Raw genomic sequence first — 142,635 nt, 5'->3', positions numbered from 1 at the left:
TTAGCTACGGACAAAGAACACAAATGCATTTTATCGATGGCAATTTGAATGCACAGAGATATTGTGACGAGATCCAGAGGCCCATTGTTGTGCCATTCATCCGCCACCATCACCTCATGTTTCAGCATGATAATACACAGCCCCATGTCGCAAGGATCTGTACACAATTCCTGGAAGCTGAAAATGTCCCAGTTCTTCCATGGACTGAATACATGCCAGACATGTCACCCATTGAGTATGTTTGGGATGCTCTGTATCGATGTGTATGACAGCATGTTACAGTTCAAGCCAATATCCAGCAACTTTGCACAGCCATTGAAGAGGAGTGGGACAACATTCCACAGGCCACAATTAACAGCTTGATCAACTCTGTGTCGTGCAGCATGAGGGAAATGGTGGACACCAGATACTGACTGGTTTTCTGACCCACGCCCATACTTTAAAAAAAAGGTATCTGTGACCAACAGATGCATACAACAGATCATATCTTCTTATATAAACTGTTACTCAGTAAAAAAATTGAAATTGTTGCATGTTATATTTATGTTTAGTGTACAGTACCAGTCAAAGGTTTGGACACACCTACTCATTCCAGGGTTTTTCTTTATTTGTACTATTTTCTACTTTGTAGAATAATAGTGAAGACATCAAAACTATGAAATTACACATCATGAATAATGAAGTACCCCAAAAAAGTGTTAAACAATAAAAAATATATTTGAGATTTGAGATTCTTCAAAGTAGCCATACTTTGCCTTGATGACAGCTTTGCACATTCTTGGCATTCTCTCAACCAGCTTAATGGGGTAGTCACCTGGAATGCATTTCAATTAACAGGTGTGCCTTGTTAAAAGTTAATTTGTGGAATTTATTTCCTTCTTAATGCATTTGAGCCAATCAGTTGTTTGTGACAAGGTAGTGGTGGTATACAGAAGATAGCCCTATTTAAGTCCATATTATGGCAAGAACAGCTCAAATAAGCAAAGAGAAACAACATCATTACTTTAAGAGATGAAGGTCAGTCAATCCGGAAAATTTCAAGAACTTTGAAAGTTTCTTCAAGTGCAGTCGCAAAAACCATCAAGCGCTATTATGAAACTGGCTCTCACGAGGACTGCCACAGGAAAGGAAGACCCGGAGTTACCTCTGCTGTAGAGGATAAGTTCATTAGAGTTACCAGGCTCAGAAATTGCAGCCCAAATAAATGCTTCACAGAGTTCAAGTAACAGACACATCTCAACATCAACTGTTCAGAGGAGACTGCGTGAATCAGGTCTACTTGGTTGAATTTCTACAAAGAAACCACAGCTCGGGACTGAGGGGCAGTTCGGGACTGAGGCAGCTCGGGACTGAGGGGAAGCTCGGGGCTGAGGGGCAGCTCGGGACTGAGGGGCAGCTCGGGACTGAGGGGCAGCCCGGAACTGAGGGGAAGCCCAGTACTGAGAGAAAGCCCAGTACTGAGAGGAAGCCCAGTACTGAGATGAAGCTCAGGCAGGTAGTAGGCTCCGGTAGATCCTGGCTGGCTGGCAGATCTGGAAGATTCAGGTTGTCTAGCAGATCTGGAAGATTCAGGTTGACTAGCAGATCTGGAAGATTCTGGTTGACTGGCAGATCTAGAAGATCATGGCTGACTGGCAGATCTAGCTGCTCTATGCAGGCTGACAGCTCCTTGCAGACTGACAGCTCTTTGCAGACTGGCAGCTCTGGCTGCTTTATGCAGGTTGACAGCTCTGACTGCTCCATGCAGGCTGACAACTCTGACTGCTCCATGCAGGCTGACAGCACCCTGCAGACTGGCAGCTCTTTGCAGACTGACAGCTCTTTGCAGACTGACAGCTCTGGCTCCTTCATGCAGACTGACAGCTCCCTGCAGACTGGCAGCTCCGGCTGCTCCGAACAGGCAGGAGGCTCCGGCAGCGCTGTAGAGAATGAAGGCTCTGATAGCGCTGAACAGGCGGGAGACTCCGACAGAGCAGGAGGGAAGGAAGGCTCTGATAGCGCTGAACAGACAGGAGACTCCAGTAGCGCAGGAGGGAAGGAAGGCTCTGGCTGTGCTGAACAGGCGAGAGACTCCGACCGCGCAGGAGGGAAGGAAGGCTCTGGCTGTGCTGAACAGGCGAGGCGCACAGAAGGCCTGGTGCGTGGTGCTGGAACTGGTGCTACAGGATTGAGGACACGCACAGGAAGCCTGGTGCGGGGAGCTGCTACCGGAGGACTGGTGTGTGGAGGTGGCTCTGGATAGACCGGACCGTGCAGGCGCACTGGAGCTCTTGGGGCTATGCACCCGCACTGGAAACACAGTGCGCTCCATAGCATAACACGGTGTCTGCCCGGTCTCTCTAGTCCACCGGTGAGCACAGGGAGTTTGCGCAGGTCTCCTACCTGGCATAGCCATACTCCCATTAAGCCTCCCCCCAATAATTTTTTTGGGCTGCTATTCGGGCTTCCAACCGCGTCGCCGTGCTGCCTCCTCATACCAGCGCCTCTCCGCTTTAGCCGCCTGTATTTCTTCCTTGGGACGGCAATATTCTCCAGGCTGAGCCCAGGGTCCTTTTCCGTCTAATTCCTCCTCCCATGTCCAATTCTCCAAGTGGTGCAGCTTCTCCCACTGCAACTGCTCTTCACGATTAACAGGGAGAGTAGGCTCAGGTCTGACTCCTGACTCAGCCACTCTCTCTCTGAGCCCTCCCCCAATAAATATTTGGGGGTTACTTTCGGTTTTCGCTCTGCGCCGCCGTGTCTTTTTTTTCGACTCCATTCGCCTATAGCCCTCTTCGCACTGTTCCAGCGAATCCCAGGCGGGCTCCTGCACTCTCTCTGGGTCGGCCGCCCACCTGTCGATTTTTTCCCACGTCGTATATTCCATGCCTCTGCTGTCCATAACGTCCTCCTTTTTCTGCTCCAACTGTCGCTGCCTGTTAACACGCTGCTCGGTCCGTGTGTGGTGGGTGATTCTGTAACGGCGTTCTTCGTTTGTCGAAAGAGAGTCGGACCGAAATGCAGCGTGGTTGTTACTCATGTTCTTTAATGAATGAAATGACGATACATGAAATAACTATACAATACAAAACAACAAACGGAACGTGAAACCTATTACAACAATCACCCACGAAATACAAAGCGAAACCAGGCTACCTAAATACGGTTCCCAATCAGAGACAACGAGAATCACCTGACTCTGATTGAGAACCGCCTCAGGCAGCCAAGCCTATACAACACCCCTAATCAGCCGCGATCCCAAATACTAAAAACCCCAATACGAAAATACAATAACATAAACCCATGTCACACCCTGGCCAAACCAAATATATAACGAAAACACAAAATACCATGACCAAGGCGTGACAGATGCAGAGTAGATGAACGGAGGATCTCTGCATGTGTGGTTCCCACCGTGAAGCACGGAGGAAGAGGTGTGATGGTGTGGGGCTGCTTTGCTGGTGACACTGTTAGTGATTTATTTAGAATTCAAGGTACACTTAACCAGCATGGCTACCACAGTATTCTGCAGCGATATGCCATCCAATCTGGTTTGCACTTAGTGGGACTATTATTTGTTTTTCAACAGGACAATGACCCAACACACCTCCAGGCTGTGTTATGGCTATTTGACAAAGAAGGAGAGTGATGGAGTGCTGCATCGGATGACCTGGCCTCCACAATCACCCGACTTCAGCCCAATTCAAATCAAATCAAATCAAATTTATTTATATAGCCCTTCGTACATCAGCTGATATCTCAAAGTGCTGTACAGAAACCCAGCCTAAAACCCCAAACAGCAAACAATGCAGGTGTAAAAGCACGGTGGCTTTAGAAAGGCCAAAACCTAGGAAGAAACCTAGAGAGGAACCGGGCTATGTGGGGTGGCAGTCCTCTTCTGGCTGTGCCGGGTAGAGATTATAACAGAACATGACCAAGATGTTCAAATGTTCATAAATGACCAGCATGGTCAGAACAGTTGAAACTGGAGCAGCAGCACAGTCAGGTGGACTGGGGACAGCAAGAGCCTTCATGTCAGGTAGTCCTGGGGCACGGTCCTAGGGCTCAGGTCAGTTGAAACTGGAGCAGGAGCATGGCCAGGTGGACTGGGGACAGCAAGGAGTCCTCATGTCAGGTAGTCCTGGGACATGGTCCTAGGGCTCAGGTCCTCCGAGAGAGAGAAAGAAAGAGAGAAGGAGAGAATTAGAGAACGCACACTTAGATTCACACAGGACACCGAATAGGACAGGAGAAGTACTCCAGATATAACAAACTGACCCTAGCCCCCCGACACATGCAGCATAAATACTGGAGGCTGAGACAGGAGGGGTTTGGACACCCCGGATAGAAACAGGAGGATATAACCCCACCCACTTTGCCAAAGCACATCCCCCACACCACTAGAGGGATATCTTCAACCACCAACTTACCATCCTGAGACAAGGCCGATATAGCCCACAAAGATCTCCGCGACGGTTGATCACAGGCCGATGAATCAACCCACCCAGGTGACGCCCCCCCAGGGCCCCACAAGCCAGTGACTCAGCCCCGTAACATTTGACTTCAACCCAGAAGGGTGATGAGTCTGCCCCTGCCTCCACAGGGATGAATTAGAGGCAGAGAATCCCAGTGGAAAGAGGGAACCGGCCAGGCAGAGACAGCAAGGGCGGTTGTTGCTCCAGAGCCTTTCCGTTCACCTTCCCACTCCTGGGCCAGACTACACTCAATCATATGACCCACTGGAGATGAGTCTTCAGTAAAGACTTAAAGGTTGAGACCGAGTTTGCGTCTCTGACATGGGTAGGCAGACCGTTCCATAAAAATGGTGCTCTATAGGAGAAAGCCCTGCCTCCAGCTGTTTGCTTAGAAATTCTAGGGACAATTAGGAGGCCTGCGTCTTGTGACCGTAGCGTTTGTAGGTAGGTTAGCAGTAAAACCTTGAAATCAGCCCTTGCTTTGACAGGAAGCCAGTGTAGGGAGGCTAGCACTGGAGTAATATGATCAAATTTTTTGGTTCTAGTCAGGATTCTAGCAGCCGTATTTAGCACTAACTGAAGTTTATTTAGTGCTTTATCCGGGTAGCCGGAAAGTAGAGCATTGCAGTAGTCTAACCTAGAAGTGACAAAAGCATGGATTAATTTTTCTGCATCATTTTTGGACAGAAAGTTTCTGATTTTTGCAATGTTACCAATTGGTTTGGGATGAGTTGCACTGCAGATTGAAGGAAAAGCAGCCAACAAGTGCTCAGCATATGTGGGAACTCCTTCCAGATTGTTGGAAAAGCATTCCAGGTGAAGCTGTTTGAGAGAATGCCAAGAGTGTGCAAAGCTGTCATCAAGGAAAAAGCTACTTTGAAGATATAAATATAAAATATATTTTGATTTGTTTAACATTTTGTTGGATACTACAAGATTCCAAATGTGTTATTTCATAGTTTAGATGTCTTCACTACAATGTAGAAAATTGTAAAAATAAAGAAAAACCCTGGAATGAATAGGTGTGTCCAAACTTTTGAATGGTACTGTATAGATATATATATATAATTCCATTGTTGTAATTGGCGGAGTGGGGATCTGAACTTACACTTGAGAGTTAGTCAAATAGAATACACTAGGTGCATTTTCAAAATTTGCAGCAGCAGTTTGTTTCTTGTTATGTCAGTCACTGACACACTCAATTAGCCCATGTCAGATAAACATTTTTAGATTGGTAAATTGGTCTAGCCAGCTCTCTAAACCTTGTAGTAATCATGGCCAAATTACAGACCGTTAGTCACTCACTCAGATATCATATTAACATGGCATGAGTCATGGCAAAACGTGTAAAATTGCAGGTAAGTTGCTGTAAAATTGCTATTCTTTCTCTTTCCACCGCATGGCAAAATTACTAGAATAGCATGAAGTTATTTATAAAATTGCTAAATATTTTCTCCACCACAAAACTGCCTTTTAAAAGTGCAACATTTTCTCTATGCACCATGGCAAAATGTGTAGAATTGCAGGAATCACCATGATTGCACAATCACATGTGCACCTTTCACTGTGGTTGACAATGTACATTTACTTCAATGCATATTTCATCAGTGTGTTTAATGCTGTTTCATGTCATCAATGTCATGACCTTCTGATATTTACGCATTGTGGTTGTATTGAAGACAGCTGCAAGTGTTCTAGTTTCATGGAGAGCAGTGTGTGTCAGAGATATACCTGTGCTCAACCGGACTCTCCACACAGACACACCCATTCCTTGAGCTCCAGATAAGATAAGACAAGTCGGGATTTTTTATTTATTTTTAAGAAAGATGAGTTCTCTTTATTCGTGAGTTGTAAACTGAAAGTCCCATTGCTGCTCAGCTTTTGCTTTTAGCTTAAAAAACGACACTCAGGGATAAAGCCCAGTGAAATAACACAGGCTTTTGTAACATGTCAAGTGTCTAATAAAACATGAATGACAACGTTTGTCACCTGATTGTTGATAGACGGCAATGAGGAAAAATGAGAAAGGGTCAAGAGTTTAGGCGCAAAGGGAACAAAATGGAAAACATTGTTCCAACTGATGTACAGTACTTGACTATGAGACCTCATAGGGTGGAGGAAGGCATGTTTTAGTTTGGCAAAACCTATTGGAGGGGGTCTTGTATGAAGAGTTGTACTCAGCGATGGGTTGGACTTTCCCCGAACATTAACACTTTGTATTCAGGACGTAAAGTTCATTTCTTTGCCACATTTGTTTTGCATCTGTAATTTAGTGCCTTGTTGCGAACAAGATGCTTGTTTTGGAACATTCGTATTTGGTACAGGCTTCCTTTTTTTCACTCTGTCATTTAGGTTAGTGTTGTGGAGTAACTACAATGTTGATCCATTCTCAGTTTTCTTCTATCACAGCCATTAATAAACTCGGTAACTGTTGGACTGAGTCAACATTGGCCTTATTTAGTCCATGCATCTTATTATGTGACTTGTTAGGCTTGCCATAACAAAGGGCTTGAATACTAATTGACTCTCAAGACATTTCAGGTTTGATTCATTTGTAAACATTTCTAAAAACATAATTCCACTCTGACATCATGGGGTATTGTGTGTAGGCCAGTGACACAACATCTTAAGTGAATCCATTTTAAATTCAGGCTGTAACACTACAGAATGTGGAAAAAGTCAAGGGTTGTGAATACTTCCTGAAGGGACCGTATATTTCGTCTCCAATGTTATTGAAAACATAAATACATTTGCACAATGAGCACTTGTGTCTCAAACACATTGTTACAGTTGCTAGTTAGTGGATTTTAGCCATATTAGCATAGACATGACATCAGTCAAAGCACTCAAAACAAGACATGGTATCAAAATCCTCTGCCAAGTCCCCAACAACCGGATGTTCCGGTTTTCAGGGGAAATGGAAGGAGAGCCTGTGACCCGACTTCCGCTTTTGGACAATAACAAGACAAAACTCCATCTTGACACCTCCTCCAAATTTACTGGATTGGTTGAACAGTGCAGAAGATTTTTCTCGTCAAGACCAGTATGTAGGGGATTTAGTTCCAGGTGTATTATTTACGCCTACTGGGTTAGGTTATGGTATCAATAACAAGATAGAATGAGCCACATACTATTCCCCACATGGTAGCTTCTTGTCATTGTTGCTAGCTATCTGACCATCCAGAATCACAACACAAGGACTTCTGACCTACTGAAGTGAGTGCATTGTTTTCCTGACATTTCTATGCTCTTAGAAATGAAATAATATATATGATTTACTTGAGATATGTTTTATATCTCCACACTGATTAAAACATGTACCCTTTAACCCTGTTTTTAATCAATCATTAACACACTCTTCAAAGGCATTTGTATCATGCCTTTTTTTATTATTCTGTTTTCCTTGGTCAGTGTTTAGAGTCCAGAGTCTTGTGCTTGCTCCTGCACCTCATAATCTCATTGAGTTTCATCTTTCCTTTCCAGTAATCAAGAGCCAGTGACTGATTGTGTGTGTGTGTGTGTGTGTGTGTGTGTGTGTGTGTGTGTGTGTGTGTGTGTGTGTGTGTGTGTGTGTGTGTGTGTGTGTGTGTGTGTGTGTGTGTGTGTGTGTGTGTGTGTGTGTGTGTGTGTGTGTGTGTGTGTGTGTGTGTGTGTGTATTTTTTTACTACTAGCACTGACTTTGCTGATAGCTACTTTATTGAGGAAAAATGTACTTACTATGATTGAGATGTGATTGTCCCAACTAGCTATCTTAAGATGTATGCACTAACTGTAAGTCGTTCTGGATAAGAGCGTCTGCTAAATGACTAAAATGCATGTGTGTGTGTGTTTGTTTGGTTTTACTATCTTTGTGGGGGCATGAAGTCCTCACCAGGATATTAAAACAAGGAAAATTCAGACAAGTGAGGATATTTCTCAGCTCACCACAAGGAAAAAGGCTACATTAGGCTTAAAGGTTAGGATTACGCTTTGAGGTTAAGGTCAGGTTAAGGGTTAGGGGAAATATGATTTTCAATGGGAATCAGTTATTGGTCCCCACAAGGATAGTAAAACGAACATGTGTGTGTATGAATTTGTTTCACCCCCTTTTCCTTTCTTTCACAGTATGCATCAATTAACTGACAAAAAAGCCACCGGCTGTCGCCCACTATGTAGTTTGTGATGTTTTTTTGTACTCCAAATTCCATGTTTAAAAAACTAAAGACAAACGTATATTAATTATCCAGTCTATGTGCCCAATCCAACCACACAATCCCTGCCAACTTTAGCCAGCTATACTAGTGGTTTTAATTTAAACATTCATATTTTCACTTAGAGCAATGTTTCAGTTGGTGGAGAAATCTGATATGGATAAAGGTGCAGCACCTACTCACTATATTTTTTAGTATGACCTACATCAGTGCTGGCACATAACATGGAGATCACACCGATGAGCCAATGAGGTCAAGTGCATTCATGGGAAGTCATGTTGAGGTAAAAATCATCATACAATTAGTGGTGATGAAAAATGGAGTGGTGGATTTACAAATGCATTTTACAATGTGTGCTATGCTGTCATTGGCACTTTCGGCTGTTGGTGTGTGTTGACTGTGTGTTTGTGAGTGGAACAAAGGAAAATTAAGATCGTGTTTCACTGTAGCCCTACCTTGAGTGTGAGTCTCTGTGGAATCAGGATGTTGGATTGAGGGGCAGGACGTCAAGCCTGTTAAATATTGACTGGGAGTGTAATAATTAACCTGGCTTCAACTCCTGATCTTTATTAAACTGGGCACTCTCGCTGCCATTGCATTGCTGACAAATGCACCCTTAACTTCTTCTCCTTTGTTCGTCTCCTCTCACTGAGTCTGCCTTTGTCTTCACTCATCGCTGTTCTGTTTTTTAACTTTTCAGAATTTTCTGCTACATCTGACCGGTCTTCCATTATTTCTGTCTTTCTATCCTCGCACTCCCAAACCTTTGGCCTCGTCCTATGAAGGCCACTGGGCTGGCTGCAGGTGAGTAGGCGAGAATGGGGTAAGTTGAGAATTTTATTACATTCAGCATCATGATGTCAAGGGAAATATAGTATGCTTTCTATCAAAGATATCTACATATATTTAAGGTGTAGCCCTGGAAATAATCAGATTTCATGTAAACAATACGGAATGGGATAAGTAGAGCCCGGGACAGGGTAAGTTAACCCGCCTACAAATGTCTGTACTGAATGTGATACAACCACTAACTTATTAAAACCATTTCTATCTTTATTCCCCAAACACTTTTTTGTGTTTTAATAATTTGAAGCGTCTTTTAACACAAGCCTAACACCTAACAAACAATTTGTACTTTAAAAAAAAAAAACTATTTTAACATAGGCCTGGCCCTGTTGTTACCTCATATTCTAGCGGTAATCCCTTGGTAAGAAAACACTTACATTTGCTCAACTTGCCATTGGCTCAATTTATGATGACTTCTTCCTAAATATTTACTGAAATGATACATTTTGTGTTTCCTAGAAACGAGGTTGGCTCAACTTACCCATTTACCTCAACTTACTCACTCTCCTCTACTGCTCTGTGGTATGTTTGTCTGTCTGAATGTGTTTGCGCATATTCAAGACAAACTTCCTACGCTGTACATTCATAAGACCTGTTATTTAGGGAGAATAATCTTAAAAACATGTACGGTGGCGATCCATTAGCCCCGTGCCATGTCAACCATTGTTCCCAAGATAAACTCTCAGCATCAGTGGGGCTAAAGACTATCGCTTTGCCTTAAAAGGGAAAACATAACATTATCTTACAAACCTCAGTACTAGATTTTTCTAGTTCCAATTTCAAAGGCATGTTTCAACTGCTGTCCTAACAAGAGCCTGTTTAAATAAGGGGACAAGTTTCGCCACATAAGCCTACAAACATAATCAAAAGGATATGACATTTCACTGTTCTATGCAGTGACAGCTGGAGTAGATCAGCGTTTTAGGGAACACATTTGGCTTAAAATCCGCTCCTTACAAAGATAGTATTTTGAGACATATAATTAACAGATTTAATTACATTTCCATCATTCAATGTCTGTATGTGTGTGTGAGAGAGGGCAGGAGAATGGCATGCAATACATTCTAAATTATGTATTTCAAAAAATTTGAACTAACCCTAACTCAAGCATGTTTGGCTTTTGCTCAGAGTTTTTGTTAACCAAGGTAAAAAAAAAAGTAGGTGAGCAGTGTTTGAATTCAAATAAGCGTGCTTGGGTACTTTGCAAACCTTCACATATCATTTAAATGATTAATTATTAGGGAAACTTGTATTATTTAGCATAACAAGAACAGGCTCATTGTGTTTGTCACTGTTGATACAGTCTGCTGTTTCATACTGGCCAGAGTTAAAACATGAAGACCACCTGCCAAAGTTGTTAATATGAAATTATAATACACCGTTTATTAGACACTTTTATCCAAAGTGACCCAGGGTCATGCGTGCATACATTTTACGTGAGTGTCCTCAGAGGGAATCAAACCCATGACCTTTGGCATTGTAAGCACCATGTTCTACCAACTGAGTCACACAGCCAAAACACGACAATTAAATTCAACAGAGATAGAAAATATGAAAAGGGCAATGTTTGAGAGTGTGCCTGACAACAAGGGTGACTGAGTCAGACACGGGGCAACAGGGTCAGTGCCACCCATTTTTAATTGCTTTATTGTTTTGTTTTTCCCAAGATAGAGGTTTACTGTGAGGCAAAGTCTACAGAGATATCAGAGGAGAGGGACTGCTAAGCATGATAGGGGTCAGAAATAAAAGAAAAGAAATGAGTAACAATCTTTCATCTGGGATAAATTACCAGTATACCAAACACTAGATACATTTTATGGTGAAATAGTATGAGAAAACGGGAACATAGTTGAGAAGGAAGACACCCATTATGGTCAGCTTATGTTCACAATCCACAATCCACCCTTATATTGAGAGCCACCATAAAAAACCCTGTTATCTAGACAGAATGGCCAAAGGGCCAAGGTCTATTAGAGCATTGTGTGCTATGATGGCGTGTATAGCCGGTCATAAAGGTGGGGGGTTAAAGTCAGTTGCTATCGAAGGCTCCTCACATGTAACTTAACCCCACCATTCCCTGTCATTTATCTTACATTTACTTCTGTTTCAGGTGTTTCCAAGTGAGACATCATACACAAACCAGAAACAATGGAAGGTGTGACCTCAATCTATGAGCCTAGCTACATTAGCTTTGTAGCAATGAAGTATTATCTCTATCCTGTAGGAGGCGGTGTGCTACGGACAGCTTGTGGACAAAACTGGTGCTTGCTGGCTGTAACAGCAACTCCATGTGGAAGTTGCCTGGGTTCCAGTGGAGATGCTGTTACCTGCAGAGAGTTACCCCCATCCAGCTCTGACATAAAAATCAATGTGAAGAATATCCCTGTCCTTGTTAATGGCCATTTCATTCCAGTTATGATGTTTCTCCCCTTTTGGTTGAACTCACTCACATTTGCTCTACCCACATTGTGATGTGTTTTGTAATGAGATTCATTGTTAAGAACAGTCTCTTGATCATTCGACAGATAGCAGCTCCTTGTTCTCTATAACAACATCAGGTGAAGGTATTTATGCACTCCAAACGTTGGTTAGAATGCAGAGTCAGGCTAAAAGAAGAATGGGACGCATGTTGATGACCTATGAATTGACAGCCATTGTTTGCAACACGACTGCCTGTCAGTTATGTAGGCCACTGCCGTGTCTGTCCTACTGAGCACACACAGGTTAAGATAGAGAAAATTAGCTCATTGATATGTTTGATAAATTATCAGGAAACTATTATGTATTTATGAGACCACTGATAATATCCTGTATAGTATACATTTGTAAGTTATTTGAAGCCAATAAGTTTTTGTTTGTTGCAAACCTTGGAAATAAATATTGAAAACATCACTCTCTAATTATTATTTCAATTGAGTGCTACCACAGGGTGGAGGTGTTTCAACATATCTGCCAGGGAGGGGCTAAGGTTAATGCAAAAAGAGTCCCAGATTTACTGTCATTAGACTCTCCCCCTCACACACCCCTTTATCCACTCTTATCCAATGTCTTAGTTCCACTAATGTTCCTATGGTTTATAAGAAATTCCTGGTGTACTAGGAAAACACCCAAGAACTCAATGAACTTACTTTCATTTTCACAATCCAGTCCCAAGATGAGTCACCTTCATGAATCAGTCACCTTCATGAATCAGCCCCCTCCTTTTTATTGCAGGAAACTCAGTGATATTACCAGTCAGAGGAGTTTCACAGTGTACTTGATAAGAAACATATATTTTCATGTCAGCTGTCAGATTTTCCACCTCAAATAGTAAGTATTAATAGTTTATCACTGTCTGCTAGTGTGTGTGTGTGTGTGTGTGTGTGTGTGTGTGTGTGTGTGTGTGTGTGTGTGTGTGTGTGTGTGTGTGTGTGTGTGTGTGTGTGTGTGTGTGTGTGTGAGAGAGAGGGAACAATGTCAATATTTTGACCTCAACAGTAAACTCCATGAAGAAAGATGACTGACTGAGAATGCAGACACACAAGAACATAAGTGGGTAATGCAAAAAAAGTACACTTTCTCCTTGGGAAAATGAAACAAAAAAAAATCCCTAAATAATTCCATAACTGTTTTTCCCAGGAGGAAAAAAACATTGTTAGGCGACATTGCTTCAATGTACTTTGCTCAAATCAAGGTTGTAATAAATGTGAACGATAACAGTTTATTAACTGTCACTAACAGGTCAGACCAGAATGGTTGGGGTTTCCCTTTCGAATTCATAAAGCATGTGCTCATCATACTTGTAGAAAGGGGGCTTTTAATTTGAAACCAACCCCTCTTGCATTTCCCCCATAAATTGACTAGCCTTCTGACGTTCCACTAGGAAAGCGCGACACCGGATTTGTGATTGTAGAAGCACAGAGGAGTGGGTGTCTTCAAGGGAGTTTCTTGGTCTGCTGTTAGCGAGCCTTGTAGTTTCAGTTCGAGTGTTAGTTAGCTAAACAAGGGTAGAAGGCTAACTAACACATTTACTCATTCAAACGTATTACCGCGCCCGGGACAGCCACAGAGTCGTTAGCCAGCGATATCATCAACTTTACTACATTGAACAACTAGATTGAGACGACAAGTAAATATACAATAGTTCTGAATTCGGGCACCATGTTCAAAAGGAGTGGCAAGAAGGACCCAGAACTAATCCAAAATGTGTCGGAGGGGCTGAAAAAACTGTACAAGACCAAACTCTTTCCCTTGGAAGACACCTACCACTTCCACGATTTCCATTCACCGGCTTTGGAAGATGCCGACTTTGACAACAAGCCTATGGTGCTCTTGGTTGGCCAATACTCCACGGGTAAAACCACATTTATCCGGCATCTTATGGAGCAAGATTTTCCCGGGATGCGCATAGGGCCCGAACCGACCACCGACTCCTTCATAGCGGTCATGCATGGAGAGCAGGAAGGGCTGATCCCAGGCAACGCTCTAGTAGTTGACCCCAAAAAACCCTTCAGAAAACTCAACGCTTTTGGTAACGCCTTTCTTAACAGGTGAGTCCCAGGTCCCGTGTAACCAGCTAGATGGCAAGCTATCTAACTAGGATAACTGGGAATGTTTTCAATGAATCCTCCAGGGAATTAAAAGGATGGGCTGAGTTAGCCCATTCATTGTCGCTAACGTTTAGCGCCTATTTAGGATAGTCTCTTCTGGCCTGTCATGTTTTGTTAAGAACCCCGGCGCTCGCTCTAAAAGTTCAAACGCATCGCTTTCGGTAGTGTTTTGGAAACATAAGGAACATATCTTTCATATCAGCAAAAAAATACAAATAATAACATTTTAGGATTCCCAGGCGGCCTTATAGACTGTCGACTACCTGTGCTAATTAGCTGTAACACCTGTGTAAACCGAAGACAGAAGCCACATGTGTTCACTGAAAAATACTGTTGACTGCAACTGTTAACCTGACCATTTACACTAAGTGTTTTTATTTTGCATTTGTGATATGAAGTAGAGCGCTTTGTTTCTAGAACATACTGCAATTGAGAATCGATTCACGTTTTAGGTGGTGTAGTTGGTGGTTTTGGCTGGCAGAGCAAGTTCGCCACTGAACAGAATGTCTAAGTTTATTGGACTGTAACATGCTAACCACACCGTCGCGTGCATGAGCGTTGCCAAATAAATGTACATTGTTATTCAATCATTGCACCCACACTGCTGGTGTGTGTCTACGTAGCCAGGCATTAATATAGTTATTGGTTCTATTTGTGACGGCTTGATGCAATCCAAGTCCCGCCTCTCCCATCTCCTCATTGGTTTTTAGAAGCATATACCCACGGTGGGTGATTGAAAGATGAACTGAGGACCACACCACACTCTAGTTCAGTTGGTGGAAATGCACCTTAAAGTTGGTTACCAACTGCCCTATAAAGTCAGTAGAAGCCTGATGGAGGAGAGATTGCTAGAAATGAGTTTACCCTCTTTATCTGTGGATTAATTGTCAGAGTAGAGGACCTTGTGTAGTTCAGATAAACATCAGGCTGTTATTTTATATCTCAGGACAAATTAGCTAGCAACAGCAAGCTAATTTGCCATGTATTTTTAATGCTTTTCAACTTGTCCTCAAATTAATATAGTTGGTTCAGAGTTCGTTTTGATATTTCAACCTGTGTGTCCTGATCGTGTCTGGTGTGGGTGGTCAGCATGTAAGGAGTAACGTTAGGTTAATTTTGTCCATTACTGAGCAAGCACTGTTATAGGATAGCTAGCTATCTTAGTTAGCAAGCTCCTCTGTAATAAAGGTCAAGTAGAGGTGTGAAAAACATTGGAATCATTAACTCTTAATTAAATATTATTTTTTACATAATTTAACAAAATTAAAATGACAGTGCAGTTATCACAACTACCACTAACTGGCCATCATAAAAGGAAACATTTTAAATTAAACAAGAACCTAATGCAACAATGTTTTAATGTTTGTATGAGGAGATATGCTTCTTTCAAATGATTTTCCACGGATATAAAGCGCTCCACACGTCATCCTTGTTAACAGTTGGAAAAATTGTAGTGCGGGTGGGGCGTCCATGCAGAAATCAATGGGATGCTCAAGGAGGTTTGTTCATGCAGATTCAGGAATACCCACATGCAGGAACGCCCCGAATTGCGAGCTGCAATCACACATTATTGCGATCATTCGGGGGGTGTTCATAAATTCTATCTATTCTGATTTCCAGAGCACTCTCGTCTGGGTGTGCCAGAGTGCTGAGTAACTGATGAATTTACGAATGTGCAACACCCGTTGAATATGACCGTTGTCAGTAAACATCATTCAATTGTTGCCATCAGCACAGTTAGTCAGCAACGCTTTAGATAACAGCCTAACCATCTCTGCTTGGTCAAGTTAAACAGTCAGTGAGGTATTCTCTTATGTCTGGAAGCTTGGGTGCTTGACTGCTGTTGAGGTCAGAACACTTGGATCAACGCTACACCTGGCCAGAGCATCCAGTGTGCTCTCTGAATGCTCCAAGAGTGAAACGCTCTCTCTTCATAAATTCGAACTGACAACGTTCCGAATTTACAAACGCCCAGAACCCTCACACTGAGTGTACTGTGGCACTCCACAGTGAATGAACACACCCTAGGAGAGTCACACATTTTCAGCTGGCCCTTTAAAGGATGGGCTGTTACCGGGGTAACTGGGCACTCCCTTTTCTGTGATGAAAGAAATCTCATTGTGGATGTCTTCCTAGCAGCAGATGGTTGCAGAAACTCAAACTAACATTGAAACACAACTTGGCATGTAAACAAAAAGATGTAACTGACCAAGAAATATGAGGACAGTCACACTATTAGCCTTTCTTGTCAATTTGACCAACTTCTACATGTGGACTTTGGATTAAAATTTTAAAAACAGTATATACATTCTGACCCGCCAATGACAATCTACCTGTATTTGGCCTGCGTTAATTTCCAACCCTGATGTTGTCTTCACTGCCCTGATGTCATATCTAGAACCAGACTACAAGATGCCATGTTGAGAAAAAAATAAAAACATGATGCCTGGATGGAGAAATTGTACAATGATTGTTTTGCGAGTACAACGTGTGAGCCCTGAAACACCATACGTGGCGATAACAGATTGTTGGATGTATCAACACGCATCACTGCAGTAAGCCATCACATTGATGAGAGGTGGGACATGATGTCCCATGTACTGAGAACATGGAGAGGGACACCGCAGAGAACCTAAAACGGCATTAACTACCATTGTTGCTGAGTGGGTGAAGGACAGCAGTAAGGTGAGCACTGACTGATAAGTAGCCAGGACTTTGAACTGCACTGCCCCCTAGCGGTTATATGCCGGAACATATCTGAATTGTGAATTCATGTCATTTTATTTTTATCGTTAAAAGATAACAAATGGCAGTTTAAACGTTAAGAACAATTGTGCACATCCCTAGTCCAAGGATAATCCTATCTTATTTGTCAGAGGATCATCAGTGATTCATGAATTATTATTATTAATTTTTTTTTTTCCTCTATTTTTTTTATTAATTGTTTGTCTTCGGATCAGATGTTCAGTGTGTGACAGTATGGGAGGGAGGGGAGTGGCTGTCAGTTTGTGTTGAACTTTGAAAAGCCCCCTCTGGTCTGCCCATGTCCTTTGACTGAGACTGTTCATGCAGTAAACTTGTTAGCTTGACCAAACACACTTTTCTATCACCTCTGCTTTTATAATGCTCCCATACAGACCTATGTATGAACGAACAGTCTAGTCTGAACCTTGCGCTCACCCTCAGAATATGTAATCTATTCATTACACTGTATGTAAGTAGGGGACTTTTATTGTAGAATGTCTCCTCTCCTCAGAGGTCCCATAGAAACCAAGGAGCAGTGCATCCTCTCTCCTGGTACAAACTGCCTTAGTGGCTGTCTGGTTCAATTATTAACTGACATTGCTCTCATAGCTACATTGATTCCCACATTAATGGAGAATACCTGGACAGAGATTCTACAGTGTTTCCTGACCAACTATTGGGGTTTATATCATGTTTAACTGATGCCAGAAACATAACCACTACAGACTTATGAGTGTATGTTTCTGGCATCAGTTAAACATGATATAAACCCCAATAGTTGGTCAGGAAACACTGTAGAATCTCTGTCCAGGTATTCTCCATTAATGTGGGAGTCAATGTAGCTATGAGAGCAATGTCAGTTAATAATTGATTGAACCAGACAGCCACTAGACTTGTGAGTGTGTCTGTGGTATGAACCTTTGCTTCACCAAAACTGTTTGCTCATAACTATTGCTCTGCTGAATCATTTTTACTTGCATCAGTCTACAATTTGACAGTGCAATGTTCTCCATCTTTCAGTATTAAATTCCAGCCTTCTCCCCTGCTCTGACAAACACCACACCAAGCTGTTTTATAGTAACTGTTCAGGATTTATTTCCTACACTTTGAACAAGTAAAACTAGTTCCACATTGAGCTGTGCTACTGTAGCTACATTTTGTGACTACCCAGACTGTGTGCAATCACTTTATCCTGCATTCCAGTAGTGCATATGGAAAATAAAGTGTTTTGGTGTCGGATGAAAAGCGGATGCTGTATTTGTTATAATGCTGATTTTGTGTGAAATGGTATGACTTTTCTACTCAAAATTGTGGGTGTGTTACACCTGCTTTTGTAGCACTGTTCTGCACACCTACTTTCAATCAATTGTGCGTTTCCTTTTGGTGTGAACTAAGCTGACATTAGCCTGCATTTTTGAAGGGGTCAATTTGACAGCTACTCCAGGAATGGGATCCTCTGTATTGAAAGTCATCCGTCATGACTGACTTAGTGTGGAGGGAGTGGTAATGCTCTCCTGTTGAAGCAATGATGAAATGCTACAATAGTTCTGACCAGCTGTGTTTATACTTGGCTGTGTGAGGCTGTTACCACCCTGCCTGAAACGGTTCACCCTGTTAATTCACTATTTCAGTGTATAGGCTAACTCACTGCTTTTGGGCTGTTCAGATTTTGTTTTCTAAATCATGAAAATTAAAGGTTAGGACAATACCCAGTAAATATTGTCTTGCCAATACAGCATAAGTTGTAATGTATAAATGTGTGTTTGTGGTAGATTGTACAGAGCTGACTGGTTAACCAATAGTGTTTCAGGTTTTTTTCCTGGATCAAAAGGGGGTGTAGGTGATGGGTGCGGTAGGGGGCGTTGCAGAGGTCGTGGCAAGTTGGCTCCTGAGTGGCGCAGCGGTCTAAGGCACTGCCTTAGGGCTAGAGGCGTCACTACAGACCTTGGTTAATTTCCAGGCTGTATCACAACTGGCCGTGATCGGGAGTCCTATAGGGCAGCATACAATTGGCCCAGCGTCGTTAGGGTTTGGATGGGATAGGTCATCATTGTAAATGAGGTTTTTCTTAACTGACTTGCCTAGTTAAATAATATTTAAAAAATTGACACTGTCAGCCTGTTGGCACGGCTACATTTTAGAGAATTTGAGTCCCCCATCTTGGCAGTGTAGAGACTCTTTAAAACATTTAAAAAACATTTTTTTTATCCAATTTCCTGACTCTACAAATTTCTCCATTGAGCTGAGACATTTTTGCAGTTTAAAGCGAATGTCTTGTAATTCTACAGATTGGCATGCAGCTGAGAGAAAATGTTGCAATTTTAAAGCTAATTTCCTGCAATTATATGCCTTTTGCCATGGCTAATGAACTTTTGCTCAAACATGAAGTCAATAATGCTAAGATCATGGTTTTTGGAATTTTACATTTTCCTGAATGTCTAGCTGATGTTTAATTCTCAGACTATATTTAAAAATGAAGGTCCATTATCTTTTTAACATACTTGATATCAGGTTTAAGCTGTTTTAAATTTACACCTAAAAGCATTTTTCCATCATTACCAAAGATTACAAAGGCATAAAAATCCCTGCCATTTTGTTCTGAGGTGGGTCGACTGGTCAGGCTTTCAGAGCGGAAAGACCTGAGTCAGTTCTGTGCTCTGCCTTGGCAGAAAGAACTCATACTGACTCAGCTGTTTCTCTCTCTGTCCTTCAAACAGCTGCCTGCTCATTGTGACCATAACGTGTTTCCTTTCACTCTTGGCAATCATGCACTGTCATCCATAACCTTCCATTTTATCCAGCCCCACTCTGCATCTCTAACCTTTAACCTCCTAACCTTACTCCAGATGCATGATGAACCTTTCAGGGTGGTGTATGTCTGTGCCTACCCCGAGTCCATTTCTCGGTTTTGAGTTTGCAGCTCACGATTAGAACGCGTTGGCAACTGGACCAAGGGAATGCCAGGAATTCTGGATGAGAGTAGATGTGGTAAAAAGAGGAGGGAGTGGAGACTCAGATGAGACTCAATATAGATGGGGCTGGGGAGAATCGGAGGGAAACATCCAAGAAGGGTGTGCCTCGGGCTGCCTGGCTGGGTGATATGTGGCGGTTTGAAATTGCGGCGTTAATATGTTTTTGTATGACTACAACTGGCAAGTATGTTTCAGGATTGGGGAATGATAGCTGTGTGACACGGAGTGGTTTAGTCAAGTATGTTTCAGGATTGGGGAATGATGGCTGTGTGACACCGAGTGGTTTAGTCATGAGTTATGCACATGCATCCAGATACGATGAGGGAATCAGATCATTGGAAAGGTGAGTTAAGGAGTTAGAAAGATAAGAGCTCTGCCAAAAAACAAGGACATTCCTGCTCCTCAGTCACATTGAGTGAGGGGAGAGGGAAGGAAAAACAAATTGAACAGAGGAAAGGGGGGGAAAAAATATTCCCATGCGTGGTGAGGTAATGTACAGTTGTATTACATCACTCCACTGAAGGCCCTTCACACAGGACTGCTACGTTTTCATTGCCTGACAGCAGATCTGTAAGTCTGTCTCGATGAATGTCTCTACCAAGTGTACTGAGGGTGGAGGGGAAAATGAAAGCTACTTCAAGTACATGCTGGTGTTCATAGAGGAATCATGTGTTCAGCGTCTGGTGTTAAGGACTAGTTAATTGCCCAACATTTCTACATGTGATTTGGAGCTCTCTCTGTAAATAGTTTTCTAGCATACAGAGTGGACAGAAATGATTTGGGTATGCTCGTTGTCTTGAGTGTAGCATATGGTTTTGTGCCTCGATTGGATGGTCTCCAAAAACAGTATTTCTAGAGGAGCTGGAAAGATCACATACAGGCTTACTACTTATTCTTACAAGACGTAAGGTGTTGGAGAATGTAGGTTTGCGTCAAAGCTTCCAGTAATTACTTGTCTTACATACACCTGGTCTGCGTTTGTGAGGCAGGTTGGACATACTTCCAAATTCTCTCAAACTAATTAACATTCAATTCTCTGGCAACAGCTCTCGTGGACATTCCTGTGGTCAGCATGCCAATTGCACGCTCCCTCAACTTGAGACATCTGTGGCATTGTTGTGACAACTGCACATTTTAGTGGCCTTTTTGTCCTCAACACAAGGTGAACCTATGTTAATGATCATGCTGTTTAATCAGCTTCTTGATATGCCCCACCAGTCAGGTGGAAGGAAATGTCAAATGCTCACTAACAGGGATGTAAACAAATTTGCGTATTTGAGATGGGTTAACAAAGTAGACATTGAATATCCGTTTGAGCATGGTGAAGTTATTAATTATGCTTTGGATGGTGTCAATATACCCAGTCAATACAAAGATACAAGCGTCCTTCCTGACTCCGTTGCCGGAGAGGAAGGAAACCGCTCAGGGATACACCTTGAGGCCAATGGTGACTTTTAAAAACAGTTTAATGGCTGTGATAGGAGTACACTGAGGATGGATCAACATTTTAGTTACTCCAGAATACAAACCTAAATGAGAAGTAGTGACCCTGTACAGAATAAAAATATTCCAAAAAAATGCATCCTGTTGGCAATAAAGCACTAAAGTAAAAAATGTGTCCTGTATACAAAGCGTTATGTTTGAGGCAAATCCAACACCACTGAGTACCACGCTTCATATTTTCAAGCATGTTGGTGGCTGCATCATGTTGTGGGTATGCTTATCGGCAAGGACTAGTTTATCTTTATTCTAAAAAAAACTCCCTAAGCTAAGCACGTGCAAAATCCTTGAGCCAGGTTTTCCTCGGTCTGCTTTCCAACAGACACTGGCAGACAACATGACGCGTTGACATTTTTAGTCTAATCGAACCCACAAATGCTGATGCTCCAGATACTCAACTAGTCTAAAGAAGGCCAGCTTTATTGCTTCTTTAAATCAGCACAACAGTTTTCAGCTATGCTAACATAATTGCAAAACAATTCTCTAATGATCAATTAGCCTTTTTAAGATGATAAACTTGGATTAGCTAACACAATATTGGAACACAGGCGTGATTGCTGATAACGGGCCTATATAGATATTCCATTAATGATCATCCGATTCCAGCTACGATAGTCCTTTACAACATTAACGTCTACGCTCTTACTGATCAATTTTATGTTATTTTAATGGACAAATGTGCTTTTCTTTTACTTTTCTTTTAAAAAAAAAGGGAATTTCTAAGTAACCCCTAACTTTTGAACGGTAGTGTATATTGACTCTGGGGGGGGGACTACCTATGTGAATGTGATATTCCTGTATTTCATTTTCAATAAATTAGCTAATCTTAACAGGTTTTCACTGTCATTTTGGGGAATTGTGTGTAGATGGGTAAGGGGGAAAATCTATTGGAATAATGATACCTGTTATAAGTGCATGACTGTTGGTGAGGAAAAATCAACTAAAAATGCAGGAATTTTACACGGTGTCTAGTCTGGTAGAAGCTTAGTATTTATTGATTGCTACCACAGGGTGGAGGTGTTTCAACATATCTGCCAGGGAGGGGCTATTAAAAGGTTAATGCAAAAAGAGTCCCAGATTTACTGTCATTAGACTCTCCCCCTCACATACCCCTTTACCCACTCTTATCCAATGTCTTAGTTCCACTAATGTTCCTATGGTTTATAAGAAATTCCTGGTGTACCAGGAAAACACCCAAGAGCTCAATGAACTTACTTTCATTTTCACAATCCAGAGTCACCTTCATGAATCAGCCCCCTCCTTTTCATTGCAGGAAAATCAGTGATATTACCAGTCAGGAGTTTCACAGTGTACTTGATAAGAAACATATATTTTCATGTCAGCTGTCAGGTAGAGAGTGGGGGCGGGGCATCCATGCAGATGCAGGGATACCCACATGCAGGAATGCCTCGATTGCGGGCCGCAGTCATTAGGGGTGCGTTCATAAATTCACTCTGGCTATCAATTCCAATTTCAGAGCACTCTCAGCTGTGTGCCAGAGTGCAGAATAACTGAGTGAAAAGGAAGCTTGTACAGAATAAAAATATTATGTTGGGGGCAAATCCATGACATCACGGAGTAGCGCTACATATTTTCTAGCATGGTGGTGGCTGCATCATGTTATGGGTATGCTTATCGGCAAGGACTAGGGAGTTTTTTTAGGATACAAACTAAGCTAAGCACCGGCAAAATCCTAGAGGAAAACCTGGCAGTCTGCTTTCCAACAGAGATCTGGGAGACATTCACCTTTTCAGCAGGACAATAACTGAAAATACAAGGCCAAATATACACTGGAGTAGCTTACCAAGACGACATTGAATGTTCCTGAGTGGCCTAGTTAGTTTTGACTTAAATCGACTTTGAAATCTATGGTAAGACTTGAAAATGGCTGTCTAGCAATGATCAACAACCAACTTAATAATGCTTGAAGAATTTGAATAAGAATTATGTGCAAATATTGTACAATCCAGGTGTTTAAAGCTCTTCGAGACCTTGCAAGAAAGACTCACAGCTGTAATTGCTGCCAAATGTGATTCTAACATTTATTGACTCAGAGGTGTGAATACATATGTGCATTCATTTTCAATAAATTTGCAAAAATATCTAAATGGGTTTTCACTTTGTCCTTATGGGGAATTCTGTGTAGATGTATTAAAATCGATTTTCCCTTATCCATTTTGAATTCCGGCTGTAACAATGTGGAATAAGTCAAGGGGTATGAATACTTTCTGAAGACACTTTTGTGGTCAAATACTGCAGTTATTGTGTAGTTGGGCATCATCATCAATGTATCTTTCTCCCAGGTTTGTGTGTGCTCAGATGCCTAACGCTGTATTGGAGAGCATCAGTATCATTGACACCCCAGGAATCCTGTCTGGAGAAAAGCAGAGGATCAGCAGAGGTTAGTAGTTAACAGCCTATATTCATTGTACCATTAAGGTTCTTTTGATTTCCCCATCTTTTCTTTCTGCATCCTTATTCCCCCTCTCAATGACTCTCCTTTTGCCCTCTTCCTCCATCTTGATCCTTGATTCTGTCTCATTATTATTATTATTATTATTATTTATTTTTTTACTGAAAAAGGACCACAGTTCTACTTTAAAGTTGGCCGGTCCAATGATCATGTAATGTGGTCAACTTCATTTTGCATGTTTTTGTGTCCCTGAGAATGCAGATAAATGCTGTAGACATTTGGTACATCCTAGTGAAGCAGTGAATGATCTGCATTACAAGGCCTGTGTTTATAGCAGTCTTATTTCATATTACTGCTGAACAGCCTCTGACATACTGAATTCCTGCGTGATCTGCGTCAGACCACTCACTGCCTCTCATGCATGGTTCTAGAGCAAGTGTATTAGCGAGTACTGTCAAGAGAATGTCAGAACCTCCCCCTGCCGTACACCATGACGACAGAATGGGTGTGAGTGCCGTCCCACTGTGAGAAATGACCTGACAGAGGGAGGCTGCCAAGAAACTGTGGTGGCCTCTGAGGGACAGAGGTGGAAGATGGAGGGTAAGAAGAGGAAAAAAAGCTGACTCATGGGCAGCAGTGTGGCACAGCCATTAGGGAAGGTTTGCCAGTTCAACTCAATGTTGAGCATGGAACCTTTTTGAATTCATCCAAAGCATAAATTCATCTCTAGGGCAAGTTTTGAAAAAATAATTTGAAGTCAGTGAGGCTTACTCTTTGCCCTCTACCCTTTACCCCAGTGTGGTTGCGAATGAGGGAGAGAGAGCGAGTGATGGGATGTGTGTATGCCTCAGACCATCAGCTGCGCAATGTCTATAAAGATGAGCCACAGCAAGCCAGACAATAGAGTTAGCTGAAGAACAAAACGGAGGTTGTTATTTACACTAATCATAGGTGCTTACGCTTCATTTGTTTCATCCTGGTGCGAGCATCCTGGGTGAATAGTTGGACTCTCCCAACCGCCACTGGGTCACCTCAGGGTGAAAAAACACTTCCTGGGGATATAAGAGATGTGATGGTAGGGAGAAAGTGAGAACTTAGTGGGGCTGTCTTTTTTATTTTTACTACAACCATGGTGAAATAAAAGTAGACTTGGCATGTTTAGAACTCTTTGATGTTTGAGTGCTGAAGGCAGGAGATCAAATGAGTGTTTGAAGTCCAGGGGAATTAAAGAGAATTGAAAGATTGTAAGTACGGTACAGCACAAAGTACTTAACTGTAGATGGGAGTCAGGGACTGTGATGTTACGCTGGGCTTTCATACACTTCCTGGAGAGGATTGAACACTTCTCATAACCCACTGTGGGCTATAGTAAATCACATGCATACTCACATGACCACAGAACTGAAATGGGGAAGATTTGAATTGACATTCCTACACAGTATATTGAACCATGATGCAGTACTGAGGTTACAACATTTTGTAAAGTACTTATTGTGGTCAATTCAGTGCAGTTTATTACAAAGGGGAAGCCTTGCTACAGTCATTACTCAATGATGGAAAATTAGGTGGTTGGTCGTAGTTAACTCAGTTTGAGTTATCTCTCTAGAACACACATACTACCACTACTACACACAAAGACACGTGCTCGCACACTCACACACAGGAAACCCACACCAGAGTCAATGTAGGGTCACTGCAATATACTTCCCCATTGTCCCTGTGACTGAATCACAAATTCTCTCATCCCACTCAACTACTTTCCGCTTCATTTCCCACCATTTTTTTCATTTATGAATTAATCTAATAGGGTCTGTCAACAGAATGTCTTTGTTGGCCATCGTAGTGTTTTATCAGCCTCAAAGTGATACTTGTCTTCATTTTCCCTGGCTCAGACCTTGCAAGGGCAAGTTAATAATCTCCTCAAGTCTTCTGACTCGATCTGTCTGCTCCACGGCTGCTTTACATTTCTGTTAATCGTAATCCTGTGGCATGCTTGACAATATGGAAGAAAAAAAGCGTACGCTATTTAGCTGCCTTACTGTTGGTGTTTGTTGGACTTTTCCTTATAAGGACTTTCCCCCAGGAGGGTTCCAGCAGTGAATCTAGGCTACTACTTCATCTGTGAAGGGAAGGCTGGTGAATGAGGTGATATCCTTGTCACTCTAGCGCATCTTGCCAGGTTCAGTTAGACAGACCGTTCATTATTTACTGTATACATGGTGAAGGTCCTCGGTGACTCCAAGCTTTCTCCTGGGTGTCGGGTGTCAATAGCATTCCCTCACACTCAGACAATTCTTGGCAAATGTTAAGGCTGGTAATTAAAGGGGTTGCTGTGTCTGCTGTCAGCAAGTGAGCTGGAAGAGATTTGAACCCATGTGGTTAACCGGTGACAAAAGACTGCTTATGCAAGGTGGCTGGTTCCTTAACCTTAACCTTAAAGGAGGAGTGGTCATGTCATTGGCACTTTATGCCTGTTTTTATTTCAGAAATGTATAAAGTTTAGTTTTCACATGCATACATACACACAGTGAACCGTTTAACCGGAGGCAATACTGGATTTAAAAATGTTGCAAAAGCAGGCCCTTTGCAAACAAATAGGTCATTAGCCATTGAATTGTGGAATTCAAATGCCCATTCTGTGAACATATTCCTAGATCCTTCCTCTTCTAAGCCTTTCTGTTAACTGCTGTGTGAATGGGCCGATGGTGTGGAGAGCTGACTGTTTACCATAGTGATACAGAGGAGATAGTTATGAGACGTGTCGTACTGCCCAGGCTCCAGTTCGATCAACCAGGATATTACTAATTTTTCTCCCTGGTGGCAGGGGGGAAAGAGTTGAGTTTGTGGCAATACCATGTACCAAAGAACCAGTAATGTAACTCCTGAAACAAGGCCAGGCAGTGGGGTTCATGACCTCTGACCAACTAGTATAAATCAGGAAGAGGACCACATTGTAGGAAGTGATGACAGTGAACCAACCACTGTCAGTCTTTGAAAACAATGCGTGATGTCTTACCGTGTACGTGGCCAGATGCAAACAAACAGGCCTGTTGCTATTGGACAGGCAGCTAAGCATGTCTTATTTCTGAGCCCTGCAAGGATGGTCTCAAATTCCTATTCTGCTGTATGCTTCATAGGCGCCTGAGTATGACACTGACTTTCTCTGCCAGATCAGCATGCAGTGTTCATTGTCACCTTAGGTACTTCCCCATTTCTTTCTATCATTACATTGAAATTAGAAATCATCTTTGTAGGTTTGGTGTCCATTGTCAATTCCATGCCTGTGTTCATCGCGGATATTTCACTTTTCCAAAAAGGAAGGAAGGAAGAAGGTATGCTGTGCCGAGAAAGCAAAACTGAAAAATACCTTCCGTTTAGATGCACTTTCACCTCAACCAATTAGCTTCCATCGGGGTTGGGGGCAATTCCACTTTTTAGTGCATGGAAGCTGAGAGAGAAGTGGAGTAGAAGAACACACTTTATGAATCCCTTGACTTGAAACAGTGTTGACCCTTGACCTTGTCTGTATCAGGTGGATCACTGACTAAGATGATAATGCCTTTTTTGTTTTCGGTAGGCCTGACAAGTCTGACATACAGTTGATTGGGTGGTATGTCCCTTCATCCCCCTTGTGATTGCGCTCACCTTTTTAAGTCAAGTTGGCCTTGATTTCTCCAGAGATTGGTCACTAGGTTAAAATATGGTGTGGTAACAATTAACCTTCAGATGAAATGATAGGAATTGTGACAGGCAGTGGTGTTTTCTTCTATCACCTCAATGTAGATTTCATATCCCGGTCTTTTATTACCTCTTTATTACCAGCATATACCTCTTTTTAAAGTGAGTAGAGATAATGAGGAGCTGTTCTCGTGGACTCTTGACTTTGCCAGGTCATGCCCTCATTGGATCTGTGCAGAGATCACACATCCTGCCAACATCTACACAAAAACCAGACTGATGGAAGAATACCTTTTCAGTCTTTCACTAGGATTAGATTCACTACTAGTTATTGTCTATAACTGTTCTGTGCTTTGTCACGTATTTGTACATTTTATGTGGACCCCAGGAAGAGCAGCTGCTGCATTTTCAGTGGGGATGGGGATCCTAATAAACTAAACTACAGCCAACATATTAGGACACTGCTTATTATCCTAGTGAATAACATGATTCTAACCAACTACTGTACTGTTTTAAGTGACACTCATTGTTGAATGTGGTCTCTGGACATTCCCCAGCTGCTAATGATTATTTGAGCCCTAATCTTGGGACAGACAGGAAAAAGGAGGAAGGTCCGGTTTTACACACACACACACACACACACACACACAGGTGGGTGGCTTTATAGGGCTTCTTCTGGTTTAATCAGCAGAAGTTAGATCATAAATCAATGACTTAGGTATTTCATATAAAGGAATAGCTCTGAAACATTCCCTATGGAGCTCTAATGTATGTGTGAGGGGAAGAGCCGGTGAGATGTACAGTTTGTTCCTTGCTGTTTAACTAGAATGCTGACTCAGACTGTTCTGCCTTGTACATCCCAAACCCGATTTTAAAAAAAAAAAAAAAAAAAAAAAAATGGCCATTGTGGCCAATCCCTTTATTAGAAACTACAACTACTTTCAGCATGACTAGTATCAGTGTTTTGTCTCCAGCACAACATGACAAGGCAGAGTGGTGCCCTACTGCGCTCTAGTACAATTCAGAATGAACAAATAACTGTTCTAAGGTGAGGAAGAGGTCTCTTTGTCGGCCCAGTGTCTCCACTGCACAATTTATGATCCAACGGCTCTTTCCTGTTTGTCATTCAGGGGGGATATGTCCATGTGTGGAGGTGGATAGAAGACATCCCCTGGAAATAGAATGGACCCAGTCTAATACATTTAAAACGTTACTGAATGTCTTGTTTGATGGGACAAATGTCATGCATAAAGCATTTGATCTCATTCAGTCTTGATTTTCTTTTGCATGCTTGAAAACATGAATCCTGTACTATTCTGAACTGAAATATAAGCTAGGTTTAGTGTTCAGAAAATTGTGCTCTAGAAAACAACCATGAATATGTCCTGACGCTCATCTTTTTAGAACATGATGAAATTTGAGGCCTAAACTTGCTTGCATCATCACATCTATTTCATAAGGCTTTACTAGGTGTGTCGGGTGACATGAAATGGATTCCACTTTATCCATTTCTATGCTCTGTCGGTCATGGGTAAAGAGCACAGCTCTGCTCTGGGCAGTGTTGGTGTCAGTGTGAGGGGAAGGAAGATGGAGGGTATTTAGTCAAGGTTTTCCTGGCAGAGGAAAAACACATTTTCTCATTGTGAAATATACCTGTTTTGGTATCTAGCTGGGTCTGTGTGTCTGCCGTGTGGAGCGGGACCATAGAGACCGGATAAGCTGGAGTGGCACTGGAATCTGAGCTGATAGATATGCATAGAGAAACAAACACACACTTTACTAGGAGCGGCTCACACATTCTAAATCAAGTTGGTGTGGATTTATCTGCATGTTTTCACTCCTTACATAATCACAGATCCAATAAACTTGTTGGACTGTAATTTGTTGACCATATCTCGTACCATTTTTCATTTGATTTAAATGTTAAACTTCTGATAAAAGGGTGTAATTCCTATGGATGTTGACGATTTCATACCCCTTATGACACAACAAACACCATTTTCCTCTTTCCTCTCGTCAGGCTATGACTTTGCTGCAGTGCTGGAGTGGTTTGCAGAGCGTGTTGACCGCATCATTCTGCTTTTCGACGCCCACAAGCTTGACATCTCGGATGAGTTCTCTGAGGTGATCCGCTCCCTGAAGAACCATGAGGACAAGATGCGGGTGGTTCTGAACAAGGCTGATCAGATTGGCACACAGCAGCTGATGAGGGTCTATGGCGCCCTCATGTGGTCTCTTGGTAAAATTGTCGGTACTCCAGAGGTGATCCGGGTGTATATTGGTTCTTTTTGGGCTCAGCCGCTCCTGGTCGCAGATAACCGGAAGCTTTTTGAGGCAGAGGAACAGGACCTTTTCAAGGACATCCAGGGGCTACCTCGGAATGCTGCTCTGAGGAAGCTCAATGACCTCATCAAGCGGGCTCGCCTCGCCAAGGTGAGACCTAGGTCTTAAATGTTGTGTTTATTAATATTTATCTCTGGAAACAATTACTCTACTGTATTGGATAACCCTCAGTGCCAAAAATCTATCCGTGTTTAGGTCCAGATATGATTAATTTAGTCTTCCTCCCTCCAGGTCCACGCCTATATCATCAGCTCTCTAAAGAAGGAGATGCCCAACATGTTTGGGAAGGAGAATAAGAAAAAGGAGCTGATTGCTAACCTGGGGGAGATCTACACAAGGATTGAGAAAGAGCACCAGATCTCACCCGGAGACTTCCCCAAACTAGCTAAGATGCAGGTACACAAATATACATTCTTAATTATGTTAAGAGAACTTCAGCGTCAGCTGAACTCGTGAATACCTTTTTTTATGTCTCTGCGTGCAGTTTGAAAGAAGTTTATAACTAGTGTTAGTGCAATGACTGGAAGTCGATGGCAACTGCTAGCATGCTAGTCTATACCGTAGACTTAGTCATTGCACCAATGCTAGTTAGCTTTGGCTTGCAAAACTACCTCTAACTTCCTTCATACTGGATGCAGACATAAAAATGGTGTCCATGATTTCAATCCCGAAGTATCTCTTTAACCGAAGTAGCCATCGATGTAGTGATATCAGTAGTTGTGATGAGCGTTGCAGATACCTTTCCTTGACTAGAACTCCCCTGACCTCATTTCACCTTTTTATAAACACACAGGAGATCTTGGCTAATCAGGACTTCAGTAAGTTCCAGGCAGTGAGGCCCAAGTTGCTGGAGGCTGTTGAGGACATGCTAGCCAATGACATAGCCAAACTCATGACCCTCGTCCGCCAGGAGGAGGCAGCCATGCCCAGCCAGTCAGTCCAGGGTGGCGCCTTTGAGGGCACCATGAACGGGCCTTTCGGCCATGGCTACGGCGAGGGTGCAGGCGAGGGCATTGATGAGCTGGAGTGGGTGGTGGCACGAGACAAACCCACCTACGACGAGATCTTCTACACCCTGTCTCCTGTCAACGGCAAAGTGTCAGGTGCCTTGGCCAAGAAGGAAATGGTGAAGTCCAAGCTGCCCAACCCAGTGCTGGGAAAGATCTGGAAGCTGGCCGACGTAGATAAGGATGGATACCTGGACGATGATGAGTTTGCCCTTGCCAATCACTTGATCAAGGTGAAGCTTGAGGGGCACGAGCTTCCCACTGATCTGCCAGAACACCTTATCCCTCCCTCCAAAAGGGGACTGTAGAATTGGAACTCTTTCATATATGGGCAGGCCTGAATAAATAGATGGTGGCTCAGAGGTTTTTTGGAGTGAGTGGGATGAGTTAAAAGGGAAAGGTGCATTTTTGGCCAAAGTAAATGTGTGTTTTGAGAATAATTCTGGTTAGGGTGTTGTCTTATGTCAAATAGTGCAACAGCCATCTGCATAACTGCATGTTGTGTTAGGATAATTCCATCTGATGTGAGACCATGGAGGGGGTGGCGTTCTGGGTAGGGCTATGATAATGGTGTTGGGGTGAAATTAATGTTAGACTGACTATGATAATTAACATAGTCCATTCAAAGATAAAAATGTTAATATCTCTAACTTCACCTGAATCCCTTATCTTCCTTAGTACTTATTTGTCTTACCATTATCAAAAGGCCTTTGTTGTAGTTATCATGTATCAAGTTCAATCACCACTTTGGGACCTGCTGAATTTATTGTGCTTCAATTTATTGTATGGCCATTCCTTTTCATTTTTTTTCTCACGTCACAGGTCACTCAACAAATCAAACTATTACAAAGAAATAAGGGTAACTCAAACATTCTATTTAAACCTAGTCTTCCATTTAAGTTTGATTTGTGTCAGTGTTGTCAATTGTTTATTCTACTTACAAATGGTTTTGATTATAAATTATTATAAATCTGTATCTTTAGCTTTTCCTAACGCCATTGTAAAGCAAAGTATTCTTAGTCTGAGGGAATATAGATACATTCGTATTGTCACGGATTTAACACTGACAAACTAGTGTCTTGGATGACCTTGACTACCTGGTCTCTTTTTGAACATCTGTCAAACGCTCCAGTAAACCATATCTTATGTACAGAAAAATGACATGTGATCTTGTTTATGCTAAACTTTGTGCAGTTATCTTTTATCTCAGATATCCAGCCCATACTCCGAGGCTTTCCAGTATAGTGCTTTCGATTGCAACAACAAAATATTGTCTTTCCACTCACTGGTTCCAGGGAATGGGGTGGGTTGGGCATACAGTATGCATTGGCAAGATATCTGATCAAATGTATTTATGGAAAATCAATTAACGATTTGGGGCACAGTACCAGTTTAAAAATCCCAGTTTGATCCCTAGCAGTCACATCTAGCCTTCAATGCCAAAGTCGCTTAAGTGTTGTATGTAGAAGTGGCTCTAGCCCTCAATGTTAATATGTACATTGTTTGTCTCTTCTGAAATAAAATGTTTATTCAAATGCATTTGTCTGCTCTGTTAATGGATCAAACATTGCCCAGTAAAAGCCCAAATTCGTAGTTCAGTACCTTTCTGCCTGCTTCAATTGAAGTAGGACCAGTGTGAAAAAGCACACTTCCTTTAAGAGAAACCCGCTCATTTCATCTTCCGGCAACGCACAGAGCAGCATGGCAGCAGACAGCACAATGCCTAATGGCCAAGAAACGGCCTCGTTGAACGGAGAGCCTGCTTTCAAGCGACCTCGGGAGAATGGACAGGTCGAGTCCCTGCGGACTCCGAAGGAACCTCGGAATAAAGTAACCGTGGTCCTCGGTGCGCAATGGGGAGACGAGGGAAAGGGGAAAGTGGTTGACCTGCTAGCAATGGACGCAGACCTAGTATGCAGGTGTCAGGTACGTAGCTACTAGCTATGCTGACTAGCAACCGAATGTTCGCTAACCCAGCAAAACACACGGCATTTGAACTTCACAAAAATACGGAAGTTGATTGGCTGCGTTAGCAAGGCCTAACCGAAACCAATAACTAGTGTATAACAATATTTAGTCATCTATTGGCCACATCATGCAAGCCTACAAACGAACTGTACCGTGGTTCGCTAGCTAAACTTGCTATCTAGTGTGGTAGCTGATAACGACCCCCAACAAATGTGTAATCTAGAGATTACTAGCTATAGTAGTTACGAAATGGAGTTATCGAGATATCATTCTCAGCTCCCGTGGTGAAACACTACCTACATTGTTTTCATTCGACTAACTTTGACCTTGTGATCAGTGCCCTATTTGCAGTCAAGCTAGATAATGGCACTGGCTGCTGCAACAGAGAAGCCCAAGGCATTGGGATGTGTTGGATGGCCCATGCTGGTGTGCAACGTGTCCATATGTTGTACTACATTTCCGTTTTTGTTGCCGTTCAAATGATGCCCTATCAGTTGGCTGCTAATTATTAACAGAACTGCGCTTGTGCACCTCTTGGTTTTCAAGTAAATATTGTGTCTCATCCAGGGAGGCAACAACGCAGGCCACACAGTGGTGGTGGACTCTGTGGAGTATGACTTTCACCTGCTGCCCAGCGGAGTGCTCAACAAGAAGGCTGTCTCATTTATTGGTGGGTTGACCCTCTCACTGGCACTTCAGCCTCCAAGCTGCTTTCACTTAATTTGATTCCTGTTCAAGTCATCCTTAACTGAACTGGTTATCCACAGGGAACGGGGTTGTGATACACCTGCCTGGGCTCTTTGAGGAGGCTGAAAAGAACCTGCAGAAATGCAAAGGTAAGTATTTGCAAAAAAGAGTCTTGCAGGAACGATGAGGGATAAAAGGGTGATGGATGAATGAAGTGGAACAAGACCTGCTATTTGTTGTCTTTGTCCAGGACTGGAAGGATGGGAGGAGCGGTTAAAGATTTCTGACCGTGCACACATTGGTAAGTCTGTATGACTTGGTTGTATGTTTTGCAAACCTATGGTTTAGTGTTTTGCAATTTACATTAATTTACCATTTTTCTTTGCCTCGTCTGTTCATAGTGTTCAACTTCCACCAAGCTGTTGATGGGATCCAGGAACAACAGAGACAGCTACAGGCGGGAAAGAAGTGCGTGGGTTTTACTGTATGAGAAAGTGATGAGTATCTGGGCTCATATTTATAAAGCATGTCTGAGTACGAGTGCTGATCTATGAGACTTTTTGTGAAGACGAGCCCTCTTAATTTTACTATACTATTAAAAACATCACCATGTGGAGATTTTTAAATACACTACAGAACCAAAAGTATGTGGACACCTGCTCATCAAACATCTCATTCCAAAATCATGGACATTAATATGGAGCCCCCCTTTGCTGCTATAACAGCCTCCATGGACTTCGCTTTGTGCAGCGGGCATTGTTGGGCTGAAACAGGAAAGGACATTCCCCAAACTGTTGCCACAAAGTTGGAAGCACAGAATCATCTAGAATGTCATATGCTGTAGCGTTAAGATTTCCCTTCACTGGAACTAAGGAGCCCAAACCATTATTTCTCCTCCACCAAACTTTACAGTCGGCACTATGCATTGGGCGTTCTGGAATCTGCCAACCCCTGATTTGTCTGTCGCACTGCCAAATGGTGAAGCGTGATTCAGCACTCCAGTGAATGCGTTTCCAGAGATCAATGGCAGCGAGCTTTACACCACTCCAGCTGACGCTTGGCATTGCGTATGGGGATCTTAGGCTTGTGTGCGGCTGTTCGGCTTCAGCACTCTGTGGTCCTGTTCTTTGAGCTTGTGTGGCCTACCACTTCGCGGCTGAGTCGTTTTTGCTCCTAGATGTTTCCACTTCACAATAACAGCACTTACAGTTGACTGGAGTATGTCAAACTGACTTGTTGGAAATGTGGCATCCTATGATGGTGCCGTGTTGAAAGTCACTGAGCTCTTCAGTAAGGCCATTCCACTGTCGATGTTTGTCTATGGAGATTGCATGGCTGTGTGCTCGATTTATACACCTGTCAGCAACGGGTGTGGCTGAAATAGCGTCCACATACTTAGTTTTATGAAATGGGTAATTTTTATTAGTTGTAGGCCTATTAGTAGTTGTACAGCAAATGTATGTTTTTGTGCTTTTCTTGTTACAAAGTATTGTTTATTTTCTTTTTCATTTGGACACTTGAAAACGAGATCCTACAAAACGTCAAACAAATAAATTGTGCTTTTACACCTGCATTGTTTGCTGTTTGGGGTTTTAGGCTGGGTTTCTGTACAGCACTTTGAGATATCAGCTGATGTACGAAGGGCTATATAAATAAATTTGATTTGATTTGATAAATATGGTCCGTGATTGCAGCTATTAAAAAATGAAGTCATGGTAGCCTTTTTAAACTACTGCCAAGGCAGTATTGTATATTCCTTCTGTGGCACTCTTGAACATCCACTGTTTGTTTTCCAGTTTGGGAACCACCAGAAAGGGCATTGGACCTGCCTATTCTTCCAAAGCTGCTCGTAATGGACTGAGAGTCTGTGACCTTGTGTCTGATTTTACCATCTTTGAGGAGAAGTCAGTACAACATTTTTTTAAAGAATGCATGGTGATGCTTTCAAGCCTTAACTTTATTTAAGTCATTGATGTTGATTGCTGGTGGATGTCCTTTTCTTCCACAGGTTCCGTGTGTTGGCAGAGCATTTCTTGACTATGTACCCCAACCTCAATGTTGACATTGACAATGAGCTGCAGCAACTGAAGGTAAAAAGAATATTGCTTGAATGACATATCTTTACTTAAATAAAATGTTGGACTTATCCATCACCTGCCCAGGATGCGGTCAGGGATGCTAGTCCAGTTATGTCTTGTTTTTGAGGAGTCTCTTTATGCAGGTTGGTACCATCTCAATTGAGGTGGTTCCTTGCAGCACAGCTCTTGATAGTCTTCCAGTAGTGAACAGAAAATGTAAAGGGAAGATGCTGACGTTTCTCTGTGCTCCAGTAGGTGTTTAGTCACTGATTTTCCTTATTTTCCAGGAGTATGCTGAGAGGTTGCGTCCGCTTGTAACAGATGGGGTGTACTTCATGCACAAGGCCCTCACTGGGCCCAGTAAGAAGATCCTGGTGGAGGGAGCCAATGCAGCCCTCCTGGACATTGACTTTGGTGAGAACAGAAAGGGTTGAGATGGTAAAATGATTATGCTCCTCTGCTGTTTGCCATTGGAATATAATTTGAAGGAGGTGGAATAATTTGTATTTTTCAGGTACCTACCCATTTGTCACGTCCTCTAACTGCACTGTTGGGGGAGTGTGCACTGGCCTGGGTGTGCCCCCGTCCTATGTGGGGCGGGTGTATGGTGTGGTCAAGGCCTATACCACCCGGGTAGGCGTAGGAGCTTTCCCCACTGAGCAGGACAATGTGAGTGGACAGAATTTGTTGTGCGGAATCAATGTTGTGTGCAGCATGAAAGTCTTGCAGTATGAATTTGTTGTGGCATAAACATACCGTCTATTCCAGTATTTCATATTTGCATTCAGTTTTTTACAGTGAATCCCAGATCTGACTGTTGTTGTTGTGTTGGTTGTGGTCCAGGAGGTTGGCAACTTGTTGCAGTCCAGGGGGAGGGAGTTTGGTGTGACGACGGACCGGCAGCGCCGCTGTGGCTGGCTGGACCTGATTCTGGTCCGATATGCCCACATGGTCAACGGCTTCACTGCGTAAGGCTCAGTCTCTCCTCCTCCTTGTGTTCTTCTTTCTGGATTTGTTCCATACTGTATGCCTTGTAATTATTGGAGCACAGTGTTATCCCTCCACAATGTTGATTCCATAATCATGTTTGACACGACTGTTCCTCTCCCACAGCATCGCTCTGACCAAGCTTGACATCCTGGACACGCTGTCAGAGATCAAAGTCGGTGTAGCCTACTCTGTTGATGATGAGCCCCTTCCCAGTTTTCCTGGTAAATTTCTCCCTGTCTGGGAGGACTAATCTGATCTTGTTCTGTTCACTTTACCATTAGACACACTTGATTTGGCTTGACCTGTGTGCTGGGTAGACTCCCATCTCATTCTCTCTCTCCCTCTGTAGCCAATATGGACGTGCTGACACGGGTGTCCGTGAAGTATGACACGTTACCTGGATGGTGCTGCAGCACCGAGGATGTGAGGTGCTTTGAGGAGCTGCCCCATCAGGCACAAAGCTACATCCGCTTCATCGAGGACTTCTTGCAAGTGCCAGGTTAGTCAAGAAAACAAGTATGGGGATTAAGCAGCCTTTCTAAAACAGTCTTATTTTCATAACTGCTCATATATTCACTGTGAATTTTGTTTCACTTTTCAGTGAAATGGGTTGGAGTTGGGAAATCCAGAGAGAGTATGATCAAGCTGTTCTGATCAGTTGGGGGTTTGGTAACTTATGGTCCATTTTGGTTTCTCTCCACCACAACAGCTGCTTCGGACCATAATGATGTTTTGTTGATGAATACTTAGATGACTACAAACCTTGGGTTAAAATCCCAAAGTCTGTTCTGCAGAAAATAAAAACATCACCAGCAACATTGTTAGTGAAACGTGAAGTAACCGTTTGAGGTTCACTTTCACATCGACTTTTCGGAACAGTAATGCATAACTTCCATTCCATAGATTTCTTTAGTTCTGATATGAAAGACATTATTGGTGTGTTATGGCGTTCATCCTCCGTAGCTAGTAAACATCCCAGGCTTCCATCAACCTTTTCATTCCATTTCATTGAACTATTGTAGTAACACAAGTTTTTACAACCCTGTAGGAGTTCTTAATATATATTTTTAGGTTTCTTTTAAATTTTAAAATGTCCTCACCTTGTAGTAAATGTTTTGCACAATCTTTGCTTAAAGGTATACTTCTGAATTGTATCTAGTTTCCCAGAGTCAGATGAACTAGTGGGATACCATTTGTATGTCTCTGTGTCCGGTATGAAGGAAGTTAGAGGTAGTTTCACGAGCCAATACTAACTAGCATTAGCGCAATGACAGGAAGTCTATGGGTATCTGCTTCATTTGACTCTGGGGAAGTAGATAACGGGCCTCATTGCCAAAATCCCTAAGTATCCCTTTTAAGGGTCTTGATACTAGACCAATGTTGAGAGGCCTCGTAATTAGTATTTCCATGAGCTGGCATGTTGTGTGAATGAATTATAGGCATGATTTGAGATGCAAAAGAGATGCTGTCTGAAAGCTTTAGTTTCATATTAATCATTAAGATCAAGAACTTGGGATTGCACACGAACACACTGGTTGGTATTTAGAAAATGTAGAAAACCATGGAACTCCACATTAATAATGTATATACAAACAACAAATATTTTCCATAACATTTCATTCAATGTAATCCAAAAAGGAAACAGTATGCTTCTTCTCACCTGCTACAACCCTAAAATGATCAATAAAATAAGTGTCATTGCTATTCTGTTTGAGTTTTGTTAATGATAGTATCTATCATGTGTATCATTGTTTACTATCTATCATTGTTTACTTTTCAATGTATGTGGAGTAATTGGTCTGCTATCCAATAAGTCAATGATGTGCTTCTTTCTTTATAAATAAGTACATTTTCAAGACTATGGCTGTGTTCCAGTGCATTCAAATCAAATTTTATTTGTCACGTGCGTCGAATACAACTGGTGTAGACCTTGCAGTGAAACACTTACACGCCCTTAACCAACCATGCAGTTATAAAAAACCTAAAAGGAGATGATAACAATTCAAGAGCAGCAGTAAATAACAATAGAGGGGCTACATACAGGGGGCGCCGGTGTTGAGGTAATATGCACATGTAGGTAGAGTTAAAGTGACTGCATAGATAAGAGTAGCAGCAGCGTGGGGGGGGGGGCAATGCAAATAGTCTGGTTAGCCATTTGATTGCCTGTTCAGGAGTCTTATGGCTTGGAGGTAGAAGCTGTTTAGAAGCCTCTTGGACCTAGACCTGGCGCTCCGGTACCACTTGCTGTGCAGTAGCAAAGAGAACAGCTACTATAAATGTATTTATTCAGCCACCAATTGTGCAAGTTCTCCCACTTAAAAAGATGAGAGGCCTGTAATTTTCATCATAGGTACACTTCAACTATGACAGACAAAATGAGGGAAAAAAATCCAGAAAATCACATTGTAGGATTGTTAATGAATTTATTTGCAAGTTATGGTGGAAAATAAGTATTTGGTCAATAACAAAAGTTTGTCTCAATACTTTGTTATATACCCTTTGTTGGTAATGACAGAGGTCAAATCTTTAAGTGGGAGAACTTGCACAATTGGTGGCTGACTAAATACTTTTTTGCCCCACTGTACATGGGGTACCAGTACTGAGGCGATGTGCATGGGTACAGGGTAATTGAGGTAGATATGTACATGTGACTACTCAACAGGAACGCTAATAAATTAGCAGCAGCATATGTGTTAGAGTTAGTGCAAAAGGGGTCAATGAAGATAGTTCGGGTAGCGAACTGTGGAATATTTTCCCACTCCTTCAATGGCTGTGTGAAGTTGCTGGAAATTGTTTAGGACCTGGAACACGCTGTCCTACACGTCAATCCAGAGCATCCCGAACATGCTCAATGGATGACATGTCTGGTGAATATGCACGCCTCTAAAATAACGTTGCAGGCATTACATTACATTTAAGTCATTTAGCAGACGCTCTTATCCAGAGCGACTTACAAATTGGTGCATTCACCTTATGACATCCAGTGGAACAGCCACTTTACAATAGTGCATCTAAATCTTTTAAGGGGGGGGGGGGTGAGAAGGATTACTTTATCCTATCCTAGGTATTCCTTAAAGAGGTGGGGTTTCAGGTGTCTCCGGAAGGTGGTGATTGACTCCGCTGTCCTGTTCCAGGCGGCTTATGGTAGAGGAAATAACATTCAATTCTCTGGAAATGATTCTGGTAGACCTTCCTGCAGTCAGCATGCCAATTCCATGCTCGCTCAACATGACATCTGTGACATTGTTGTGACAACTGCATATTTTAGTGGCCTTTATTGTCCCCAGCACAAGGTGCACCTGTGTAATGAGTGTGCTGTTTAATCAGCTTCTAGATATGCCACACCTGTCAGGTGGATGTATTATTTTGGCAATGGAGAAATGCTCACAAACCGGGATGTACACATTTGTGCTAAAAATGAGAGAAATAAGCTTCTGCATATGGAACATTTCTGGGATATTTTATTTCAGCTCATGAAACCAACACTTTACATGTGCACCATTTGCAGTCATAGACTTGTTCTTGCTTGCACTGTCCTGGTTAGATCCACCATTTGACAATGTGAAAAAATATCCAGAACAGATTATTTGATCCCTTGTATATATTTAGGCTGAGTTCACATGACTATTCTCTGCACTGTGTTTGGGCTCTACAGAAACCATGCATGAATGGACGGGTCGGAATTGGTCCTACTGGGTTTCCATACCCTGTAATGTAATAAAGTCGACCTGACGCTGAACTCTGGGTATAGATGATGAACCCATAGCCTTAGTAATGACATATTTTTATAACTAATCCTAGACAAACTTTAGCCTGTCGTTTCCAATGGGAACAAATTAGTCACAGTGGGCAGAACAAGCAAGGAGGTTGGCAGAGCCAAACACGAGCTAGCAAGAGCCCATTGGCATATTCTAGCAAGTATTTGCATGTTTCTGAACGCTTACTCGGGTAATGCATACGCACTCCAATCTTCGCCTTTGCAATCTTTCTAAACTACGCGATTTAAAAAATAAAAAAAAACTAGTCCACTCTGTTAATAACATATTTTAGTTTTAAAAACAGAACAGTATTCAGAGAATGTTTCCTCGATGAGCAAATGTGCAGAATGTCTGCCAAAATCCATCTCGTTCCATCTTCCCCCACTGCCAACCACTGAACTTCCTCTCACTACAATATTTGATAGTGAGTGGGAACGCCAAGCGGATGCTTCATATTTATACATCCGGTGAAATATCTGTCTCATTGTGCCATCTGTGGTAAAATGCCGCCTTCAAAACAACTGGGTACTCGGAAAGATACGAGGTAAAATCATGACATCAGTGATCTTCAGATCGGAGCTCTAGATAGAGTTCCTGAGTGTTTAAGGAAAACATCAACTCAAATTGCTCCTTTTGTAATGACCACCCAGAAACAGTTGTGCATCTTTTTTGGCATTGTATGCATGTAAGAAAACTGGCAAGACATCAGTAGGTTTATAATTGAACACATTTATGAAGATTTTACACTATTGTGGAGAGATGTACTGTTTGGATTCTTTATATACAATAGAAATAAGCGGAATCATTTTTATGTAATTAATTTCATTATTCTTTTGGCCAAATTTCATATACACAAATGTAAATTTACAAACAGAACCACATTTTCGTATCCTACAAAAAGAAATTGAACTGTATTTTAAGACGGTTAAATGCTCTACTAACAAAAAAGCTGTTAGAATTGTAAGTATATGCATGTCCCTTAAGGTCCTTGTGTAATTGTAATGTTATATTGTACCCCCTAGCTCGATTGTCCATTGTTTGTAATCTATGTATGCTTGTGTTCCCTCATGTGCTTTATGTATTGATTTGTTGTTAATAAAAAACAATTTAAAAAATATAAAAAAACAATAATAAAAAAAAAAAAATTTTAAAGATAAGATTTCCTGAGTTGGAATTCCGAGTTGGATGACGGTTCAAATCGATTTTCCCAGTCGGTTTTGTTTTGAACGCACTGAAGTCGGAGATGTCCTAGTTACCATTAGTTTTGAACGCGGTATTATATTTGATAAGCAGTTTTAGCCTATCTTCGTATTATACTGTATTTGGTGGAGTGATCAAATAAAAATGATAAATAAGTAGCGAGCCATATACTTACCGGTAAAATATTGTTGGTATTGAAACCTCACCATGGGTCGAAAAGATACCCTTATAACACATGCTTAGTTATGTATCCAGACTGTTTTTGTGGTGCCAATGTTTTTACTGTAACGCTAACTACTACAGTAGCTAACGTTATATTATTACCTAACCTAGTAGTAGCTAGCTAGGCTAATTCAGTTTTGGTAACCAGAATGCGAACGAGCAGCAGGTTTGTTTTGAGAATATTGCCATTCACTCACCACCCACACAGAGCCATTCCATATTTTGTTAGCTAGATACATCTAGGAGAAAATAACATTTATGAATATTGATGCCGTTGGTCTTAGATTATAGTTTGTGGATTCTGTTAATATTAGCCGCCCGGCTGTGTGTAATGAGGTACCTAACTAGCCAGCTAAAGTTAACGAATAAAGTAGCTTCTTCTGACCATAATTCGACGGTTACTGTTAGGTCAACTCATTTATTTAACTAGGTCATCAGTTAAGAACACATTCTTATTTACAATGACAGCCTGGGAACAGTGGGTTAACTGCCTTGTTCAGGGGTAGAAAGACAGATTTTTACCTTGTCAGCGCGGGGATTTAATCTAGCAATTTTTAGTTTACTGGCCCAACACTCTAGGCTACCTGACGCCCCCAATCATTATATTAACTAACAAGCGTTAGTGTGTTCTGCCTTCAATGGATAGACCGCTAGTACCTCAACTAGTATTAGGTCAATCAACATCATTGGATTGTTCTATTTTGCATTACTGCGCTTTGTTGATCTTTTTAGACTTATTTTTACCAGCAGGTTCTTGGTTGACTTGGTTAATAACCCTGACCCTAAAGATTGGCATAAAGCTATGGGACATTCAACCTATTTGCATGTCAGGCACATTATGTAACAGAACTGTATCCTTATTCTGGGAATCACGATTTGGTGGGGGCCTTAAACTGTTTTACCTAATGGTCACTTACCTCACACATTGGTTCTCACTTTTCCATTGACTACTCTGTTCTTTTATCTCTTAGTAAGCAAAGTCACTCTTCAAGAATAGTCTTGTAGACAGACCAGTGTTGCCCAACCCAGGTCCTTGAGTACACCCAACAGTACACAGTTTTGTTGTAGCCCTTGACAAACACACCTCATTCAACTCATTGAGGGCTTGGTGATTAGTTGACAAGTTGAATCAGGTGTGCTTGTCCAGGGTTACAATAAAAATGTGTACTATTGGGAGGGACCAGGGTTTGGAAACACTGTTGTACACTAGTCTATCATGTATTGATTGTAACACTCAAATATAGAACGTTCTTAAAGAAGAACATTCATTTATATTTATTTGCTGAGTGTCTGGATATAGTTGTTCGGGGTGGCTTTATCCTATCCTCAACAGCACAAGTGAAATGGTCAACTTGTTGACTGCCTAGCTAGCAGCTACTGTCTCATTTCAGATGCAATGCTTCCTGGGACAGTTTGATGTACTTGTCATCTTGGTTCTACAAGTCTTTTTGATGGAAACATTTAACACAATTCTTACTGGAGTCAGGTGAATCAAACCAAAATAAAATTGTATCGATCACATGCATCAAATACTACAAATGTTGACTTGAAGTACAGTGAAATGCTTACTCACATGCCCATTTATAACAGTGTAGAGTTACAAATGAAGACATATTTGCTAAATAAATAAGGAAATGATAACACAAAACAATGAGGCTATATACAAAGACTACCAGTGCAGAGTCAATGTTCAGGGGTACAAGGAAGTTGCGGTAATACAGTATGTATCTATGGCTAGGGGTAAAAGTGAGTAGGCAGTCAGGATATATAATAAACAGTGGCACCAGCAGTGTGTGTTGGAGTCAGTTTAGTATGTGTGAGGGTTTGGGTAGAGTCTAGTGGGTGTGCATAGACCCATTACAAAGAGAGTCAGTGCAAAACAATTAAAATAAATAATAAAGGTGGTCAATGTAAATAGTCCCGGTAGCCATTTGATTAACTGTTCAGCAGCCTAATGGCTTGTGGGTAGAAGCTGTTCAGGAGCCTTTTGGTCACAGACTTGGCGCTCCGGTACCGCTTGCTGTGAGGTAGCAGATAGAACAGTCTATAACTTGGGTGGCTGGAGTCATTGACAATTTTTAGTCCCTTCCTCTGACCCTGCCTTTTATAGAGGTTCTGGATGGCAGGGAGTTCGGCCCGAGTGATGTACTGCTGTCTGAAGTGGGACTCTGTTTTCTCCAAAAGGTGATGTATCTGAGCATCCATGAATACACGTCGTTGCCACGGTCCTAGGAACAGCCAGGAAGGGGTGTACCTAGGGCTTGCCCAGACCCAGTCACTGCTGATCCAGCCACAGGACCCACAACTCACAGCGCCTAGTCCACCTCCACCTGACCCATGGTGGACATAAGCAACATGTCTGGCAGGGACCGCACCAATGAGTTCCAGTTTGTCTGCAGGTCACTACAGGGGAGACAGGTGAGCAACATAGAAAGGCCATGTACAGTCGTGGCCAAAGGTTTTGAGAATGACACAAATATTAATTTTCACAAAGTTTGCTACTTCAGTGTCTTTAGATATTTTTGTCAGATGTTACTATGGAATACTGAAGTATAATTACAAGCATTTCATAAGTGTCAAAGGCTTTTATTGACAATTACATGAAGTTGATGCAAAGAGTCAATATTTGCAGTGTTGACCCTTCTTTTTCAAGACTTCTTCAATCCGCCCTGGCATACTGTCATTTAACTTCTGGGCCACATGATGGCAGCCCATTCTTGCATAATCAATGCTTGGAGTTTGTCAGAATTTTTGTGTTTTTGTTTGTCCATCTACCTCTTGAGGATTGACCACAAGTTCTCAATGGGATTAAGGTCTGGGGAGTTTCCTGGCAATGCCCCAAAATATCGATGTTTTGTTCCCCTAGCCACTTAGTTATCACTTTTGCCTTATGACAAGGTGCTTTATCATGCTGGAAAAGACATTGTTCGTCACCAAACTGTTCCTGGATGGTTGGGAGAAGTTGCTCTCAAAGGATGTGTTGGTACCATTCTTTATTCATGGCTGTGTTCTTAGGCAAAATTGTGAGTGAGCCCACTCCCTTGGCTGAAAAGCAACCCCACACATGAATGGTCTCAGGATGCTTTACTGTTGGCATGACACAGGACTGATGGTAGCGCTGACCTTGTCTTCTCCGGACAAGCTTTTTTCCGGATGCCCCAAACAATCGGAAAGGGAATTCATCAGAGAAAATGACTTTACCCCAGTCCTCAGCAGTCCAATCCCTATACCTTTTGCAGAATATCAGTCTGTCCCTGATGTTTTTCCTGGAGAGAAGTGGCTTCTTTGCTGCCCTTCTTGACACCAGGCCATCCTCCAAAAGTCTTCGCCTCACTGTGCATGCAGATGCACTCACACCTGCCTGCTGCCATTCCAGAGCCATCTCTGTACTGGTGGTGCCCCGATCCCGCAGCTGAATCAACTTTAGGAGACAGTCCTGGTGCTTGCTGGACTTTCTTGGGCGCCCTGAAGCCTTCCCATCAATTGAACCGCTCTCCTTGAAGTTCTTGATGATCCGATAAATGGTTGATTTAGGTGCAATCTTACTGGCAGCAATATCCTTGCCTGTGAAGCCCTTTTTGTGCAAAGCAATGATGACAGCACGTGTTTCCTTGCAGGTAACCATGGTTGACGAATGAAGAACAATGATTCTAAGCACCACCCTCCTTTAGAAGCATCCAGTCTGTTATTCAAACTCAATCAGCATGACCAAGTGATCTCCAGCCTTGTCCTCGTGAACACTCACACCTGTGTTAACGAGAGAATCACTGACATGATGTCAGCTGGTCCTTTTGTGGCAGGGCTGAAATGCAGTGGAAATGTTTTTCCGGGATTCAGTACATTTGCATGGCAAAGAGGGACATTGCAATTCATCTGATCACTCTTCATAACAGGCAGCAGACTTTGTGAAAATTAATGTGTCATTCTTAAAACTTTTGTCCACGACTGTATGTATGTTCGGAACTACTATCGAATGTCGAGAATCAAAACATTCTCTAGCTTCCCTACAATGGGTGTGGATGTACTTTGCAATTGCATACCACCCAGTTTAATTTCACTGATCAATGTTGATTGAGGTTCCTTTTTCTCCAGGATGGGGTCCACTCCATTTCAGACAACACAGTGACTTTACCCTCATGGCAAAGTTAGTAGCATTACACTGTGTTATAAACACTAATTAATTATGAGAACAGATGCATATTTTTATATACCCCTCTGTCAGTATCCATATAGCCTACTTAACTGTTTGTTTATTTATGTTTAGGAGGATTGGAGTAACACTTTTGCCAAACTAGAAAAACTCACAATATGTAAGGAAGCAATCTCAGATAAAAAAAATGTATGTGATTAGTTTCCACAATATGGTAAAGGTTATGTAACTTACTAATTCTTATCTTTCCTATTTGCCAAAAGGAAATCCCTCTTTGATGACAAAGCTGTGGAGATTGAGGAGTTAACCTACATCGTTAAACAGGTGAGGAGAGACATAGGCCTCTATTAGATTCCGTCATTATGCAATGTTATGCTACAGTGTTTAAACAGTGCATTCAAAAAGTATTCAGACCCCTTCCCTTTTTCCACATTTTGTTACGTTACAGCCTTATTCTAAAATGTATTTAATTGTTTTTTTTTCTCTCATCAATCTACACACGATAACCCATAATGACAATGCAAAAACAGGTTGACATTTTTGCAAATGTATTATAAATAAAAAAAACTTTATCACATTTACATAAGTATTAAGACCCTTTACTCAGTACTTTGATGAAGCACCTTTGGCAGCGATTACATCCTCGAGTCTTCTTGGGTATGACACTACAAGCTTGGCACACCTGTATTTGGAGAGTTTCTCCCATTCTTCTCTGCAGATCCTCTCAAGCTCTGTCAGGTTTGATGGGGAGTGTCGCTGCACAGCTATTTTCAGGTCTCTCCAGAGATGTTCGATCGGGTTCAAGTCCGGGCTCTGGCTGGACCACTCAAGGACATTCAGAGACTTGTCCCGAATCCACTCCTGTTTTGTCTTGGCTGTGTGCTTAGGGTCGTCATCCTGTTGCGAGGTGAAACTTCGCCCCCAGTCTGAGGTTCTGAGTGCTTTGGAGCAGGTTTTCATCAAGGATCTCTCTGTACTTTGCTCCGTTCATCTTTCCCATCAATCCTGACTAGTCTGCCAGTTCCTGCTGTTGAAAAACATTCCCACAGCATGATGCTGCCACCACCATGCTTCACGGTAGGGATGGTGCCAGGTTTCCTCCAGACGTGACGCTTGGCATTCATGCCAAAGAGTTCAATCTTGGTTTCATCAGAGAATCTTGTTTCTCATGGTCTGAGAGTCCTTTAGGTGCCTTTTGGCACACTCCAAGCTGCCTGTCATGTGTTTTACTGAGGAGTGACTTCTGTCTGGCCACTCTACCGTAAAGGCCTGATTGGTGGAGAGCTGCAGAGATGGTTGTCCTTCTGGCTCGCCCTTCTCCACAGAGGAACTCTGTCAGAGTGACCATCGGGTTCTTGGTCACCTCCCTGACCAAGGCCTTTCTCCCACAATTGTTCAGTTTCGCCGGGCTATAGGAAGAGTCTTGGTGTTTCCAAACTTCTTCCATTTAATAATGATGGAGGCCACTGTGTTCTTGGGTACCTTCAATGCTGCAGACATTTTTTGGTACTCTTCCCCAGATCTGTGCTCGACACAATCCTGTCTCGAAGTTCTATGGACAATTCCTTCGACCTCACGGCTTGGTTTTTGCTCTGACGTGCACTGTAAACTGTGAGACCTTATATAGACAGGTTTGTGCCTTTCCAATTCTTGTCCAATCAATTGAATTTACCACATGTGGACTCCAATCAAGTTGTGTATAAACATCTCAAGGACGGAAACAGAATGCACCTGATCTCAATTTCGAGCCTCATAGCAAAGGTACTGAATACTTATGTAAATAAGGTGTTTCTGTTTTTATTTTCAGTACATTTGGTTACATTTCGAAAAACCTATTTTTGCTTTGTCATTATTGGGTATTGTGTGTAGATTGATGAGGATCTTTTTAACATTTAATCCATTTTAGAATAAGGCTGTAACGTAACAAAATGTAGGAAAAAATCAAGGGGTCTGAATACTTTCCGAAGGCACTGTATTTACAGAATGCTATTCACGCACACTTCAGGCACACTTTATTAGATGCCTTTTGAGATGTAAAAGTAAACTGTCTATTTTTGTTTTCTTTGTACAGGACATAAACCGTTTGAATAAACAGATAGCACAGCTGCAGGGCCTTGTGTGCTCCAGACAAAGTCAGAATGGCAAACATCTACAGACACATTCCAACACCATCGTTGTCTCCCTCCAGGTAACTTCCATGCTCTGGCATTCTGATAGGCCACTGGTTTTATCCAATGTAGACTTTTACATGTTGCGTTCATTTTATAACAGCCTTTTTCTGTTCTAGTCAAAACTGGCATCAAAGTCAAACGACTTTAAGTCCGTGCTGGAGGTCAGGACTGAGGTAAGGCATGCTGACACACACCTCTTTTCACAGTAAATCTTTTGACCAGACTAGTTTCAATGTTTTTGTTCCATTTACAGTGGGGTATGAAATTATTTACACCCTTGAGAATGATCAGCGAAAATGACTGTATAAAATACTGAGCTACAGGTAACTGCCAAAATAAAGGAAACACATAGGTGTTCATTAAGCAATTAACATCCCATCATGCTTAGAGTCGTGTATAATAATGCTGGGCAGGCCATTATTTTGACTACTATGGCTATGCCCCCATAGAATGAAAATGACCCATCCACAGGGCATGAGTGGTCACTGAATGGTTTGCTGAGCATGAAAACAATGTACACCATATTCCGTAGTCTTCTCCGTAGCCAGGTCTCAACCCAATTAAACACTTGTGGGAGATTCTGGTACAATGCCTGAGACAGCATTTTACAACACAATCACAAAACACCAAATTATGGAATTTATGGTGCTTCCCTCCCATAGAGTTCCAGATACTTGTAGGATTTATGCCTGAGTGCATGGAGCTGTTCTGGCTCGAGGTGGCCCAACACCCTATTAAGACACTATGTTGGAGTTTAGTTTAGTTTTTTTTACCTGTATTTTGTATGCAAAACAAAAAAAAGAAGGGACAATATATTATTTTAAACTAATACAATTGCTTAGAGAAAGAAGTAATCATTTTTATCTCAAAAAGGAAAGGGTCAAAATGATTGACACCCCTGTTTTCAATACCTTTCAATACATTTCAATACCTCACCTTGCGAGGATAATGGCACTGATACTTTTTCTTAAATGTTTTTATGATATTGGAGAACACATTGGGAGGCATCTTAGACCATTCCTACATACACAATCTGTCCAGATCCTTGATCTCATTCGTCTGTACTTATGGACTGCCCTCTTCAGTTCAAACCACAGGTTTTCATTGGGTTTCAAGTCCGTAGACTGAGATGGCCATTGCAAAATGTAGATTTTGATGTGTGCTTGGGGTTATTGTCTTGCTGGAAGATCCACTTGCAGCCAAGTTTCAGCCTCCCAACAGAGGCAACCATGTTTTTGGCTAAAATGTCCTAATACTCTGTAAAGTTCATGATGTCGTTGACCTTAACAAAGGGCCCAGGACCAGTGGAAATAAAATAGCCCCATAACATCAAAGATCCCCCATCATATCTCACAGTAGATATTGGGTTATTTTCTGCTCATGTATTCTCATTTAAACGCCAAACCCACCACTGGTGTACATGGCCAAAGAGCTCCATTTTCATGTCATCTAACAACGCCTGGAGTTTGCTAAACGGCACTGGCACATGGATTGGAACCGGTGCTTTGGTCATATGACATGAAAATAAAGCTCTTTGCCCACGTACACAAGTGGTGGTTTTGACGTTGAAATGAAAACCCCTTCCTTTTTGAGGAAACACATTAGTTGTTAAACAGCTTGCTGTTTTATCAAGGATGTCAATACTTTTGGACCCCACAGTATATTTGTTGGTTCATAAACGGTTTAAACATTGATTTTCTTCTCGCCCCCACACTCTTTTCCCTTTGTAGAACCTCAAAGAGCAGAAAACTAGAAGAGATCAGTTTTCTCAAGCTCCAGCATCCTCCTCCCATCTCCACGCCAGCAACTTCAGTGAGGGAAAACTCGTATCAGCTCTAATGTACAAAACAACAGGAAACAGTACAGCCTGACTAACTACTCTCTCTTGTAGGTAACTCATTGTTAATGCAGGACGACTGTAAAAAGACAGGTGAGGTCTCTGTAGATATGGAATTCCGCGCCAGTCAACAGCTGCAGCTCATCAATGAACAGGTATTACCTCAGCTCCTCTTGACTATGTGGCGTTAAAGGGATGGTGACAATAATAACAATTACATTTAAAGCTTGACACACTGTCCACTTTAAATGCAAACGCTTTTATGGACTTGTTTCTGGATTCATGTGTAAATCAATAATACTGGTTGTTGCTAAATAATTGGCATTCATGCTAAGTGGTCTAACTCTTGTGGCATGTGTTGTACAGGACTTGTACATCCAGAGGCGTGCAGACACCACGCAGAACATAGAGAGCACCATTGTAGAGCTGGGCTCTATATTCCAGTAGCGGGCCCACATGGTGAAAAGGAGGAGGAGGAGACTGTGCATAGGTGAGAGATTAATGGAAAGATACACAGAGATTATCAAGCTGCTGGTAGAGATGCTTTGTCCCTGATATGACATAGTTGTTCCAGTGTTTTGTTGAGATTACATATCTTAACTGTGATCAGACGGGGCGTGCAGTGGTAAGCGGGCTAGTGGAACCTCTGACACTCATTGTCCTCCCCTTTTCCCATCCTCTTTCCTGCAGAATTGATGCCCACGTGAAGGACAGCCAGCTCAACGTAGATATGGCACATTCAGAGATCCTCGTGTACTTTCAATCTGTCTCATCCAACCGCTGGCTCATGGTCAAAATCTTCCTCATCCTCATAGTATTCTTCATCGTCTTTGTGGTCTTCTTTGCCTGAGGACCAGGAGGCACTTGGCTAAGAATGATAGGAAGGAGGATGAGAAAGGGAGGAATTGTGCTGGAGGAGAGTAGAGTGGGGAGGAAATAGAGAGGATGTGTGGGGAACAGAGGAGTAGCTGGATGGGTGGTGTGTTCCCTCTTTGTTTCTCCTTTGTTTTTCAGACTTTCTCTTGTGATTTTAAAGAAAAGACCACTACTAACAAACAATTCTATATGTGTCAGGATGCAGTTGTGTTAATAATAGCTGTATGGGAGGTAGAAAGGAGATGAAAAATATTATTATCCTCCATTGTATGGAGTAAATGGATGATGATGATGATGATGGCAGGATAGAAGATTATTGCAGTTGGATTAACTTTCTTTTTGTTTTCAAATCAAAATAAACATTTAATTTTTATTTCACCTTTTTTTAACCAGGTAGGCCAGTTGAGAACACGTTCTCATTTACAACTGCGACCTGGCCAAGATAAAGCAAAGCAGTGCGACAAAAACAACACAGAGTTACATACAAAGAAATGTACAGTCAATAACACAATAGAAAAATCTATGTACAGTGTGTGCAAATGTAGAAGAGTAGGGAGGTAAGGCCATAAGAGGCAAAATAATTACAATTTAGCATCAACTCTGAAGTGATAGATGTGCAGATGATAATGTGCAAGTTGAGATTCTGGGGTGCAAAAGAGCAAGAGGATAAATAACAATATGGGGATGAGGTAGTTGGGTGTGCTATTTACAGATTGGCTGTGTACAGGTACAGTGATCGGTAAGCTGCTCTGACAGCTGATGCTTAAAGTTAGAGAGGGAGATATAAGACTCCAGCTTCAGTGATTTTTTTGCAATTTGTTCCAGTCATTGGCAGCAGAGAACTGGAAGGAAAGGTGACTGGCTTTGGGGATGACCAGTGAAATCTACCTTCTGGAGCGTGTGCTACGGGTGGGTGTTGCTATGGTGACCAGTGAGTTTAGGCGGTGCTTTACCTAGCAAAGACTTATAGATGACCTGGAGCCAGTGGGTTTGGCGACGAATATGTAGTGTGGGCCAGCCCACGAGAGCATACAGGTCGCAGTGGTGGGTAGTATATGGGGCTTTGGTGACAAAACAGATTGCACTGTGATAGACTACATCCAGTTTGCTGAGTAGAGTGTTTTAGGCTATTTTGTAAATGACATTGCCGAAGTCAAGGATCGGTAGGATAGTCAGTTTGGCAGCATGAGTAAAAGAGGCTTTGTTGAGAAATAGGAAGCCAATTCTAGATTTAATGTGAGTCTGGAAGGAGAGTTTACAGTCTAACCAGACACCCAGGTATTTGTAGTTGTCCACATATTCTAAGTCAGAACCGTCCAGAGTAGTGATGCATGTCGGGCGGGCGGGCGGCTGCGGGCAGCAATCGGTTGAAGAGCATGCACTTAGTTTTACTTGCATTTAAAAGCAGTTGGAGGCCTCGGAAGGAGTGTTGTATGGCATTGAAGCTCATTTGGAGGTTTGTTAGCACAGTGTCCAAAGAAGGGCCAGATGTATACAGAATGGTGTCGTCTGCGTAGAGATGGATCAGAGAATCACCAGCAGCAAGAGCAACATCATTGATATATACAGAGAAAAGAGTCTGCCTGAGAATTGAACCCTGTGGCACCCCCATAGAGACTGCCAGAGGTCCAGATAGTAATACCTCCTCTAGGAGTTTAGGGCTGTGAATGCACTTCTCTTCTTTGATGGTTAGAAAAGCTGATGGGAAATGTTTTGGCAACACATAACTTAAACTGTACATGTGTTGTGTTGCACAATGCTATCATGCACATGAAAGGACATCCATCATGACAGTCATCTTGATGTGGTTGACCTGAGATAAATGAATGTACTGTGTAAGTGAAGCATTGCCAGTATTTCTCTAGTCAGATCCTGTATGTGCAGAACATGCAGTTAGGAGAGGATAAAATGTGTCTTTAAAAAAACCACACAAAAAAAAACATTTTGAACGGTGACCTCGGTCATTTGGCTGACCAATAACATCATCCAAAATTCCATGACCGTTGCAGCTCTACCGGTTATTTAAAGTATGTTAAATCATGGTCTGCACATAACACCTGATGAGTGATGTTTTACAGACCGTGTCATCCCCCCCACATCTCTTGAAGAGAAAAAAATATACATTATTTATAGATAATGTAAACAAACTATCACATTAATGTTTTTAAATCTTGGTATCTGTCAAATTAAATTAATTGTTGAAATTCTCATTTGTTATGTCTACAGAGCAGAGGATGCTGGTGGGTGGAGCTATAGGAGGACGGGCTCATTGTAATGGAATAGGAAAAAATGGACCAGTATCAAACATATGGAAACCATATTCCATTCCAGACATTACAATGAGCCGTCCTCCTATAGCCTCCCACCAGCCTGCACTGCTCTAGAGTCCTTTTTGTTCAAGGCAATGACTCAGAAAGACACTGGAAGAAAAAAAAATCTAATATACAAACTCATCTGCTTAGCTCAAATTCTGGAGCCAAGTAATATTGTAATGGAAATTTTCTGGATTTTTCCCACCCAATGTATTTAGCCTGCACTCATTGTACCACTTTTCAGTTACTGTTTTACCCATTTGCTCTGTCTTTGGACATCTTGGAGGAAGTATTGTAGATCATAGCAAATGTTATTGATGCCCCTCAGTTCTGTATTTTGTCTGATGCCTTTGTTGCAAATAATGAGTAATGTAAAAGTGAAAATGAAAAGTAACTATTTTAAAGTTGTTTTTTTCATTGTCAATGGTAACTGCCATAATAATGGAAACACTTGATTAAATTATGGATACAAAGTATTTTGAAAGCAGGTGTTTCCAGACAGGTTTGATTCCTGAGTTAATTAAGCAGTTAACATCTCATCATGCTTAGGGTCATGTATAAAAATGCTGGGCAGGTCATTATTCTGGCTACTATGGCTATGACCCATAGGATAACAATACCTCCATCCACAGGGCACAAGTGGTCACTGAATGGTTTGATGAGCATAAAACTATGTAAACCATATGCCATGGCCATCTAAGTCACCAGATCTCACCCCAATTGAACACTTATGGGAGATTCTGGAGCAGCGTTTTCCGATACCATCAATAAAGACAGAAAATTGTGGAATTTCTCATGGAAAAATGGTGTCACATCCCTCCAATAAAGTTCCAGACATTTGAATCCATGCCAAGGTGCAAGAGGAGCAAGGGAGGCGCTACTAAGGTACACAGTAGTACATTTTGGTAGACAGAAGGTGCTCTTTGGTAAAAGGGGTGAATTGGTCATCAAAAAGTGAGGAGGACCAAGGCACTCTTCATATAATTAATTCAAATGCCTTTATTTGTATGGCATGTTCAATAGAAACAAAATTTTTAAATCCGACGCGTTTCGGCTGCATTGGCCTTCATCAGGGAGTACCAAAGTGTGTTGAAGCTGTTCTGGCTCGTTGTGGCCCAACACCCTATTAAGACACTATGTTGGTGTTTCCTTTATTTTGGCAGTAGGTTTAGCGTGATCAGGTTTAGGGTTCATTCTAAATTAGTCAGAAACACTTTGTTTGCATCCTTTGGAAGCTGAATAGTTTATTTACATTTCTGATTTATTTACATAGGCATCTATTTCAGAATAATGAAATCTTCCATTAGGAAACAGAATATGTAACTTGTATATTGGCACTATTATAAGTTGAGTGAAATTTGTCTTGTTGCTCTGATAATGAGGTTTGCCCAGTTTGACGACTTGTCTTCTCTCCTGATATTTCTCCATCTGTCCCTCCCTAGCTTTCGCCCATCTCCACAGGACATATCTCAGGCCAGCCTGGTCTCATAAACTAGACGTAACATAGTAAATGTAAACCTCGGAACACTCAAATTAGTATGATATGTTATGTTTGGTATGGTTAAAAAAGAAACTCAAATAGTGTGTTTGGTAGGGCATATAACGAGAACATCTAGCAACTGAAAGGTTCGTGTTCGAATCCCAATCCCACAACTTTAGCATTTTAGTTCATTACCAACTTTGCAACTTACCTCTTTTTTTTAAGCTACTTTTCAACTACAGTACATAGCATATTAGCTAACCCTTCCATAACATTAACCCTTTTACCATAATGTTAACCACAACAAATTGGAATTCGTAAGATCTCATACGTTCTGAAAATGTGCAACATATTGTACGAATTGCAATTCTTAACATATCATGCAAAATGTAATTTGTAACAAATCATACAAAATGGATGATGGACATCCACAAATTAATACATACCAATGTGAAACATTAACATATCAAACTAATTGGAGGGAACCAGATTTACCTTTACTATGTTATGTCTACCCCTGAGTCCAGGTTTCTCAGGCATGCTCCTAGACCTCCTGTTGACTTCTAAGGCTGCCTCTTCTCTCTCCTCCTCATCTTTGGACCACCCTTCCTGTCCTGTGTTCCCCTGACCTGCTGTCCTGCTCCACATGGGGTTGATGCAGATCTGGAAGGTGATGGAGGAGAGGACCTGCTGCGTTTCAGACTTCAGCGGGCGGCCCCTAACTCTCATGTCCTTGTCTCCCTCTGCCTTGTCCAGGCAGTCACACAGCACTAAGTGAAAGATACGAGACAGCTCGCCCACCTTCGGTTCCAACTCTGTCACCAGCTTCCTTGTCCTAGACATGACAAAGATTATGTATGGAGAAAAAGAGAGAGAATGGTGAGTTTGATAGTTCATGGCTGTGATGACTTGAACTGACATTGTCTGTCAGGACTGTTTAGAACCTCCTGCTACCTCAGTTTGACAGGGCCACACTTGCAGGAAGGGATTTTGGCACAAACATCCTGGAGCTCCATTAGTTCCCCAGGGGTGAGAGTGTATGGGCGCATTCGAGCGGATCAGTATTGTCAAGTCGGTGACCATCATTGGTGACCATCGCCTTTCAGTGTGTTGCGTTATGGGTAGAACCTTTGTCCGACTTGAGACTGCATGTCGACTGATTTGACAAAAAGCATGTGATCAAAGGTCACGCTGCAGTTGCTTCTCACCAACTGCACCATGCAGCCATCACCTGCATTGTGGGAGGCACTGTACGTCGACCAATCATTAGTGGGGTTTTTAGCCCAGGCAAACATGGACAAAGACATTTGAAACAGGAACCAACTTTGCTGTGATTCTAAAGCTACAGGGGATACAAATGAAGGTGATATTTGGGATCACTCTCTATTAACCAATTAATTATACACACATTATGTTTTCAGTTAGGAAGTGTATCATATGGGGGTATAAAGAGTTTATTTCGACATTTATACAGAAAAACTTTTATAAGCAATCACAACTGCCATGTTTATCTGAGCCTTGCTGTTGAAAAACCACTACAGTGTCAATTAAAGTGAGAGTTCTCATCTTAAAAATATCCAATGAATATAATACATCATGAATAATTAGGAATCTAATAATAACAATGAAAGAGCCAATGGGAGACAATGTACATTATTTTGCCCTGTAATAGTTCTGTGCCAAGTGAGTAGAAAGGCGGATGTCTAAATTCTAATCTGCTAATTAATAATGAATAATATTAATATGTCAGACCCTTATTGATTGGACCAGCATTTCCCCAGCCAGTGACAGGTTAACGTGCCTTGATTTAGATTGGGAATAAATGCTGCCATCTGAGCAGAATCACAGTCGCTATCTCCAGTCTATTTATTAGGGGGATTTTAGAGTAGAAAGAATGAATGTTAAAGTAGCCAAAACAGTAGGTGCATATGGTTGAAGCCAGATGATTACTACATAGGCTCTGACTGCTGTCACTACCAAACAATATATCCTCCTGAGTACTACATCTCTCATATGGGGATGCACTTCTTTCTGTGACTACTTCAATCCAATTACGGTTTTACAGAAATAATTACTGTGAATAAAAATACTTACCTAAGTAAGTAATACATGAAAGAATGTCCAGAACAGAGGATTGAGTTCTCGAAATTAAACTGTTTATTCTCACACAGGCTACTGATTTCCGACGCTCACTTTTTCAGGCCGTAAAGAGGCAGAACAATAAACAGCATGGTCATATTACAGAAGCTACTGTGCCCAGCCCCCCGCGCCTCCACCAATCACACCAGACATTCCTTTGATTGCCAGACAGCAGGTTGACTGGCATGCTGGACCCCGTCAAACCTTGATTAACTGGTAAATGTGCACTGATAACAACAGAGCTCAGTTCAGCCACAATTCCATTAGGCCATGCACTGAACACTGGACTGATTGGAGTAGTTTGAGAAAAAACATTCGGAAATGTAGTTGATACTGAATAGATGTTTGCTATTGGCAAGCTTCATTTGATAGAAATGGTGAAATGAAGTCTGAGTTTATAATTGTAACCACATTATCACAGGCTACTTCATTAACAAAGAGTCTACCAACCAACGTTGCAGTTACTCTGTTGTTCCTTTTTTACTAAGCTGCCTTTAAATAATATGAAAGATTTTTATAACTAAACCAAGATAGACCACAGCCTGTAGTTTAAAATATGAACACATGATCCGTAGTGGGCAGAACATTCAAGGAGGTGGGCAGAGCCAAGAACGAACTAGCGAGATCCTATTGGTGCCTTCTAGAATTAATTAGCATATTTCTGTTGGGGAACGCCTGCTCTGTGATGTGTGCATGTGCAAAAACTCAATCTGCCTTTGCATGCCTTCTAAACAAGGCAATTTTTAAAAACTTTGGCAATGAGTAAAGTCAACAAAACCTTGTCCACTCTATTTGTAACAGATTCTAGTTTTGGGAACAGAAATTTAAATTGAGATGAAATGTTTAATCGATGAGTAAATTAGCAGAAAGTTGGCCAAGATACATCTCATTCCATCTTCTCTCTCCCTACTTCTCATTCCCTTATCACTGCCGGCCACTGAGCTTCCTCTCAGTAGCCATATTTGGTAATGAGCGGAAACACCAAGCGGATGCTTCACCTTTATACATCCGGTGAAATATTTGTCTCATTGTTCTATCTGTGGTAATATTTCACTTCTGGTTTTCCGTGTGGCAAGCTCATCTTTGACCAAATGTGACAAAATTGCAGACGTTTGCAAACAAATCCATTTCCAGACCCAGAAGTCCATGCATCATCATAAATGGGATAAAGGAGGCTTAGATGCAAAAATGCTCTAATTGAAAACAGTGCTCATAATGGAAGTCAAGTCATCATCCACCTCATCTTTACTTCTCTTATAGCCCCTCCCTTTTCTCCCATCATCACCACCCACTCTCTCCTTTTCACATGTAATTGCTGGTTTTTCACTCCATCTATTGCCCATCCCTTGTAAATCTGCCCCTCTCTCTCTGAACTCTCTCTGCTTTGTCTCACTTCTCTTTGTTTAGGGAAACATCTTGCAGAGACAGAGAATACTAAGATACCAACTAGGAGAAGAGTAACTGGGAATCTGAGTACTGCAGTCATCTATGAGGGAACAGAAGGAAGGACTCTTACATTTTCTTATATTGTCCTTGTAAAAATGATAAGATAAGTTGCGATGGTCTCGATAACATTACAACAACCGTGTTTGACAGTATTGACATGATATTTCAGGTTTTTTAAGTAAAATGGTTCTCTCTTCCAATTCAGTTCTGATTTTCATGCTGATCTCTTGAAATTAATCAGGGGCTGTTTCAAATCCAACAGATTGAACTGAAATCTTTGACCCTTGATATTCTGTCAGAAATACATCAATATTTTACCCCATCAAATATCTAGAGTTTAATACAGGGTAGGGTGTTTTGATTGGGTGGTCAACTGGCCACTGATTGGCTCAAGGCATACCACTGCACTTGTATTTCCCTCCTTCCCTCTTCTGTACTTTTATATTCAAATGTCCAGTCTCCACTCAGACCAGATACTCTGATTATTGTCAGCGGTATATGGATTATTGTATATTCCTGTTCTTTCTCTGATTAATCAGTTTCTCTTTTATGTTTACTTCAAGATTGGCAGTATATGCAGTATATCTCCTCTATGCCTCTGTCTGTGCTTGGCCCTGATTTACAGTTTCCCAGCCCTCTGGGTAATAAGACTCCTGTTTCATAGCAGTTGGACTCAGTTCAGTTTTTTGGTGAGCAAAGGGGATCTGCAGGCTCTCACAGATTGAATTGACGAAGCTAAATGTGCATTAAAGTTACTTTGGTGGGTATTTGTACTGTAACTAATCAAATTCTCATTGTCTGCCAGTGTACCATACCAGCAGTACAGTATAGAATAAAGTGCTTCTCAAGATTGGTATAACTTCCAAGCATTTTCTTGATAAAAAGTCTTTCTATTTGCATGCAAGCATTATATTTGTGCTTATTCTGCTTAAAACTGGGTTGCATTTTAACATAGCTAACATTGATGACTACAGTATATGCAGTGACAAAGGAGAGATAGAGGGAGAAAGTTTGTGTTTTGGTGTCAAAGCCTTGTTAAACTGAGTAAGCGACTAATATCTTTCATACTGACTGACAATGATGGCAATGGGCCCAGAGTTAACAACATGGAGGTACATCAGTTATTTGCAAATCTGACCTTTTATTCTTAGAGAAGGTCCACAGTCTCTGAAGGTGGTGTCTCATGCTTCATCCAGGGTTCAACAAAGTGGCATTTTTGGTTAGTGAGATGTAGCTAAGAGTCTATTAGAGAATGTAGGATTTGAATCCTATGAGAACACAGTACAGAATTCTCCTCCCCTCAAAAGATTTATACAAATTCAATGCTTATACACATCATTACTAACATTTTTTTTAATTTTCTTCAACCATCGAGAGAGAGAGAGAGAGAGAGAGTAGAGTAGATAAGCTCCATTTTTCTCCCTCTAAAAAACTTATACAGGATACTAACCTCAACATTAAAACCTTCAATCCAATATCAAAATTCCATACCTCAAACCTTGATTTGGGACTAAATTACCTGAATAGACTATTACTACCAAGGACTATCAAGGAAAAACTTCTAACAAGCCAAAGCCTGCAGAAGCAACTCAAAGGAACCTGTAAATACCATCCAACACAAAACTGAGTGAGTAATATTCTAAAGCTACTTATGAAGCCAAAAATTAAAAGACAATCTGTAGGTAATTTTGTAATATAATGCTAAGTAAATAAGTATACTAAGCTACCAAGCTGCTAGGACAGAGCAGACCTGGTGGCACCTTCAATTAGCACTGATGTGTGAAAACTCTTGAGCTTAACAATGGCACAAGAGTTTCACAGCCTCCAACCCCACCCAAATGCAAAAGTCTTTGAAGCCCCAATGGCGTATCCCTGTCTAGAGTCCATTACAATACAGTTTATTAAAAATAACCCTGCAAGGAATAAGTACAAAAAAAGCTCATCAAGGACAATCCAGAGACACCATTTGCTGACTGCTACAAAGAGGGGGATGTAAACAACTTAATTTTCCACACAGACCGTCCCAGTGCTATAAGAGCATACTACCCCTATGTCGATAGAGAGGGTATTGGCATAGGGTGGAAACTCAGAATAAGTCTGGGACAGTAATGGTGCAGGGCATCCTCATGCAGTTCCAGCTGGACTTTTACTGGATTAAGAGAGAGAACAGCAGTAAAAGCTCTCTCTCTGTGACTACTCCCCCATCCTGAGTGAGTCTGATCACAACTCTTCAAACTGTCTTGCACTGACCACACCCAGGTCCACAACCGCACTGCTCCTCCATCATTGAGAGGGATCAATTCACAGAGCTGGAGGGAGACATGGTGGAGCTCAGAGAGCTAGTCCACACAATCAAGAACAAACCCACAAAACAGACCTGCACAACAACCCCCCCCAACAAGACCCAGAGGGCAGAAGGTGGAGATGGACGGCTGACTGGGAGAGCTGGCTGCTCTACGGACTGAGGGGAGAGAACTTAGAGAGACACACGTGGCACTGAAGGACGAGGTCAGAAAGCTGAGGTGTGACAGAGAGCAGGACACTCCCCGAGACAAGCCAGCAGAACAGCCCACCTCAGATCCAGACCCAGTCCACAACTTCAACACCCCAATGGGACAGACAACATAGGACCCACCAACCAAACAGACCCCACCCCCTCCTAACAGCCCTCCTGTCAGCTCCCCTGATAGCCCTCTTGACAACCACCCACACATCTTTTTCGAATCCAAGATGGCGTAGCAGTTCAGACGTCTTTGTCTTTGTCTTGTCATGTCCCGTGTATATATATATATTTTCCTTCGTATATATTTCGTATATATTTTTTATATTTTTAAGCTCAGTTTCAACAAACACTCCTGCAACCCGCCTCACCCAATGTGGTATGGATCTGCTATTTTCTGTACTTTAGAACCGGAACCCCCAACAGAAGCTAGCCAGCTAACTAGTTACTGTTGAAAATAAGAATTTGTTCTTAACTGACTTGCCTAGTAGTCAGTTAGCCACTGCTAGCGGTCATCAGCTAACCTTAGCCCGGTCAACTCCTGCCAGTCTGCACAGCGCGATTCAACCCAGCGCATCCCGGACTGCTTTTTCTCCACATGTCTAGTTTCCTACCATAAGCTCTGAACCTTTTCACCTGGATCATCACAGCTAGCTAGCTGCTATCCGAGGGGCTACCCACTGGCTAACGTCTCTGTCCCGAAGCAAGCACCAGTGAGCCTGAAACTGCCCATCTCCTGGCTAGCTGAAGAGGTCCATCAGCCACTCCTGGGGCTACAATACATATTTTGCCAAATGGCCTGGAGCCCTTTTGCTGCTGACACGGAGCCCCACCGAATCCATCACGACTGGTCTACCGACGTAATCCACCCGAGGGGTTTCAACAGCCTTCTCCGTCGCGACGTCCCCTGAAGGCCCATCCGCTAGCCTGCTGGCCACGGCCCGCTAGCTGTCTAGAGTATATCGGACTGTTTGCTGAAGAGGACCATCAGCCAATTTCTTGGGCTACAATACCTATTTTGCCAATTGGCCTGGACCCTTTTAATGCCTACACGGAGCCCTGCCGATGCAACACGAATGGTCTGCTGACATAACCGTCCGAGGAGGATACAACAGACTTCTTCCGTTGCGACTTCCCCCTAAGGCCCTTCTACTAGCATGCTATCCCCGGCCCGCTAGCTGTCTGAATCGCCGTGTCTCCAGCTCGCCTAGCTATCCACTGGTCCCTATGATTACTCGGCTACGCATGCCTCTCCCCAATGTCAATATGTCTTGTCCATTGCTGTTTTGGTTAGTGATTACTGTCTTATTTCACTGTAGAGCCTCCAGCCCTGCTCAATATGCATTAGCTAGCCCTTTTGTTTCACCTCCCACACATGCGGTGACCACACCTGGTCTAAATGATGTCTCTAGAGACAAAACCTCTCTCATCGTCACTCAATGCCTAGGTTAATCTCCACTGTATTCACATCCTACCATACCCTTGTTTGCACATTATGCCTTGAATCTATTCTTCCGCACCCAGAAATCTGCTCCTTTTACTCTCTGTTCCGAATGCACTAGGCGACCAGTTCTTATAGCCTTTAGCCGTACCCTTATCCTACTCCCTTATTAACTCCCTAAGTGTGTTTTACTCACCGCTTTAGCACACTCTGCCAACCCAGATGTCCTAGCCGTGTCTGAATCCTGGCTTAAGAAGACCACCAAAAATCCTGAACTTTCCATCCCTAACTATAAAATTTTCCGACAAGATAGAACTGCCAAAGGAGGCGGAGTTGCAATCTACTGCAGAGATTGCCTGCAGAGTTCTGTCATACTATCCAGGTCTGTGCCCAAATAATTTGAGCTTCTACTTCTAAAAATCCACCTTTCCAGTGTTGGAATCGGCTTAACTTTGAACATTGAGATATGAAATAAATGATAGAGACAAGGCCTTGAAAAGAAAGAGTTTGTAAAAAGCAAGGAGACTTTGGAATGTGTTTGATGGAGGAGAGGAGAGCGATGTGTTGATATAGGGAAGACAGATGGATATCTGTGGATTAGGGGGTGAGGGGTGAGGTCAGTTCCCCTTAAGGGAGTAATCAGGTTTGGTATCTGGTTACCTTCTTTCCTGTGGAGCCAGAAACTGTAAGGAGGAGGAGTGTCTTAAGTAGGATGCATATAAACTGTGATGTCTGAAATGTTTTTGCTGTCTGATTTCAGCTGTACAGAAGCCATAAAGCCAAGAACCCTTGGGAAGAATAAACTTGGTTAAAGCTCCCACCGTTGCCGCTTGTTATAGAACACCTTCAGCCCCCAGCTGTGCCCTGGACACCATATGTGAATTGATTGCCCCCCATCTATCTTCAGAGCTCATACTGTTAGGTGACCTAAACTGGGACATCCTTAACACCCAAGCCGTCCTACAATCTATGCTAGATTCCCTCAATCTCTCACAAATTATCAATTAATTTACCAGGTACAACCCCAAATCCGTAAACACGGGCACCCTCATAGATATCATAATCACCAACCTGCCCTCTAAATACACCTCTGCTGTCTTCAACCAGGATCTCAGCGATCATTGCATGCGTCCGTAATGGGTCTGCGGTCAAACGACCACCCCTCATTGCTTTCAAACGCTCCCTAAAACACTTCAGTGAGCAGGCCTTTCTAATCGACCTGGCCCGGGTATCCTGGAAGGATATTGTCATTCCGGCAGTAGAGGATGCATGGTTATTCTTTAAAAGTGCTTTCCTCACATCTTAAATAAACATTCCCAATTCAAAAAATGTAGAACCAGGAACAGATACAGCCCTTGGTTCACTCCAGACCTGACTGCCCTTGACCAGCACAAAAACATAATGTGGCATACTAAATTAGCATTGAACAGCCCCCGCGATATGCGGGAACAAATATACACAGGCAGTTAGGAAAGCAAAGTTAGGAAAGCAAAGGCTAGATTTCTCAAACAGAAATTTGCATCCTGTAGCACAAACTCCAAAAAGTTAATGGACACTGTCAAGTCCATGGAGAATAAGAGCACCTCCTCCCAGCTGCCCACTGCACTGAGGCTAGGAAACACTGTCACCACCGATAAATCCACGATAATTGAGAATTTCAATAAGCATTTTTCTACGGCTGGCCATGCTTTCCACCTGGCTACCCCTACCCCGGTCAACAGCCCTGCAACCCCACAGCAACTTGCCCAAACCTCCCCCATTTCACCTTCACCCAAATCCAGATAGCTGATGTTCTGAAAGAGTTGCAAAATCTGGAACCTTACAAATCAGCTGGGCTAGACAATCTGGACCCTCTCTTTCTAAAATTATCCACCACAATTGTTGCAACCCCTATTACTAGCCTGTTTAACCTCTCTTTTGTATCGTCTGAGATCCCCAAAGATTAGAAAGCTGCGCAGTCATCCCCCTCTTCAAAGGGGGAGACACTCTAGACCCAAATTGTTACAGACCTATATCTATCCTACCCTGCCTTTCTAAGGTCTTCGAAAGCCAAGTTAACAAACAGATCACCGACTATTTCGAATCCCACCATACCTTCTCCGCTATGCAATCTGGTTTCCGAGCTGGTCATTGGTGCAACTCAGCCACGCTCAAGGTCCTAAACAATATCATAACCGCCATCGATAAAAGACAATACTGTGCAGTCGTATTCATCGACCTGGCAAAGGCTTTTGACTCTGTCAATCACCACATTCTTATCGGCAGACTCAACAGCCTTGGTTTCTCAAATGACTGCCTCGCCTAGTTCACCAACTACTTCTTAGACAGAGTTCAGTGTGTCAAATCAGAGGGCCTGTTGTCCGGACCTCGGGCAGTCTCTATGGGGGTGCCACAGGGTTCAATTCTCGGGCCGACACTTTTCTCTGTATACATCAATGATGTGGTTCTTGCTGCTGGTGATTCTCTGATCCACCTCTACGTAGACAACACCATTCGGTATACTTCTGGCCCTTCTTTGGACACTGTGTTAACTAAACTCCAGACGAGCTTCAATGCCATACAACTCTCCTTCCGTGGCCTCCAACTGCTCTTAAATGCAAGTAAAACTAAATGCATGCTCTTCAACCGATCACTGCCCGCACCTGCCCGGCGTTCTGACTTAGAATATGTGGACAATTACAAATACCTAGGTCTCTGGTTAGACTGTAAACTCTACTTCCAGACTCACATTAAGTTAGGGGCGGCAGGTAGCCTAGTGGTTAGAGCGTTGGACTAGTAACCGAAAGGTTGCAAGATTGAATCCCAGAGCTGACAAGGTAAAAATCTGTTGCTCTGCCCCTGAACAAGGCAAGTCAGTTAAGAACAAATTCTTATATTCAATGACGGCCTAGGAACAGTGGGTTAACTGCCTGTTCAGGGGCAGAACGACAGATTTGTACCTTGTCAGCTCGGGGGTTTGAACTTGCAACCTTCCAGTTACTAGTCCAACGCTCTAACCACTAGGCTACCCTGGTGGATGGGTTGTCCCATCCACCAAACTACCAGGTGTGAAACAGGGAATAGACTCAGGGGGTATGCTAATTTTGTATAGAGCAGACCTAACCCACTATTAAATTAGTCGAAACAGGAACATTTTACATCCGGCTAGAAATTAATAAGGATATTATCTCAACAGAGAAACCTTTCCTCATGTGTGCTACCTATACCCACCAATAGAATCCCCATACTTTAACGATGACAGCTTTGCCATACTAGAGGGGGAGATCAGCAATTTCCAGGCTCAGTGACATGTACTAGTCTTTGGCGACCTAAATGCCAGAACTGGACAAGAACCCTTAGCACACAGGGGGACAAACACCTGCCTGAAAGTGACAGCATTTCACCCCCCATATGCCCCACTAGACACAACTAAAACAACATAACCAAAAAAAAACGGGTCACAACTCCTGCAGCTCTGTCGGACGTTGGGTATGTACAGTCAATGGTAGGCGTCAAGGGGACTCCTATGGTAGGTACATTAATAGCTATAGCTCATCTCTTGGCATTAGTACTGTAGACTACTTTATCACTGACCTCAATCCAGAGTCTCTCAGAGCATTCACAGTCAGTCCACTGACACCCCTATCAGACCACAGCAAAATCACAGTATACTTGAACAGAGCAATACTGAATCATGAGGCATCAAAGCCAAAGGAACTGAGTAATATTAATAAATACTATAGATGGAAGGAATGTAGCTTGGAAACCTACCAAAAAACAATTAGGCAACAATAATTTCAATCCCTTTTAGACAACTTCCTGGACAAAATGTTCCACTGTAATAATGAAGGTGTAAACTTGGCAGTAGAAATTCTTAACAGAATATTTGACCTCTCAGCTTCCCTATCAAATCTAAAAATCTCAAATAGAAAACAGAAGAAAATGTACAACAATGACAAATGGTTTGATGGAGAATGCAAAAATCTAAGAAAGAATTTGAGAAACCTGTCCAACCAAAAACCCAGAGAGACCCAGAAAACCTGAGTCTACGCCTTCACTATGGTGAATCACTAAAACAATACAGAAATACAATACGAAAAAAGAAGGAACAGCACGTCAGAAATCATGTAATTGAAGAATCCATAGACTAACCACTTCTAGCAAAATGTGAAAACACTAAACAAACAACAACACGTAGAATTATCTATCCAAAATGGAGATGTATGGGTAAACCACTTCTACAATCTTTTTGGCTCTATAACAAAGAACAAACAGCAAAAACATATTCATGATCAAATACAAATCTTATAATCAACTATTGAAGACTACCAGAACCAGCTGGATTCTCCAATTACCTTGAATGAACTCCAGAACAAAACAAAAGGCCTGTGGTGTTGATGGTATCCTCAATGAAATTATCAAATATACAGACAACAAATTCCAATTGGCTATACTAAAACTCTTTAAAATCATCCTTAGCTCTGGCATCTTCCCCAATATTTGGAACCAAGGACTGATCACCCCAATCCACAAAAGTGGAGACAAATATGACCCCAATAACTACTGTGGGATATGCGTCAACAGCAACCTTGGGAAAATCCTCTGCATTATCATTAACAGCCGACTCGTACATTTCCTCAACGAAAACAATGTACTGAGCAAATGTCAAATTGGCTTTTAACCAAATTATCATATGACAGACCATGTATTCACCCTGCACACCCTAATTGACAAACAAACAAACCAAAACAAAGGCAATGTAACGCTCATCCTCTTCTTCTGAAGAGGAATAAGAGAGAGAGGACCAATTTGGTTTCCTTGCCGTCCAGAGTCTCCTCCCATGTCCAGGAGTCCTGAGATCGCTGCTGCTGCCCGTTACCACGCTGCTTGGTCCGTTGGTGGTGGGTGATTCTGTAACACTCGTCCTCTTCTTCTGACGAGGAGTAAGAGAGATCGGACCAATTTGCAGTGTCGTAAGTGTCCATAACCTTACTTTATTTGCAAGAACACTAAACTACCAAATAACAAAGTGAAAGAGCGAAACAGTCCCGTGTGGCACAAACACTAACACGGAAAACAATCACCCACAACTCAAAAGTGAAACCAGGCTACCTAAGTATGGTTCTCAATCAGAGACAACGATTGACAGCTGCCTCTGATTGATAACCATACCAGGCCAAACACAGAAATCCCAAATCATAGAAAAAGGAACATAGACAACCCACCCAACTCACGCCCTGACCATGCTAAACAAAGACATAACAAAAGATCTAAGGTCAGAACATGACAGGCAAAGTCTTCTCATGCTTTGATTTGTTGATTGAGCCTTCGACTCAATTTGACATGAGGGTCTGCTATACAAATTGATGGAAAATGGTGTTGGGGGAAAAACATACGACATTATAAACATTATAAAACGACATTATAAAAATCCATGTATACAAGCAACAAGTGTGCAGTTAATATAGGCAAAAAAACACACACATTTCTTCCCACAGGGCCATGGGGTGAGACAGGGATGCAGCTTAAGCCCCACCCTCTTCAACATATATATCAACAAATTGGCGAGGGCACTAGTAAAGTCTGCAGCACCCGGCATCACCCTACTAGAATCTGAAGTCAAATGTCTACTGTTTGCTGATGATCTGGTGCTTCTGTCACCAACCAAGAAGGGCCTACAGCAGCACCTAGATCTTCTGCACAGATTCTGCAGGACCTGGGCCATGACAGTAAATCTCAGTAAGACTAAAATAATGGTGTTCCAAAAAAGGTCCAGTCGCCAGGACCACAAATACAAATTCCATCTAGACACCATTGCCCTAGAGCACACAAAAAACTATACATACCTTGGCCTAAACATCAGCGCCACAAATACTTGAATCAGTGATAGAACCCATTGCCCTTTATGGTTGTGAGGTCTGGGGTCCGCTCACCAACCAAGAATTCACAAAATGGGACAAACACCAAATTGAGACTCTGCATGCAGAATTCTGCAAAAATATCCCCAGTGTACAACGTAGAACACCAAATAATGCATGCAGAGCAGAATTAGACCGATACCCGCTAATTATCAAAATCCAGAAAATAGCTGTTAAATTCTACAACCACCTAAAAAGAAGCGATTCCCAAACCTTCCATAACAAAGCCATTAGCCATAGAGAGATTAACCTGGGGAAGAGTACCCTACGCAAGCTGGTCCTGGGGCTCTGTTCACAAACACACCCTAGAGAGCCCCGGGACAGCAACACAATTAGACCCAACCAAATCTGAGAAAACAAAAACATAATTACTTGACACATTGGAAAGAATTTACAAAAGAACTGAGCAAACTAGAATGCTATTTGACCCCAAACAGAGAGTACACAGTGGCAGAATACCTGACCACTGTGACTGACCCAAACTTAAGGAAAGCTTCGACTATGTGAAAGGCCGCCGTAGGCAGACCTGGCTCTCAAGAGAAGGCAGGCTATCTGCACACTGCCCAGAAAATGAGGTGGAAACATAGCTGCACTTCCTAACCTCCTGCCCAATGTATGACCATATTAGAGACACCTATTTCCCTCAGATTACACAGATCCACAAAGAATTTGAAAACAAACCCGATTTTGATAAACTCCCATATCTACTGGGTGAAATACCACAGTGCGCCCTCACAGCAGAACGATTTGTGACCTGTTGCCGCAATAAAAGGTCAACCAGTGAAGCACAAATACCATTGTAAATACAACCCATATTTATGCTTATTTATTTTCTCTTTTGTACTTTAACCATTTGTACATCATTACAACACTGTATATATAAATAATATGACATTTGCAATGTCTTTATTATTTTGGAACATCTGTGAGTGTGATGTTTGCTGTCCATTTTTATTGTTTATTTCACTTTTGTATATTATCTACTTTTGTATATTATCTACAATTGCTTTGGTAATGTTAACATATGTTTCACATGCCAATAAAGCCCCTTGAATTGAATTGAGAGATGGAGAGAGTCACAAAACCAGGGGAGAGCGGGGTATAGCAGACGGGTAGGAACGGGGTGGAGGGGAAGGGGAAGGGTTGGAGCTTGGAACCATGGAAGGGATGAGAGGGATGGAAGGGATGGGTGGAGTTTTTTTTTTGAGAGACAAGAGAGCGAGAGAGAGAGACAAGAGATTGAGACTACATAAAAGAGAAAGAGATTGAGAGAGACAAAAGAGAAAGAGGGAGAGTGAGAAAGAGAGAGAGATAATAGAGAGAGATGAGAGAGAGAGAGAGAGAGAGAGAGAGAGAGAGAGAGAGAGAGATAAAGGAGAAAGAGAGAGAGAGAGAGAAATAAGAGAGAGAGAGAATAAAGGAGAAAGAGTGAGAGAGAGAGAGAGAAATAAAGGAGAAAGAGAGAGAGAGAGAAATAAAGGAGAAAGAGAGAGAGAGAATAAAGGAGAAAGAGAAGAGAGAGAGAGAGAAATAAGAGAGAGAGAAAATAAAGGAGAAAGAGTGAGAGAGAGAGATAAAGGAGAAAGAGTGAGAGAGAGAGAGAGAGAGAAATAAAGGAGAAAGAGAGAGAGAGAGAGAAATAAAGGAGAAAGAGAGTAAGAGAGAAATAAAAGAGAGAGAGAGAAATAAAGGAGAAAGAGTGAGTGAGAGAAAGAAAGGAGAAAGAGAGAGAGAGAGAAATAAAGGAGAAAGAGTGAGAGAGAGAGAAATAAAGGAGAAAGATAGTGAGAGAGAGAAAGAAAAGAGAGAGAGAGAGAAATAAAGGAGAAAGAGTGAGAGAGAGAAATAAAGGAGAAAGAGAGTGAGAGAGAGAAATAAAAGAGAGAGAGAGAAATAAAGGAGAAAGAGTGAGAGAGAGAGAGAGAGAAATAAAGGAGAAAGAGAGAGAGAGACATAAAAGAAAAAGAGAGAGAGAGACAAAAGAGAGAGGGAGAGAGAGAGACAGAGAGAGAGATAAAGGAGAAAGAGAGAGAGAGAGAGCTACTGTTGATTATAGAGTGCTTGTCATTGTTGATGTGTTGTTTTCTGTCACCGCAGTCTGATTTTCTCATGAATAATGAAACAGCATTGATGCATAGTAATCACATATTTGGTGTTTATTAATGTTGATCAAGCGTAGGTTTGGTAAATTGCGTCAGTCCCATTCCTGATGCTTCACCCCTCCTTGTGTTTGGAAAATTCCATTAATTTTCACCCATTATTTTTGCTCAGCATTCTGTTTGGTAGTGCAATGACAATAAAATCTATTTGATAGAGCACTGGGAAAAAAACAAGACAACTATAAAAAGGTAATCTAGTCTACTTAATGTGCCACCTGGCACCTGTGTGTGTAGATAGTCCAACTGTAGTACAAAATGCATACCTCATAAACGTATTTCAAAGGTTTCATTAACGGTGTGGATGCAGAAATAGACTGGCACTCCTCCAATTGGGCTTCAGAGGAAGATAAAGAGGAGGGGCGGGACAGGGAGGGGGAAAGCAGTGGAATGGAGGAAGAAAGATATACAGGAAAGATAGGAGAGGGGTAAGAATGAAATATTTGATTGGGGAATTCTGGGAGCTCAGTCCCATCAGCGGGATACCCCTGGGAAGCATAACCACAACCCTGCAGCTGCACACACACCACACACAGAAACCCACGCAAACACACGCACACCGCATATATCAAACCCAGCAGCAGCAGTTCCAGGGAGTGGCTGGATTCTTTGGAGGGGGTCTGCTGAGGGTAGCAGAGGGGGAGCTTTCTGCCCATTGCAGAGTCGGCAGTGTACCGCTAGCAGACCTCTTGTAAACGCCACGAGAGGAATTCATCCTGGCACTGTCAGACTGAGACACTGATACTGATAACTGCTCATGCACATGGAGTCACAGAGCTACACCACTACAGTATATTGCACAAGTAGGAATAAGTGTTACACTGTAAGTCTGAATAGTGGAAATGCTTACTACCACACTCACACGATGTGGACCACAATGTGGTAATCAGGTTAGTGGGTGCTGCTTAGCATATTCTATATCCTTTTTTTACTCTATGCTTATTTCCTTGGAGAAACCAAGCAATCCAAATCAGGGTAGAGGAAACAACCAAAAAAATCCCTTTCTAGCTCTAGTGTATCTGCATTGACCCCTCCCTTCATCTCTCTCACTCCCTTTCTCCCACTCATTCCACTTCTCCCTCTTAATTCACCTCTCTCCCTCTCTTTTCTTGGCGTCAGTTTGATGGAGTATCTTTTCATTTCTTTGGTTCTCAGCAACAGCCTATCCCACACGCTTATGCACACTTACTATCCTAGTGTCCGGTGTCTAGTGTTTTGTGTCTAGTGTGTGAGTGTGTGAAAGAGACCCTGCCTATAGCTGCTGATACCCTGGATTTTTAAGATCGTTCATTTCGAGGTAAGAGATGACCACAGGCTTCGCCCCGTTTGTTAGAGACCCCAGAATCCTGCGTTCCTTGGATGAGATAATTCATGTTTTATTGTTTGATAGATATTATGGGCCGATGGGGACTTGCTGTTTATATGTGTTAAGCATTGTAATTGCTATTGGTTGCAATTGTTTCCTTGAAACAGATCATTTACCCCATTTTAACTGCAATCTGTGTGATTTAAGAATGTATTCTCAGGCATTCTGACTGTATTGTGTGTGAAGTATCTATACCTTACAAGGGCCATGGCTTGGTAACACGTTGAGCATTAAAGCCACTTAACTTCAGTATCTCAAGGATGACATGTTCACACGAGAGTAGGGTACTACATTAAACTGGAGAGACTGTAACTAAGAACAATTCAAAGTAAACCTTGTTAAAAGTTTCTAAACGATTATTTGCCTGCACTGGAAAGGCCTTTCGGCAACTTTGGTAATTGTATAGAAATGTGACTGTCACCCTAATAAGGAAGATGTCAGCTAATGCACATGGCCAAAGGGTTGAAGGGCAGTTATTTTGATCGGTGTACACGTGCAAAATAGCTGCACGTAAGGATGCAGGCTTGTCTGTCTGTGCATTTGTTTGTGTATCCTGAGCAGCTGCTGAATTTGTTTGGCTGGGTAGTGTACCTTTCCCTGTGTGGGTGACAGCCTATTGGTCTCAGGTTGAATCAGGGCCAGAGGAGCTGCTGACTGCAAAAGCAATGTTACATCTAAAATGAGAAGGAGAGATAGCACAGATGTAATATATTACAGTCACACAAATACAATACGTACTGAAGTAAAGGCCTACTACTGCACAATTTCAGTAAAGACAATCAGACAGAGGAAAAATATTGCGACTAAATGACACCTACATGTAACTAACTGTACAGTATTAGTGTGCCCCGGGAGTCTTTAACCTGGGCTGAATAGAAATCGAAATGAGTAATTTCCCCAACCATTCACCATTAGAGGCGGCTTGGGAATCAGGTTGAAGTTTATTGTCGTGAATCTGGAAACAGAACCTAGTGTTTTCCGTTAGATGGGTCAGCTACAAATTCAAAATCAGCTACAACGTAAAAACGAATAAAAACAAAAATGTGCTTTTTCATTTTAATTTAGGTTAGGGTTATGTTTAAAATGAGATTTGATGACTTTGTGGCTGTGCCAGCTAGTGACCACTCTGCAGAGCCGCCTTCAGGGCAGGATTCATGACAATAAATACCAATGTGCTCTTGGGAAGGACATTACACTAAATCAGCTCTGTCACGTCAGGGTCCTAAGAGTCATGGGGTATTCCTTCTTCACACAGTCTGCTAATAGTGTGGCATGCCTGGTAGAGAACAATATTTCTCCCCTGTGTTAATGGACAGACATAGCACACACACACACACGCACACGCACGCACGCACGCACGCACGCACGCACGCACGCACGCTCCCACACACACACACACACACACACACACACACACACACACACACACACACCTACTTCATGCTCTACCCCACCCTGCTGACGCACACCTCTATTTGTCTTTTTAATGTTTATTGAATGTGCATGTTCTTTTCTCTCCTCAATGTGATCCATTAGAGAGAGAGCATACAACAGATGCATCTTTCATACAGGGTTTTGGTTGACAGCAAGCACCTACACGGGTGTCTTGTTGCAGCTCATTGTATGTCGTCGGTAACGTTGTGTTCACAACGAAGAGCACAATGTACCAGTGGAAGCCCATGTTTTCATTGGCAAACAGTAATGTAGGGAATATATTTCATCAATGGAGAACATACAATGAACTATTCTGAACAGGCAATTGTTGTGTTTGTAGTTTGATGATCTTTAATATGATCTTTGTAATGTTGTCATGGATGAATTAGGAATCTCTTCCATGCCTGTCAGTCCAGTTACATAATGTTTATTTTGTTCGACACCAGGCTCTGAGTTTGACGGCCACCCCCAGCAGCTACGGGTCCAGAGACTCCATCATCAGGCGCAGCTGGAAGAGGGAGAAAGACAAGTAGCGAGATAGGTAACCGAGGGGTGAAGAGGAATGGGGTGGATAGTAATGATCATTAACGCAGACACATCTCCGGTAGAGTTCATGTCCATTCCTGGTTTGAATGTATACTACATCCCTGATGCCACCCAAACAACACTAGGTTTGTCAGGTTCCTTCCTGCTTATCAGACAGTATACAGTAGCCTATGCATGTAGTGTAACCATTAGCAACATCTCTATAGGTTTCCGATCAGTAATATGGTAGGGGATTCAGTCTGCATTATGTTTCGTTTCCCGGTTAATAATTACCTTGCAGTTAAGCTAATGTGGATCTGTTTCCATGAGGTCGCTGTGTTGTCTGTTTGTTCTGCAGCTGGGCTCCAGAGCACACCAGCCAGGGCAGCTGGGGGAAGAAGCGTTCTTCTCTGGGGCTGAACGAAGGTGCGAGCATGCGCTGCTCCACCCTCCTGTGTATCCTGGCGGGGGTGCTGCTGTACCTAGTGCTGGGGGCTGTGGTGTTCCAGGCCCTAGAGGCTCCTCGTGAGCAGGACCAGCACACGCAGCTGCAGGACACACGCAGATCGTTCCTGGAGAACTACACCTGCGTCAGCCCAGACATCCTGCAGGCTCTCATAGAGGTACATTACATAAAGAGAACAAACAGATACATATGACGGGGATATCAGGCTTTCAGGTTGTCATTCCCTCTCACTTTAACTCACTTCCTGACCTGACTATGTCTCCCATCCCAGGAAGTGGCAGATGCAGTGGGAACGGGGGTGGATCCTAGCAGCAACTCCTCTACTTTCACCAGCCAATGGGACTTGGCTAGTGCCTTCTTCTTCTCTGGGACCATCATCACCACCATTGGTAGGTCAGCAGCCTGATCTCCCCTATGTTTACTCAATTGTGACACACTGACTCTACCTATCCCAATCCTAAAGCTCTACAACCCATCATCCTCAGGTTTTGGGAACATCTCCCCGAAGACGGAATGGGGGCAGCTGTTCTGTATCTTCTATGCCCTGGTGGGGATCCCTCTGTTTGGTATCCTGCTGGCTGGAGTTGGAGACCATCTGGGGACTGGGCTAAGGAAGGCCATCCTCAAAATAGAGTTCATCTTAGCGGTGAGACACTCAACAGTAGCTGTTTGGCTGAACGTGTTTCCTCTGTCTTTTTCAGTCTATCAGTATTTCAGTCTCTTCATTTCTTTCATTCCTCTTTTTCATGTTTTCCTCTCTCTCCCTCAGAAATGGAAGGTCAGTCCTACTATTGTTCGTGTCATCTCAGCTGTCCTCTCCATCCTGTTGGGGGTAGCCATTTTTGTTGCTGTGCCAACGCTGGTGTTTCAGGAGGTGGAGAAATGGACTCTCCTGGAGGCTTCCTACTTTGTTGTCATCACTCTGACTACAGTGGGCTTTGGAGACTATGTTGCAGGTACTTTCACCACTGCATTTTGGGATTGGGTCAAGGAATCTGTCTCAAAAGGTCAAAACTCTCTTTTCATTGTTGAAACTCTCTTTTCATTGTTGAAACTCTCTTTTCATTGTTGAAACTCTCTTTTCATTGTTGAAACTCTCTTTTCATTGCTGAAACTCTCTTTTCATTGCTGAAACTCTCTTTTCATTGCTGAAACTCTCTTTTCATTGTTGAAACTCTCTTTTCATTGCTGAAACTCTTTCATTGTTAAACCTCTTTTCATTTCACAGACACATACTCGTCTGCTTCTCCAGATGTAGTTCCCACTGTGTTTTTAATTTGTATTGAACCTTTATTTAACGAGGCAAGTCAGTGTTAGGGCACTAAACAGTCCGGTCAGGAGTGATAAAATACAGTCAGTCACCAAACTGGCCACTTCCTTTATTCAAGTTTTCAGGCAACGTAGTCTGTAATGTTCATTCTTGTGAGATTAACAGCACGCCTTCCACGTGTAAACTAACCTGTAGACGTGTAAAGTTGCTGATTCTCCATTGTCTATACTTGTAAACCCCTATCTATCCTTATCCTCTTGCTTATCTCTGTCAGGTGATAGCGGAGATGGTGGGAAAGACCACTGGTACAAGCCTCTGGTGTGGTTCTGGATCCTGCTGGGCCTGGCCTACTTTGCCTCTATCCTGTCCATGATTGCAAACTGGCTTCGGGTCCTGTCCAAGAAGACCAGGGCTGAGGTGGGGGGCCGGAATGGGAGAGTACAAGCTTAAAGCAAATGGGCTGCACCATACATTTGATGTCACCTACAGCCACCTTGTTTTCTTCTATGATCCTCCCTTCCTCTCTCATCAACTCTCTTTTTTCTGTTGTGACTTTTATTAAATGCACTTTAAATAAATTGTAACTTGATTTGATCTCTTTCCTCTCTCTCTTCCCAGATGGAGGAGCTCAGAGCCCGTACCACTGACTGGGGTCAGAACATCCAGAACATGTCCGTGGACTTCCGCATGCCAGACGACCCCTTCAAACGACGGAGGCGAAAGCATCGCCATGGTCCTCGCAGCCGGGGCCATGGGGCGGGTCATGTGTCTGGGACCAGGGCCCCTGGGGAGGGGGACAGGGTGACGGGGAATGGCCAGCTGAACAGCCAATCAGAGACTGGATCGTCCTCATACTCTTACTCCTCGAACGATTCCGAGTCGGGGTCAGGGTCTGAGACAGGGTCAGAGGCCACACAGTCGGAGCGGGTAGTAGAGGGTAAAGAGAAGGTTGTCGATAAGGAGAACGCCTTCCCAGAAGCCCTGTATTCCCAGCCTCTGGACTACTTTGGAGAGAATCTGGCATACATTGATGAGTCCTCAGACGCAGTGAGTGGGAAATTACATTTGGATCCCCTATTGGATTCAGCACAGCCCATCTCTGCACGCTCACGTAAGCCCAAGAGGAGACGGCCCAGAAGACCACCCCCAGAGAAGATCCCCAAAATCAGCCCTACCAAGCCTGAGAAAAAAGAGCCAAATGGAGACATACCCCCTGAAAATCCCCCGCCCCCTCCACCAAAGGATGGATGAACTAAATGCTCAAGCGTGAGTTTGTATGTCAGGTAAATGAACAGGAACTCTACTGGTGGCAGCCAAATTCTCCCATTGGGAGAGCTTAACAATCTGACTAACCGGGGGGGTTTGTTTCCAGAGCATGTTGAAAGTGGATGGAAGGGAAGAAAAAGAAGGAGTGTTGTGAGAAGAACTGAACCTGATAGATATGTTTTATTCACTGCACTGTTCATGTTTTCTAAACATAGTTTGAGTGTGTGTATGTCGTAATATGCCTGATTCTAATATGGACTCGGCCTTGATGTAATAGTAAAGTGACTTATTCAAATAATCCTAACAAAATTTAATCACCGTCACCACACTGACCTGACCTGAGGTTGCCTTGGTAGGGTTTTAATAACGTTTTTAACGTGCCCCTCATGTTTGTTTGAGCACTCCCTACTGGGCAATCATGGAACTGCACAGCCCTGTTTCCTCTGGATAGAATCTGCAGTGAAGCACACAGTTTCTAACTCTGAATCAATCCCTATTGCTTTCGTCTTTACGGGGGAAAAAATGCCTTACGACAATAACTCTACCATGATGAATTTGCCCCAAATGTCTGGAGACCAAACTTTAGTAAACAAAGCTTTTGGTCTATAATAGGACAATTCAAGGCAGGAGTAAATCCTGTCTCTGCCAATAACCACATCAGGTCTTGCATGACCTAGCCTAAGTATTACAGTACTGACTTTACTCATGTGTGCACTGTGTACAGCATATGCCATTGTATAAATTGTTCTGAGTATTATTCTTCAAATGTATTGCACAAAACTGTCATGTAAAATAAACCTTTAAAAAAAGATTTTCCAGCATTTTTATTATTTTCCTGAGGAAGACGAAAAACAAACTTCAGAGTGATTTGTTTTATTGCGAAGGTTTTATCAAGTTTAATACATTCATAAACATGACTGTCAGTAAATTAAGGACAATGTATACACAGGGACACAATGAGCAGGAATAACAAGTCATTGAGAATTATATTGCAGACATCCTTCTTCTCTTAGTTCCTCAATTAAATAACTACATACGTGAAATGAGAAAAACATATATTATGTCTTAGCAACCATTTGCACTTATGAACACTTAAAGGGGCAATCTGTAGTTTAAACAATAGCAATGGGGACCTTCCCGCCTCTGTTTTTGGCAAAAAGCTGAGTGATGGCCCTGGAGAAATGTGAGCACTCTCAAATGTTTATTTTTATTTTTATTTCACCTTTATTTAACCAGGTAGGCTAGTTGAGAACAAGTTCTCATTTGCAACTGCGACCTGGCCAAGATAAAGCATAGCAGTGTGAACAGACAACACAGAGTTACACATGGAGTAAACAATTAGCAAGTCAATAACACAGTAGAAAAAAATGGGCAGTCTATATACAATGTGTGCAAAAGGCATGCGGAGGTAGGCGAATAATACAATTTTGCAGATTAACACTGGAGTGATAAATGATCAGATGGGCATGTACAGGTAGAGATATTGGTGTGCAAAAGAGCAGAAAAGTAAATAAATAAAAACAGTATAAAAACAGTATGGGAATGAGGTAGGTGAAAAAGGGTGAGCTATTTACCTATAGACTATGTACAGCTGCAGCGATCGGTTAGCTGCTCGGATAGCTGATGTTTGAAGTTGGTGAGGGAGATAAAAGTCTCCAACTTCAGCGATTTTTGCAATTCGTTCCAGTCACAGGCAGCAGAGTACTGGAACGAAAGGCGGCCAAATGAGGTGTTGGCTTTAGGGATGATCAGTGAGATACACCTGCTGGAGCGCGTGCTACGGATGGGTGTTGCCATCGTGACCAGTGAGCTGAGATAAGGCGGAGCTTTACCTAGCATGGACTTGTAAATGACCTGGAGCCAGTGGGTCTGGCGACGAATATGTAGTGAGGGCCAGCCGACTAGAGCATACAAGTCGCAGTGGTGGGTGGTATAAGGTGCTTTAGTGACAAAACGGATGGCACTGTGATAGACTGCATCCAGTTTGCTGAGTAGAGTGGTGGAAGCCATTTTGTAGATGACATCGCCGAAGTCGAGGATCGGTAGGATAGTCAGTTTTACTAGGGTAAGCTTGGCAGCGTGAGTGAAGGAGGCTTTGTTGTGGAATAGAAAGCCGACTCTGGATTTGATTTTTGATTGGAGATGTTTGATGTGAGTCTGGAAGGAGAGTTTGCAGTCTAGCCAGACACCTAGGTACTTATAGATGTCCACATATTCAAGGTTGGAACCATCCAGGGTGGTGATGCTAGTCGGGCATGCGGGTGCGGGCAGCGATCGGTTGAAAAGCATGCATTTGGTTTTACTCGCGTTTAAGAGCAGTTGGAGGCCACGGAAGGAGTGCTGTATGGCATTGAAGCTCGTTTGGAGGTTTGATAGCACAGTGTCCAATGACGGGCCGAAAGTATATAGAATGGTGTCGTCTGCGTAGAGGTGGATCAGGGAATCGCCCGCAGCAAGAGCAACATCATTGATATATACAGAGAAAAGAGTCGGCCCGAGAATTGAACCCTGTGGCACCCCCATAGAGACTGCCAGAGGACCGGACAGCATGCCCTCTGATTTGACACACTGAACTCTGTCTGCAAAGTAATTGGTGAACCAGGCAAGGCAGTCATCCGAAAAACCGAGGCTGTTGAGTCTGCCGATAAGAATTTGGTGATTGACAGAGTCGAAAGCCTTGGCGAGGTCGATGAAGACGGCTGCACAGTACTGTCTTTTATTGATGGCGGTTATGATATCATTTAGTACCTTGAGTGTGGCTGAGGTGCACCCGTGACCAGCTCGGAAACCAGATTGCACAGCGGAGAAGGTACGGTGGGATTCGAGATGGTCAGTGACCTGTTTGTTGACTTGGCTTTCGAAGACCTTAGATAGGCAGGGCAGGATGGATATAGGTCTATAGCAGTTTGGGTCCAGGGTGTCTCCTCCTTTGAAGAGGGGGATGACTGCGGCAGCTTTACAATCCTTGGGGATCTCAGACGATATGAAAGAGAGGTTGAACAGGCTGGTAATAGGGGTTGCGACAATGGCGGCAGATAGTTTCAGAAATAGCGGGTCCAGATTGTCAAGCCCAGCTGATTTGTACGGGTCCAGGTTTTGCAGCTCTTTCAGAACATCTGCTATCTGGATTTGGGTAAAGGAGAACCTGGAGAGGCTTGGGTGAGGAACTACGGGGGGGCGGAGCTGTTGGCCGAGGTTGGAGTAGCCAGGCGGAAGGCATGGCCAGCCGTTGAGAAGTGCTTATTGAAGTTTTCGATAATCATGGATTTATCGGTGGAGACCGTGTTTCCTAGCCTCAGTGCAGTGGGCAGCTGGGAGGAGGTGCTCTTGTTCTCCATGGACTTCACAGTGTCCCAGAACTTTTGGAGTTGGAGCTACAGGATGCAAACTTTTGCCTGAAGAAGCTGGCCTTAGCTTTCCTGACTGACTGCGTGTATTGGTTCCTGACTTCCTGAACAGTTGCATATCACGGGGGCTATTCGATGCTATTGCAGTCCGCCACAGGATGTTTTTGTGCTGGTCGAGGGCAGTCAGGTCTGGAGTGAACCAAGGGCTGTATCTGTTCTTGGTTCTGCATTTTTGAACGGAGCATGCTTATCCAAAATGGTGAGGAAGTTACTTTTAAAGAATGACCAGGCATCCTCAACTGACGGGATGAGGTCAATGTCCTTCCAGGATACACGGGCCAGGTCGATTAGAAAGGCCTGCTCACAGAAGTGTTTTAGGGAGCGTTTGACAGTGATGAGGGGTGGTCGTTTGACTGCGGCTCCGTGGCGGATACAGGCGATGAGGCAGTGATCGCTGAGATCCTGGTTGAAGACAGCGGAGGTATATTTGGAGGGCCAGTTGGTCAGGATGACGTCTATGAGGGTGCCCTTGTTTACAGAGTTAGGGTTGTACCTGGTGGGTTCCTTGATGATTTGCGTGAGATTGAGGGCATCTAGCTTAGATTGTAGGACTGCCGGGGTGTTAAGCATATCCCAGTTTAGGTCACCTAACAGAACAAACTCTGAAGCTAGATGGGGGGGCGATCAATTCACAAATGGTGTCCAGGGCACAGCTGGGAGCTGACTGGGGTCGGTAGCAGGCGGCAACAGTGAGAGACTTGTTTCTGGAGAGAGTAATTTTCAAAATTAGTAGTTCAAACTGTTTGGGTATGGACCTGGAAAGTATGACATTACTTTGCAGGCTATCTCTGCAGTAGACTGCGACTCCGCCCCCTTTGGCAGTTCTATCTTGACGGAAGATGTTATAGTTGGGTATGGAAATCTCTGAATTTTTGGTGGCCTTCCTGAGCCAGGATTCAGACACGGCAAGGACATCAGGGTTAGCAGAGTGTGCTAAAGCAGTGAGTAAAACAAACTTAGGGAGGAGGCTTCTGATGTTGACATGCATAAAACCAAGACTTTTTCGATCACAGAAGTCAACAAATGAGGGTGCCTGGGGACATGCAGGGCCTGGGTTTACCTCCACATCACCCGCGGAACAGAGAAGGAGTAGTATGAGGGTGCGGCTAAAGGCTATCAAAACTGGTCGCCTAGAGCGTTGGGGGCAGAGGATAAGAGGAGCAGGTTTCTGGGCATGGTAGAATATATTCAGGGCATAATGCGCAGACAGGGGTATGGTGGGGTGCGGGTACAGCGGAGGTAAGCCCAGGCACTGGGTGATGATGAGAGAGGTTGTATCTCTGGACATGCTGGTTGTAATGGGTGAGGTCACCGCATGTGTGGGGGGTGGGACAAAGGAGGTAACAGGGGTATGCAGAGTGGATCTAGGGGCTCCATTGTGAACTAAAACAATGATAACTAACCTGAACAACAGTATACAAGGCATATTGACATTTGGGAGAGACATACCGCGAGGCATACAGTAATCACAGGTGTTGAATTGGGAAAGCTAGCTAAAAACAGTAGGCGAGGCTAATCAGCTAGCACAACAAACAGCAGGTAAAATGGCGTTGACTAGGCAACTGGGACGACAGATAAAACAAACAAGCAGAATGGAGTACCGTGATTAATAGACAGAGCTAAGAATGCAAGGACTGACCATCCGAAATATCTAGTTTTGAGGCTATACTACGTTGAAGCTTACATTTTGGATTATGATAGGGTATGACAGTTGAATGAAGCTCATGAGGCATTTATAAGTATATTCTTCAAGAATCAATGGGTACATATCATTCATTTCTATGTCCAAAAATGTATGCAACAGGAAATTCAAATTGGGAAGTAAATTGTAAAGAAGATATACATAATTTGTTAGACCCCATGTAGTTCATACTCACTGATATACTGTAGGTTGTTGATCCTCTGGATGTGAGACATATCCTGCCTCTGTCCTATGTTCACAGAGGAGTCAGGAATGGGAAGGGTGTTTTTCCCCCTCTTTCTCAATTGAGAAGGCAGTCCTAAAAATAAAAGAGAGACAAAGTTGAAAAAAACCTTCAGACATGAACCATTCAAACCCTCTCCCTGGCTCAGACTTACAGCTGAGGTAACCCCCGACCTCAGCCTGACCTTACTGTCCAGGGATAGAGGACAATTCCCACCTCTGTGCTCGGGGTCTTTCTGGAACTCACTCCAGGCCTGGGTCATCTGACCTTGAGCAGCTAATTAAAGGCTCTACCAGCGAGCAGCAGAACCCCCACATGGACTGTGCTTTAGCTGTTCCCAAGAGGGCAGGTTGGGGTATCTGTAAACTCCTGTCCTCCACTCCAACTCACAACCTGACCTCTCACCCATGGTCCCTTCTGTCCACCACTCTGGACTTCCCAACTGGTGTTAGTGCATCACTGACCATAAAACCACTATTCACCTTCAATTTCCTTCTTGCACTGTTGTGTGTGTGTGTATGTCCTGTGTGGTGTGGCAATAAACTTGTCACCTTGAGGAATATATTCCCAATTGATCTTGACATACTGGTCTCTGTCACTCCTGGTGTGTTTGTGGTAGAAGCCCAGTGCGTGGAGGAGCTCATGCGGAACGATGCCGTAGTAGACCCAGCGGTACACATCCAGAGAAAGTTCCTGTTATGCTCCATTTCTCCCCAGTAGAGACCAGCATCTACAAGGGGAGCGATATCCACTTTGGAGCTCAACAGCATGCTGCAGTCGAGCCTTCGCCCGAAGGGTTTTTACATCAGTGCACAGCTGGGGTTTGACCTGCAAAAAGTGGCTCTCAACTCACCCAGTTTTACTTTGAACGTCGATGTGGCCACTCCAGGGAACGCAGCGAATGCAGGTTCTAGTGTGAAATGATTTCATGGCCATCAATAATAGCCTTTTCAGAGTCATGTGCGATGAAGAACATCTGCCTCGCTTATGTTATTACATCATAACTTGTGTTATTACATCATAACTTCAGGTTATATGTGATCATGGCTTAATAACACACTTTATAAAAACAATCCAATAATGATTTCCCCTTACAGAAGTAATAGTCTATGACAGGGGTAGGCAACCCTGGTCCTGGAATGTCGCAGGGGATTCATTTTCTTTGCTTTATCCGACCTGGAAGAGGTGTGTTGAATTTAGGCATTCACTGAACTGATCAGTTAGCTCAGTTGGTCAGGTGGAGTGCCTAGTTGGAACAAAATCCTGCAGTGCCTGCAGCACTCCAGGAACAGGGTTTCCTACCACTGGTCTATGATATATGGCACCTCCTCCAGTCCAGATGAGGATTTGCTCCATCTGAAGTAGTTGCTCGTTGTCCCAAAACTTCATCACGTTTCTGGTCCATCTCCCTCCATTAGCATGTGGTTCATCCCTTGGTGCAAAGAGTTGAGTGGATCACATAATGAAGATATGGGTTGTAGATGCCATCTTAATCAGATACTGACTTGTTAGCTTATGAGTAAATCATATTTGTTTGCCTCAAGGATCTTTGTAGCGATGTCTAATGTGTTTCACGTTTCAGTCGTGACATCTGAACAGGAGTATACGGTTATATATGGAAGCTGTCTCTCCGCAGTATTTCAATCTTTCTTGCTAGTTCAACATTGCGTCTAGGGTTTGTAATTTGGACTAATCATATGTAAATGTTCAATATACAGTAGACTTGATTGTTATATAGCAGCGAACAGTATGGTACATTTCGAGTGAAGACCTCCTCAATGTGCCATTCCTGGAGGGGAGACAATCTCAGAGTGAGTGAGGGATTCTGAACACAAGAGTGATTTGAGTTAAGATAGGAGCTCAGCAGTGCTGAAGGTTACATCTCTTACCAGGGGAGAGCAGCAGCAGGGTCGAGATGGTGAAGATGAGGCTCTGGTCCATGTTCCCTCAGTGTGTGGAGATGCTCAGAGAGGATCAGGTGTAAGCAGGTGTGTGAGATAGACGATAGATTTTATACAACCACACAGGGAGTGGGCTTAGGCCTTATGTCAACACTTTGGGCCTAAAAACAAGCCTTTCAGTAGAGGGATAACTGCAGTAATCTCACTTATCCATTCAGTCACTGACTTAGGATACTTTAGGACAGTGTTTCCCAACTCCAGTCCTCGAGTACCCCTAACAACACACACATTTTTGTTGTAGCCCAGGACAAGCACACCTGATTCAACTCATTGAGGGCCTGATGATTAGTTGACAAGTTGAATCAGGTGTGGCTGTCCAGGGCTGCTGCTGTTGGGGGTACTCGAGGACACCAACGTGGGAAACACTGCTTTAGGGTATATAGTTCTACAAGGACAGGTTGTGGAGTTGCGATAGCTATGTTTTTCTTGAATAGTCTTAAAATGTAATTCATCAGATTACAAACACTAGGCATCTACAATTTCTAAGTAAAGTTGGACATTTAGGAGTAGGAAGTTGGCAAAGCTTTCATTCAGACATTAAAATAATTATTAAAGAAGACACAGCTAATGTATAGAATGCATTAATAAATTAATTAAGTGCTGAATATTTTACCAGAATTAGGTGCATTTAACATATTAACATAAATCTGAACTGTAAAGCAGCACTTTACTGATTAAAACACCCTTGAGTCTAGGATTGTAATGTTAGTGAGAGTCTTCTTTCCATAGAGGGGTGATATTTGTTTGTAGTAATTATTTGTAGGCCAAACCGTTCTACAGACGATTTTGTGAGAGGACTGATTTTCGGGATGTCTCATGGTCTGACAAACACAGCTCTGGCTCTGTCACCTTTCACTGCATTAGCAGAATAATACAAATCCCCATAAGAATCCGTCAATTTAAGCTAGAGATATCTGTTCATTGGCATTGGATGTGTCTCAATCCACCGCATCTGCCGATCCCATTTCTATAGCCTAATCATGCATCTGACACACTGGGTGTACTGTAGACCCAAAGTGATGATAAAAAGCACAAGCCACACTGTTTCGTAAATAATGTCCTAATATTTTTAGTAAATGGCCTTTGTTTTTATCATATCAAAAGTAAATTTAGAAATGTTGAAACAACCTTACTTTAAAGGCTAATGCGCTAAATTAAAACTTTGCCATGACCGGCACCAGAATGAATTAGCTGCTATCCGAATCTATTCGGTATTTAGGTCTAAAGGTTGACTGATGAACTCTCGGACTTCGTGGTGGCACTGATAAACTGTTGAGCCTGCATGCGCAGTAAAGTCTGTGACCTTGCGCTCGACAACACGAACGTAGACGTCACCACAGACAGGCTGGCACATATACTGGCAATGTAATCAAGATACCACCAGAGAGCGCTACAATATCAATCAAATCGAATCAAATCAAAATGTATTAGTCACACGCGACGAATACAACAGGTGTAGGTAGACCTTACAATGAAATGTTTACTTATGAGACCCTAACCAACAATGCAGTAAAAAAAAAAAAATACGAATAAGAACTAAAAGTAACAAGTCAATTAAGGAGCAGCAGCAAAATAACAATAGCGAGACTATTTACAGGGGGGTACTGGTCAATTTGCGGGGGCACCGATTAGTCGTGGTAATTGAGGTAATATGTACATGTCGAAGTTATTAAAGCGACTACAACTAAGAAATAGTACAATTAATAAATGCGGCAATTCAGATCCCCTGACATTGTAAATCTAAAAATAAATGATCAAATATCTCGGTCTTCTTTCTAAACATATACCATTGATGTAGTTAAAATTGTTGGCACTCAAAATCAATGCTGACTGTAAATTGTGCAATGGTGACAGCAGGTGTCTTATTCCACAATGATCCAATAATAACTAAGACATGTCATGTGACATGCCATGTAACAGTTATGTGTGTTTGGCTATTGGACGAGTAAAATTAAGATGATTCTTTCTCCATCCCGACACGACAGAGGTGTCTCCTATAGAGAGGTTGAACTTTTCCTCAGGCGACAAGGCCTTTTTCAAAACAACTTGATCACTTTGAGGGTCTCTCTCTTTCACCCGTTTCCCCATTTAAACTATGACCCGTTTCCCCATTTGTTCAGTTCACTCTTGGTTATTTAACCTTAGATGGACAAGAAAAGGCTGAAGCCACCCTGCCAATTAAAATCAGTAAATAATGAAACTCCTTTATATCTCTGCACTTGGCCTATAACCATTTAGCAGCAGACCCCCAACACTAACCCACAAACCTCTCCCTTGGCTCCCATATAACGTAATTAACTCTTAGGAAAAAGGTTTCCAAAAGGCTTCTTCGTCCATCACCATAGGAGAACACTGTTTGGTTCCTGGGAGAACCCTTTTTAGTTCCACATATAATCATTTTGGAACCCAAAAGGGTTTTTACCTGGAAGCAAAAAGGGTTATTCAAAGGGTTATTCTATTAGGTTCTAGATAGCACCTTATTTCTACAAGTGTAGGGGGTGAGGGGATGAAAAGTATTGAAAACAATTGGATGACTGGGCTACAGTAATAAGATACACGAGGTTGACTAAAACATCATGCAGCCCTTTTCCAATGTAGCACATGAGGAGTCCATGTATGACCTTGAATCCAACAACATCTCGTCTAAACATACCATATATGCTACCGTAGTGCTTCTAACACATGAATGTACATTATTATAACGTAATTATTTTATGATTGATGGGTTTGATTAAAGCATATTTAATGTCAAATAGGCCTATGTGTTATGATAGGAGACTACCACATAAGGTGTTCCTCGTGATAAGCTATTTTAACAAATACTACTCAATAATTCCAGTTTTCAACTGATCTGTGTTTTAAAAGGAATTTTCCGAGACAGGGGTTGTCGGTACATTTTGGTGAAACCATTGCACGAGCCCAGGGAGATCGCGCACCCTTCTCCCTTCCTCTCTCGATGCCAGGTTATGGTTATGTTACCAAGCGGATTCGAGACTCCGGTTCTAGCACTTCTCATCTCCTTACAGTCATCCACTGACCCCCACTTCCTTCGCCTCGATCCAAAAACTCGGTGTAGCAGTTGACGAGTGGGGCCTGTAGCGGAGTGAGCCGGGTTAGTGTCACAAGACCGAGTTGACAAAGCGTGGCTGCAAACATTTTCCATGCCATCCTAAACGCTGTGTGATTTACTATGGTGTGGTGTTATCCATAGGGGAACATGAATTCCACTGCATTACAAAAAAGTACGAATGTCGGCCTAATGAATTTGGTAAATTGGCGTATAATAAACCACTTGAAGCCTATTATTAATTAGGAACTCAGGTATGACAGGACTGGGAAGAGTGCATAATTTACATTGTGTAGCCTAAGTAAATGCGGATTGCATAATCAAATAGCCACCTCAGAAATTAAGTAGACCTACAAATGATCAAGCTGCATAAGCAATCCAAAGAGCAGCCTCTATGGAAGTTTGTAGGCCCAACTACGGGGTAGTTCTAGGCATTATATCGATCCAACTATTTAACATTTCAAATGTGGGCTACACATTTACATTTCTATTGAAATCCCTGAAACCTGTCAATTAAATAAATTATGGCATATTACTGGTTTGCATTGTAGCCTAGAGACAGTATATCATTCGATATTAGATACAAGAATAAACCAGGTAATGTTACTGTGCTTTCTCATGTTGGTAGTGAGAATGATCTAAATAGTATAGGACCTATATGGCCTGGGTTATGATGACAACATTTATTTTTCAATACATGGGTCGTATTTTTTTTAAACTACACCAGTGAGTCAGGCAGACGCTACATTAGACTACCGTAGACCTAGGATTTTTCATTGTTGCTACGCCGATTACGCTAATATAAAGAGGCTGGATTGGAGATCGTGCACGGATGTAACGGATTACGGAGACACAGCAGACGCAAATGGAGAGAGGGAGGAGAATGCATAAGGGATATACGTAACTAGAGCCTCAATTGTGGCAGCGAAAATAATATAGAACACACAGTAGACTACAGAAAGTAACATCAATATGCGGGACTAGGCTGGATAAGAGAATAGCCTATGGATTAAATAGTCTACCAAATTGGGTTGACCAATTGTATCACCTGCAATCATTCTTTCAACGCTGTGGCCCTTGATACATTGTTTTTATTTTCAAGCAATCATTTTGGAAACATTTTGCTCTACGACGACTCGTCGCCTCCGAGATCCTGCTATTTAAATATAGGCCTACATAAATGTTATAGGATATATATATATATCTTTTTTTTGGGGGGGTTCACGATCTGCATCCACTCTTATGGCAATGTCGAAAACACCGTGATCTTAACTGTGGCTAAACCGGTCGACATACATCATTGTGGTGGAGTTATCTGTGGCTTCCGTAGCTACGGTACTGCCTGGGTTGAGAACTCTTTCCAGCGATGTTCTCACAAATACAAGTAAGTATTTCATAATGGTCAACATTGTAAATCTGTGCACATATAGTTTACTGTATTACTTTGGCTCGCACGGTTCCTCTATTCCGCAGCTGATTAACTTTGCGTGACAACGATAATGGTAACCGTGCGTGCTGTAATAATAAACTACCGAATGCTTTGGCATGTGTGTTGTGTCTCTAGGACTTCGTGACTGATCCATTGAGCAAGATCCACCCCCTCTATAACCTATTGTATATAGCCTACCTGTACTGTCAGTCTTCAGCACAATTTGGTCATCTACAGATTCCCATGAAGTTTACAGCATGTATCAATCCAACCAGATTGGTATGAAATGGAACCAAACAAATGTATAAAGTAGCTTTACTTTAGCGATAGTGGATATGTTTTTTGGATTGCAATTGACTACTTCTGGTTTCTGATCTTTGCCTAACGCATACAATTATTTTATCCAGGTAAAGGCTAGTCCTGACCAATAGTCTTTGTTGGCATACTGAGTGACAACCATAATTTGAACAGTCTGATGCTTTACACAGTCATGTTCAACAGGGTAGCCTAGTGCGTTGGACTAGTAACCGGAAGGTTGCGAGTTCAAACCCCCGAGCTGACAAGGTTCTGCCCCTGAACAGGCAGTTAACCCACTGTTCCTAGGCCATCATTGAAAATAAGAATTTGTTCTTAACTGACTTGCCTGTTTAAATAAAGGTCAAATAAATGTAAAAAACACACATACAGTCCAGTTTCTCAACTGCTGTTGAGTTAGTAACCTACATTTAATCGGTGTTGCAATAGAATATGCAATGGCGTCAGTCCAGCTAAACCTTGGGTAGGGCAAAGCCTACTTTTACATTTTTGGTCTTGAGCTAGGCTTTTTATATATATATATATACACTGACAGGGGGCACTGTTTTGAAGCCAACCCCCCCTCCCCACCGTTGTAAAACCGATTTTGGAAGCTATAGAAATGCATTTATTAATGTCTACATTTCTTTTTTTGCCACTGTTATTCTACCTAAATTCATACTTTAAAGTATATTGTGTGAGCTAAACATAAAAAATATAGAAACATTTTCCTTAATGTATACTTTTGGGAAAGTTATGTTACTGTCCCCACTACAACAACATACTTTAAAAACTTGTAATTTTGACAAAAACATTTTTCTATTTCAATACTGTAGAATTCCACTCATTCCTATGGAGGACTGATTCTTCTGGGGAGTGCCAACCTGTGCTATAAAAGCCTCTTATTGCCCAATACATAGCATCAGCAATCCAGGGTTTATATACATCATTGTACACAACTGACACCCCTGGAATAGTCTCCCAAGGCAATGACCTGTGCAAATTATGGCCCTCCAGGACCTGATTGAGATTCCTGATCCAGTATCCCTACACATTGTAAACATGGTACTAGAACTGACCCTGTATATAGATAGTATGCTTACTTACTTTATCATCTTATTCTTATTCTTCTTTTTATATCTTGTTTTTTTTCTACCTTGTTATTTTGAGTTGTTGTTATTGATGATTGATTATTGATTGTTGTTGTTATTGATTACTGCATTGTTGAGTTTAGAGCTTGCAAGAAAGGTATTTCACTGTACTTGTGCATGTGACTTGAAACTTAAAGGTCCGATGCAGCCGTTTTTATCTCAATGTCAAATAATTTCTGGGTAACAATGAAGTACCTTACTGTGATTGTTTTCTTGGTTTTTACCATTTAAAGTTAAAACAAAAATATTCTTAGCTAAGAGCAATTTCTCAAACGAGAATTTTGCTTGGACTGTCTGGGAATTGTTTTGAGTGGGGAGGTGGAAATTGAAAACGAGCTGTTATTGGCAGAGGTTTGGAACTCTTTCTTATTGGTCTATTAACTCATTTATCCCATGGTGGCCAAAACTCCCTTCCACCAAAACAGGCTGAAATTTCAGGTGGTATTTTCAAACAGCTCTCACACTAAAGGACATTATAATTTTCACAATTTCACATTATTATTCCAACCTCCTATTATGGAAATATAGTGCAGTCGGAAAATATTCAGACCCCATCCCTTTTCCACATTTTGTTAAGTTACAGCCTTATTCTAAAATGGATTAAATAAAAAATGCCTCATCAATCTACACACAATACCCCATAATGACAAAGCGAAAACATGTTTTTCAAAATGTATACACATTTTAAAATAAATACAAAACATAAATCAAGTTTACATAAATATTCAAACCCTTTCCAATGAGACTTGAAATTGAGCTCACGTACATACTATTTCCACTGATCATCCTTGAGATGTTTATATAACTTGATTGGAGTCCAACATTTGTAAATTCAATTGATTGGACATGACTTACAATCGATGTCTGAAGTTTACATACACCTTAGCCAACTACATTTAACCTCAGTTTTTCAAAATTCCTGACATTTAATTATAGTAAAAATTCCCTGTCTTAGGTCAGTTAGGAGCCCCACTTCATTTTAATAATGTGAAATGTCAGAATAATAATAGAGAAAATGATTTATTTCAGCTTTTATTTCTTTCATCACATTCCCAGTGGGTCAGAAGTTTACATGCACTCAATTAGTATTTGATAGCATTGACTTTAAATTGTTTAACTTGGGTCAAACATTTCGGATAGCCTTCCACAAGCTTCCCACAATAAGTTGGGTGAATTTTGGCTCATTCCTCCTGACAGAGCTGGTGTAACTGAGTCAGGTTTGTAGGTCTCCTTGTTTGCACACACCTTTTCAGTTCTACCCACAACATGTCTATGGGATTGAGGTCAGGGCTTTGTGATGGCCACTCCAATACCTTGACTTTGTTGTCCTTAAGCCATTTTACCACAACATTGGAAGTATGCTTGGGGTCATTGTCCATTTGGAAGACACATTTGCGACCAAGCTTTAACTTCCTGACTGATGTCTTGGCTGATGACAGATGTTTTTGTTTGTCCACCCGCCTCTTGAGGATTGACCACAAGTTCTCAATGGGATTACGGTCTGGGGAGTTTCCTGGCCATGGACCCAAAATATCGATGTTTTGTTCCCGAGCCACCTAGTTATCACTTTTACCTTATGGCAAGGTGCTCCATCATGCTGGAAAAGGCATTGTTCGTCACCAAACTGTTCCTGGATGGTTGGGAGAAGTTGCTCTCAGATTATGTGTTTGTACCATTCTTTATTCATGGCTGTGTTCTTAGGCAAAATTGTGAGTGGCTTCTTTGCTGCCCTTCTTGACACCAGGCCATCCTCCAAAAGTCTTCGCCTCACTGTACGTGCAGATGCACTCACACCTGCCTGCTGCCATTCCTGAGCAAGCTCTGTACTGGTGGTGACCCAATCCCGCAGCTGAATCAACTTTAGGAGACAGTCCTTTCTTGGGCGCCCTGAAGCTTTCTTTACAACAATTGACCTGCTCTCCTTGAAGTACTTTATGATCCGATAAATGGTTGATTTAGGTGCAATCTTGCTGGCAGCAATATCATTGTCTGTGAAGCCCTTTTTATGCAAAGCAATGATGATGGCACCTGTTTCCTTGCAGGTAACCATGGTTGACAGAGGAAGAACAATGATTCTAAGCGCCACCCTCCTTTAGAAGCATCCAGTCTGGTATTCGAACTCAATCAGCATGACAGAGTGATCTCCAACCTTTTCCTCGTCAACACTCACACCTGTGTTAACGAGAGAATCACTGACATGATGTCAGCTGGTCCTTTTGTGGCAGGGCTGAAATGCAGTGGAAATGTTTTTGGGGGATTCAGTTCATTTGCATGGGAAAGAGGGACTTTGCAATTAATCTGATCACTCTTCATAACATTCTGGAGTATATGCAAATTGCCATCATACAAACTTAGGCAACAGACTTTGTGAAAATTCATATTTGTGTCATTCTCAAAAATATGTCCACAACTGTATGTAAACTTCCAACTTCAACTGTATATAGACACACCTATATAAGGTTCCCCAGTTGACAGTGTATGTCAGAGTCAAGTCATGAGGCCGAAGGAATTGTCTGTAGCTCTTCGAGACAGGATTGTGTCGAGGTACAGATCTGGGGAAGGATACCAAAAAATGTCTTCAGCATTGAAGGTCCCCAAGAACACAGTGGCCTCCATCATTCTTAAATGGAAGAAGTTTGGAACCACCAAGACTCTTCCTAAAGCTGGCTGCCCGGCCAAACTGAGCAATCTGGGGAGAAGGGTCTTGGTCAGGGAGGTAACCAAGAACCCGATGGTCCCTCTGACAGAGCTCCAGAGTTCCTCTGTGGAGGAGAAAACCTTCCAGAAGGCCAACCATCTCTGCAGCACTCCACCAATCAGGCCTTTATGGTAGAGTGGCCAGACGGAACCAACTCCTCAGTAAAAGACACATACCAGCCTGCTTGGAGTTTGCCAAAAGGCACGTAAACGACTCTCAGACCATGAGAAACAAGATTCTCTGGTCTGATGAAATCAAGATTGAACTCTTTGGCCTCAATGCCAAGTGTCACATCTGGAGGAAACCTAGCACCATTGGGCGGTGCACAATCGTCCCAGCGTCGTCTGGGTTTGGCCGATGTAGACCGTCATTGTAAATAAGAATTTGTAATAAACTGACTTGCCTAGTTAACTAAAGGCTACATTTAAAACATTTAAAAATCCAAACGGTGAAGCATGGTGGCAGCATCATGCTGTGGGGATGTTTTTCAGTGGCAGGGACTGGGAGACTAGTCAGAATCGAGGGAAAGATGAACGGAGCAAAATGAAAACCTGCTCCAGAGCACTCAGGACCTGACTGGGGCGAAGGTTCACATTCCAACAGGACAACAATCCTAAGCACACAGCCAAGACAACGCAGGAGTGGCTTTGGGACAAGTCTCAGAGTGTCCCTGAATGGCCCAGCCAAAGCCCGGACTTGAATCTGATCTAACATCTCTGGAGACCTGAAAATAGCTGTGCAGCGACGCTCCCCATCCAAACAGAGCTTGAGAGGATCTGCAGAGAAGAATGGGAGAAATAAAGGTGTGCCAAGCTTGTAGTGTCATTCCCAAGAAGGCTTGAGGCTGTAATCGCTGCCAAATGTGCTTCAACAGAGTAACGGGTCTGAATACTTACGGAAATGTGATATTTCAGTTTTTGCTTTGTCATTATGGGGTATTATGTGTAGATTGATGAGGGAAAAAACAATTTAATCAATTTTAGAACAAAGCTGTAACATAACAAAATGGAAAAAGTGAAGGGGTCTGAATACTTTCTGAATGCAATGTATATCTAAAACATTGGAAAATCATATTTTTGACTGCAATGGGCCTGTAAGAAGCCATAATGTACAGACTATGTAAACATACAGTCGGGCAAAAATGTATTTAGTCAGCCACCAATTGTGCAAGTTCTCCCACTTAAAAAGATGAGAGAGGCCTGTAATTTTCATCATAGGTACACTTCCAGAAAATCCCATTGTAGGATTTTTAATGAATTTATTTGCAAATGATGGTGGAAAATAAGTATTTGGTCACCTACAAACAAGCAGGATTTCTGGCTCTCACAGACCTCTAACTTCTTCTTTAAGAGGCTCCTCTGTCCTCCACTCGTTACCTGTATTAATGGCACCTGTTTGAACTTGTTATCAGTATAAAAGACACCTGTCCACAACCTCAAACAGTCACACTCCAAATTCCATTTTGGCCAAGACCAAAGACCTGCAATAGGTAAGCAGCTTGGTTTGAAGAAATCAACTGTGGGAGCAATTGTCTTCCATTTATTAGGAAATACCAGCAACAGTGTGTGAAAACCTTGTGAAAACTTACAGAAAATATTTTACCTCTGTCATTGCCAACAAAGGGTATATAACAAAGTTTTGAGATAAACTTTTGTTATTGACCAAATACTTATTTTTTGAAGTGTACCTATGATGAAAATTACAGGCCTCTCTCATCTTTTTAAGTGGGAGAACTTGCACAATTGGTGGCTGACGACATACTTTTTTGTCCCACTGGAAATGGTATCATAGATCTTTCAGAATACAACTGTATACGTGAGATTGAGATAACGAGCAGCACAAGTTCCAGTGCTTTTGACAATCATGATTTCGCAGGTGATAGCATCTTTCGAATTCTGGAAGGGGAGGGAACAATTGGCCCGCAGACTTGTCTGTAACTTACAAAGAGAGCGGGTGGAGCTCTTCGTTCCGGTTCCGAATCCTTGTTCTATTTATTATCTTTACACGTATGGACCCAGAACTTAATCGAGCATCTGACCAATTACACATGACTTTAGTTCTGAGTTAACAGAAATTGGGGCGGCAGGGTAGCCTAGTGGTGAAAGCGTTGGACGAGTAACCGGAAGGTTGCAAGTTCAAACCCCCGAGCTGACAAGGTACAAATCTGTCGTTCTGCCCCTGAACAGGCAGTTAAGTTAACCCACTGTTCCTAGGCTGTCATTGAAAATAAAAATTTGTTCTTAACTGACTTGCCTAGTTAAATAAAGGTAAAATAAATAAAAAAGAAGCAATAATCCAATTTTGCAATGAACCTTTCACCAGTCTGAGAGAAGTGGGCAAGGCCCACTTCTGCTGTCCTCAATGTCTCCACAGTGTGGCGCATGCAAAGCTTTCATGAACTTTAGATATGTCATACTCCTCAGTCCTCACTTACACAGAACAGTTGTGCTGTAATAGTTCTTACTCTGAGATGAGGAACATTTACATACAGTTCCAGTCAACAGTATGGACACACCTACTCATTCAAGGGTTTTTCTTTATTTGTACTATTTTCTACGTTGTAGAATAATAGTGATGACATCAAAACGATGAAATAACACAAATGGAATCATGTGGTAACCAAAAAAGTGTTAAACAAATCAAAATACATTTTATATTTTATATTCTTCAAAGTAGCCCCCCTTTGCCTTTATGACAGCTTTGCACACTCTTGGCATTCTCTCAAGCAGCTTCGCATGGAATGCTTTTCCAACAGACTTGAAGGAGTTCCCACATATACTGAGCACTTGTTGGCTGCTTTTCCTTCACTCTGAGGTCCAACTCATCCCAAGCCATCTCAATTGGTTTGAGGTCGGGTGATTGTGGAGGCCAGGTCATCTGATGCAGCACCATCACTCTCCTTGTATCACTCTCCTTGTACACAGCCTGGATGTGTGTTTTGGGTCATTGTCCTGTTGAAAAACAAATGATAGTCCCACTAAGCACAAGCCAGATGGGATGGCATATCGCTGCAGAATGCTGTGGTAGCCATGCTGATTAAGGGGCCTTGAATTCTAAATAAATCACTGACAGTGTCACCAGAAAAGCGCCTCCACACCATCACACCTCCTCCTCCATGCTTCACAGTGGGAAACACACACGTGGAGATCATCTGTTCACCTACTCTGCGTTTCACAAAGACACGGCAGATGGAACCAAAAATCGAATGTTTGGACTCATCAGACCAGATTCTTCAAACCCTTTGCCTTGATGACACATTTGCACACTCATGGCATTCTCTCTACCAGCTTCATGAGGTAGTCACCTGGAATGCATTTCAATGAACAGTTAATCTGTGGAATTTCTTTCCTTCTTACTGCGTTTGAGCCAATCAGCTGTGTTGTGAAAAGATAGGGGTGGTATACAAAATATAGCCCTATTTTGTAAAAGACCAACTCCATATTATGTCAAGAAATGCTCAAATAAGCAAAGAGAAACGAAAGTCCATCACTACTTTAAGACATGAAGGTCAGTCAACCCGGAAAAGTTCAAGAATTTCTCATGTTTCTTTAAGTGCTGTCGCAAAAACCATCAAACGCTATGATAAAACTGGCTCTCATGAAGACGGCCACAGGAAAGGAAGACCCAGAGTTACCTCTGCAGCAGAGGACAAATTCATTAGAGTTACCAGCCTCAGAAATTACAGCCCAAATAAATGCTTCACAGAGTTCAAGTAACAGACACAAATCGCAACAGGCCTTCATGGTTGAATTGCTGCAAAGAAACCACTACTAAAGGTCACCAATAAGAGTAAGAGACTTGCTTGGGCCAAGAAACACGAGCAATGGACATTAGACCGGTGGAAATCTGTCCTTTGGTCTGATGAGTCCAAATTGGAGATTTTTGGTTCCATCTGCCGTGTCTTTGTGAGACACAGAGTAGGTGAACGGATGATCTCCACATGTGTGGTTCCCACTGTGAAGCATGGAAGAGGAGGTGTGATGGTGGTGTGGGGTACTTTGCTGGTGACACTGTCAGTGATTTATTTAGAATTCAAGGCGCACTTAACCAGCATGGCTACCACAGCATTCTGCAGCGATACGCCATCCCATCTAGTTTGCATTAAGTGGGACTATCATTTGTTTTTCAACAGGACAATGACCCAAAACACACCTCCAGCCTGTGTAAAGGCTATTTGACCAAGAAGGAGAGTGATGGAGTGCTGCATCAGATGACCTGGCCTCCACAATCACCTGACAACCCAATTGAGATGGTTTGGGATGAGTTGGACCTCAGAGTGAAGGACAAGCAGCCAACAAGTGCTCAGTATATATGGGAACTCCTTCAAGTCTGTTGAAAAAGCATTCAGTGTGCTGCTGGTTGAGAGAATGCCAAGAGTGTGCAAAGCTGTCATGAAGGAAAAAGGTGGCTACTTTGAAGAATATAAAATGTATTTTGATTTGTTTAACACTTTTTTGGTTACTACATGATTCCATGTGTGTTATTTCATAGTTCTGATGTCTTCACTATTATTCTACAATGTAGAAAATGTTAAACATTAAGAAAAACCCTTGAATGAATAGGTGTGTCCAAACCTTTGACTGGTACTGTATATAGTTAACTAAAAAACTAATACCAGACAAAGGAAGTAGAGACAGAAGGGTATTTTGATGATGCTGTTGGCATTGTTTGAAGTGTCAACTGTCAAGATAGGTTTACTGTGCTCAGACCTCCCAATGGTCTTTTTTTTTTTTACCTCAAATATGAAAATGTTATACTTATACATGTAAACCAGATATTTTATCATTATATATTTTACCCAGTAATGTACCCATTTTGTCATTTTATCCCCTAACATTTCTTCCAATATTTGATTTGCCCCCCCCTTCTCTCAAAACTTTGTGAATTATCACCCAATTTAAGCCTTTGTGTGTGTGTGTGTGTGTGTGTGTGTGTGTGTGTGTGTGTGTGTGTGTGTGTGTGTGTGTGTGTGTGTGTGTGTGTGTGTGTGTGTGTGTGTGTGTGAGAGAGAGAGGCAGAATTGCAGTTACTCTATCTGTCCTTCAAACTTTCCTGTGACTTTGACCTTTGGAATGTGTCAGAGGGTGAGAGTAAGGGGGAGGGGTGGTTGGCTGTAGTGTGCAGAAACATGTGCTTGAGTGCTTGTATGGTAATGAGAAAAGGCTACTGCAATGAGCTAAATTGTGCCTGTGAAAAAGTCAAAGCAATGGTTTCGACTTCTGTCTAGCAATTTAAACCAAATGGTGTTGATGAAGAGAACAGGACACAGTGTATGATACAGTCACTCAGTTATACCTTACTATTTGTTTTAGAGATTAGGAGTAGTTTAGTAGTTTTACAAAGCTTTTCACAAATCTCTGTAACTCTCTGTCTCCAACACACACACACACACACACACACACACACACACACACACACACACACACACACACACACACACACACACACACACACACACACACTTTCTTGGCTATACATTTCCATACCCTAATAAGTTGGAAACACCTAGACAGAGTGCTTAAAATACAATTGACCCCTCTATGACAAGGATGAATGCTAGCATCTTCAGGCTTATGTTGGATAAAGCAACCATTTATATAGTGTTGGAGTTAAGATTTCGAAAATATAAAGTCAGAATTGGGAGACCAAGAGTTAATATGTTAAGTCCTTGTCCTGTGATACACTCTTCAGGACACATGGATTTTGAACATGAACATAATAAGACATGGCGTGAGGAGAAATCAGTAAATGTTTTGTCTGCCTTCTTAGGTTTCCTAATAATTGGACTGTTCTACCCAGACCATAGCCACAATTCTAAACCAATAGAGAGTGAGTGGGGTTACCAGCAGAAGAGACCAATAAGGCTTTCCTGCAGCACAGCACACAGGTAATTGCTTTTTCTATGGCCTTTAATCGAATCTGAACCACCAATAATTATGGATGTAAAATAGCCAGTGATCTAAATATTGCTGTTGTGAAGTTGTATGCTGAAACTATTTTGAAGATATGGTCAAACTGATTGATTTTAAGCACTAAGATAAAGTGTTGGCCTCTCAGCCTGTGGATAAACCTCATGAAAGTTTGAGGAGTTGAATCATTTCACAGATCAGAAGGTAAAGTGTTTTTATTTTTTTCCCCCTGCCTTTTGTCATATGCAGCGAACTGTAGTAGCCACTACCCCAGTACTGTGTCACCCATCTCTGTCATTGAAATATTAGTAGCTACTTCCTATCATGCACCAGACCTCCCATCTCTCCAATCCTGTCTGAAAACCAACATTTGAATTCGACACGTTTTTAGAAGCGTTATACGTTGTGTATCCTGTCAACACAAACGCCCGTGGTAATATCGCCGAGGGCAACCAGATACTTGGGGAACTCAAGGTACCTTGAGGGAGTTGGGCTAGTCAGTTTGGTAACTAACTAGCTAGCTTAGCTAGAAGTAAGTTGATGTCACCTGATGAGGAAAGCCAACACATACGAATGGTATGCTAGCTAGCTACTGCTTGGTTATTTTCTTTAGCCCTTAAACTTGTGATTAACTAACTTTAGCTACCTAGCTGTTAACTAAATGTACGTTTTCCATTCAGCTAAATACCTGAACATCCACACAGATCTTAATAGTTCATATTTGTCCGAAAGGCTAGTTGTCTTGAGGTTGTACAAACGCCACACATGGAACTTCACTTGTTAACACGGCTAACTGTGATACCTAGCTGTAACGTTAGCTAATTGTATAGCCACATTCCTCGTCAATTCTAGCAACATAATAGGGATGTGGCATTCATTTTCTTATTGTCCTCACTCTTTCCTTTACCTGCTCGGTGTCATTCATTTTCTTATTGTCCTCACTCTTTCCTTTACCTGCTCGGTGGCATTCATTTTCTTATTGTCCTCACTCTTTCCTTTATCTGCTCGGTGGCATTCATTTTCTTACTGTCCTCACTCTTTCCTTTATCTGCTCAACCTGCCTCCTTCACAATCTCACGAATGGCTTTGCCCGGCTTCAAGTGCATTCAAATAGCTAGCAAAGGCATTGCTGCTAACACCTTTAGCTTGCTATCTAGCTAACTAGGGGGGGGGGGGCATTTGTCAGATCATTTACATGTCTGTTTTGGCACTTCAGGTTTAAGACATGTTAATTTGTGAAGACTGGAAAGTATTTTTATCTGTGGCTAGGGATCATCATTATCAGACAATGTTAATTATTTAATATCTTCACAGATGATGGGGAATTGATACAAAAAATAGTCATCCATGCCAAATGTGGGAGCTACAACAGCCGTACAATCTTTACACTGTAGTAGGGTGGACATGTTATGTAAAGGCGTAAAGATTACAGGCCAGAGTGTACAGCGTTTGAGAAGCATTGGGCCACTGGACCAAAAGAAGTACTATGTCCCACATTTCACCACCTGCTGAGTTGTGGAAAGGAAAGGAGGAGTCGGGGTAAACCCAGTGGCCTACAGTCTAGAGTTCAGACAGAAATTCTCTGTTTTACACAATCCCTGTCTGTGTGCTGTCATAATCCCAGAATCTCTGTATTTGAAGTTAAAATTTTACTTTTCATTTTGAAAGTGTTCAGATGATTAAGTGAATTGTACAATCGCCCTTGCAAAAGTGTCAGCATTCAATAGAACACAGAACTCTGATGCTGTCTGTAGGTTCCGGTGGCACATAATGGAGAGTGTTGTCCATCTCCTTACTGGGAATTCCTTATGTGGGTTTCATTAAGGGATTGCTGCTCTTCTGCTGTGGATTAATTACCCTAATCTGGAGAGGGCAGAGTAGGTTGGAGCTGGGATTATGGTCTCTCGCACAGCCCGTAGCATTTTAGCACTCACTTTAGCACAAACATACAGTACTTCCACACGCACGCACAAACACACTCTCTCACTCGCCCCTCACTCCCCATTCTCTGTCTCTTCAAAATATCCCATTATGTCAGATTATTCTTTGCTGGTTTGCAGCAGCCATTTTTCTTATAGGCTACTTGTTGTTGTTGTGCGGTATATTTATTAGGCAATAGGCACACACACTGCAAGCTCCAGTAGGCCTACATTTTTTGTTTATGTGTTTAATAAGGGAAAAGGACACGCATAGCGTGTGCAAACATCATGTTCAGTCTATGTAGTTCTCCGTTGAAGGCTTGACAGTCGTGACTTGTCAGTTGTCAAGCTAGTGATATAATTCAGTGCCAGTTTTGATTATCTTAATGATTTTTTAGTTAACTGGGCAAGTCAGTTAAGAACAAATTCTTATTTACAATGACGGCCTAGGAACAGCGGGTTAACTGCCTCGTTCAGGGGCAGAACAACAGATTTTGACCTTGTCAGCTCGGGGATTCAATCTAGCAACCTTTACGGTTACTGGCCCAATGCTCTAACCACTAGGCTACCTGCCAGGATTGATGATTGTCCTGGTTGTCTGGATGGGCACATTAGAAGTGGGTGTGTGACAGTCTAATACCTCTGTCTCACTTTTTTTCTCTCCCTCCCCCTCCCATCGCTCTCCCTCCATCTGCAGTGACCATGTCGTCCAGGGAGCGTCGGTCAGAACTGTACATCAAGGCAGAGCCCAGCAGTCCAGATGGAGGTGGTGGGGGCCGGGCCAGCCCAGGGGGAGCCTCCTCAGACTCCTCCCAGAGTGGTGGAGGTGGAAATAGAAGAGACGGGGTTGGGCGCTACTCACCCCATCTGTACACCCCAGCCCTGCGCTGCCACTTCAAGGAGGAGGGTGGGGATGGGGCAGAGGAGGGATCCACAGGTAGCGGAGGAGGGCGGTGCAAGTATGCCCTGAGCACGCTACCTAAGAGACTGTGTTTAGTGTGTGGAGACGTAGCCTCTGGCTACCACTACGGTGTAGCCTCGTGTGAAGCCTGCAAGGCCTTCTTCAAGAGAACCATCCAGGGTAAGGATGCTTGTGGGGGTGAAGTTGAGTGTGTGACAGTATGAGGATTGAAATGGGGTAGACCTTAATTGCTTTGACAAAAGTCTCATATCCCTGTTTTTTTTCTTCCTTCTCGTCTCTCCGTCCTTCTTTCCACCAACTTGCCTTACCTAAGGTAACATTGAATATAGCTGTCCGGCATCAAACGAATGTGAGATCACCAAGAGGCGCAGAAAGGCTTGCCAGGCGTGCCGCTTCACCAAGTGCCTCAAAGTGGGCATGCTGAAAGAGGGTGAGCATATGATCCATCACCCTTAACTATTGGACCGGTCTGGACTGGTCTGGAGGCACTGTTTGATGCCTTGTGACAAGTAGTTATTTGATTAAGATCTGCCTCTTTATCTCCATCCTTCTACAAGCAAAGGGAACTTCATTGTCTCTCTTTCCCTCTCCCCTACCCTCTTTTATCACGCTCTCTTCATTGTCGCGGTGTTGTGTGTCGCAGGAGTCCGTCTGGACCGAGTCAGAGGAGGGAGGCAGAAGTATAAAAGACGTCCAGAGGTGGAGAGCGCGACCTATCAGAGTGCCGCTTTACCGCTTAGGAAGGAAGGGGAGAAAGGTAAGGAAGGGACTGAGAAGACCGTGTCAGGTTCTGTCTTGAAAGAACACAACTGTGGGCCTCCAGAGTGGCACTAGAGATTCTGGGTTCAAGTCAAAGCTCTGTTACAGCCGCCCGTGACCGGGAGACCCACGGGGTGGCGCACAATTGGCCCAGCATCGTCCGGGTTAGGGGAGGGTTTGGCCGGCAGGGATGTCCTTGTCCCATCACACACTAGTCACTCCTGTGTTGGGCCGGGTGTAGTGCACGCTGACACGGTTGCCAGGTGTATGATGTTTCCTCTGACACATTGGTGTGGCTGGCTTCCTTGTTAAGTGGGCATTGTGTCAAGAAGCAGTGTGTCTTGGTTGGGTTCTGTTTCGGAGGATGCACAGCTATTGACCTTCGCCTCTCCCGGGTCTGTACGGGAGTTGCAGCAATGAGTCAAGACTGTAACTATAAATTGGATGTAACAAAATTGGGGATAAAAAGGGGTAAAAAGAAAGAACACAACTGTGCAGGCAAGTTTTCTAAAGAGCCCTCATTTCCCAACAAAACCATTATATTAACATAATATATTTTGTTTTATGGTAAATGTAACAGCTGTTGTGCCATAATGCTTGCTTTCTGTGTGTGTGTGACCCAGGATCCTCCAGCATCATTGTGTCCCACCTCCTGGTGGCAGAGCCAGAGAAACTGTTTGCCATGCCTGACCCCCTGCAGCCTGATACGGCTCAGCGCACACTCACCACCCTCTGTGACCTCGCCGACCGCGAACTGGTCGTCATCATCGGCTGGGCCAAACACATCCCCGGTAAGAGGGGTGGGTGGGCGAGGGATGGAGATTGGCATGGGAAGAGAATGGAGGAATGTAGTATGGGTCTACCGTGAAATAAGTTGGTTGGAACTAGCCCTCAGCACTTATCAGTAGCCCTGCAGTGGTTCACTATGTCTTATTCAGGGACTAGAATGCTGTCTCTTTGTATCAGCTGTCTGCCTAGTGATTGAGCAGTCAGTCTGCTCTAACCCTAACCCTCCCTTCCCTTTATGTGTCCACCCTTGCAGGCTTCCTGTCGCTGTCCCTGGCAGACCAGATGTCGGTGCTGCAGTCGGTGTGGCTGGAGGTGCTGGTGCTGGGTGTGGCCTTCCGCTCCCTGGGCTGTGAGGATGAGGTCGTGTTCGCTGAGGACTTTGTCCTTGACGAGGAGATGTCTCGCGTGGCTGGACTGACAGAGCTCAACGCAGCCGTCAGCCAGCTGGCCCGACGCTTCCGCTCCCTGCAGCTGGACCGGGAGGAGTTTGTCATGCTCAAAGCCATCGCACTCACCAACTCAGGTAAACTAGCTATACAAAGTATAATCATAGAATATCCATCCAATCAGCATTATGTGGAGTGACATAACATGAAAATGTGATGAAAGCAGTAGGTGAGACTGAAATATCGAACCCTCCATATGCACAATAAGTTACTAACATTCTTTATTGGAAGCACTACTCTACTTCAGTTTCATTTAGCAGATTGGTCCAAACAGTTTATTTCAGAGAAATTACACCCCAGAAAAATCAGTGCAAGACAGATTAGTAAAGATTGTTAAAGTGCATAACTCCAGCCCTGAGGGACTGACAGACGATTACTGTAAACAGCAAATTCACCCCCACGGTCTGCTTAGCGTACAAAGGCAATATTTATTTTATATTTGTCACGTTAGGGACCATTGCGTCCTATTACTTAATCACCTACATGTACTGCCATACACAATCTTACAAAACCCTCTGTCCAAAAGACAAAAGGAAGCTTTTAGAAATACACGCTGACCATGCTCGCCCTCTCCCCTGCCAGACTCTGTGTACATAGAGGACATAGAGGCGGTGCAGAAGCTGAGGGACCTCCTTCACCAGACCCTGTTGGAGCTAGAGTGCCAGCGATGCCCCGAGGACCCCCAGCGGGCGGGGCGTCTCCTCCTCACCCTCCCCCTTCTCCGCCAGACGGCTGGTCGCGCCCTCACCACCTTCTACAGCATCAAGACCCGAGGCGGCGTGCCCATGCACAAACTCTTCCTAGAGATGCTGGAAGCCATGATGGACTCACCCTAGAGAGAAGAGAGGAAAGCCAAGGAAAGAGGATGCAAGGGCATGAGAGACAGGGAATCTGCAAAGAATGAATGACTGGCTAGTGTGATTGGAGAAGTTTTTATTTGATTTTGATCATGAAGAATGTGGAGATTGTCTCTGGATTGTTTTTGTTTTTTTATCATCGACCTCTTCAGAGATTCAAGTGTGTTTAAAAACAGAGAGAACCCATGTACATGTATTAGATGCCCTCTGTGGAGGTTGATGGTGGAATATAACTCCTTAATACATGACCGCCAAACTTTGTTGAAAGACTCCAAGACTCGGTCAGTTCAAATATGGGAATAAACTACATCCAATCAATCTGAATGACAGAATCATATTAGATGCCCACTATCCCTAACCTTCAGATGATAAACTACTGAAGGACTGCAGTGAGATATCTAAGACCAGACTGTAACCTTGTGGCTAAGACTTTATGGCGAACGATGCAATTACCTCCCTCCACACAAAAGCCATACTAAAATACCAGACAAAGAAATAGCCATTGACAATGACTGCAGTATGGGGTCAGACCGACATGCACCCATAAGAGTATTTGTAGGTTTCTCTACATACACAGTCTTACAATGCATTCATATGAATTACTTGCAATGTGTTTTTAAGCAATACTTTACAATTAATTGCAAGAAAAATAATAGTTGTGACTCGTATGGCAATGACTTTTAGGCTTATAGGCTTAGGTGGCCAGGTGGGTGTGGAAAAACTTCTTTATAAAAGGCTGTGCAATTGATTATTAGTCTAAGAAAAGAAGAGTATTATGATTGTCAACAAAATGTTGATGTGTCTCTTTACTTGGAAGTTGTTCGATTTTATTTATACTGTAAGTAGACTCAATAGGTACACAAAAAATGGAATACTGCTCAAGTAGTTGTGTGCGAGACAGAAGGGAAGGTTTACTGCAGTGTTGGCACCACATTGAAGCAATGAAGGTGCAGCAAAATCAGGGGGGGACGGGGGGGGGGGACGACAGTTCTACTTTCTGGAATAATTGATTATCCAGATCTCTTCGCTAGTCCTCTCCAACCCGTCTGATTCAGATGGAATGTGCTGCTTAAATCCGTTCGTTTGATTAACTGAATTGGCCATTATGAGTGATCAAATTGACTTGGGACTCAAATTATGAATTTAAACGGTTATATTTTCATTGTTGTGCCAGCGAAACAGATTGCTGCTGCTCTTGCAGCCGCTCAAAGACTGAAGACGGGGACCTCTGTTGTTTTGACCTGGAGGTCCTCGTACTGTGTATGATCTTTGAACTGCAAGCATATTGGTGCCCAAATGGGGCATTGAATTGCAACACATTCAGCCTCATATGGGAAGCTCCAGCCCAGTCTGACAGATACCATAGTTTTAATCCTTTTCAAACCCACTGAGCACACACTGGTTGAATCAATGTGGCTTCCACGCAATTTCAATGAAACTACATTGAACCAACGTGGAATAGACATATTACTAGAAATAACTGAAAACCGTTATGAATGTGTGTTTTCACTGTTAAAGAAAACGTTTGAACATGCCAATGAGAGCTGAAGCCTGTAAATGTAGGAGACGGTCCCTGACATGAATGATGGAATAGATTAGACTGGTTGCCACTGTTAATTGAAATTCATGCTTGAGTATCTGGATTTTCCAACTTAGTTTTTTCTTTCTTGAATTTTAAGGCTCTCGCATTTAAATTGTTACACTTGGCCTCAGGTTTGGTACTGAAATAAAGCAATCCATTGAGAATGTTGTGACTTATGTTTTTCAAATGGACTTTAGTAGGATTTTTTTTCTTCTGACAATGCTTTGAATCTGTGAAGAAAACCATGTCCTTTAGCAATTGTTACACCATTACTGAATTTACATACTCCCCTCTTAAGTATCCCACCTACATTATCTGTCAGAGATTCTGCAGTCTGTTCACTCTCCCAAACAAATGTTCTAGATTTATAATGTACCCATTAATTTCTGTTCTTCATGGCTGTGGATTGTTTGCATTTGACGTTTTGATTATTTTTTTTATATTTTTTTTTATTGAACAGTAGCATTAGGTGCCAATTGGCTCAACTCTGTTCTATATCTTGCGGTCTGATTTGTTCTTTGTTCAATCATTATTTTGTCATTTTGTTTCTCAAAGGCGACTTGGAATTTTTGAAAATGTGTAAACAAACATGGATGCCTGGGTCCAGTTTAAGAAAGTTGTAAAAAAATATATATAAATGTTTGTCAATAATAACTAATATAATAATACAAAGGTAGTGTTTTCAGAAGGATACGCATTATGTAATGTCACTTTGTCTGTCATATATAGGTACGGTTCGGGGGGCATTTAGAGTATCACAATTTAGAGGATGTAAAATCATTGGTGGTTGTTGTAAAATGAGCAATACAAGAAATTACCAAAACTCTGTTTCACATTTCCTTGTATAGTCACAATGTAAATTCAACATAAACAGTAATAATAATAATAATTACATTTAATAGTAGTACTAAAGCTTATAACATGGAAAAATTCAAATCAATATTTGTATTTTTAAAAATACTGTATTTAAAAGATTAAATTATATTTTTTACTCAATTTGCTGATATTTGTTGTTACTCATTTGATCTTTTGTGTGGGTTTAAGTCAAATGGCTGTGAATGTCTGTGTGTGTATGTACTGTTTTTCAGTAAGCTACAATGATTATTTTGATGTGACTGTCTAAACAAAATTATTAAATTACAGGTGCATTATTACTATGGAGAAAAGACAAATGCTACACTGAAGTAAACAAGGGGTAGATTAAAATATTGTAGGTGCTTTGTGTTTTGTAATAAATTAACACACACCATCACATTTCATTGGTCTCGTACGTCTTCTGTCATGATTTGTTTGTTAGAATGTTTGTCTGTCTGCTGCTGTCCTGTTTCCCAGTCATGTTATAAACTGTTTCCTGTCCTTTAAGAGATCCTCTTAAATTAGTTCTAATATGCAATTATATGGATTGTGCCTTCAGAAAGTAGTCATACCCCCTTGATGTATTCTACTTTTGGTTGTGGTACAGCCTGAGTTCAAAATGGATCACATTCTACACACAATACCTCATAAGTAAAAAATATGTTTTTAGAAATGTTTCTGAATACAGAAATATCTAAGTATTAACACCCCTGAGTAGATACTTTGTAGAAGCATCTTTGTCAGTGATTACAGCTGTGAGTCTTTCTGGGTAAGTCTCTCAGACTTTTCCACATCTAGATTGTGTTACGTTTGGGGCAAATCCAATACAACACATCACTGAGTACCACTCTCCATATTTGAATTCACCTTTCAGCAGGATAATAACCTAAAACACAAAGCCAAATCTACACTGGAGTTGCTTAGTAAGAAAAGGGTGAACATTCCTGAGTGGCTGAGTTATAGTTTTGGCTTAAATCTATTTTAAAATCTATGGCAAGACCTGAAAATAGTTGTCTGGCAATGATCAATAACCAATTTGACAAGAGTTTGAAGAATTTTGAAAATATTAATGGGCAATTGTTGCACATTACAGGTGTGGAACGCTCTTAGATACATACTCAGACTCACAGCTGTAATCACTGCCAAAGGTGCTTCTACAAAGTATTGACTCAGTGTGAATACTTATTTAATTAGATATTTCTGTATTTCATTGTCAATACATTTGAAAAAAAATCTAAAAACATGTTTTCACTGTAATTATGGGGCATTGTGTGTAGATGGGTGAGAAAAAATATATTTGATCAATTTTCAATGTGGAATAAGGCAAGGGGTGTACCTGAGTTCAATTTTGAGTCTCCTAGCAAGGGTCTGAATACTTATGTAAATAAGGTAATTCAGTTTTATTTTATTTGATAAATTCATCAAAATTTCCAAAAATCCTGTTTTTGCTTTGTCATTATGAGGTATTTTGTGTAGATTGATGAGGATTTTTTATTTATTTAATCAATTCTAGTATAAGGCTGTAACACAACAAAATGTGGAATAAGTCAAGGGGTATGAATACTTTCTGAAGACACATTTGGAAACTGTCCAGACCCCTTCACTTTTTCCAAATGTTGTTACTTTACAGCTTTATTCTAAAATTCATTGAATGTAGTTTTTTTCTCATCAACCTACACACAATAACCCATAATGACACAGCAAAAACGTGTTTTTAGAAATGTTTGCAAATGTCTTCAAAATAAAAAAACGTAAATAATTATTTTACTTATTTTACTTTACCCTTTACTCAGTACTTTGTTGAAGCACCTTTGGCAGTGGTTACAGCCTCGAGTCTTCCTAGGTATGACGCTACAACCTTGGAACACCTGTATTTGGAGAGTTTCTCCCATTCTTCTCTGCAGATCCTCTCAAGCTCTGTCAGGTTGGATGGGGAGCGTCGCTCACAGCTATTTTCAGGTCTCTCGAGAGATGTTGGTTCAAGTTCAAGTCCATGCTCTGGCTGGGCCAAACAAGGACATTCAGAGACTTTTCCCGAAGCCACTCCTGCATTGTCTTGGCTGTTTGCTTAAGGTTGTATTCCTGTTGGAAGGTCAACCTTCGCCCCAGTCTGAGGTCCTGAGCGCTCTGGAGCAGGTTTTCATCGAGGATCTCTCTCTGTACTTTGCTCCGTTCATCTTGTCATCAAACCTGACTAGTCTCCCAGTCCCTTCCGCTGAATAAATATCCCCACAGCATGATGCTGCCACCACCATGCTTCACCGTAGGGATGGTAGCAGGTTTCCTCCAGATGTGACGCTTGGCATTCAGGCCAAGGAGTTCAATCTTCGTTTCAGCAGACCAGATAATTTTGTTTCTCATGAGCTAAGAGTCCTTTAGTTGCCTTTAGGCAAACTCCAAGCGGCTGTCATGTGCCTTTTACTGAGGAGTGGCTTCCGTCTGGCCACTCTACTATAAAGGCCTGATTGGTGGAGAGCTGCAGAGATGGTTGTCCTTCGGAAGGTTCTCCCATCTCCACAGAAGAACTCTGGAGCTCTGTCAGAGGGACCATCGGGTTTTGGTCACCTCCCTGACCAAGCTCCTTCTCCCCTGATTGCTCAGTTTGGCCGGGCAACCAGCACTAGGAAGGGTGTTGGTGGTTCCAAACTTCTTCCATTCTAAAATGATGGAGGCCACTGTGTTCTTGGGGACCTTAAATGCTGCAGAAATGTTTTGGTACCCTGTGCCTCGACACAACCCTGTCTCGGAGCTCTACGGACAATTTCTTCAACCTCATGGCTTTTTTTTTGCTCTAACATGCACGGTCAACTGTGGGACCTTATGTAGACAGGCGTGTGCTTTTTCAAATCATGTCCAATCAATTGAATTTACCACAAGTGGACTACAATCAAGTTGTAGAGACATCTCATGGATGATCAATGGAAACAGGATGCAATTTTGAGTCTCATAGCAAAGGGTCTGATTACTTAAGTAAATAATTTCCAAAAACTTGTTTTTGCTTTGTCATTATGGAGTATTGTGTGTCGTTTGATGAGGGGAAAAAAGTATTGAATCAATTTTAACATGGTGAACATTATCTATGTGGATATGAGAGCAGCGGTAACTCACCAGAACTACCAGCATTACAACCAAGAATATGATTTCCCTGGAGCAGATCCTTTGTTCGCTCTCCCCAGAGCAATTGAACTTATTCCAGAGGCCAACCCAAAACATCACCGGTGGAGGAGAGGCACACGAGGTGGCCAGCTGGTTCGACTTTGGAGGCGGGCACACCACCCACCGCTTCCGAGTATATTACTTGCTAATGTTCAGTCTTTGGATAACAACGTTTATGAGCTCAGAGCAAGGATTTCTTTCCAGAGAGACATTGGGGCCTGTAAAACATACTTTGTTTCACCAATACATCGTGTAGACTGTAATAAATATCTTTCCGGGAGGCAGAAGGGCGGAGGGGTGTGTTTCATGATTAAAGACTCATGGTGTAATTCTAGGAACATACAGGAACTCAAGTCCTTTTGTTCACCTGACTTAGAATACCTCACAATCAAATGTGATCTCCCAAGATCCCAAGAGAATTATCCTCCGTCATTGCCACGGCCGTTGACATCACTCCTCAAGCCGATACCACGACGGCCCTCAAAAAACTTCACTGGACTTTATGCAAACTGGAAACCGCATATCCTGAGGCTGCATTAATTGTGGCTGGGATTTTAACCAAGCAAATTGGAGGACTAGGCTGCTGAAGTTCTATCAACATATTGACTGTACTACTCGCGCTGCTAAGTCTCTCCACCATTGCTATTCAAATTTCCGGAGTGCTTACAAGGCCCTCCCCCGCCCCCCTTTCGTCAAATCTGACCACGACTCCATCTTGCTCCTCCCTTCCTATAGGCAGAAACTCAAACAGGAAGTACCCGTGCTAAGGACTATTCAACGCTGGTCTGACCAATCGGAATCCACGCTTCAGGATTATTTTGATCACGTGGACTGGGATATGTTCAGGGAGCTTGCGAAAATAATCTAGATGCATACACGGATACGGTGACTGAGTTTGTAAGGAAGTAAATTGGAGATGTAGTTCCCACTGTGACTATGAAAACCTACCCTAACCACAGTAGCGCGAAACTGAAAGCGTGAACCACCTCATTTAACCATATCAAGGTGACTGGGAATATAGCAGAATATAAACAGTGTAGTTATTCACTCCGCAAGCTAACAAGCTAAACGTCATTATAGAGATAAACTGGAGTCGCAATTTAACGGCTCAGACACGAGACGTATGTGGCGTCGACTACAGACTCACTTAAAAAGATGAGAGAGGCCTGTAATTGTTGTACCTATGATGAAAATTACAGGCCTCACTCATCTTTTTATGTGGGAGAACTTGCACAATTGGTGGCTGACTAAATACTTTTTTGCCCCACTGTACATATGAGATGAGTAAGGCAAGATATGTAAACATTAAGTGACTAAAACACCGTAGAATAGCATAGAATACAGTATATACATATGAGATGACTAATGCCAGGTATGTGCAAACCTGGTGGCCAACTACAAGAAACGTCTGACCTCTGTGATTGCCAACAAGGGTTTTGCCACCAAGTACTAAGTCATGTTTTGCAGAGGGGTCAAATACTTATTTGCCTCATTAAAATGCAAATCAATTTAGAACATTTTTGACGTGTTTTTCTGGATTTATTTGTTGTTATTCTGTCTCTCACTGTTCAAATAAACCTACCATTAAAATTATAGACTGATAATTTCTTTGTCAGTGGGAAAAAATACAAAATCAGCAGGGGATCAAACACTTTTTCCCCTCAATGTATGGAAATAGTCTTATATGTACAGTTGAAGTCAGAGGTTTACATACACTTAGGATGGAGCCATTAAAACTTGTTTTTCAACCAAAACTATAGTTTTGGCAAGTCGGTTAGGACATCTACTTTGTGCATGACACAAGTCATTTTTCCAATAATTGTTTACAGACAGATTATTTCACTGTTTCACAATTCCAGTGGGTCAGAAGTTTAAATACACTAAGTTGACTGTGCCTTTAAACAGCTTGAAAATTCTAGAAAATTATGTCATGGTTTTAGAAGCTTCTGATAGGCCAATTGACATAATTTGAGTCAATTGGAGGTGTACCTGTGGATGTGTTTCAAGGCCCATCTTCAAACTCCGTGCCTCTTTGCTTGACATCATGGGAAAATAAAAAGAAATCAGCCAAGACCTCATAAAAAAAATAGTAAACCTCCACAAGTCTGGTTCATCCTTGGGAGCAATTTCCAAATGCCTAAAGGTACTGCGTTCATCTGTACAAAGAATAGTACGCAAGTATAAACACCATGGGACCACGCAGCCGTCATACCGCTCAGGAAGGAGACCTGTTCTGTCTACTAGAGATTAACTTACTTTAGTGTGAAAAGGGCAAATCAATCCCAGAACAACAGCAAAGGACCTTCGGAAGATGCTAGAGGAAACCGGTACAAAAGTATCTGTATCCACAGTAAAACGAGTCCTATATCGACATAACATGAAAGGCCGCTCAGCAAGGAAGAAGCCACTGCTCCAAAATCGACATTAAAAAAGCCAGACTACGGTTGCAACTGCACATGGGGACAAAGATTGTAATTTTGGAGAAATGTCCACTGGTCTGATGAAACAATAATAGAACTGTTTGGCCATACTGACCATGGTTATGTTTGTAGGAAAAAGGGGGACGCCTGCAAGTCGAAGGACACCATCCCAACCGTGAAGCACGAGGGTGGCAGCATCGTGTTGTGGGGGTGCTTTGCTGCAGGAGGGAATGGTGCACTTCACAAAATAGATGACATCATCAGGAAGGAACATTATGTGGATATATTGAAGTAACATCTCAAGACATCTGTCAAGAAGTTAAAGCTTGGTTGCGAATGGGTCTTCCAAATGAACAATGACCCAAAGCATACTTCCAAAGTTGTGGCAAAATGGCTGAAGGACAACAAAGTCAAGGTATTGGAGTGGACATCACAAAGCCCTGACCTCAATACCATAGAACATTTGTGGGCAGAACTGAAAATAATGTGTGCGAGCAAGGAGGCCTACAAACCTGAATCAGTTACACCAGCTCTGTCAGAAGGAATGGGCCAAAATTCACCCAACTTATTGTGGGAAGCTTGTGGAAGCCTACCCGTTAAAGTTAAACAATTTAAAGGCAATGCTACCAAATACTAATTGAGTGTATGTAAATGTTTGACCCACTGGGAATGTGATGAAAGAAATAAAAGATGAAATAAATAATTCTTAAAATAAAGTGGTGATCCTAACTGACCTAAAACAGGGATTTTTTTTACTTGGATTAAATGTCAGGAATTGTGAAAAACTGAGTTGAAATGTCTTTGGCTAAGGTGTATGTAAACTTCTGACTTCAACTGTATATAGTCTTATATGTATATAGTCTTAAATGTTGTGTAATTTGTTAGATATTACTTGTTAGATATTTCCTCACTGTCGGAGTGTGTTAGCCATCCGAGCTAAAAATCAAGGCATATTTTCACTAACACCAATGAAACCGAAATATGTGCAATGGTTAAGTCTCTCGGGTTTGATTGGTTGGATCAGAGAGGACCCTGCTGAGACTGTCCTCTCATTGGAACGCTGGAAGAAGTGCAACAGATTTTGCTTCCCCTTTGCAGTGCTTTAATGACATTTAGTTCTGCATTTTAAAAAGGTATAATGGAAAGGGGGATAGCTCGTCAGTTGTCCAACTGAACGCATTCAACTGAGATGTGTCTTCCGCATTTAACCCAACCCATCAGAATCAGTATAATTTGTAATGATCCGATAAATATAATTTATCAATGTGTTAAGTGATTCATATGTAATGTAAGGTTTAGTGTAGTATTTATATGTGCTTGTTTCAATTTCATGAAATAAAAATAGTTAAATGGGTAAAACAGTTCGTAGCGGTTGAAAAGGTAGTGTCAGGTTCCTGCCAGGTGGAGAGGCGGAAGATTTGAGTAAATTCCTTGCAGCCAGACGCTCGAGTTAAACCTGAGGTAATATCGAAGATTTTTTATAATTTTATAACTAACCCAAGATAGACCACAGCCTGTCGTTTCCAACGGGAACAAATGAGTCATAGTGGGCAGAACAATATATGAGTTTGGCAGAGCCAAGCAAGAGTTAGCGAGATCCTATTGGCCCGTTCTAGTTACATCCCGTTAGGGAACGACACCTTAAAACGTTGACAAAGGGAAAAGTCTACAAAACTCAGTGCACTCTGTTAATAACAGAATTCTCGTTTATGGAAAAGAAAATTGAGATCAAATATTTCATCGACGAGAACATGTGCAGAATATCGGCCATCTTCTTCCATATTCTCCCCCTGCCGGCCACTGGGCTTCTCTACTACCATATTTGGGAGTGAGTGGAAACGCCAAGCGGATGATTCACATTTATACATCCGGTGAATATCTGCCTCATTGTTTTATCTGTGGTAACATTTGTAAGCCAATTTTTATGACAGCCACACTGACTTTGCGGCAGCCAGCCAGTCTGTCCTCTGCTTACCACTCGAACAACGTTAAAGGGGCTCGTCTCAACATAGGCCAATGATTTCCAGCTCAGCATTCCTCAAAGGGACCCGTGCGGTCCAGTGCTTCAGACCGTTACACACCACACTCATTGCCAACATGCCTATCAAGGTAAGACATGCCGTCAGAAAAATGTTTCATCTAAAAATAACGCTCCTTCATGACCTTGACTGCAAACTCTGTTTTTTAAATATTTTAAACACGTGATTCTATTTATTCTCCATGATGCGAACATCCTCCATGCTCAAGCCGCATTATCTATAACGTTACTCGATGGCCATAATGCCCTGATGATGGATGGGTAAACCATCGACTGGTGCATTCAATCAGTGAGCACGGTTACATGCACACGCAAACGAACTATAATCTGACTAAAACGTTTGACATGCTTTGCAAGAATACAATTTTCCTTAATAATCATGTTTACATAACACATCTGAAATAAGGCTAAAGTTACCTGATGAGACGTTTTAATACATTCAGAAAATCGCCAAGCCAAATAAAAGATATACTACACAGTGACCATGTTATTTTTGCGAAGTCTATTTGACTTTGAGTTCGGACATATCGTTTTCACATACTTTATATAAAATGGATATACTTTCATAACTCACTTGAGCATAATACCCACCAGATGCATGCGTTTTGTTTTTACAGATGTCTCGCCCGAATTTAACCGTACTTGACGCACATGCGCTTCGCTTTTCAACTAGCTAGCAAAGCGGAAGAGTGCGGCCCAACTCGGCGGAAAATCTATTTCTCTTCAGCAGGTAGCGTTTTTTTTTCATTTCGCCCACCAAAGCAGGGAGTTTTTGTATGGAGGTCAATGCGTTTGAGTTTGGTTTAAAAAAACAAACATTTATTGCTTATTTGCTACATGAGATTTATTTGATGAAAGTCTATTCGATAATGTCTAAGTTAAGTGTACTTATATAAGTGGGACACGTGACATCTTGGCAACTTTGAGAAAAAAAACTTTATAGGAGTTGCCTCGATGGCTATGCATATTCATAATGAGGCAAGTATAGCATAGGATCTTCTCCATTGAATTACATGCGGTTGATGTCAACAACCCTCATCGAATATTCAAAAAATGATTACAGTAATGAGATGTATCCACCAATCCAAACAAGGGATAGGCGTGATGCTGTACAGTCTGCCATGCCGCTTTGTGGACAACTACTCCCATTAAGTGTCTTGTCAGTATATCTATAATCTTTGAAGCTAGCAAGTTGGAGTCTGTGTGTACTTCCGTTTGTGCCACGGTGAAGCCAACACATGACTTGTTGAAAATATTGAACACAAGCGGTACACAGAACGAGGCTTCATGCCTTATGTCCACCAGATGCATCGAACTCTGCGTTCCAGTGGAAGTCATTCATTGTCAATGGAGCAGTCCGCAAAGCTGCGTTGGGTGGGACCGCATGAGGCTGGGGTGTGTTCTGTGTACCTCATGTGTTCAATGTTTTCAACTCGTGCGTTGCTTTAATGTGTGGGGGTACAAACAGAAGTACAGACCCCAACTAGCTAGTTGAAAAGCGAAGCACATCCTCGTCAAGTATGGAAAATGCGGGCTTGAAATCCGGCAAAACAAAACGCATATGCATCTGGTAAGCCTCGTTCACATTACTACTAAGCGTTCCGTTGCACTGGATGTCATGCATTTCAATGATGACGTCCACAACGGAGTGTCAACACAACGCCCCTTTGCGGTTGAATGCGAGACGGATGATGTTGCATACTTTGAAATTGCTCAAATTTTGCATCTTCAGTCCAGCCAGAGTCCGTCGAAGAACCGGAAGTTACCAAAGTACAGAAGAAGATGAAAATATGTGGTTTTCGGTGATGGGTTTTATGGGATAGCTAGCAACTTGGAAACAATGACCCATTCCTATAAGTGAGTACTATTTTAATAGTAATGTTAAAATACACGTTGGCTGTTAAGCTAATTATATTATATAACTGTTGCCTCCCGTTTAAGTTTATTGTGATGGTAATGGCGTTTGTTTTTTTATTTATTTATTAGGTGGAGGTCGCTAGCTACAATGGTATCTTCAGCCTAGCTTTTAGCTAGCTAGCTGCTCTGCAGCACAAGCTAGCTTGATTTGCTATGAAATAAAAACAGTTGAGGAAAAGGTTACTAAACAAAACATGTTTTATTATCACCTGAAACAATATATTTATCATGTCTTGAATGAAAAGGTAATATTTGTCAATCTTCCAAAATAAATGCTTTCTCTGACGAGAGGCAGTTGCAGTGTGTTCAGTGTGGTGCATACGTTGGCTTTATCGAACGTATGCGTCAAACTGTATGCGTAGACGGCTTGACAGAAATGGTAGCAGACGGTGAATGTTGCATACATATCCAGATGCTGCATACTATTTTGCGCAGTGGCGGTCGGTGTGTTTGAAGTTTAAGACTCTGAAGATGATGTATGGACGTATTGAAATGTGTCACGGTGTAAACAGGGCATCAGCGGGTGGCTGGGACATGCGCACATCAAATCCCCCGCGGGAACTTAGATTAATAGTGTTTTCATTGTCCTAATAATTTGAAAGATTGCTCAAAAAAATGTTTTTATCGTTGTATGCTTACTTTGATTTAGACTTTACACCGATTTAGATAACTAATGACTAATGCCATACTCAGCCTTCAGTTTAATATTTTAACTATTAGTGTGAATGTAAACATACTCAGTCTACCTTTTTTTTTTTATAGGTGCAAGATTAGATAACTGGATGGGGCAGGTTTGGAAACCATTACCACATCATTTGTAGGGAATCAGATCTGATATATAAAGGCATATGGCACGAAATCAGCTTTTCTACTTACCACTTTAGACCCCTGTCCTTAGATTTTTCCCAACATGCCATTTGTATTTGTGGTAATATAGCTGAGTCAGTGGTAGACATACCAACACTGTGCATGACTGAGCCAGCTGCTGTTAGTGAGTGCCCCGGAGAGGACTCTGCTTTTGGCTCTACACATTCAGCAAAGTCACGATGCTCCAGTAGTAACTTTTCAAGGCCATTGTGGTGGCAAAATGTCCATAACCACTCCCTGCAGGTCGAATACATTATTCAAATGTTGCTATACAGGGTAAAGTTCCAAATTCAATATCTGTGACTAATGGAAAGGGGGTTGCAGAAACGAATTAGATTTTTAATTTTTAATGTATAACTTGATTGACCATCAACAGTGTTTGACTGAATGCTTCACACTCACTAGGTTGGAGAAAAACTTCCGGCAGTGGAGGTTCATGAGAATGAGCCAGGCAATAAGGTGTCAATGGACCAACTCTTCAAGGGGAAGAAGGGAGTTCTCTTTGCTGTGCCAGGAGCTTTCACGCCTGGGTGCTCCAAGGTAACCTCCTTTCAGATCATCCTCATTTCAATGAATTTACCTGGATGTGCATTCCTCTTTATTATTTTTTAAAGGTTTGTTCACTATGTACGTTCTGCATGCATCATCTGAAACCACTGTTTCACCGCAAGTCCTTTCTTGCTCTTATCCCTCAGACTCACCTTCCAGGGTTTGTGGAGCAGGCAGCAGCGCTGAAGAGCAAGGGTGTGCAGGAGGTCGCCTGCATCTCCATTAACGACGCATTCGTTATGGCTGCCTGGGGGAAGGAGCATGGAGCAGGTGGCAAGGTGCAGAATGCTGTTTGAAATTAACAAGCTGATACCTTGACCTTCAGCCTTCTGAATTGTCTGTTCTTGTAGTCTACATAGTGCATTATTCAGTCCTGGGCTGAATATCTTCTGTTATTCTGGTCTCCAGCACTCTACTTGGTACAGGAAATCTTAGTCATCTGGTTGCAAGTCTTGGTCCTAAGTAATCAATCTGCAGTTGCTACATACATTTTTAGACTTTTAATTGGATTATATGTACCCAGTGATTATTGAATATAAATTACAAATGATTCATGAGCTTATTTCTACTGTCCTATGCTATCAGAACCCCATATATAACCTCTTCTTACTCCATTGTTGATAAACAATGTAATTGTAAACACTCTAGGCTAAACTTAATTAAAACTATAATTTTGAGCTCATAGATAGCCTTGCATCCATAGCTGTCTAGGAATTTGAATGGTTACATTTCCCAAGCCCCGTCCCTCAGCAGTTTACCAAAAACAGTGGCGGGGTGTATGGCTTTGATGTTTTAATGTCAGATTGCCTCTTTAACATTAATTGGAAATATCTTCTTTCCCAGAGACCTTATTACAACAAGCCCAGAACTGGTTAAATTATAGTACCAGTCAAAAGTTTGGACACACCTACTCATTCAAGGGTTTTTATTTTGACTATTTTCTACATTGTAGAATAATAGAAGACATCACAACTATGAAATCATGTAGTAACTTTTTAAAAAGTTTAAACAAATCAAAATATTTTTTAGATTCTTCAAAGTAGACACCCTTTGCCTTGATGACAGCTTTGCACATGTGCTGAGCACTTGTTTTCTGCTTTTCCTTCACTATGCAGTCCAAACCATCTCAATTGGGTTGAGGTCAGGTGATTGTGGAGGCCAGGTTACCTGATGCAGCACTCATCACTCTCCTTGGTCAAATAGCCCTTACATGGCCTGGAGATGTGTTTTGGGTCATTGTCCTGTTGAAAACCAAATAATAGTCCCACTAAGCGCAAACTGGATGGGATGGTGTATCGCTGCAGAATGCTGTGGTAGCCATGCTGGTTAAGTGTGCCTTGAATTCTAAATCAATCACGACAGGGTCACCAGCAAAGCACCATCACACCACCGCCTCCATGCTTCACGGTGGGAACCACACATGCAGAGTAGGTGAACGGATTATCTCCGCATCTCACAAAGACACGGCGGTTGGAACCCAAAATCTCAAATTTGGACTCTTTACACCAAAGGACAGATTTCCACTGGTCTAATGTTCATTGCTCATGTTTCTTGGTTCAAGCAAGTCTTCTTATTGGTATACTTTAGTAGTGGTTTCTTTGCAGTAATTCACCCATGAAGGCCTGATTTCACACAGTCTCCTCTAAACAGTTGATGTGTCTGTTACTTGAACTCTGAAGCAATTATTTGGGCTGGTAACTTAATGAACTTATCTTCAGCAGCAGAGGTAACTCTGGGTCTTCCTTTCCTGTAGCGGTCCTCATGAGAGCCAGTTTCATAGTGCTAGACGGTTTTTGTGACTGCACTTGGAAGTTCTTCGAAATTGTCCGGATTGACTCGTTTCTTTGCTTAGTTGAAGTGTTGCCATTATATGGACTATCTTCCGTATACCACCCCTACCATGTCACAACAACTGATTGGCTCAAATGGACAAAATTCCACAAATTAACTTAAGGCAATTCCAGGTGACTACCTCATGAAGCTGGTTGAGAGAATGCCAAGCTGTCAAGGCAAATATTTTGATGTTTATCACAATGTAGAACATATTCCAGGTTCTTTTTTTTTTACTGAATAAGTGTGTCCAAACCTTTGACTGGTACTGTATATTGAGATCTTTCAGTCTAGGCATGTTCTTGAACATGTTGCATCTCGTGTTAGGCCGGGAATCAATCCAACTTTCAAAGGCAGTATTACGTTTGCGAAGATTGCATTCAAGGTAAAAGCTGCAGACGTCGGTTCAATTGGAAATGACCTTTTAATTCATTGCCATGAACGCTACGGCTTGGTTTCGGATTGACTCCCGGCCCTAATCTGCACAGGAGTGGATATTAAACATGTATGCAAGCATGAAATGAATATACTGTTTGTAGTTTAATCATACATACAGCTAGTGTACCCAATTTATACTTGCGTGTGTGGTGTCTACGGCCTGTCTTTTGCAGGTGCGAATGCTGGCTGATCCTACTGGCGCATTCACTAAGGTAAGATACGTCTTCAAAGCCTTGATTTTATTAGTGTACACTTTGTACACTGAATGTAACCCCCATTTTATTTACAGGCAGTGGACCTGTTGCTAGACAACGATCAGATTGTTGCTGTGCTTGGAAACAAGCGCTCCCAGAGGTGAGGTCTTTTCCCCTATATCAGTGTTAACTTGCTGCAACAGACTGTAGAGTGGGTCACAGTTAACACTTCTGTTTAGTCTCAACATTTGGATTTCACACTGCAAAAAGCATAATCAACCCCAATAAAGTAATTCATATTCCTTATGTCTCTCAGGTACGCTATGTTGGTGGAAGATGGCGTTGTGAAGAATATCAATGTGGAGCCTGATGGTACTGGTCTGACATGCAGCCTGGCCTCTAATATGCTCTCTGAGCTGGTGTAGGCCTGTTTGGACTAGCTCACTCCAACCAGACAGAAGTCTAACCTTAAGTTACAATGCACTGTCATACTACTTTACCTGACCCTTGCCACATGCCTGTGAAGATAGATGTGGTTTAATGGACAGACATTGTATGGTTCATAAACTGTGATTAAAGCAAAACATGTAGACTGCAAAGATGTTCAAGTTTTTTTCCACCTGCTTGGGGACTTTCTGGATGATGGCATGGCAGTCCAACTTGATGTTACTGGAGATTCACTAATTGCCAAATTCAACATGTAAAATTAACTCGTCCTAGAGGTTTAGATATGCTTTAAAAGGCATAGCAGTTCATTTGAATCCTTAAGGTTTGTGCAATCAACAATGCAAAATGACTACAAGCAGACAAGAATATGTTCACTTTTAATTATGACAATGAAATGCTTGTTATCTAGTAATCCAGGAGGGGAATAAGAATCAAAAGGGAATAAGTGACCATTTAAAAAGCTCCACAATCATTCCTATTCACTTTATGAAAGCGACATCTGGGATCTTTCCATGAGCCTGAGGAGAAACAGAAGTTCAGTATGAAGCTCTTAAGGGTACAAAACATTAAGAGACATTCAGTCAAACGAAAGCAACACATTGCTCCATTCGATATACTAGGATCAAGCACTTACCTTAAGGTCTGTGAAGACCTGCCCTGCTCGGTTGAAATCCCACTCATTGTCCTGCAGGCATCTGAAATACATTGATCAAGTAAATTAAAACCCAACATCATGAAGCAGTGTTTCACTACTTGAGCCCACTTAGAATCTAGGCCATGGCTGCAGATCTGTAGAGAGAAGGCACCCAGTGTCCTGTCTGAAGCATAAGCGCTACTGCGTTGCAACCTAGCGGTGGCAAAAGTCCTGGTGTGCCCATGTAAATTACAATAAGCCCTCAAATGTTTTTGGCTCTAAAATAAGTTTGTGCTGAAACAGACCAATCACAGGCCCCGGTTGACTCAGGCAGTATGAAAACGACTACGTCGACCATGACCCTTTGCTAGTTACGGCCACTTTCAACGTGATTCTTTGTTGGTACCATTCAGAAACATGGCACGCTTCAATTCAAATGCTTAAAATCGGGAGTTTTCTATAGGAACAAGTGGATGACATCAGCACTACCACTATCTACTGGTTTTAGTGTCTGAAGATCCTAATCACATTCTGCGCATGTTTTTTTTAGATCTACTTTACACACACGGTCCCACTGTCAATTGTGAATTATGCATATTACAGGTGTATCGTCCATGCAGCATCTGCATACCAACCATTTGATCTCAATCAGTTTCAAGGGGAGATGCTTTAGAACTTGAGTTAAACGGTGTGTTTCGAATTATGTACAGTGAGCAACCTTTGGCGTAAAACTGTAGCATAGCCTACCTGGGTCTAATTTAATCAATGTACATATTTTGCATAGTGGCGCTCTGTTGAATTATGGCTACATGATTACAAAAATGGACCAATCTATCCTCCTAAAATCTTAAAATGAGATGTTTTTTGTCTTACAGTAACGTTATGCTGTTATGTACAATACTATCATTATGTGATCTTGCAGACATTGATTCAGCTTTGATCTAACTTTATTAGACAAGCAGCATTCACTAGAGTAGCCTGTACTCTTAGAGCACAGACTGCGTAAGTAGAGAATCATGCGCAGACGCTTCAGAGCCTTTCGCTGTCGGGAAGAGGGTCCAGAAAAGTTAGATCCGCAGCCACTCTGTAAAATCTAATGCAAGTTAACTGTGTGCCACTCACTTCTGGGACCATTCCAGGTTCATGCCGGACTTTAGGGAGAAGGCAGAAAGCATCTCTTGCTGGGGAGCTGAGAGGGTGGGGACAGGGCTGCTGGATGGTGTGGGGGCGGGTGCAACAAAGGCCCGCCGGATCTCCTCAGTTGTAGCATTACGAACAAAAAGCTCGTCGTTTACTATGCAAAGACTGTTGAAACAAAGACAAACAAGAAAAGACGACATTACACATTTCCATTATCTTTTATTATACTGAGTTACAGTCAAGTCATCTAGCAGAGTTGTCAATACACTGCTCGTCAAACATCTCATTCCAAAATCATGAGCATTAATACTGCTATAACAGCCTCCACTCTTCTGGGAAGGTTTCCCACTAGATGTTGGAACATTGCTGCGGTGACTTGCTTCCATTCAGCCACAAGAACATTAGTGATGTTGGGTGTTTAGGCTTGGCTTGCAATCGGCGTTCCATTTCATCCCAAAGGTGTTCGATGGGGTTGAGGTAAGGGCTCTGTGCAGGCTAGTCAAGTTCTTCCACACCGACCTCGACAAACCACTTTTTAAAAAATTTGACCCCTTTTTCTCCCCAATTTCGTGGTATCCAATTGTTGTAGTAGCTACCATCTTGTCTCATCGCTACAACTCCCGTACGGGCTCGGGAGAGACGAAGGTTGAAAGTCATGCGTCCTCCGATACACAACCCAACCAAGCCGCACTGCTTCTTAACACAGTGCGCATCCAACCCGGAAGCCAGCCGCACCAATGCGCCATTGGAGGAAACACCGTGCACCTGGCCACCTTGGCCACCTCATTTGACTCATTTGAAGGGGTGTCCATATACTTTTGTTAACATAGTATATTGAGGAACCATCTCTATGCTTGTGGTCTGGTACAAATGTCTAGACCTACCTTGTCCCTCCAGCCGGCACTGTGATGAACACCCGAGAAAAAGCTCTGACAGAGTCTCGGGATTTACCTTCAACTAGGGTGAAAGAGACATGGTTAATTACTTTTTTTGCTAATGAAAATGTGGGAAACACTATAATAAGTTTTAAAAGTTTTAAAAAGCATACCTTCTTTGAACACTCCAGTGACTGTGAACGACAGTAACGTGTTCTGTAAAAGTGGAGAGAGAGAAGAGATTGAAGCTATGAAATCAACTGGATGGTCATGCATGCATGAGTTGATGGTTGAATTCTACTCACGGTGAAGGTGTTGACGTCCACATTTAGCGATGCGGTGTCATGGTGCGTTTTGGGCAGTTCGTTCAGGAAAGCCACCACATTCAGACGGGTGTGCTTCAGTAAGCGGAATCGTGTGGCTGAAAGAACAGAGGGCAAGAGGGTTTATTTAAGAACAAAGATGTTACTCTCAATGTAGTCTTTTACTTTGTGTATATGAGTGACTTTCACAACCAAGAGGTTTACTTTATTCAGAGACTAAATTTGCACTGAAAGAGATGACAATGACATCAACCATTACTTCTCAAAACTTTGAACTAGAGAATCAGAAGAGACTCACAGGGATCTTTGAGCTTTTTCAGGTTCCGAGTGTCTTTATGGTAATCTCCGAGACTGCACCTAGAGACAGTGACTGACTATGTTAGAAACAGGTGACAAATAGGTGCTGCTGAGCATGTTTATAATACACTGTTTATGCTGCTGGAGACATTAACAACTAGCCGAGGTGGTACCTGGATGGGTTCTGCATGGTAATGAACATGCTCAAGGAGAAGGTCGCTCCATCATGGTAGGCATCTAACAAAGGTTGTCTGTCCCCGGAGTCATACACACTGTAGTATCTACAAAAAAAAAGGGGGGGGGGGGGTTAAGTTACATCAGAAGATGTTCTACCTATTGCAGATCAATTTGTCGTTTAAAGAATAATCAAAATTACATCAAATAATTCTCCCCTTTTGTTCTAACCATTTATAACAATAATATACATTTTAGCAAGTCAGTGTTTTGGGTTCAGGCTTAGTGTGTACAGTAATAATCTGTATCTGTGGATTCCATCGTCTTTCCCTGTTACACATATAAAGAGCTAAGTGCAAACTCACTGTTGTAGGAAGGCGAGGATGGGAGTCTTGATCTCTTCTGAGCAGAAGTAGCTGGCCTGTGACAGCAGTCAAAAGTAAAGAAATTGTCAAGTAAAGAAAAATCTCCTATTTTGACAAAGGTGATTACATGCACAGCCCCGAATGATAAACAATTGTTTGTATGTATTACCTTGCAGGGTGGAAGGGCAGCAGGAGTCACCTCCACATCAAAGACTATAGGAGGGGGGAGATCCTGACCATCCTAGTGAGAGACAGAGAGAGGTCAAGGAGAGAACTAAAATAACTCATGAAAGAGTTGAAAAGGTTTCACAAATACAATTATAATAATATCAAAAACGGAATGGAAAAGGATGAATTTAGAATCCTTACCAGTTTGAGAAGCCTGGGGAACCTCTCTCTCACCGTGCTGTCCGACATTCACAAAAACACAGAAGATACAAGAGACGGGAGTTAGTGCTGCTGACCAAATATAAGAGACTTTGAGTCATCCCCCTGAATACCATTTAACCACACACACACACACACACGTTTGCTCATGCACTCACAGCCTCATCCATGGATAATAATCTCTAATAGCTGCCCAAATGTTGATATAATCCCCGTCCAGACAATTAACAAAAATTAGGGGAGGAATTTGGCCAAAGACCAATGGACTTGATTTGACATTATCAGGGTGGTTTGAACTTCATATTTGATTGTTCAGGATAGACCACACCCATGCCTGATCATGAACTAATCAGCTCTGCATATCAGTGAAGAGGTACTTAATGTTACACGTCCTCATGTACTAATATGAACAGGGATACAGATAATACAGATAAATCAAATGTCAAATAAATCTACGGTGACAGTCCCGATTTCGCCACCCACCCCGGCCCCCTTTCCTGTGGCAATGTACTCACCCCTTTGTGATACTCACCGTCCCCCCTACACGCCGAAACACACTGACACACGCTGTCTTGGAAGGGGTGGTAGGGGTAGGGGTGTGAACGTTGGTTGTGAGCGCTCATACCAACAAGAGAAAGATCAGTGCTTTTCACACGCATAGGGGAGTGGACTGGTAATTCAGACGTGTGATGTGGCCAATGTGATTGGTAGAGTCCACAAGGGTGGTACCGTAGTAAAACTAGATGTTGCATGTTTGAGCTGTCCGATACACACGTCATAGAACCAAGAGATAGTGAAATGGAATCTAAAGACTGCAGGGATGAGATGAAGAGGTGATGATAGAGACGGTTGGAGATGAATGAATTACATGAAGCAGGGTTATGAGGGGTTAATCCGTTACATAAAGGCTGGTTAAAGTTACACCCTGTCGTTTCATGTAGAAAGCAACTACACACTTGCCATCAGTGTATTTCACCAAAGCCATAGCGATATGTAGAACAGAGGGGGATGGAGGGAAGCGCTAGACTTATGGTAACATAGAACAAGACAGAGTCGCCGTATCAAACCAAAACAGCAAAGGGGAGTTCACGAAAAGCTTTGATAGATGATGCAATGTCACTAGGAGTAGAAAACAAGTAAGTTGAGGAGGCCATGCACAGCATCCCCTTCAGATGAAGAAAATACACACAAATAGAACTGAAAAGATAAACAGAGTGATAGAGAACATGAAAGTTGGGCCCTGAGCACCACTACAGACAGAGCACTATTGGAAATAGCTCTTTGTTGCTTGCATTGATTGACGCAAGAATGATACTGCATCTCACACAACGCATTTTGTACCAGAATAAATTAGAAATTACATTTTGGACCCCACTTTAACTTTAACATTCCGGGGGTGGTTAAAAATAAATAAGGCATTCAAGCAAAGGTGTTTTTGTTTGATATTTTTAGGGAAACATGTTGAGAGCGATATCTGAGGACTTGATCAGTGAACATTGACATGACTGCATGTCTTTATGCCCACAGAAACTTTAAGAGTCATATCCTTAAAAGGAAATCAACTTCCTATATTGAAATCCCACTGATTGAGGGTCTCTCAATAAATGCATCTTTGTGTCCCTCATTTTCAAAGCCTCTCCTCCTCTCTGGCTGTTACATTCTGAGGACGTGTCCACCAACCTGCGAAAAACAAACAAGCCTTGAAGTAAAGGCATGTTAGACTTAAGGGAATTATGAGAAAGCTTGTATTTGGGGACTCTGCTTGGCTTTGTGGAAACCTCTCTCCCTCTCCAACCCCAGGCCTGTAGAGCAAATCTTCACCTTCGTTTTCTTCTTCACTTCAATGTCTTCTTTGCTTAGCATATACTGCATGTACGTGCGTGCGTACGATGTGGCCAGATGCACGGCTGTGCCTGTCTTAGGTTGTCCCGGTATCAAAGGTGGGATCTTACCCGTCATTGGCTAACCAGCCCTCTTCACTGGCCACATTTCAGGACCCGTTATAGGGGAGGATGGAAGGAGGTACCATAGCCCAATCAGCATGTAGCACAAGCAGATAGTAAATACCATGTTTCCCATGTTTCCCATATGAATATTTAAGGAATCCCTTTTCACAATGCAATTTTCTTAATCCAAGCTCCTCCCAAAGTATGGGTCTCAATGACTACTACGGGTCAAAATGCTGTGGTCAGTATTATCCAAGATAAGTGTGTGTGTGTGTGTGCTCGATCAAATACTTCTCGACATTTAAATTATATGGATTTCCTTTCTTTATGTAAACATTTTATTCAGAGGTGTCTGTAGGGGGCACAGGGCCATCTCCACTGCAGAAAAAGATGGAAGGTAAAGATGAGCTGCAGAGTTTCGGAGAGGTAGAGCGAGACAGACAAAGAGCACTCAGACAGTTGAACCTGCATCTAGAAGGGGGGAGGGGTGGAGAATAATTAAAGTGATAGATGTAGCCATTATCCTCAAATACACCATGTGTTAAGCTGGTTAATGTTGAGGTATATGGCGTGAAGAGGTTAATGGTTTGATCATGTCAAACCTTCGGCAGGTATGGCATGCATGGACCTTAAATTAAAAGAATCATAAAGGTGGCATTACATTTGAATTCTGGTGCTTCCCCACAAGCATTGAGTAGGGTATTTGTAGGATTCCAACATAAACCAAAACATTGTCTAAGAACAGATCATCTGAAATCTTAACTTCTTCACCACATATGTTATTGTAGTAAAGTGGGAGGGCTCAGTGACAGGCTCTCTGATAGGATGGTGTTCACTAAGCCACTCCAGTTCTTTCAAATTTGAGCGGCGAGTTACTATTCAGTAGTACCACACCCAACATGTCCTTCCTGAATCATATAATCCATAAATAACATAATTTCCCGCAGCACGGGAATTTTCGGAATACATTCAAGTTCCCCCCTGAAATACAGGGAATAGAGAGCTAAACTACCCCCCCATACACCTCACAACACACTGTCAGCATCATACTATTACCCACCCACCCATCCTGAGCACAGACTGACCTTATGTAAGAAGCATGGTCCTTGAAATAGTCGCAAAGGGGATTCCTCTCCAGCCATAGCTCCACCAGCTTAAGACCCTTGATCCTATCCAGCTCACGCTCTGTCTTTAACTGGAATGGTAGGGACAATAAAATCTAATCAAACAGCCAGTAGCCTAATTGATACTCTAAAGACCTGACAGAGAGAGAACTCCTAGTCCCCAAGAGTAGTCAATTTACTAAATGAATTATGTGGATAACTGAAAAGCAACAGAACTTTGTGCAATCCCCGTAAAGATCAGTGTTTGAGTAACAACCCATTGTGACTCAACCAGACCCGATCTCCTCACCTCATTATGAGAAAGATTGAGTGTCTTCAAGTTTGGAGCCTTGTTGACCAGCTCTGACAGGTCATCCAGCCTAAACAGCTTGTTGTTGCTGATGTTCAGACAAACAAGCTATGGAAGGAAACAAGTAGGGATCAGTGGAAAGGAAAGCATACATATTATTCAGCTACAAGTAAGGGCCACATCCATACCTCTGGAATGTTCTCCTCAATTATCTTAATAACAGCGTGCATAGAGTTCTTTCTGTTCAATGTCACATCAATGTTCTGGGAAACCAGGTCTGTGAAAATCAGGGAAGCGTAGGACTGTTAGATGGCACTACCAAAATCCATGTCATATAATGTAAATGTACAGTGAAAAATATTTGATGTGACTAACTGCTCTTGCCGTGTGCTTACCTGGGTCTATCCGGATGTTGTTCAAGTCCAGGGCTTGTTGAGAGCCATCAAAGCGTTTAGCCATGCATTGCTAATGAGGGGAAAAAGGGTTTTAATAGACATTCAGCCCATACATCTCCATACATAATAATATACTTTATTAAAACCCATCACTCCATCTTCTATTCATTAACAGCGGGTCTCCTTGTCTTACCTTTAGGTGCTCCAGATCAGCTGGCTTTAGTTCAGACTGAAGAAAGGAGGGTGGAGGACAGGGATTCATCAGTACAGTCACCTGGAAAGATGGAAGTTGGAGGAGTGAATGGCATGTCTTCTAATGAGTATCCCCAAGGGGAAATGGTTCTCCTTGAATTCCATTTGGAAGCCCTAATCATTAACCACCGCTTGACCCCTTCTCAAGATCCTAATGATGGTCCTATCCTTACTGATTTGCCATCCTCAAACCATTAACCTGGCCTCAGCTGTTTTTATATCAATATCAAATCATTTCTGGGTAACAATTAAGTACCGTACTGTAATAATCTCCATTAAAATGGGCAAAAATAGCCTTTGAGCGAAAAACTATTTCTCAATAAATACGTTTGCTAGGACTGCCTGGCTGTGGTGTGAGTTGAGGGGAAAACTGAAAACTAGCCGTTATTTGGACATCTTTGTTATTGTTCTAAAAAACAAAATTTACCGCATGGTGATGTCACCATGCAAAGCCGAAAGTTCCACCCATGCAAATCTGCTGATTAGTAGGTCCTGTGTAGTCCAGCAACAATCAGGAAATAATATATCTTATTTATTTTTAAATGTTTTAAATCTCACTTTTACAGTGTTAGTTTCATCAGATGTTGTTGTACAATATGATATAAAACTAGGTCTGTCCTTGACTAAAACAGAAAGTTCTGTTCTTTTGGCCAATCGATTGGTCAAAAAAATAAGAACATGTACGTGTATTTCTCCATATACACACACACCCTGTGTTGTAGTAAAAATCAACTATATGTATTGAGCTCGCGGTTTGATGAAACAAGACATACCTCAAGAGGGTGCCAGAGATCTAGATAACCAAAAAAAAGTGGAAAAAAACTTAACCTGACCCAATTTTTCTCCTCACTCAGATTCTGCTATTACGCTCCTGAAGTTGACAGTAATAAGCTACGTGAGGAGTCGGCAACCTTTCTCATGTTGAATGCCAATTCATCTTACTATTTCTACCGGTCTGCATGCCAGTTATGGTTTTCAGACAATGACTAAATTGACAAAACTCGTAAATGAAATAAACCAAAACTTGATTCTCACAAGTGTAGTATACAGTGGTTCCTCCTTTAAAAGTTGCGCCATACTGCGGCACACCTTGTGTGCTTCAGCAGCACGTCATTTAATTATCAGCCATTTTTCCTGTTACTGCAAGTTATTGCTAGTTTGACCACCAGAGGGCATTCCGTATTGGCATTACCAGAGAATTTAAAACCTTTTTATAATAATAATAATATATGCCATTTAGCTGACGCTTTTATCCAAAGCGACTTACAGTCATGTGTGCATACATTCTACGTTTTTTGTAATAACATAGTATATGGGATTGATTTTAATGAATGTGGCTCAATTTGATTAATATTATGGTGAGAGAAAAACTAAACTCTCAGGGTGGAATGGAAAATATGGTGATGTACAACATGACTGCCGGGAGTAGGCTACAGGATTGGAGTATTCTAAATTGTTTGCCTTCATTAGACAACTTTTTTCCAATATTTCTGTAAATCAGTGATATTTATTCCCATAGTAATTCATTATGGATCCATAACTAAATCAACATCTGCATTTTGAAAGTATTTATCATTATTTTATTAAGGAAATGTGTTTGTTTATTAGGCTACTGTGCAGTCAACAATACATACTATAGAAAACATGGGAAAGTCCCTAATTCCTTACATAAGGGAGAGCAGGCCATGTCTGTACAACATAATGCAGGGCACGCGGGAGACACTGCTCTTGATCGTATCACTGATCTTTAATACGCTTTACATATTGTCCTCACAGCCTCCGTTAGAGCTTTTGTGAGTTTTTTTAAAAATTAGCACTGTTATGTAGACCTAGCCACACCCACATCCATTCCACGCATGGAAAGGGGTTGGAGGTGAAGTTAAACAAATAAGTGCTACCAAATATAACAATATGCATTTCAAAAATATTCAAATCAAGTGTGTACATAAAACGTATTAAACACAATGGGGACATCGACCTACCAAGCAAGTTTTCATAAATCCTTGGGTACAGTGTAAGAAAAACATCATTTATGTTCAAATTTACAACAACATACAAATAATGTCTGGAGGGTGAAAATCCAAAAACATTCTGGCTGATTTTATTTTGTGGCTGGCAGTTGGCACGGACCAATTTATCACGCAAATAAAACATGCCAGTGTTTCTTGACTGCATCTCCCACTTTTTGCGAGTTCAAAGTATATGTAGTTGTGAACATTAGGGAGGGTTCTTTAGCGGGTCTTTTTTGTAGCAGGTCATCTCGTGTTTTCCCCAATGCCAAATTAAGAGCTTCTTCCACACATTGTGGAGAGTAACCTCTTCTTAGAAACCTATTGCGCATCTCTGCTGCTTTTTCTAGATAGTCCTGAAAATGATTTGTTCCAAGTTCCAACAAATAATAATACTTTTCCCCCTTTCCACGTTAAAGAGTCCAATTGATAGTTTAGCCACAATCGGTCCCAACCCCAATGAATACATTTGGGCACAGTCGATAGCATGCTGGACATCGGGCTAGAGTGTTGAGGGTTCGAAACCTGCTCCCTGCTTGTTATAATGATACACCTGGTATTGGATATGGCTGGGAAAAAAACTTGCTTAAATAGGGATTTTTGTAAATTAACTTTATGACAAAATAATACGCACAATCGTTTGCCTCTACATTAACTAACATATTCCTCTCAATTGTACAGTTTTTGCTGGACTAGTTATGACACTATAACTACATACATTTGCTTCCCTGTAATGTTTTGTCAGCCATCTTTGCTGAAGTCACACTCGATATGATTAGTCATATAAAAACCTTGGGATCCAAATGCATAATGAGTGCTCTAATTCCTCCTTGTGGTGGTCTGGAGCAATGAAGCCGTGACACTGGGTACCTTCAAGTCCCGCAGTGTAAACTCGCAACTTTTAAAGCAGGAACCTCTGTAGGTTGTGCACTCTGCCAACAATGTGTCCACTACGACAATGATAACGGGAAGACTGGAATAATAATATTGAATGCATTAAGATAAATTCCCAAAATCAAAGTAACAAACACTGTAGATTAGAAATTATAGGAATTAACGGTAAATGTACAACTGGTGATATATGTAATGGGGAATTGAATACACTAACAATTCACACAATGAAGTTATGAAATAATATACATGCACAAATTGGTGGGAGAGAGCGCATTCTGGAGAGAGAAGTGGTATATCCGACATCTGCATTGGCCGTGCAGCATTTATGACGATACGGCCTCAGCAGAAGTCAGGGCATTCATACTTCTTGAGCTTTGTGGAGCAGTTGTCAATGAAGTGAGTTTGTGTTTTCTATAGGATAAACCGCCCCCATCTACCATCAACCAATCATGTCAATGCAGAGTTATACAGAGCCCTCCGCATTGTTACAAAATTTGGGAGGTGCAAGGTGATGGGGTACTGAGCTCGATTTGGCCTCTGCAGGCTCCGCAATTGCTTCACACCCTGCATATGGCGCATCCGACCACATCTTCAGATCAAACATAAATTGTCTTTTAGTTGAGGCCTCCGCAATGGATTAGTTTCTGAGATGGGTGGGTGCATGCATACACACACACACACACACACACATAAATCCTCATGACATGATGCGTTTTCATGTCTGGTTCCCAGTCTGCCAAAATGTTCCACTTAACACTAATTGATAAAACTGGCAGAGATCTTGTGGAAGGGGAAAAAAAATTGTACCTTGTAGCCTTCTTTGTCTGTGATCTTCCGAGATACCTTTAACAAGGCATTCGCAGTGATGGAATCGTCAATATAGAACTGTGCTCGGTTGCCCTCTACTTGGTACTTTGGAAAACAGAGGTGTAGAAAGAACGTAGTTTAGGTTATATTAAAAACAATCAAATGAAACAATTTCAAGGGACATGGGAATTAAACTATTTATGGACTAACTTGACCACGCAAAAGAGCCATTAGGCAGTGGTCACTTACATGTACTGGGGTGAAGGGTATAGAGCAGATACTCTGCAGAGCTGTTATGAGCCAGTCTTTGTCATATTTCTTTCCATAGGGGACCTGTAAGAGTCACAAATTAGCATTGGTTAATTACAATCCAATCGATGACAGCTTAGTAGATCAGTAAAGCCACCCAATTCATTCACAATGTTGACTCACAAATATCTTGAACCAGGTATTGCGGCCATCTCCACCTCCATCCCCTCTGTTATTACCACGACCCCTGTGACCTCCTCCACCTCTGCGGCCACGATCAAAGCGGTCATCACCACGGCGATTCGGCCTTCCGTAAGGGTTACTGGCAAGGTAAAACCATGAGAGGGTTAAAAGGATAACTTCTATGATAAAACCTATAAACATTTTAAATTAAATATTCCAGCTAATTTGCATGACAAACCCACAATCTGTGTTGGGAGGACCCATCTTGGGAGTTGCTGTCTGTCATTGCCACATCTCCATCCTCATCGTCAAATCTCGCTCTGGGTCCCTGGCCGCCACTGCCTTTTTGGCCACCACGATATCTTGTTCTTGTCCCTGGTGCTCCTGGCCCCTGGTCACTATACATATGGGCCCTAAAAGGACCCCTGCCTTTGCGGTTGCGGAACGTTTGTCCTCCAACTCTGTCATCGTGATCTGATGGACAAAGTCACAAAAATGTGTTTTTGCTTTCACAGAATAAGTACTTCAACAAGGTCACGGCAATTAGCCTGGTATTGGCCCATATTTATTGTCATCGTCGTCTGTTATCATGCATGTTTGGCAGAAGCGCTAGCTAAATGCACTCTTTTACTACGCCAACACGTTCTGACTTGCAGCCACGTTACGATGTAGTTAGCTAGCTAGCTGTGGAATTACTCAACGTTGCTGTTGGCTAGTTAACTAGTTACCTAACGTTACTTCTGTCACACAAGAGGTGTGAATGTTAGCTAGCCAGATATATATGCTCTCCGAGTGAGTATCAGCATGCGAGCCATGGGTCCAGTGTAATAAAATAAAAACAGTGCTAACTAACTTAAAAACCACAAATAGCTGGCTGGCTAGCTAGCTACAGTATCTAGCTGCTTTCTGCGGATAACCCCTAACGTTCGCTGGCTAACTTGTTTATGTAGTTAGTTAACGTTAGCTACCTACGTATCAATTGATAGTTACTGTCGTATTACATTTAGTATTACGAAAAAAACTTTAGCTGACAAGGAAGAACATAGCTGTTAACAGGTTTGTTAGCGAACGTCAGTTAGCTAAGCCACAACAGCTAGCTAACGCGTTAGCTAACTAACCCTCATCGTACCGTTCTGGTAACGTGAATCGTCGGCTGTTGACATAATCAGGAACCGAACATACACTTAACACGAAGACGTAAGTCCAATAATACTGGATAATATCACTTCTATATGTAGATCAATTCGAGTTTATCATCCGTAGCTAGCAAAGACATTCACTTTGTTCGTAGCATATTGCAATGTATGACCCCGCAGTCTGAGCATGTGCATTCGATTTGAACTCGTTTTGCTCACAACACGATCTGATAATGACGTCATGAACACTTAATTCTCTAGCATTGTCTTCAATACACGTATTATGTGTGTGTTGTCCTCAGATGTTGGATCTCACACTGATCTCAGTGTGTGCATTTCTTTTATTTTTTGTTTCATAGTAGGCCTACCTGGGCCCATATTTATAAAGCATTTCAGAGTATGTGCTGGGCTGGTCTAGGATCTGATGCCTAGTTAAATAAAATTAAGAATCCGTTTGGCCTTTAGATTATTATGAATGAACAGGGGGTACCTGATCCTAGAGATGACCAGGGATGTTCTCTTGATAAGTGCGTGAATTGGTCCATTTTTTGTCCTGCTAAGCATTCAAAATGTAACGCGTACTTTTGGGAGTTGGGTAAATGTATGGAGTAAGAAGCACATAATTTTCTTTAGGAATGTAGTGAAGTTAAAAGTAGTCAAAAATCTAAATAGTTAAGTACAGATACCCCCAAAAACTACTTAAGTAGTACTTTAAAGTATTTTTCTGAAGTACTTTACACCACTGGCTTTTTTCAACATTGGTGTGCACTAGGTACAAAGAAACCCCTGTCATATTTCACATTTCACATCAAAAGCCAGGAAGTTAGAGCAACATCACTGTTTTTCATACTAGAATAACAATACAGACTAACATCCTACTGCTAGGACAAAATTAACTAAAACTACTTCACCAGAAAATAACCTCATATTTGTTGTCTATCCTTAACATATGAAACAGATCTATTGGTACTCTCCATGCGTTGTGTTTTCTCAAAATAAATCACTTAGGCCAGTGGTCCCAGTTGAGCATCATTTATTTCTGCTGTTGTTAAATGGGAAACAGCACGTTATTTGTGCAGGGTTTAACGGTATTGATGGCTGTCGATGGCAAAATCCCTTGCATCACATTTTCATACTGGGGAGACCTGACGTTCGCGATCTCCCCCTATCTGCAAGCGGGGCCAATCACAACACACCTTATTGTCAGAGTTGAACTAACCAATAAGAATGCTTGAACATTAAATACACATTTCTTTAGAGGCAAGTGGAAACATAACCAACCCCGTTACACATACACATGCAATCTGGTTTCCGAGCCGGTCACGGGTGCACCTCAGCCACACTCAAGGTACTAAACGACATCATAACCGCCATCGATAAAAGACAGTACTGTGCAGCCGTCTTCATCGACCTTGCCAAGGCTTTCGACTCTGTCAATCACCAGATTCTTATCGGCAGACTCAGTAGCCTCGGTTTTTCGGATGACTGCCTTGCCTGGTTCACCAATTACTTTGCAGACAGAGTTCAGTGTGTCAAATCGGAGGGCATGCTGTCCGGTCCTCTGGCAGTCTCTATGGGGGTGCCACAAGGTTCAATTCTCAGGCCGACTCTTTTCTCTGTATATATCAATGATGTTGGTCTTGCTGCGGGCGATTCCCTGATCCACCTCTACGCAGACAACACCATTCTATATACTTTCGGCCCGTCATTGGACACTGTGCTATCTAACCTCCAAACGAGCTTCAATGCCATACAACACTCCTTCCGTGGCCTCCAACTGCTCTTAAACGCTAGTAAAACCAAATGCATGCTTTTCAACCGATCGCTGCCTGCACCCGCATGCCCGACTAGCATCACCACACTGGATGGTTCCGACCTTGAATATGTGGACACCTATAAGTACCTAGGTGTCTGGCTAGACTGCAAACTCTCCTTCCAGACCCATATCAAACATCTCCAATCGAAAATCAAATCAAGAGTCGGCTTTCTATTCCCGCAACAAAGCCTCCTTCACTCACGCTGCCAAGCTTACCCTAGTAAAACTGACTATCCTACCGATCCTCGACTTCGGCGATGTCATCTACAAAATCGCTTCCAACACTCTACTCAGCAAACTGGATGCAGTTTATCACAGTGCCATCCGTTTTGTCACTAAAGCACCTTACACTACCCACCACTGCGACTTGTATGCTCTAGTCGGCTGGCCCTCGCTACATATTCATCGCCAGACCCACTGGCTCCAGGTCATCTACAAGGCCATGCTAGATAAAGCTCCGCCTTATCTCAGTTCACTGGTCACGATGGCAACACCCATCCGTAGCACGCGCTCCAGCAGGTGTATCTCACTGATCATCCCTAAAGCCAACACCTCATTCGGCCGCCTTTCGTTCCAGTACTCTGCTGCCTGTGACTGGAACGAATTGCAAAAATCGCTGAAGTTGGAGACTTTTATCTCCCTCACCAACTTCAAACATCAGCTATCTGAGCAGCTAACCGATCGCTGCAGCTGTACATAATCTATTGGTAAATAGCCCACCCATTTTCACCTACCTCATCCCCACAGTTTTTATTTATTTACTTTTCTGCTCTTTTGCACACCAGTATCTCCACCTGTACATGATCATCTGATCATTTATCACTCCAGTGTTAATCTGCAATATTGTAATTATTCCCCTACCTCCTCATGCCTTTTGCACACATTGTATATAGACTCCCCTTTTTTCTACTGTGTTATTGACTTGTTAATTGTTTACTCCATGTGTAACTCTGTGTTGTCTGTTCACACTGCTATGCTTTATCTTGGCCAGGTCGCAGTTGCAAATGAGAACTTGTTCTCAACTAGCCTACCTGGTTAAATAAAGGTGAAATAAATAAAAAATAAACATGTATCAGCTTCATTTTACCTGATTAATAAAGATTGAATGTATTCGCTTTTCATTTATTAAGTTGGGCATTAAAGCTGACCCGTTATATACTGATAAAATTCACATTATCTTGAAGACATTTCAAATAACCTTTTATTCATACTCAAGTCAAAATATTCCATTTGTTTAATTATTACCCTCATTCACATTTGAATTAACCTCACCAATGAAATTTGACACACACATCAGACAATATCTTATTTTCTATAACAGTTTTTACCTATACGGATACTTTTCAACAAAACTCTACCAATTGTAACTTCACTTGTCCTTCATTGCTCCTTGAAACATTAAGTTATCTAAAACAGAAAAAATGACATGTATTTAAAAGAAAAGTAAAATCACGGACCACTTTGGAAACAAGTGTTTAATAAATACTTTTAAGTGCTATCCTCTGGGAATACAATTTACATCTTGCTGTATATGTTTCGACCCAAATAAATTAATTTAAATTCAATACGTGGTGGTCTTTGTAACAGCTCTAAAAAGCATATTTGCTCAAGGAAAGTCATACAATAATGTATTGATTTATATGGTAACCATAATAAAATCAATCAAATCCATTTATAAAGCCATCTTTACATCAGCTGATGTCACAAAGTGCTATACAGAAACCCAGCCTAAAACCCCAAACAGCAAGCAATGCAGATGTAGAAGCACGGTGGCTAGGAAAAACTCCCTAGAAAAAAAGGCAGGAACCTAGGAAGAAACCTAGAGAGGAACCAAGCTCTGAGGGGTGGCCAGTCTTCTTCTGGCTGTGCCGGGTTGAGGTTATACCAGTACATGGCCATGATGTTCAAACGTTCATAGATGACTAGCAGGGTCAAATAATAATCATCATCATCACAGTGGTTGTAGAGGATGCAACAGGTCAGCACCTCAGGAGTAAATGTCAGCTGGCTTTTCATAGCCGAGCATTCAGAGTTAGAGACAGCAGGTGCGGTAGAGAGAGAGAGTCGAAAACAGCAGGTCTGAGACCATAGGCTTCAATCCCAGGCACCAAGACATTCTCAACTATGTTGGTGTACCTGCTCAGTCACATTCCTTAAGATTCATAACATAAAAACCTACCTGCATATTTGCCAGCTATGCCACTCCTTGAACCATGGGAAATGCACAGGAGAAAACTCTCCGTTCCAAACAGGTGGCAGATTCATCAAGTAATTTGATGTTGAAATATCCACCCCCGACTGACATATTCAACACCTGCGTGAAGGGGTGGTTCCACATCAATGGGAAGGAGGCAATAATGGTCCTCCTGCCAAAGATTAATCCACCGAGCATTGACCATCTATGGTCCGTCTAGCTCACGCCCCTTCTGGCAAAGTTGTGAAGGTTTTGTTGCTGAATGGGTGGATATCCAAAAGAACATTTTCAACCAACAGTTTGGCTGCCTCAAGGGATGCTCAACCGCCCAGTGCCTTGTAAGCATGGCAGACCAGTTGTACAGAACGGCAGACACCAGAGGCACCTCCAGCACATGGGTCCTGACAGACTACAGCAAGGCCTTTAATCGTGTGGATCACACCATTGCAATGAAACACATTTTGCAATTATCTGTCTGACCATAGATCGTGCCATGGGTTTGTAACTTCCATTCCATTCCAGCAATACAGTACCATGATACTCTCCTGTGGCCTCCCCCAGGGCACAAGGCTTGGTCCAATTGTATTTGTGGCTCACGTCAAAGGTGCATCAGAGGGCACCCTATCCAACTCCCTTATGTGACACTTCCACCATACAGCAGGACCTCAACCAACTAGCCGACTGGTCAGATCCAAACAAGATTAAGGGAACCGAAGGTTCTTCATGATGAACCATCTTCACCACTTCCATCTCCCGCCGAAGACCTGACAGTCTACACCTGCTTTGTCCGTCCAGTGCTCGATTACGCTGCTCCAGTATGGCACCCAGGTCTCACAACACGACCAACTTGACAAGATCCAACGACGTGCAACCAAAATCATTATGGGCCCCACCTACAGCTCTGCATGCAGTGACCTGGGATTGCAGTCCTTGGAGTCCCACCGCACCCATCCTGCAGATCCTCTGCCCAGAAGCTTGCAAAACCCCAAGATTACAAATGGCTGACAGTGGCAGATCTACCCAATCCAGTCACGAACTGAACCTTCCCCCTCCTCTGACTGACAGACAGCCGGATGTCACACTTTGTGAGACCGCTTAATGCTACTTAACTGTAATATTGTATACTACATCTAATTTTTTCAATTAATTTACTTGTGCTGCAATTCAACTATGAGCTGCACGTGTAAAATTTTAAATAAACCTTAAATATAATGAAGACAACTGTCATTGCTACAATGATTCAGGCAAGGTAATTAAGTAAGCATTTCAAGACTGGAGTGTCACGTTGGCATAAATTATTCATAAATGAGACAGACGCAGGAATGCGTAATAGTTTTTTAAAATTCAGCCCAAATTACAACGTGCGGTGTAAGGGAAGACCAAACAAACACATAACAAAACACAGGGTAGAAACCCAAAACAAAAGAGCGAGGAGTTCCTCAAGTAAAAAACACACGCACAATGATTAACACACGGGACGAGAACCATAATCTGCGCCATCCACGAGGCCACGAATGCCCAAAACACACAGTACAAGTACTCACACACACCAACAGACATTGTGACAATAATCGACCCCACCATGGTGAACAAAGGGCACATAAATACAAGCAGTAGGAATATGGGCCAGGTGTGCGCAATGAAAGTTCCGGACGCGTTGGACGGGCCATTCCCACTGTCTCCCTTAATGGTAGATTATTATGTCACGTTGGTATAGATGATTTGGGAGACAGATGCAGGAATGCGTAATATATATATATATATATATATTTTGTTGCCCAAATTACGGCGTATGTGTAAAGGCACCCGGACGAAGACCAAACAAACACGTAACAAAAACACAGGCCTGAACCCCAAACAAAAGAGCGAGGAGTGGTGGTGAACATTACAGAGTGTTCGTGGGTCTTTTTGTACGAGTTAATCTCGTGTTTTCCCCAATGCCAAATTAAGAGCTTCATCTATACATTGTGGAGAGTAGCCTCTTTTTAGAAACCTATTGCGCATCTCCGCTGCTTTTTCTAGATTGTCCTCTGTGGAGTGGCATATACCCGGCAGTCTGAAAAACTGGCTTCACTGAAGTCCTCTTTTTAATGGTTCAGGGTGGAAGCTGTCCCCCTGTAACATAGTATTTCTGTCTGTTTCTTTTCTATACAGAGTTGTAAACAGGATTCCATTTGATTTATCAATCCACATATCGAGGTAATGAACACGTTTAGTATCACAATCAATAGTGAATGGGAGATTGGGATCAATGCCATTGAGTAATGCCATAAAGTCTGACAGCTCTTCTCCCGTGCCTCCCCATATGCAAAAAATGGCGTCAATATATAGATACCACTTCATGGACTTTATTCAAAAATTGATTTTCGTTTAATGTTAACAAAACGTTCTTCAAAAAGACCCACATAAAGATTAGCATAGCTCGGAGCGAATGTGGAGCCCATCGATATTCCATTCGTTTGGAGGTAATATTCATCATCAAAACATATTCAGCCAACTCTAGAATAAAGTTTGTTGGTGGGTATTCGTTTGTATCTGTCTCAAATAGTCAGCTAGGGCTTCTGGTATGTGGACTCTCGACATATGTGACCAAAATACAGTCTTCTGTTAATCCCATTATTGGTGAGATCTTGTTTATGAAGTCTAGAGTCTTTCACATATGATGGCAATGCTTGCACGTGAGATTTAATAAAAGATTCTACAAAGTTCGACAATGGCTCTAGCATTGAGCCTATTCCTGCAACCACTGGTCTGCCTGAATAATTAAATCAAATGTATTTATAAAGCCCTTTTTACATCAGCCGATGTCACAAAGTGCTAATTGCCTTGTGTTTTAGGTTTGTGTAATTTCGGCAAAATGTACAAGCATATGGCACATTTGCAGCAAAGATATTCATGTTTTGAGATATGGTTATTTAATAGGGCTTGCGCCAGATTAGAGCATATATCCCTTTGGAACACCTGTGTGGGATCAAAACTTAATTTCCTATAGAAACGTTCATTACTTAGTTGTCTCTGAATCTCTTCTTTGTATTTTTCATAGTCTAAAACGACCACAACACTCCCTTGTCTGCAGGTTTGATAACCAAAGTTGAACCTTTCATTAGTTCATTAAGGGCCTGTTCTTCTAAATGCATTCGACTAAACTACAACAGGTATTAATCGAGTTGTTAAATATAGGACAGAATTTGCTTTTGGGTTTAAAATGGGTACCAGTTCTTTGTTGGGTTTCTAGACCTGAAACAGTGTTTTGAGAAAACGTGCTTAAATTTAATCTTGCAAAATAATTTAAACAGATCTACTTTCGTATTGTATGGTTTATCTGTTCATGTAGGTACAAAAGAGAGGCCCTAAGATAAGACAGACTTACACATCAGTGAGCTCTTTTTTGGAGAGGTTAATTACCGCGTCCTGCTGTAGCTCTGTGTCCACGGCTTGTGATCCTGGTCCCCTCTGACCGCTTGCCTCTCCTACGTTGTTAATTTTCTGTTGTGGAGCCTTGTTGTGCTGCTTTCGGGCAACAACAAAAAAACAGTCTGTGTGCGATGGTATCTGTAATATTTGTGTTGTGGAGAAATGACCAGGCAGGAGACGGGAGTACAGTTAGTTTTAGTTTAGTCAAAACCCCTCGTGCTCTACAGTTCCCGGCACCCCAGTGCGCATGTGCATTTCCTATTAGGTGTAGTAACGTAACACTGCCGTAATGCATTACTGCTTAGTAACAGCACAGTAACTAATATAAACAGATGTAGATCCCAGATACTACACTCCTCCCCCATAGTGTTTAACTCCCAGAGAACAAGGTAAATATGTTAGGTAACTATTAATGCAATATCTGAACAATGCATTCTTTAAAAATGTTCAACTACTGGGTTGAAGCAGACTTTTCAGAGCCCAGCACAAATCCAGGGGATTATTCTGCCCCGAAGATGGAGTTTGTGTCCTAATAACTAACCCAGCTAATGTCCTTTGTCTTTCCTTTTATCTAGGACATATTAAAGTGTTTGTTTTACTGTCTGTTACCTCCTTAACCAGCTCAACACACAGGTCAAGCTGTTGAGGTGCCCTTCGCTGTCGAATAGGTATCTCCGCTCCTCCTGGGCTTCCTGTGGTGGGCCAGGTTCAGGTGGAAGGTCAGGCTCTGTCTCTCCTGTACGTCCACAGTCAGGAGAATAGTCCTGGGGGTCGTTATTGTTCTTGTTCTCTCGGCATGTCTCTGCTGGGGCGTTGGACCGTAGCAGATGATCCACATGAACGTTGACCTGGCGATGACCAATTTGGACTTGGTAAGTCAAAGGTCCTCTGCGTTACAAGATCACACCTGAGTTCCACAGGTGCTTAGGGTGTCTGAAATCACGTACCATCACCCTCTCTTCCTCTTTGAATTCTCTGACATTCTTTGAGTGTCTGTCATGAGCTTTCTCAATTTGAGCATCATTTTTTCTAACTTGGTGACAGAGTCCGTGATGCAAATGCAATAGGGTGTTCTTCACCTGACGGTAGAACATGTGAGATGACGGCTCCTACTCCGTATGGAGATGCATCACACGCGAGTCTCAGCTTCATCTCTGTGTTATAGTGGGCAAGCCACTTGCTCTTTAGCAGACGCTGTTTGCAAGTCTTGAATGCTTCTTCGCATTGTGGGGACCAATTCCACTTTGTATCGGCCTGCAGCAGTTGGTGAAGCGGATGCAACAATGTGGACAAGTTTGCCACAAACTTTCCGTAATAGTTCAGGAGCCCCAAAAATGACCTCAGCTCTGAGATATTTGTGGGTGCTGGTGCGTTTACGATTGCTTCCACCTTGCTGTTGGTTGGGTGCAGGCCTTGTGCATCAATCTTGTATCCGAGATACTCCACTGAGTCCTGGAGGAACTCACACTCGCTGCGTTTCATTCTCACTCCGTATTTCTCCAGTCTTGACATCACTTTGTCCAGCACTACAAG

At 42.2% G+C, this 142,635-nt stretch overlaps 8 protein-coding genes, 2 long non-coding RNA genes and 1 pseudogene across 20 annotated transcripts; 6 read left to right on the top strand and 5 right to left on the bottom strand.

The window, feature by feature from the left end:
• Positions 1-13,339: 13,339 nt before the first annotated feature.
• Positions 13,340-32,277, top strand: LOC118390373 (EH domain-containing protein 1-like). The gene is made up of 5 exons (XM_035780860.2): positions 13,340-14,020; positions 23,601-23,698; positions 29,409-29,821; positions 29,963-30,127; positions 30,525-32,277. Exons 1-5 carry the CDS (start codon positions 13,632-13,634, stop codon positions 31,044-31,046), a joined length of 1,587 nt encoding a protein of 528 aa, XP_035636753.1. The 5' UTR covers positions 13,340-13,631; the 3' UTR covers positions 31,047-32,277.
• Positions 32,278-32,400: 123 nt separating this feature from the next.
• LOC118390371 (adenylosuccinate synthetase isozyme 2-like) lies at positions 32,401-38,165 on the top strand. The gene is made up of 13 exons (XM_035780859.2): positions 32,401-32,664; positions 33,274-33,376; positions 33,474-33,542; positions 33,644-33,694; positions 33,795-33,861; positions 35,190-35,297; positions 35,402-35,483; positions 35,759-35,885; positions 35,986-36,140; positions 36,315-36,439; positions 36,585-36,682; positions 36,811-36,960; positions 37,063-38,165. Exons 1-13 carry the CDS (start codon positions 32,440-32,442, stop codon positions 37,113-37,115), a joined length of 1,413 nt encoding a protein of 470 aa, XP_035636752.1. The 5' UTR covers positions 32,401-32,439; the 3' UTR covers positions 37,116-38,165.
• A 5,178-nt stretch (positions 38,166-43,343) lies between these two features.
• On the top strand, positions 43,344-51,048 carry LOC118390758 (syntaxin-5-like; annotated as a pseudogene).
• Positions 51,049-54,154: 3,106 nt separating this feature from the next.
• On the bottom strand, positions 54,155-56,750 carry LOC118390757 (protein RD3-like). Of its 3 annotated transcripts, none has more exons than XM_035781470.2 (3): positions 56,562-56,750; positions 55,422-55,715; positions 54,155-55,302 (listed from the first exon to the last, which is right to left on the bottom strand). In XM_035781470.2, exons 2-3 carry the CDS (start codon positions 55,514-55,516, stop codon positions 54,939-54,941), a joined length of 459 nt encoding a protein of 152 aa, XP_035637363.1. In that variant the 5' UTR covers positions 55,517-55,715; positions 56,562-56,750; the 3' UTR covers positions 54,155-54,938. The 3 variants fall into 3 exon arrangements, with proteins under 3 accessions (XP_035637363.1, XP_052313511.1, XP_052313512.1); XM_052457551.1 differs by having other exon boundaries at positions 55,422-55,623; XM_052457552.1 differs by lacking the exon at positions 55,422-55,715.
• Positions 56,751-71,111: 14,361 nt separating this feature from the next.
• On the top strand, positions 71,112-77,173 carry LOC118390370 (potassium channel subfamily K member 4-like). The gene is made up of 8 exons (XM_035780857.2): positions 71,112-71,343; positions 73,293-73,387; positions 73,730-73,994; positions 74,109-74,226; positions 74,323-74,483; positions 74,607-74,793; positions 75,382-75,524; positions 75,726-77,173. The coding sequence occupies exons 3-8, from the start codon at positions 73,806-73,808 to the stop codon at positions 76,356-76,358; spliced, it is 1,431 nt and encodes a 476-aa protein (XP_035636750.1). The 5' UTR covers positions 71,112-71,343; positions 73,293-73,387; positions 73,730-73,805; the 3' UTR covers positions 76,359-77,173.
• A 3,364-nt stretch (positions 77,174-80,537) lies between these two features.
• On the bottom strand, positions 80,538-82,635 carry LOC127906232 (astacin-like metalloprotease toxin 2). The gene is given in 3 exon segments (XM_052457530.1): positions 80,538-81,981; positions 82,188-82,435; positions 82,559-82,635. Coding segments are annotated over 3 exon segments (675 nt in total). The 3' UTR covers positions 80,538-81,631.
• Positions 82,636-87,962: 5,327 nt separating this feature from the next.
• On the top strand, positions 87,963-106,484 carry LOC118390367 (steroid hormone receptor ERR1-like). Of its 6 annotated transcripts, XM_035780851.2 has the most exons (8): positions 87,969-88,117; positions 98,075-98,192; positions 100,831-101,214; positions 101,369-101,485; positions 101,699-101,812; positions 102,438-102,605; positions 102,857-103,126; positions 103,632-106,484. In XM_035780851.2, exons 3-8 carry the CDS (start codon positions 100,836-100,838, stop codon positions 103,883-103,885), a joined length of 1,302 nt encoding a protein of 433 aa, XP_035636744.1. In that variant the 5' UTR covers positions 87,969-88,117; positions 98,075-98,192; positions 100,831-100,835; the 3' UTR covers positions 103,886-106,484. The 6 variants fall into 6 exon arrangements, with proteins under 6 accessions (XP_035636741.1, XP_035636744.1, XP_052313288.1 ...); XM_035780848.2 differs by lacking the exon at positions 98,075-98,192 and having other exon boundaries at positions 87,963-88,117; XM_052457328.1 differs by lacking the exon at positions 87,969-88,117 and having other exon boundaries at positions 98,022-98,192.
• Positions 94,824-99,333, bottom strand: LOC127906193 (uncharacterized). The gene is made up of 2 exons (XR_008060606.1): positions 99,122-99,333; positions 94,824-95,256 (listed from the first exon to the last, which is right to left on the bottom strand). It is a non-coding gene; the product is annotated as an uncharacterized LOC127906193 (long non-coding RNA).
• LOC118390369 (uncharacterized) lies at positions 103,254-108,363 on the bottom strand. The gene is made up of 2 exons (XR_004826941.2): positions 108,126-108,363; positions 103,254-103,881 (listed from the first exon to the last, which is right to left on the bottom strand). It is a non-coding gene; the product is annotated as an uncharacterized LOC118390369 (long non-coding RNA).
• A 5,468-nt stretch (positions 108,364-113,831) lies between these two features.
• On the top strand, positions 113,832-120,351 carry LOC118390368 (peroxiredoxin-5, mitochondrial-like). 3 transcript variants are annotated; one of them, XM_035780856.2, is made up of 7 exons: positions 113,878-114,028; positions 116,637-116,665; positions 117,147-117,281; positions 117,437-117,568; positions 119,732-119,770; positions 119,848-119,912; positions 120,069-120,351. In XM_035780856.2, exons 2-7 carry the CDS (start codon positions 116,657-116,659, stop codon positions 120,175-120,177), a joined length of 489 nt encoding a protein of 162 aa, XP_035636749.1. In that variant the 5' UTR covers positions 113,878-114,028; positions 116,637-116,656; the 3' UTR covers positions 120,178-120,351. The 3 variants fall into 3 exon arrangements, with proteins under 3 accessions (XP_035636748.1, XP_035636749.1, XP_035636747.1); XM_035780854.1 differs by lacking the exon at positions 113,878-114,028 and adding an exon at positions 114,594-114,687; XM_035780855.2 differs by lacking the exon at positions 116,637-116,665 and having other exon boundaries at positions 113,832-114,028.
• A 206-nt stretch (positions 120,352-120,557) lies between these two features.
• Positions 120,558-141,222, bottom strand: LOC118390365 (nuclear RNA export factor 1-like). Of its 2 annotated transcripts, none has more exons than XM_035780847.2 (21): positions 141,059-141,222; positions 132,785-133,016; positions 132,543-132,681; positions 132,360-132,443; positions 132,111-132,215; positions 128,342-128,422; positions 128,149-128,218; positions 127,942-128,030; positions 127,754-127,861; positions 127,426-127,535; positions 124,377-124,413; positions 124,177-124,248; positions 124,008-124,063; positions 123,642-123,749; positions 123,470-123,528; positions 123,154-123,269; positions 123,022-123,064; positions 122,858-122,930; positions 121,956-122,138; positions 120,834-120,894; positions 120,558-120,717 (listed from the first exon to the last, which is right to left on the bottom strand). In XM_035780847.2, the coding sequence occupies exons 1-21, from the start codon at positions 141,060-141,062 to the stop codon at positions 120,679-120,681; spliced, it is 1,869 nt and encodes a 622-aa protein (XP_035636740.1). In that variant the 5' UTR covers positions 141,063-141,222; the 3' UTR covers positions 120,558-120,678. The 2 variants fall into 2 exon arrangements, with proteins under 2 accessions (XP_035636740.1, XP_035636739.1); XM_035780846.2 differs by lacking the exon at positions 141,059-141,222 and adding an exon at positions 133,672-133,893.
• Positions 141,223-142,635: the final 1,413 nt, after the last annotated feature.

This window comes from Oncorhynchus keta, chromosome 11 (genome assembly GCF_023373465.1).
Source record: "Oncorhynchus keta strain PuntledgeMale-10-30-2019 chromosome 11, Oket_V2, whole genome shotgun sequence".
In the NCBI taxonomy this organism is placed as follows: Eukaryota; Metazoa; Chordata; class Actinopteri; order Salmoniformes; family Salmonidae; genus Oncorhynchus; species Oncorhynchus keta.
Note: the sequence above shows the minus strand (reverse complement) of the source record. Positions and strands in the feature narration are given on the sequence as shown.

What these genes read in the sequence shown, in the direction of transcription:
- LOC118390370 (XM_035780857.2), top strand. Translation starts at nt 73,806, where the DNA reads ATGCGCTGCTCCACCCTCCTGTGTATCCTGGCGGGGGTGCTGCTGTAC. An exon ending in GACCATCATCACCACCATTG is followed by an intron (nt 74,227 to 74,322) that starts GTAGGTCAGCAG and finishes CATCATCCTCAG; the next exon opens with GTTTTGGGAACATCTCCCCG. An exon ending in AAATAGAGTTCATCTTAGCG is followed by an intron (nt 74,484 to 74,606) that starts GTGAGACACTCA and finishes TCTCTCCCTCAG; the next exon opens with AAATGGAAGGTCAGTCCTAC.
- LOC118390757 (XM_035781470.2), bottom strand. Translation starts at nt 55,516, where the DNA reads ATGCGCCCATACACTCTCACCCCTGGGGAACTAATGGAGCTCCAGGAT. An exon ending in TGTGGCCCTGTCAAACTGAG is followed by an intron (nt 55,303 to 55,421) that starts GTAGCAGGAGGT and finishes TGTCATGTCTAG; the next exon opens with GACAAGGAAGCTGGTGACAG.
- LOC118390371 (XM_035780859.2), top strand. Translation starts at nt 32,440, where the DNA reads ATGGCAGCAGACAGCACAATGCCTAATGGCCAAGAAACGGCCTCGTTG. An exon ending in GAAGGCTGTCTCATTTATTG is followed by an intron (nt 33,377 to 33,473) that starts GTGGGTTGACCC and finishes GGTTATCCACAG; the next exon opens with GGAACGGGGTTGTGATACAC. An exon ending in CAGCTACAGGCGGGAAAGAA is followed by an intron (nt 33,862 to 35,189) that starts GTGCGTGGGTTT and finishes TTTGTTTTCCAG; the next exon opens with TTTGGGAACCACCAGAAAGG.
- LOC118390367 (XM_035780848.2), top strand. An exon ending in CTTCAAGAGAACCATCCAGG is followed by an intron (nt 101,215 to 101,368) that starts GTAAGGATGCTT and finishes GCCTTACCTAAG; the next exon opens with GTAACATTGAATATAGCTGT. An exon ending in TAGGAAGGAAGGGGAGAAAG is followed by an intron (nt 101,813 to 102,437) that starts GTAAGGAAGGGA and finishes TGTGTGACCCAG; the next exon opens with GATCCTCCAGCATCATTGTG.
- LOC118390368 (XM_035780854.1), top strand. Translation starts at nt 114,609, where the DNA reads ATGCGCTTCGCTTTTCAACTAGCTAGCAAAGCGGAAGAGTGCGGCCCA. An exon ending in CTACTGGCGCATTCACTAAG is followed by an intron (nt 119,771 to 119,847) that starts GTAAGATACGTC and finishes TTTTATTTACAG; the next exon opens with GCAGTGGACCTGTTGCTAGA. An exon ending in GGAAACAAGCGCTCCCAGAG is followed by an intron (nt 119,913 to 120,068) that starts GTGAGGTCTTTT and finishes TATGTCTCTCAG; the next exon opens with GTACGCTATGTTGGTGGAAG.
- LOC118390373 (XM_035780860.2), top strand. Translation starts at nt 13,632, where the DNA reads ATGTTCAAAAGGAGTGGCAAGAAGGACCCAGAACTAATCCAAAATGTG. An exon ending in AAAGCAGAGGATCAGCAGAG is followed by an intron (nt 23,699 to 29,408) that starts GTTAGTAGTTAA and finishes TCCTCTCGTCAG; the next exon opens with GCTATGACTTTGCTGCAGTG. An exon ending in AGCGGGCTCGCCTCGCCAAG is followed by an intron (nt 29,822 to 29,962) that starts GTGAGACCTAGG and finishes TCCTCCCTCCAG; the next exon opens with GTCCACGCCTATATCATCAG.
- LOC118390365 (XM_035780846.2), bottom strand. Translation starts at nt 133,705, where the DNA reads ATGTCAACAGCCGACGATTCACGTTACCAGAACG. An exon ending in ACCATGCAGAACCCATCCAG is followed by an intron (nt 123,529 to 123,641) that starts GTACCACCTCGG and finishes CACTGTCTCTAG; the next exon opens with GTGCAGTCTCGGAGATTACC. An exon ending in GAAAAAGCTCAAAGATCCCT is followed by an intron (nt 123,270 to 123,469) that starts GTGAGTCTCTTC and finishes CTGTTCTTTCAG; the next exon opens with CCACACGATTCCGCTTACTG.